Source organism: Ascaphus truei, chromosome 3 (assembly GCF_040206685.1).
Source record: "Ascaphus truei isolate aAscTru1 chromosome 3, aAscTru1.hap1, whole genome shotgun sequence".
Lineage (NCBI taxonomy): Eukaryota > Metazoa > Chordata > Amphibia > Anura > Ascaphidae > Ascaphus > Ascaphus truei.
Window position 1 is genome coordinate 253,428,246 of NC_134485.1, and position 128,941 is coordinate 253,557,186.

The window sequence follows — 128,941 nt, forward strand, 5'->3', positions numbered from 1 at the left end:
TACACACACATATGCGGGGTTGCAGACCTGCCTAAGACATGCAGATGAGCTTACAGCTGTATTTGCATATATATACACACATATATACAGTGTTCGACAAACCTATACATTTGCTCGCCCCGGGCGAGTGGATTTAACCCCCGGGCGAGTAAATATTGGCCCAAGCAGCACACGTTTGATACTAGGTGGCGAGTAGATTATTTTGTGTGGCGAGTAGATTTTTTGGTGATTTGTCAACCACTGCATATATATATACACACACACATATATATACACTGTTCGACAAATCACCCAAAAATCTACTAGCCCAACCAAAAAATCTACTCGCCCCTAACCCCGCCCCTAGTCCCACCCCTAGCCCCGCCCCCAACCCCGCCCCTAGTCCCGCCCCCAACCCCGTGTTTTAAAATAAAACACATTTAATAAATTCCTAGTCAGAACAACATTTATTTTTGACATAAATGTATTTTTTGTATTACATTATACTAAATTAGTCGTGTGTGTGTGTGTGTGTGTGTGTGTGTGTGTGTGTGTGTGTGTGTGTGTGTGTGTGTGAATGCCGGATCTTACCTGATCTGCAGTCCCTCAATGTCCAGGTATTCCTCATTCCAATATACATTGGAGGGGATGTGTTCCCTACCTGTCTTCTGGGTTAGGGGGGGTTCCGATGTCTTCCATGTGAAGCTTGAGTCAGATCTAGAAGAAAGCAGTATAGGTTATTTCGGTGTAGTATAGGGCAGTTAAGATATATAGGGTAAATAAGATATCCAGAGTGTGAGAGAGAGACAGTGGGTGAGAGAGAGAGAGAGACACACACACACACACACACACACACACAGAGCAGCACACACACACAGAGAGAGAGAGAGACAGAGAGAGAGAGAGAGACACACACAGAGAGAGAGAGAGACACACACAGAGAGAGAGAGAGAGACACAGAGAGAGAGAGAGAGAGAGAGAGACAGAGAGAGACACACACAGAGAGAAAGAGAGAGACACAGAGAGAAAGAGAGAGACACAGAGAGAAAGAGAGAGACACAGAGAGAAAGAGAGAGACACAGAGAGAAAGAGAGAGACACACCGAGAAAGAGAGAGACACACCGAGAAAGAGAGAGACACACCGAGAAAGAGAGACACACCGAGAAAGAGAGAGACACACCGAGAAAGAGAGAGACACACCGAGAAAGAGAGAGACAATGAGAGACACAGAGAGATTGAGAGACAAAGACAGAGAGAGTGCGACAGGGAGAGGGTGAGGGCGACAGGGAGAGGGTGACACAGGGAGAGAGCGACAGGGAAAGGGTGACACAGGGAGAGGGTGCCACAGGGAGAGGGTGACACACTCACACACACACACTCACAGACTCTCTCACACACACTCACAGACACACACAGACACACACTCACAGACTCACACAAACACTCAGACACAAACACTCACAGACTCAAACACACACACACACTCACAGACGACACTCACCGACGACACACACACACAGACAGACACACACACACACACACTCACACACAGACACTCACACACACAGACACTCACACACAAACACACACCCACACCCACCCACACTCACAGACACACACATCCACACACAGACACACACACCCATTCTCACAGACACACGCACACACAGACACTCACAGATACTCACACACAGACACTCACACACACCCACACCCACAGACACACTCACTCACAGACACACAAACACTCAGACACAAACACTCACAGACTCAAACACACACACTCACAGACTCAAACACACACACTCACAGACACACACTCACAGACACACACTCACAGACTCACACAAACACTCAGACACAAACACTCACAGACTCAAACACACACACACACACACACACACACACACACACACACACACACACACACACACACACACACACACACACACACACACACACACACACACACACACACACACACAGACACAGACGACACTCACAGACAACACTCACACACACAGACAGACAGACACACACAGACAGACACTGACACACACAGACACTCACAGACAAAACTCACAGACAACACTCACACACACACGCACCCACACTCACAGACACTCACATCCACACTCACAGACACACACACTCACAGACACACACTCACACACACTCACAGACACCCACACACAAACACACACACAGACATACCCACACTCACTCACAGACACACAAACACACACACAAACACTCACAGACACACACTCACTGGGTGGGTGACTGGGTTTGTATTCATTGGAAGGGAGGGGGCCTACCTGTTCCTCCAGGGCCTGCTTGTCCTCCACATGCTGCTCCACATGCCAGGGGATCAGGCAGGAGTTGCGGGAAGATCGGGGGGATGGGGGGGCCAGCTGGAGAATGGGGGGGCCAGCGGGAGGGTCGGGGGGCCAGCGGGGGGGTCAAGGTGCCAGCGGGAGGATCGGGGGGCCAGCGGGAGGATTGAGGGGCCAGCGGGAGGATCGGGGGGCCAGCAGGGGGGTCAAGGTGCCAGCGGGAGGATCGGGGGGCCAGCGGGAGGATCGGGGGGCCAGCGGGGGGGTCAAGGTGCCAGCGGGATGATCAGGGGGCCAGCGGGGGGGTCAAGGTGCCAGCGGGAGGATCGGGGGGCCAGCGGGGGGGTCAAGGTGCAGCGGGAGGATCGGGGGCCAGCAGGGGGGGTCAAGGTGCCAGCGGGAGGATCGGGGGGCCAGCGGGAGGATCGAGGGGACAGCGGGAGGATCGAGGGGACAGCGGGAGGATCGGGGGGCAGCGGGAGGATCGGGGGGGGGGGGGGGGCAGCTGGGCAGGCGCACGGCCGCCAACCTCCCCGATGGGAAAAATGGCAAGCCGCGTGTGTGCGCCCAGGCTGCAGCCAGGAGGGGGGTCAGGGGGAGGTCAGGCAGCCAGACATTCGGGCATTAGTTGCGCAGGGAACGGTGGTGAGCAGGGAACAGCCGCACTGCCACACCAACCTCCCTGATGGGCATCGTGGCCGGGAACTCCACGTGCCGCCCCCCTCCAACGCGTGCGCGCGCACCCCCCTCCAACGCGTGCACGCGCACCCCCCTCCAATGCGTGCGTGCGCACCCCCCTCCAACTCGTGCGCGCGCACCCCCCTCCAACGCGTGCGCGCGCACCCCCCTCCAACGCGTGCACGCGCACCCCCTTCCAACGCATGCGCGCACCCCCCTCCAACGCGTGCGCGCGCACCCCCCTCCAACTCGTGCGCGCGCACCCCCCTCCAATGCGTGCACGCGCACCCCCCTCCAACTCGTGCGCGCGCACCCCCCTCGCGCCCAGGCTGCTTCCCTTCTTCCCTGCTCCTATTACCCTGCCCGCGCGGGTGCCAAAGGAGCGTGGGACGGAGGGGAAGCGCCTACCTTGTCATCCAGCCCTGGGCAGCAAGCGGGGTGGGGCGGGGGGGTTGCCTCTTCCTCGCGGCAGGCCAATCAGGGGAATTACTTATTTAAAAAAAAAAAAAAAAATATTGGCGCGAGCAGGGGAAATTCATAGAGACGCAGCAGCGGCCTAAATTCACACGCCACGGGCGTGTAGTTATCATTAATTGTCGAACACTGTATGTATATATATACACACACATATTGTGACAGAGTCACTGACTCAGTAGGCTGTGACAGTGAATGGAGAGATGCTGCAGCCAGTTCACCGAGTGTTAATCTCCTCAGACAGAGAAAGCACAGCTGAGGACTGATTAAACAGGGGCTGAACTATCCGTGAAACAAGTGCTTTAAAAAGCAGGAAGTTGCTCACACAGGGAGCTTGTTTTTCCACGTGAGGGGGGAGAGACTTCTCCCGGCTAGGAAGCCGTAGCCGTAGCTGCTGCTGCTCTGGTCCCCCAGTCCTGCGAGGAGCTTTGCTGCTGGGACCAGCTGGGACCCCAACCCAGGGTAAAGATAAAGAAACAGATTGCTGTGAGGCTGGACAAAGCCTGCTCCCCGGAACCGTGTTCCTGTTTGCTGTTGGAGCTGCATTACAGATAACACTTTATTATTATGCTTATTGGTTATCCTTTGTGTAGCATATGTTTTGGGCATGACCAGATTAGCTGGCTGTCCTGTTAGTAAGGGCTCAAGAAGTGAGTTAGTTTCCCTAACGGGAACAGGCTTTAATTTCTAGAAAGTAGTTTTTAAAGGGACAGTGCACCCGTACTTTATTTTGGTTGTGGCTAATAAACCACTATAGTTGAATGTTTCCCATCGTGTCTAGCATCTTACTGACCCCACCGCGAGGCCGTCCTGCCACAATATATATACATATATATATATATACATACATACATATATACATACGCACTATATCTAAATAGCTTTTCCTCAATGTTAAATTAAATGTATAATCTTTTTAAATCACAGCCACTGGTTTTTTTTATCCACTTTAACCATTTTTGAAGCATCAAGATTTTAAGATTCAGGGTACACCAAGACCCGCACCCACATGCCTCCGAAACAGCAATCCTGCCTACATGATCTGGTGAGCCCCTGGTTTCAGAGATACTTATCTGTTTAGTTACCACTATTCTCCTCCCCTTACGGAAATTGAATCCGGCCACCACATTTTGCAGGCCTCAAAGCCCATAGGAAGCTGCAATATCCCTGTTGATGAATGGGGTGGCCACTTAAATTGCCAGAGGAAACCGGTAAGAACCCGGGAATCCGTAGAACAAAAAAAAAAAAAAAGTGTGGTTCAGGTCAAGGGGAGTCCCAGGTTCAGTTACTGGATGTGTGTGTGTGTGTTAATTTGGTGGGAGTGCTGCTTTAGGCCTGGGACATAGTAAGCACTTAGGTGCTGCTGCTCGCTCTCGCTTGCTGCCGCTCGCTCTACCTGGAGCTTTTTGCTGTCCTGGCAGAGGAGACAGCAAGCGCGCTTGGGAGGCGGGTATCACTGTGTGTGTCACTTGGTAGCTTTCAGTGAGTGTGTGTGTGTGTGTGTGTGTCACTTTGAAGTGGTCTGTGTGTTTGTGTGTCACTGGGGAACCTGTGTGTGTGTGTATATGTGTGTGTGTGTGTGTGTGTGTGTGTGTGTGTGTGTGTGTGTGTGTGTGTGTGTGTGTGTGTGTGTGTGTGTGTGTGTGTGTGTGTGTGTGTGTGTGTGTGTGTGTGTGTGTGTGTGTGTGTATATTATATAATATTTTAAAAATTAAAAAAAAAGACATGTTGTGAGAATTATTTATTAACATTGTGCAACTTTGATAAATATATTCACGCACGCGCATGCACGCGCACACACACACACACACACACACAAATACACAGACACACACACATACACATATATATATAATCACACACACACACCACCTTGCTGCCACCATTGCTCCGGGACACAACCCCTTCCTCTCCTCCCCCCCCTCCCCCCGGCGGCCGCGCAACCCCCCTCCATCTCCCGCGCGGGCAGGGATGCAGCTACGGTGATCGGGGCTGAAGGGGGACACATCACCCGCTCCCCCCCCCCTCCTACATATATATACATACACACACACACACCCCCCTCTGTGCTGCCTCTGTCTGGTCTGGTGGCTCTGTAGGACTGGCTGCAGCCCCATTGGATGGGAGTGGTCACGTGACCGCTCCTCCGCTTCCCCGAGCGGCAAATTTCAAACTTGCCTGTCTCGGGGAAGTTTCTCAGCCTCCGCACGCATCAGCAAGCATGCGGAGGGAGAACCTATAGCCGCGCTGATAACAGATGCAGGGGCTTTGTGCATCTGTTCAGCGCGGCTCAGCGACGCTGAGTGCACTATGTCCTAGGCCTTAGACTAACAGGGATTGTGTTATTCATCACTCACATCAGGTACTTCCATACACATTAACTGACTCGCCCTCCTAGAATGGTAGATCTGCATTCATGTTGTCAACCGATTTGCTGAGAGCTAGGCATCCACTTCTAAGCATTAGCAACCCTAAAGTGTGACCATATGCTGCACATTAGAATATAATTTTGTTAAACATAACCAGAAAAAATGAATGAATGCAAAGTTTGGGATTTTTTACATTTGGATAATAAAGTGTAACTTATTTTGCACCGCAGTCCTAACAGTGTTTTATAGGCATACGCTGGAGAACAATAAGAAGCAGTGTGTGCGTGCTTAACGGAATCATGACATATTATCCGCTACTTGTACAAAAGAGACACATGACAATCAATTTGCTACCACTGATTAGAACTACTTGCATTACTATTTTGTTGAAAACCCTTCTTATTAGATGTTGTTTGTACATAAATGATCCAGTCCCCAAGCATTTCTATATTGCATCCATTAAAACATTGTGGGTTCCTGCTGCAGCTCCCAACACAGTGTGGTCTGAGGCAAAATATACATAGTCTCTCTTTGATTAAGCTGGCAGAAGATTATTATTAATCAGTCATGGAAAATGAGTGATGGAGAGAGTTCCTTTAGTGCAGGGACACAGCACGCCATGCCTCAGGAGTATAGCTATGACTGTATCATGTAGTAATGCATATAGATTAACTTTTCTATTAGCAGTAAGCAGCGGCGGATTTCAAAATCCGCAGCACCTAGGCACATCGCTGTTGTGGACGCCTCCCTCCTCTTCCTGAATCGCAGCGTTACGTCACCAATGTGTGACGTCGCGTTGCCATGGCAACAAGACGCTGTGATGTCACGATGGTGACGGTCGTTCCAAAGGAGAAGCAGGGCATCAGGTAAGGAGGCAGCCGCAACAGCTAAATGACATCCCATCAGGCCAGAAAGTACGGAAAAAGTATATGGGGCCGGACATTTTTGTCACCCCCAAATTTTGCCGCCATAGGTTCGAGCCTGATGGGAAATACACCACTGGCATTGTGACTAGATTTCTTTATTTTGCTTATGTGCCTTTGAGAGGACATGCCTGTGACAATTGTAGAGGTTGGTGTATGTCCATTCCAGGTCTGGAGACTCACAATCGGGGCAATGCATAACTAAGCATATCACCACCTCATGCTAATTAAACGTAAACAAAGTCCATGTTCAATAAACCTTGAAAAGCCTCATCCTTGGAGTAATGCTCGAAAACCACCTACATACTCTATAATGGACATTGTGGATGGTACACACCCATATCCAGCAAGAGGACACCCACGCCAAGTCCACTGGGACGGTTTCAGAATTCGCCTCCCGGTAGGCAACAGGTGGGGTGCTCTGCTTGGTGTCTCCGCACCATGCATTCTTTTACCTTCACCTCCCTTATTTAGTGCACTGTATATTGTTTTACAGCCTACCGTCATTTTCAGCTGATACTTTTGATTAGATCAAAGACCTTAATTTGTTTTGAAGAATGCTTTTACTCCATAAGTTTTTTTCTAAACAAGTACGGGAGACAGCGATGAATGTATCAGATTCTAGTCAGTTGTGGAATACCCAGGAACAAGTGTTAATCATTGATATGGAGATACAGAAAGAAAGGGGGAGCACAGGTTGAGGGATATTTGGTGGTTAATAAAAATGGAGTATTTGAGTTCGAGTGTATGAAACCTCGAACTAGTGATGATGGGGGAAATAAAAATAATAAGAAGAAAGACACGTACACGGCCTTGTGTAAATGCTGTCACATCAAGGTTTCTTTGTATTCTTTGCTTCTTTATTCTGCTGGAGTGGTGTTCTTTCTCCCCTGGTCCAGATGACTTCTTCCATTCACCGGCGGCTCGTGATTAAGGTATCCCCCTCAGAACAGACGAACAAATAAATGAACAGATGTTAAGGGAAAATATATATAATGATAATGATGCCTGACTTTGGTGATATATAAAAGCAGAATGAAACTGCAAAGTCAGGCATCATTATCATTATATGTATTTTCCCTTAACATCTGTTCATTTATTTGTAATTTTGAGGTTCAGGTAGGTGATTCTGCTGATGTGGCTATACCAACTGTTTTTCCAATTCTCAAAAGTAAATCTGTATTTTGTCCTCCGCTCCAGACCTCCTCTCAAATTGAGATGTTCACCAACCTTGTCACTCAGGAGTTCTCTGCTTTACCAAGAATTCGAGGTCCCAGTAACCTGACACGAGATGAATGTCGTGCAATTGACCCATTGAAGAATATGACGGGGATTGAGATTAAGCCATCATACAAAGGTGGGAACATAGTGCTGTGGCCGAAGGCCATGTTTGAGAAAGAGGTACTATGTCAGCTCACGGACACAGGTTGTTATCAAGAACTTCCCAATGATTCTACTAGCAAATTCAAACTTAGTCTGGATGTTTTTATCAGAGAGGCAGTCTCACAGGGCACTATTACTATCAAACAGAGTGAAGGTTTAATTTCAAAACATCCTGTAGTGCCTACCTTCTATATGTTACCCAAAGTCCACAAGAACTCCTCCCGCCCACATGGGCAACCCATTGTGCCTGGCATAGAGGGTTTGTGCAAGCCTGTTTTTCGTTTCCTTGATCACTTTTTAAGACCTTTTGTGGAGACTCTGCCCTCCTCCATGACACCATGGAGGTGCTTCTCAGGTTGGACCAGGTTGCCCTGGACAGGGGTACCGTGCTTGCCACCTGTGACATGGAATCTCTTTATACAAACATACGTCACAGTGATGGTTTACGGGCAGTTTGGTATTTCCTGTCCAGTGGTAGCCTGGCCCCTGATTTGGTAGAGTTTTTGTTAGATCTGTTAAATTTTAGCCTGACACACAATTATTTTGTTTTCAAGTGTCAGTTTTATTTACAGATCAGGGGAAAAGCAATGGGCACTACTTGTGGACCCTCCTATGCCAACCTTTTTCTTGGACACTGAGAAAGGGAGGTTGTTTTTCAGGAAGACATCAATCCTGGTACGCAGCATGTTTTATTATGGTTAAGGTTCATTGATGACCGCCTCATCTTTTGGGATGGTCCCGCATGGGACTTGGGGATGTTCATCGAGGACCTTAACCATAACTCACAAAACATCAAGCTGACCAGCACTGTCAGCATGGAGTCTGTCGAATTCCTGGACCTCAGAATCTTAATTAACAAGGAGGGGAGTATCGAAACAGATATACATCGTAAAAAGACAGCTACCAATTAGATACTCCATGCATTTAGTGGACATCCGGCCCATCAGATCAAGGGAGTACCGGTGGGAGAATTTTTGAGGCTCAAAAGGAATTGTTCGACAGAGTATTTTTCATTGTAAAGCTAATGAAATGTCACGTTTTCAGGATCGGGGCTATAGTAAACTCAACTATCAGAAGAGGAAGAAATATAAGTAAGAAAAGATCACAAGCTTCCTTGTTGGTACCTAGTGTGGAGGACAAAAGTAAATCAGAGAAGACCATCAGTTTCATTGCAACCTTTGATAGAAATTGGAATGGGTACAGAGAGCCATAGAAAAACACTGCCACCTACTTCTTTCTGACCCTGATTTATATAAGATCCTCGGACCCGAGATAAATATGGCGAGTCGCAGAGCGCTGAACTTATCTGATAAGCTTGTTTGCAGCCACTATAACATTAGCAGGCCCACCAAGTTTTTATCCAGAGAGAGACGCCAGGGCTTTTCTGCCTGTCGGTCCTGCACAGCGTGTCAGTACATGTTAAATACATCAGGATTTTTTAAGTCAACTAAAACAACTAGATATGAAATGCAAAACAAAATAATAAACTGCACATAAATTGTAGTGTTATAATATTATAGTACTTAAAATAAATTGAGATATAAACCAGTGAAACACGTGAATAGTATGATCAAAGTGATAGTAGTGCACCAAGGTAAAATGCTTTCTAACCTTTGAATAGATGAATGGAGGGTATGCTGCTCGTCAATATTGGTGCCTCAACACCATAGGTCACATGTAAAGAAAAAAAGACAGTGCACAACCTCCCATAGTGTAAAATAGTAAATTATATTACATATAATTAAGTGGTAATATTATGCACGTACAGCAAGGATAAATTAGTTGGACAGGGCATGTTTAAGGTACATGTTACTGCTCTGATGGTAAAATGAAATCGTCTGGTGAGTATCAGCTGTTCCGCGGTTCTCCTGCTCCAGTCACCTCGGGCGATCTTTATGCAGGCTGCACAGGACTCCGATCAAGACACTTGAGCCAGGGACACGTCTACTTGCTTGAAGTTCCGCAAGTACAATGTCCCTATATCAACAGTCTCCTGGCGTGAGACTTCCATCTCTAGGTTGAGGGTCTGAAGCGCCTTCTGAGAGACACTGAGATCCATATTAAGACTGAGGATAGTTTTTTGAGAGATGTCCAACTCCTCAGCGAGACTGAAGTTCCTTTTTAGTGACTTCCACCTCTGTCCAGACACTGTTGACCACCTAGTGTGAGGAATTCAGTTCTATGCGGAGTGTGAACCTCATTCTGAGCGACTTCCCTCTCTCTATGGCACTTGCGATCCTCTTACTGAAAGACTGTAATCTCTTTCAGGGCCTCCTCATACTTCTGCTTCAGATTAGCAATCAATCATTCTATCAGATTTGCTCTGTTTTTCCACCATGGTGGCATTAGTAGTGTTTGCAGTAGCTAGCTCAATCTTGAGATCCTCCAATTCGGTCTTGGCTGCAGAGTAAATTGCGAGTACAGTCTTCTGTATCTCAGCATTATTTTCTCTCTCCATTTCCAATTCTTCACGGAGATCACAGTTATGCCTGGCAGCTTGCAGTGCATCTTCAGGGCTGGTCAAGGGATCGTCACTCACTGGTTCCGGCTCTGCTTCCCTGGTATGGTTGGTTGAGGGTTCTTTACTGTTAGCAACGGACAGACACTTCTCTGGGTTACACGACTTCTGCCTTGGGCCCTCTGGGGTGTTTTGTGGGCGTGACTCGGTTCGGGTTCCCCATAAAAGATGTCTTCCTCCTTATCGGACCGGAAGGGCCACTCTTCCGTGGGGTAGGGTTCATTACAGGAACACCACATCTTGTCCTTCATTTTGGGCCTATCAGGTGTATTTTTCTTCCTGACCTCAGCAGGCGCTATTGCAGCTGTTGTCACAGTATTCGCTAGAACCCCAAATTGTGGTAGTCCTACAGGTGTATACATAACTTGTGGTCTACCGCTCACCCTGATATAATGTATATGATGATATATAAAGTATAAATATACTTTTTATACCTGCCGGTGCAAAGAGGATAGGGTTAACAGACACGAACATACAGAGGAGGCATAGAGTCCTCCCCAAAAGATCCTCAATAGCTGCACACAAGGCTAGGGTAAATGCGTAGGTTTAAATACCAAATATATACAAGTGGTTCAGTCAACCATTCAGTACAGGTAAGTAATTGTTCTCATCACTGTGAGTGGACAATTACCACTAAAACGCCTAATGGCAAAATAACAAATACTTTATTAATAAATCCAAGACTAACAACATGAAGCGCTTGCTCTATACTAAATAAAACCAATTAAAATGTGAACGTAACGGGCGCAGTCACAGTGGTGGCAGTCAGGGTAGGTTACCAATAAAGCTGGATGTGAGTCTATACAGCACACAAATGGTTAATGCATAGATGGGTGCTGTGGATAAATCTCTACTCACATAGGTAACTCTAGTGTGCATATATGGGTATTGGGTATGTGCTTCTGTGTAGTGCACGTGTTCCTAATAGTGAACAGACAGTCTGATGTCCCTCTGATTCAATAAGAGTATACACAATATCTATGACATATAACTGTTAGCACAATACCACATAGAGGTTAATGCTGCACACTAGTAATGGCGAAAGTCGTGGGGTAAGCAGTACATGTGGTGGTTGGTATGTAGTATACACAATCAAATGTTGGCAATATTAACCCGCCTCCACATGAAAGCTGATGCAAATCAAAGCATATAGCCGGTAGAAATAACAATATATGCCCCACAGCTGCCAAATAACACGGACTGATCTCACCCAGATACTTCCTCCTCCACGACGTCAACGCGATGACGTCATGCCGACGTATGTTTCGCGCGTAGGGGGACCTGCGCTTTCTCAAGGTGGGAGGTCTTGGATTTATTAATAAAGTATTTGTTATTTTGCCATTAGGCGTTTTAGTGGTAATTGTCCACTCACAGTGATGAGAGCAATTACTTACCTGTACTGAATGGTTGACTGAACCACTTGTATATATTTGGTATTTAGTCCTACAGGTGGACAGACTTTGCTTGTAGAGTTCGTAGCTCTCACAGGCGTCTCTGTAGACTTTTTCTTCTTTACTTTTGTATGTTTTACAACATCAGCAGTACTGTGCATGCATTCTTTCGCATCAGTGATACTGGATGTGCACTTGCCAAGTAAAACTTCTGTACCTTCCTTGGGTCCACAGCGCATTTGCTTGCTGCTGCTGTTCCTTGGCTCGTTGAAAAAAAGTCCTCTGGCTGCTGCCTTTTTTCTGGGGCCACGTACTGGCCGTCCTCACCGTCTGAATAAGGCCTGAAGGGACACTGCTCCGTGTACACCAGGAATACATTTAAATTAATGCTGGGGGAGCTGCAGGATCTCTGTAAACTTCTACTTTGTTTCAGACGCTCCTGGTCACACGGGGTCACGTGACACCGCGTTGCCATGGCAACGTGACGTCATGACGCCAGAACACCTGAACCAAGGTAAGCGGGGGAGTGCGGAAGGGGACAGACAGCAGGGGGGCGTGGAAAAAAAAATTGCGCTCCCCTGTTATAGACAATATCCAGATCCTGGGCTGTCAGCCTCAAAGCAACCTTTCCATTCTTGAAATATCATCAGTGCATCACAGAAGTGACAAACAGGTCACGACTTACTCTGATGGCCACATTAAATATAGAATATCATGGAATGACATCTATTTTGAAAAATAACGTATATTCAAAACGGTTACAATTGGACAAATGCAATGAGGCCAAATAGTTGAGGTTTAGGAGGTGGCAAGGGACAAATATCCATTTGTCACTTACATTTAGGAGGAAGACGGACAAAATTAGTATTGTTACATTTAGCATTCTTGCCTGAACCTATTGATATGACTCACATCTGTCTAAGTATCCTGGAAATTAAGATAGGAGGTATTTGATACATCTAGTCCGACTTTTGAAATCTAAAGGGAGTTTTATTTTGTTTCTTAAGTCATAAAACTGCCAGCCAGAGCTTATGTTTCAATGGGGAAGAAATATTACCTTGGTGAAACGTATGTATTATGAAAATCAGAATTCAAGGTATGTTTTGGGATCACAACAACACGTGAACTCCAGTGACCTCTCTGGGAAAGGACCAATGACATATGGTAATGTACTGTATAGGCAGTGCTTGACAAATCCACTCGCCCCCTCACCTGGGGCAAGTAGGTGTTGTGAAGCGGCGAGGCAGCGGCAGGACTGACTCCATACCGGAGCAGAAGAAGCGGTCGGCTGGAGAAGACAATCACTTGGTCAGCAGGGGCCATTTGATGGCTAAGGTGGTAGACAGCAGAAGGAAAGTATTCATATCCATGTGAGCAGCAGGACAAAAGCCAGCTGCAGTCCGACCCAGAAGTCTTCAGTAAAGTCACGGAAGACTTCCGGGTCGGACCACAGGGGCGCACTCCTACCCAGCTTTTCTCCTTGCTGCTCACATGAATCTGAATACTTTCCTGCTGCTGACGCCTTTAACCAAACAAGTTTTGTTCCGGGTGAGCGCCTTTTTTTCTCTACATTGTCGAGCCCTGTGTATAGGGATTTCTGTTTACGTGTAATCCTTTTAAGAAACTGGCCTGCCTTTATTGTAATTGTATGTTCTTGTAATAGTCTTTGTAACCTAAGTACTGTATTTGCATATAAAAACAAAAACGTTAATAAGCGATGCTTTAGGCGCTGAATGAACTGTTTGCACACTTTGTAGAGAGAGTAAAGTACATTTTCGGACACATTTTGCTACAGCAGGTGTGTGTGTTAAATGCATAGTTTTTCATTAATAAACAGGAACCTTAGAGTCTGGCAGATACATATTTTTTTTGCATATTTCTTGGGTGCTGGCAGCGGATATTATTGCAACTGAATCAAGGGTAAATATTAACTCATTGAAAGTACCTTATGTAGGGGTAAAGGCGAGTTAGTTGGTTAGTTTAGCCGTGTGCATTAATCTTGGTTACATAGATAAGCCACGTGCTCACTTGTGTGCTGTCCGTGACAGATCGTATATTTGGAAGGAGAGAGGGGAGGTATTCATTTGAGGGACATTTGCAGAAGGTGAAAAATGGGTCAGCTAGCTGTGTTTTAATCCATGTCCCATATGCAGGTAAGGTGCTCACTGGTGTGCCGTACGTGACACACCCTTACCATTATTATTATTTTTACATTTGTATAAAATGGTTTCTAACATTTGAGAATGCTCTGTGACCCCAATACATCTGCCTAAATGACTATATTCATCATTTAGATAAACTTTATTATGTGTGCCCTATCTTAAAGCAGCAACTCACCCGCACCCAGAAGCCTATGAGTATATACACTATCTAGCGTCTGATTTTACGAGGGTAACCTAGAGAACACGCGCACGCACTTTAAGCCATGGTGATGGCAGTTTTGTTTTGCCGTTATGTAGACACTGAGCAACATTATAAGGTTTACATTTTTCTTTTTAAATCTAAAAATATGTCTTACCAAACCTTCCAAAATTGTCTGCCAAAGAATTGCCAACAAACAGAAATAAAAAGATCATTAAACTTCATTTTTAGTATTGTTTTATTTTTTTATTAAATTAGGGTTGTGCTTCTAGTAAAAGGCAGCATCGTAATATGAATGTAGCTCTGAATGCATTGGAAAAGTAAAAGTTTCATAAAGGAAGCCAATTACAGAGAGAAGTAGTTCACATTGTTTTAGCCCACTCTATGACTGCACCTTAAAAAGACACAGCTATAATTAATCACACTGTGGGCCAATGAGGCTTTTATACTACAGTACAGTGCAAGATACCACAGCACCAACACACAACCATGTGTATGAACTGTGACCTGCACACAGAATGTAGAAATCAAGGAGAAACAGAACGTTACACCTACAAAATCACCATACAGTACGTTTCTAAGAAAATATATTTGTTATGGTGAAAATGTAGTTAGCTATTTTTTCAAGAAAAGGAATCTCATTTCTACATATACGCTAGGAATATTTACATATCATACATATTGTATCCTAAACCAGTCATAATGGACTTGATAGTAATTGTATGTAATAGGACACAACCCCATGCTTACAACAAATATTTGGCAGATTTTGTTGCTTTGGAAATGTAATACAAATTGCATTTCTTAGGGGCATCACAATCAGGGAGTGTTTGCAGAGGCGAAGGGTAAAAGCCCTTCAATCACAAACTGTTTTTTGACACACAGTGACCTCACACAAGGCGTATCCAGAGGAAATCAAACCCCCTCCCAAGACTAAACTCTATTGCAGGCAGCAATCCAGAGTATCATACTTTTTTTAAAAATTTAATCTCTTAACTGAACCGGAGCTGTCCCCCAGAGATGGGGTTAAACCAGGGGGTCCCATTGAGGAAATTGGGAGGGAAGATTGGGCCACCGGGGGTCCGTGCTCTCTCTGACAGCCAATGCAAACGTTGCAACATTATAGGGCATGTCGTCGCGGCTTTCTATTGGTGATCCTGACGGACAAGTTTGTAATCCATCACCATTTTGTTTCTTTTTTTTTTTAGTCCGTTACCAAAAAATAAATAAAAAATACAAACCAGGGTGTCGCCCGATTAGCTACGGTGCAGTATTTCTGCTTTAAAAATACACATCAAGCACCCAGATGTAACCCATTAACCAGTTTGCTAGCCCCCCTGGCAGCAAAAGGGTTAAAGCAGGTCACTTGCATCAGTACCCTTTCGAGGGATGCCCCTTTAAAGGAGCAGCCTCAGCGACAATGAATTGTTTTAATGGATTTTGAAGCAGGGGGTCCCCGGAGCGGGACCACGTTGATTTCAGCTACAGGGACCACCTGCTTCCAGAGATATTTACCTCGGAAGGGGCTGCCGGTAGCGGTCTAGAATATTTGGTCTCGACCAAAAACGCCGCTGGTGTTCCAACACTGGGACACTTCCCCGCGATATCTGCTCCCACGCCCGACCAGTCAAGCCAGGTCTGCTGCGCCCCGCCTGCACTGACCACTGGATGTTTAAACGTCCCATGGGACATTTAAAGATGGCGCGTCAGAGCGGCCAGTCTAGGCAGTGTAGGCAGTGTGTTGTAGCAAGCAATCGGGACATGCAGTTGTCGGAGCGGCAGACCTAGCTTAGTCGGTCAGGTGCGCGGCGAACAGCGGACATTGCAGCGAAATATATTTCACGGCAAAGTGTCCACTGGCGGCGTTTTGGTCATGGCCAAAAGTCCCATTCCAGCCAGTAGCAGCTCAGGCTGGGCTAGTTGGGGATGTCAAAATGGCGACATAAATGTCCCAAATCACACGGCAAATAGGAAGCAGTGGAGTCATCCCTCGTTGTTTCCTATTGGCCCGCATGACCGGGGGATTTAAACTGCAGAGAGATACCGGCAGCACCTACGGAGGCAAGCGTTTCAGGTAGCAGGGGGCCCCCTGTAGCTGAAATAAACGCGGTTCAGCTCCGAAGACTCCCTGCTTCAAAACATGTTTTCTTTATTTATTTTTTTAATAGCTTACTGATGCTTTAAAGTTATCAGAGTAAACAAATGGTCTTCAACAAATTGTGTTATTCGGTAAGGCAAACAGATTAACATTATTTCCTTGTCTCTTCAATAATAATAATAATAATTAAAAAAAAAGAAGAACCTCCCATTTTCATGGTACGGAACCTGTATTGTTTACACAACATAAAAAGGACAATGTCCTGCGCACGATCATAACTGCTGTTGAACCATAAAGTGTTGGTTAAACAGCAACCCAATGCAGACCAATATGATGAACCATTAAATCCATCAAATAAAAAGAAATGTAACCTAATCTTTTTCCTTTTCTCAATTCAGTTGCAATGGGATTTCAAAAAAACATTATACAAATTCAACATATTTGGCACCTGGGCATATATGCACTTGCCCAGGTGTCATAAAGGGCAAAGATATTTATAGAAAACAATGGAACCCAGAAGATAACACTGACATTGTTAGGTCAGATAAAAGGTACAATTGAGGAAACGCGATTATTTCCTATAAAGAAAAAAATAAAAAATAATGCAATACTATAATCACACAAGCTTTTAAATCCCATTACTGCTAAATATATACATACACCTTTATATTCCTGCAGGCACCCGTGAATAAATGGATCTACAGTATACCATATAGAAATATGGCATGCATGCTGCTTTGTTTACGGTTTTTATTTAAAAAAAAAAAAGTCTATGCTGCTTTCAACATTTTTATTAGCAAATGCAAATACCCATACTTTACAATGTTTACAGTGTAATAACTTGCTCATTCTAAAGGTCATTTAACGTTTTAGAAATTGCATATTGAACGCTGTTCCAACAGTGGCAGCTACGTGCCTCTTATTAGTAATGTAGTTGATCTCTTTCTTTCACCCTTTTAAACGCCACTGAATGCTTTAAAACAACTAATGTTAGCTAGACCTGTAAGTTTTGTCTTAATTCGGCAGTGTCACTTTACTCGGCATCTTTGAATGTGGTTGCAAGTTTCAGGGCTTCTTGTAGAAGTAGCATTCTGACCCTGGTATGAATAGATTATAGAATGAATGAAAGCTCATCGGATTATTGAGGACTCGCTCAAAATACTACAAATTACATAGCAGAAGCAAGGCGTGGAGTTATTGCTCGAGTCAGCCGTTAATGATGCAATTAGTACCAGGATTAAGATAAAAGAATGTGACTTGTACCTGTAATTTAACTCAAAAGTTGAAAAGTAAATGGCACTGCTTACTCAAATGCACAGTTCCACCTAAAAACATTGGCGTGGCAATAAAAAAAAAAAAAAAAAAAGTGCACACTCGGCCACGTATGTCACGCTTTTTCATGAATTAACAGCCATTTCAAAATGGCGTTTTAATAGTTTTATAAACGTAGGCCTGAAATCCTTCAAAAATCACAAATACTATGCAGTAGATTTAATATATACGTTTTTTGTTCTGTAATTCACTATGCAGCCAGCACAAATTGCTTTTGAGCCGTGAAATGAAAAAACGTGTATATTTTGTGTGCTAATGAGTTAGGTTCTTGGAGCTGCAAGAAAATAAACAAGATTTTTTTTTTTTTTTGGAGCTGGTTTATTTTCCAATCTAATGGAAAGAGCACAATAAGAAAGTCTCCTGTTCATTAATCCTTGCAGCTGGTAATAAATATGCAGCATTAAGGGTCTGTTAGAAGATGCAGCAGTCATGTACAACCGAAGCGGGAAAGTAACAACGGGAGAGGAAATAAAATGAGAAAAATGGGCAGTGCCGAGAGAGCGCAGAGAAACGGGAGGGAAGAAAGACAGGAGTTTACAACTGCATTTACGTCAAAAGGACTAGTAACAAAATATATGTTAAGCATTCACACAAACAAAATCAAGACATAATAATAATAATAATAAAGAAAATGCGAAGTATTACTAAGGCGCATTAGGGATGGGGCATTGAAGGGCATATTCCTTTTCTTCACATCAGTGACATTACTTAAACAAACTGAGCAGATGAGCTGTTGTCTGGCCAGTGTAGATTCACTCTCTATTCAGCGATTGCACAATAGTCCTAGTTTGTTCCTTATGCCAGATAATGGTATTGTTTTGAGTTCTCTTTGTCCCTTTCCATGTAGTCTCTGTCTATGAGGGATTCAATTCTTTTTTTCAGGTCTCCAGGCTGCAAGGATAAAGTCCAGTAAAATGAGAGGCAGTTTCAAAGGTGGGAAAAAAAATTATAATATTATGAGCATGATCCTGTTGATTCCAACTTTGTTATATAGCACCAGTGTAGCCTGTACATAGAATTTACATACACTATCTACATAGCACTGACAGTCTTACAGTGTTTCTGGCTTAAGGCGCACGTAGATAAAGCAAGTTGACCAAGCACAGCTCTCTCACTTGAAAGGCAGTGTCTTTCCCATTATGTAAGGTAGCGGTGAGCAAACTGGGGGGCGCGATGCGGCAGTTACAGAGGCCCCGTGCTCTTCCCCACGGCATTTAAATTAAATGCCGGGGGAGGCCTCTGTAACTCCCTTACCTGTTCTCTGGGGGGTCTTTGGCGATGCATCGCCATGGCAACACGCATCAAATGACGGGGTCGTGTGACATGACCCGCAGCGGCATTTGACGCAGAGTCCTTGGAGATGGGGGACACAGCTCAAGAAGTTTGCGCACCCCTGGTGTAAGGCAAGAGTTAGCAAAGTTCCTCCAGTGTTACATAATATCTATAACGGATGGACCACTGTTTTAATAAATCCAAAGGGATTTATTACAGACTACTACAGATTATATTTAAATCCTCTTAAAACCAAGAAGTCATACCGGTAAAGTTCACCGATAAGTACCTTGAGATGTGGGTGGGTTCCTTTTTGGAACAAGGGGTGACTATAGCAGGATTGCCGCTTTAAGCCCAAGGTCACAAGGAGAAGGAGACCAAGTTTGACTATGTTCACCTGCTTCACAGGCAATGACATAACCACTGAGCAACTCCTTCAGCCCAGCCCCAGTATCCCCATTTATTACAATTCCATCCTTTTTTAGTATACTTCCTAACGTGACTTGGTAGTGTCTACCGAGTCACGTTAGGAAGTATACTAAAAAAGGATTTAAATGGCTGTGCAAGAGGAAGCTGCAATTGATGACCTTGCAGTTTCCCATTGGCCTGAGATTTGGCAGGAATTTTGTTTAGAAGTCACTGAAAAGACATACAGCGCAGATAGAACAAGAGCAAACGATGCTTAAATGCTCATTTTAATATGAAATCTTATTTGGCAAAACAAGAGTCATTAACATGTCAGGGCACGCCAAATTTTGTTTTACCCCTGGAGAGGCGATATAATACTGGTAACCTCATTGGTAAGTATCGTGTGTAAGTAGATTTTAAAAAGCTCTACGTACAGTTTCACGTACACGGTCAGTAGCATATAAGAAACAAATATTATGACTTAATATTGCTTCTTTTTGATACGCTTTCTGTAGCAGGCAGGCTGCCATGAAGCAACCCTCCATCACAAACCAGGGAAGCCAAATGTTCACATCTAGTGCCGGGGTGGGGCATTGATATATAAACAAGACATGCGGTTGCATAACATTTCGGGGCACGGGCTTGCACTAGTTTATGTGATACAAGGTTTGTGAGTTTTCTGGGGATAATGTCTGTAAGAAGACCACACAGCACCATCACAACCACTTGAGGACACATTGGAAACAGGAGAAGTACAGGGCAAGCAGAATTTTATTTCTGGACTTTGATGTTTTGCAAGCAACCTGCTTAGAAACAGTGCAGCGTGCACTTCTTCATGTAATATGTGCTACAAACCTGCCAGTAATGTGTTGCCAGGACAAGCATAAGAACATTCATTAACAACCAAGCCAACGGTCATAAAAACTGAGTGAGCACATTCACAAAACCTGAAACAAAAATCAGGGAAATGTGATGCGCTTGCTCAGGATTCATTTTAAAAGCAGGTGACAATCTTTGTACAATGTTGTCTCAACATATTGGAAAAACAAACTAATTTAAAGGAATACAGAAGATAAAAACATGAATAAAACACATGTAACTTGGCGCAGTCTGCAGCACCCACAGCCTACACCTCCTGTGAGACTTTTGCAATGAAGACAGTTTATTTTTTAAAGTAAAAAATAGTCATGTGAACAACACATTTCCATGGGGAAGAAGGTTCAAATCATGACCGCTCTGTACATTCCTCAAATATTCTTCCCATGCAGTATATTTTTATATTAAATATTACTGCCTTAATGTCTTTTTACACAGCATAAAAGCAGAACGACTAGTTAGAACGGATATTATTACTTATAAAGTGCTCACAGAGCTTTGTTTACCTTGACAGGAAATTTCAGCTGGTTATAAAGCTCGGAGACAAGAAGATTATGGCTGAGCGTTTTCCTCATCTTCATAATGCGGACGATAGCAGCATCAATCTGGTACTGTCGGTCCTGGAAAACCCTCTCTGTTGTACTATGTTGTTCTTCCACCTGGAGGGAGGGGAGCAGAGTTCTGGGGGTCAGTGGTTGGAAATACTGGTGAGCTCCAAAGTACGGTTTGGGTTCTACATTTGTTACTAGGAAAAGCTTTTTTGGTAGTGGAATTTGAATGGAAGCATATAAAAAGGAACACTTCTTTGCCATGCACATTACAACTTGAAACCGATTCAGAAGTTGCCGACATGCATGAAACGCGGCTTTAACCCGTTTGCTGCTAATTGCATGGCAGGCCCCTCTGGCAGTGAAAGAGTTAAGAACGTCAGTGCTGGAGAGGTCAGAAATGCAGCAACTAACCATACGGTGACAACCCCTTCCTTTCTGGATGGACCAGAAAGTTAAGGTTGACCAAAGCGCCAACACATCTTCGATGTCAAAAAGGGGCCTACAATGTGTTGTACTACAATAGGTCGCTGGCTCCTCTAACATTAAGGGGGTTAGATCATCCCATGTTGGGATGGTCTGCAATGCACCGCCTACAGATTCAAGAAATTCCCGGCATACCCTACCGGCATTGAAGCACATACAATACTGTCTCGTTCCAACCTGAGGGGGCAGGAAAGATAACATGAAGACGACCAGCTACACGACAAGAAGTACTCACTGTTTCTTTCATTTGGATTTGGTTGATCTTGATTCGATATAACTTGTGCTTGAAGTCACCATTAAAGCAAAACTTGTCTCCATCCTCAACATCTTTGCTCTTAGGGGTTTTAATCAATACCCTAGCTTTGCCACAAGCGAGAGATTGTAAAGTTCTTCTCAGCTCACCGTCCTCTGATTAAAAACAAAAACACAATACAACCATCTCTTAAAAAAATACTCCATGTACTTTTCTTAGATTAGTTGCTGAAGCTGAATAAGGATTGCCCTGAAGGTATTAGTCAGGCCAAAAGTCCATGTGACAATATTTGACCTATGACATCCCTGTTATGATCAGGATCGCCAACAGAAAGAAAGGGTATTCTGTGAGCACGGCAGATAAATAAAAGTAAAAAAAAAACCACCCAAAAACTGCAGTGCTCTTATGGTAGTGGAGACACATTAATATTTGTGTGAAAAAAAAAAACGACGAAACACTATAAAATGCACCTCAGTGCATACTAAAATCCCACTGAGGTGCATTTTTATAGTGTTTCGTCGTTTTTATAATCTACTATTAAAGTTTTTGTTATTTTTCTTTGAGAGTTACCTTTAGGCGGTGCATCCTCTGCAAGGATTTGGCTAATATTAAGCCAGTTACTAGTGGACAATATACGGTCATTGTCACCTACCTTGAGTGCAACAATAGGGGGCTATTTGTAATCCTTGTATTATCTGTGTCTTTTTGCCTTGTTATTTCTCCCTTGCACCAGGTAGACTTTTGTTTGCTATTGTATATGTATGTGTGTCTGGTGTAGCGACGTGCCCCTTGTGTAATAGTTCCATCCCAAAAATCCTCAACACTCCAATTCTACAACCAGGTAAGGTAACAATGAAGGATTACACTTGGAGAGTCCTTGGTTCCCTGATGCCTGGAGACATTTAAAAAACAATTTATATTTTAAATTTAATGAAAAAAATGAAATCAAAATCAATGCTTTTAGAAAGGTTTACAAAATAACCATGAATACGAGCAAGCAGGTAATTAAATAAAAGGGAATAAAACAAAATCTGTACATGCAACATGAAGTAACAGGTACCCCAAGTTGTCTTGTAATACTACATTTCCCCAGAGGAAAGAAACGTGAGATTCCCACAAATTCAATGGGTTCCCCAAGATGACTATAAATTGATGAGCCCCACAAATACATCTTTATACCCAACTTCTCTTTGATCTTTGAGACGTGTGAGAATTCTAGATCATGACATTGGCCTGGAAGAGTTTAACAAAGTCTTTAGCTAAACAAATTCAAATGTTGGGGTATATAGAACATTTTTTAATAAAAAGTTGAAGGGGAGGACAGCGGGAAACCTGTTGGGGGCACAGAAAGATCTATAAAACGTAGATTATTATCGGAGACGACAAATTGAACAATATAAGATGTGCTATTGAACAAACAAAGCTTTCCAACACCTCCCACAACCCAAAAAAGTGGAAAGGGTAGAGGTGGTGTTGAGATCTCAATAACATCAAATTACAAATAAAAGAAAAAAGGACCTGTGACATCTCAGCACAGAAGCAACATGTCAGTGTTACTACTGTGGTTATAATTGTAGAGGTTGATATATATCATAGAAGGTGAAAAGGGACAGAGAAGGGAGTTTAGCCAAAGTACAGGAACCAGGGGGCCCAATAATGTTTTTTTCTAATTCTACGTGTATCTTCGAGGTATGCGGTCATCTCTACATGGAGATACTCTCCCAGATTCTATTTTTTAATTGAGTCAATGCGAGAGATAAATAAAGGACTTCAAATACCCACTATCGTGCATCCGACACCAGTCAAAATGTTTGATGAGTTTCTACAAACTATTATCCAACTCAGGGATACATTTACGCAACAATATTGACCCATGGCATACGCTCCCCTGTTTGTTCACATCTATAGAAGTATATGAAAGATTTAGTTCCAGCTGGTTCAGCTTTGGGCACGACTACCAAAGTTTCAACATTGAGGCTAGTCGCCCACATTCTCCCCAGCATAAAACGCAAACAAGAAGGGTTTATTTGGTGGTGTTTGGTTGGTGTGAAATATAATCTACACATTATTTTTAGGTGTTTTCTTTGGTTGTTGTGAAAATTGCTTCCTAGATATCCGACCAGTATTCTAATGCCAAGGTCTGTTCCAGCTCCCCCTCGCACTGTAACATGGCCATCTTTCACATTATTGTCTAAGGGAACAACAATCTGTAACTGGTTGAGATTACCGATATCGAATGCCGAGCAACAGACATTCAAAAGAGATGTTTCTTTTACAAAAATCTAATGAAGTGTCAATTGAATATAGTGCACTAAAGATGTAATTATACCCGATTAATATAGCCAAAATATAAATATTTAACTTGAAATCTTTGCAAAAATAAACGGCACACATCCCCTTGGCCATTTCCACAGCTCATCTAACTTCAGATTGCAGCATATGGAAGGCACTGTGGGTCACTAGACTTAAATGAGAAAAGCTCCTTATTCATTCAAACCGCGTAGGGAATATCAAAGGTGAAGAGGGAGTACTGCTAATAGCAGTGAGGGAGAACAGTCTATATGAGCATTGTTATACAATGTCTAGGTCATTTGCTACAGTTGCTCTTTTCCCGTAATCATCCGCCCCCTTTTTGGTGGGACCACTTGGTTCACTTCTAAGCTGGGTAAAGGCAGGTTGTTGCATAGTTGTCTGCGAGTTGTTTAATAGACTTGCTAATCTAAACCCCACCGATATTGGATGCTCTTTACATGCAGGACCTGGCTGATTGGCTTGAGATTGCACCCTTTGGTTCGTGTGGAAGGAGCAAAAGCTCTGATAAATTGGAGTTCCTGACCATCATATACTATTGAAGGCAAGTCCCTCGTCTTTGCTGTGATTGCAGCATCCCATATTTAATTTAGCCCCTTTTTAAGGGGCATAGAATGTGGAGTTTAACAGGCAATGCTAAAGGACTCCTTTTCTCAGGTGTGCACCGTGTTAACTCTCCTCGCTTTGCAATGAACATCTGCTGCTTTTCAAATAGGAGTAAAACTCAACAGCTAACATACTGTAGGCATGAGAAATGTCAGATTACAAATAACAGTTGCCTTCTGTGCCTCACATGTGCTAATTGACCTGTGTCTGGGCCGAACTTAATTGTGATAAGGTGACTTCTTATGCCTATATATGTAGAAAGAAGGGAATCAGCATCTCCAGCAGCAAGCTGCATCCCATTTTTCAAGTAGCCCATTTTTAAGTGGCTTTCAATGTGGAGTTTAACAGAAGTGGAACAAGAAGTGGACAGCTGCACACCTACTGCCCGGAATTCTGGAGTAGAGCTGCGCGGGAAAGGAGGAAATTTTCTATCAAAGACTCAATAAAGACACAGCCCTCTTCACTCTAGAGCAGGGGAGCACAAACGTTTGTTGCTGCGCCCCCCTGCCTTGTCTACCGCCCCCCCTTTACCTTGGTGCAGCGTCAAATGACGCCGCTGGGGCCATGTGATGTCACGCGTCCCACAGCGTCATTTGACACCACGTCTCCATGGAGAGGAGTCCTGAAGCTGGCAGAATCAAGGTAAGTTGGGTTGCAGAGGCCTCACGCGATGACACACGGCATGTAAATTAAATGCCAGGTGAAGAGCACGGGGCTTCTGCAAACGCTGCCCCTTTCCCCCAGAAAAATCTCGAGCTCCCGCCCCCCCCAGTTTGCACACCCCTGCTCTAGAGCACCTCCATTCATATATCGAATTTCTCACATCTTTCACTGTCCTTATCCAAATGACATTTTCATTGCCCAGCCATCACTGAACTTGCACTACTACCACTGCCATGCCTCTACAATTTAGATTTGCTCTAACAAGACTTATTTCCAAACTACACTTTTCTTTCTACCAACCTCATTATTCCGCTTACGCCATTCATATATGTCCAGCTCTCATACCTTCTCCACTTCCCAGTTCAGATGAACTCTATGCCGATCTGTACCCTTTTACACCACTCCGCAATACACCCTGCACTAAAACACACCCCTACAAATCCGCCTCACACATCCTCTTTCATACCCGTGCCCAGTCAACCTCCCTCCCCTCCTTTCCCATGTGCCCTTTGGAATGCACGCTCCCTTTCCAAGTGCCTTTCTGCACATGACTTCTTTTTCTCTCACACACTGCTCCTCCTTGCTATAACCAAGGCTTGGCTCACTAGCCTGACTGCACTAGAAGCTGCCCTCTCTTATGGTGGCCTCCCTCCCACACTCCACACCCTGAGTGTCATTGATCGCCTACCTACTTCTACTCACCCCTTTCTTTCTCTGCCTTTGCATGCTGGCTCTCCTCTCGGTTATGACTCCCTTTCTCTTCTCCTTGGGGACCCCTCTCTCCCTCTAGCCTTTTCTTTTGGCCTTCACCAATGGACTGCTGCCAGCACCAGCAAGGATGGCCACTACCAAAACCTGGTTTTCACAACAAACTCCTCTCTGATTTCTCATTTACTCTCTCTGATCATCTCATCTAATTTTTCACTCACAGTTCTCACCTCCATCTACCCCTAGTTTCTGCAGAGACCGGTGTTGCATTAATCTACCAGCTTTTGACTCCACTTTGCGCTCCGCTACAGACTCGGACAAACTGAACCTGAACTACAACTCTGCCCTGACCTCTCAATCTACATGCCCCTCCTTTTCTCTGCTGTTCTCAACCTTCTAACTCCAAACCCTGACTAAACTGCCATATACTCATGTTCCGCTCCTACACTCGCTCCTCTGAATGCTTTTGGATGAAATCTCGCCCTCTCGCAGACTTCCTTCAATAGCAATTTATCCTATTTCAAATCTGCCCTCTCCCAGGCGAGACAAACATACTTTTCTTCTCTAATCAACATTCACAAGTCTAACCCATGCCAACTTTTCTGTCTTTGACTCCCTATCCTAAAAGGTAACCATTGTCTGTTACCTGTTTTTATGCCTCCATTTCACCTCATGGCTTTTCTGACTATTTCAAGACAAAAAGGTAAATTCCATTCGTCAAGAAATCCGTATTCTCATATTCTAAACCTCTTCCCAACTCTCCTCCTGCCTTCCTTGACTCTTCCCGCTATCAGACGACATTTCGCTGCTCATCTCTTTTCTCTCTACCACTTGCCCTTTTGATCCCATTACGTCAAACCTCTTGCTTATACTCTAATCCCTACACTGACACATCCTACACTCGCTCCCAACACTCTGGTACCTTTCCCACCTTCAAGCACGCAACAGTTACACCTTTACTCAAAAACAGCAAGCTTGAACCTACCGGTCTCTCTAATTATCACTCTGCCTCCCTCCTGTATCTAAACTCCTTGAACGTCTTGTATTCTCTCACTTACTCCATTTTCTTACCGCCTATTCGCTCTTAGATCCTCTACAATCTGGCTTCCGCACAGCTCAATCCAACAAAACAGCCCTCACCCAAATAACCAATGACCTCCATGCTGCCAAAGGCCATTACACTCTGCTCATATTACTCGACCTCTCTGCAGCATTTGATACTGTGGACCAACCCCTTCTTCACACACTCCATACTCTTTGCATCTCTCTTACCTTTCCCATCGTGCTTTCAGTGTCTCATTTGGCAACCCCACCTCATCTATCGATCCCTCGGTGGGCGTACCCAAGGGTCCGTCCTGGGACATCTTCTCTTTACACACTCTAGGTGACCTTATCAAATCTCACCTCTATGCTGATGCCACAAATGTACTTTTCAACCTGTGACCTTACACCTGCTGTACATACTAGCCTCTCTGTAAGTGTCTCTGGGTGGCCCACCGCTGACTCAAGTTTAACATGCCAATGAGGGAGCTCCTCATACGTCCTCCCAAGCCTAGTCCTACTGCCCCCTTCTATACACCCAGTAATACAAGCAAGCTGCACAGGTGTCACATTTAACTCCTTCCACATTCACAATGCAGCCAAAACCTGTCATTTGTTTCTGTCATAACATTGCAAAGGTACGCCCTCTCCTCAATTGCTTTACTGCTAAACAAAACACTAACACAGGGGAGCGCAAACTTTTTGTGCTGCGCCCCCCTGTCTCTCTGCCCCCGGCTCTCGCGCCCCCCTGCCTTCCTTCAGCCGCGTCAGATGACGCTGCGTGGGCGTGTGACGTCAGGTCACATGGTGCCGCGTTGCCATGGCGACGCAACACAGACGGCTGAATCCCGGTAAGTAAATAGTTGCAGGGGCCTCACGCGATCCCCTGGCATTTAATTTAAATGCCTGGGGGAAGAGCACGGGGCCTCTGCAACTGCCCGCGCCCCCCCAGTACAATCTCCCGCCCCCCTGGGGGTCGCGCCCCACACTTTGCGCACCGCTGCACTAACACATGCCCTCATCCTCTTCCCGTCTTGTGCATTGTAACCTTCTACATCTACTACAATCTATCCTTAAATACCGTGGCTAGAATCACTTTACCCGCTCCTAAATCTGTCTCAGCATCTCTCCTGCGGAAATCCCTCTCCTGGATTCCTATCAAGTTCCATATTACACGCAAAATTCATGTCTAAGGCTTTACACTCTTTCTGCCCCTACTTACACCACAGCCTTAATCTCACTATACACCTGCCCGAATCTTGTATGTAAAGCCCTGTGCAGGCTTAAACCTCACTCACTGCCCACACCTCTGAATGCCCTTCCCTTCAATATCCGACGAGCATCCCCTCTCTCCACCTTTAAGACATCTTAAAACACACCTCTTTAACAAAGCATATGGGTTGCTTCGTTGGCTGATGCATCTCATGCACGGACCTAGAAGCGCTTATTCTCATTATGTGTTATGTTAGTGCATGGGTGAAACTGCTGTAGAGCGCTATGTACATAAATGGTGCTATATAAAGATAAACTTACATAAAATGCCTCTGCCGTGTTAGAGTAATACAGTTTCATAATGGTATGTCTAACTCTGTTTGTATCTTCAGATCTTGAGGGCAATGTTCTATGAATTTTGTAAGTGTTGCGAAGCAGGTTTTTCAGCAGGTCTGTCATATATGGATCAAGTTGGTCAGATTTCACAAATGCGGGTAGATTTTACACTTCTGATCTGCCTGGAGCGTTTTTTTTAGACTTTAGTTTTTCACAACTGCAATGCTCTGTAACACTGTGGACCCTGGTACCGATGGAAAAGTAGGAAGCAGGGGAGGTCTGGCAGCTTTATATAAAAGGGCTGTGGCAAATGAGAAAAGTTCCTCAAACGTTGAAACTGCGTAGGGAATATCAGAGGTGTAGAGGGAATACTGCCAATAGCAGTGAGAGCGAGCAGTGTCTATATGAAGATCATTGTCCAATGTCTAGGCCATTTGCTACAGTTGCTCTTTTCCAATATTCATCCACTGCCTTTCTGGTGGTCCTTGCCTTCCTGGTGGGCGTGTTGGGTTTACTTCTAAGATGGGTATAGGCAGGTTGTTGCTTTGCAGGAATGAAAACCCCCTCAGAAAGGGAGAGCATAGCTGTCAGGGAGTTACTCACTAAATCAGAGTGAGAAACCCCATCGATATGTGATGCTCTTTATTTGCAGGATCTGGATGATTGCCTTGAGATTGCACCTTTTGCGTGGAAAGACCAAAATCTCTGAAAAATTAGAGTTGCTGACCTTCATATAATATTTAAGGCAAGTCCCTTGTCTTTCGGAGTAATACCTTTACCATGTTAGATTAATACAGTTTCATAATGGTTTCTCTAGATCAGTTTGTATCTGCAGATCTTGGAGCGAAAGTTGTATGAATTCCACAAGTGTTGGGAAGCAGGTTTTGCAGCTGGGTTTTCATATTTGCATCAAGTTGTCAGATGTCACATATTCTGGTATTTTTCTTAACGTCTGTTCTGCCTGGGGTGATTTTCAGGATCCTCGTGACCATTCTGAAATGCAGACATTTGGTTTCTTAGGTCTTTTGGTTCCATAATCGGTCTCATGCTGGAAATGGATATCCTCTTACAACCTGCATTCCAACCCCAAGATCTTTTCATTATTGTTTCAGTTACATGATTCAGTTGCAAAATTCATGTTGCAATGTTTGTATTATTGCTTTTCATGATTTGTTTTACGTCTCCTCTTTTCACAAGCGTTGGATCCTCATCAGAACTTAAGTCTGAGTCAAGGTGTGCATGCGGTGACCTGCCACCTGCAGGAGTGCGTTCGCGAGGCTTACAAACCTTGGAAGGAGTCTTTTTTGGGTCCCTGTCTCATTCTGGGAGCTTTTTGATGGATTTATCTCCCGACGCAGAGCTAGAGATTTAAGTGGCCATCTTGGTTTGGGCTGTTCATGCGCCTCTCAAACAACTCTTTAGTGCTATTACCCACAGCAACACATACAATTCTCCTGCTAATACAGACACTCAATAACAAACAGTGATTAAAGTCCTTAAGCAATGTGAAATGTTTGTTCTGGCCTATAATAAAGAACACACTTACAAAGATTAACACCATCAGTGCCAACCGAAGGCCGTTCATTGATGGTTAACCGATCGCTGACCATACTGCATCTCCATAGATCAATCATTTTTATGGCTAGATTGTTACAGTGAGGTGAGGTCCACGTGACATTTGACCCATGACATCACTTTTAAAAACAGATGAACCCCAAAAAGTAAGAACGTACGGGTATTCTGTAAGCATGCCAAATATCTAGAAATCTCTGTTCATTTGAAACGGCAGTTAAATTATAAGCCACAAGTACTTCTCAGTCACCAATGAGTTACATAATACTCTCCAAGTCTGCAAATTAAGTAAATTTCTTTTTATGGCAGTGGAGAATCATTACATTGAAGTTGTGTGAATGTGTAACAATTTAGTTTCCTATGTGCAACGATATAAATTACATCTGATGTATCATTTCAAAGAAATCTGATGATATTTCAGCTTTTACTGTGGTGTAAAAATTGACTACCTCATACATTTTTCGTTTTTCTTTCAAGTATATCTTCTAGGGTTTAGAGGGAGAAATAAAATAAATATAGACAGGGGGGTAAACCTTCCTTCCCCCTCCTCCCATATATCGGCCTAGGAATATTTGTTTAACTTTCTGTGCCTGTATCTTTGATGAATGCTCGGCACACCTCTTCCTGATAGAAAAGTGGCTAAGCGATAGGCAATGCTGAACAGCATTGGCAGCAATGAGGTGTAATGCCAAAACACCTAATATACCCCATGGGTAATCTATATCTTAAACTACAGGCAATCAAAAATTCATAAGGGAACCATCAGGCCATGAGCATTCTTACATGGAGTTATTGCACTCCAGCCTATTTTATGGCGCTGGAATCTCCAGCACTCGTAATGCACAGAACATACACGTATACATATTTCATCTACTTTAGACAGCACTCAAGATGTTCATAAGCTACATTGTGAAAGAAATAAAAACAGATTCACAGCATGAATAATTAAGTTCCAACGAAAGAAGTTTTTGCACCTTGCTCGGGTGCCAAACTAAACGTGCCAATGTTAAGGTGAAATGGAGTAGTGATGGGTGCAAACAAAAGCGAAATAATTGGGCTGCAGTTGCAGAAATAAAAAAAAAAACTGGAGCGCACTCGGCTATTAACAAGTCAAACGCGTCAATATCTTTATATAATGAAAAATGGCAGAGCCCAATTTTAGTCTTCTAAAGATGTAATAAAGATGATTAGTTGCTAGTAAGCAGAGTGTACGTTTTGTTTCTGGTATATGACATGATTTATCTGCTTACGTTTGCTCCTACTGGAAAACTTTATTGTGCTACACTGTTTTGTATTGTAGGACCAGAAATTCTATACATTATTTTTTCTTCTTAAGAAACAGAAAGTAGCCTCACCTATTCCAGTAGCAATTTTAATTTCTTCAAAACTGAATTCTTCTCCCTCGTTAAACATAAGAAGCACTAGTGTCTGAAACAGAGACACCTGCAGCTCTTTCTTCTCCTAAAGAAAAGAGACACAGAGAGTGTTAAACAAGAGGTGATGGAAAATAAGGTGTGTGTTGCTCTATCAAAGGGTACAAAGAAAGCCAACAACAACAAGCAAGGGTTTCTGGGAGAATACCGTCTCATGCACAATATGTCAACATAGTCATGCGTGCCCCACTGAGTCTGATCGTTAACCTCTTCAGTTGCTACAGTTCAGCAGGTACACCAGAGTAATGGTGCCATGTGTTTTCATACAGATTGATAGCAGCAAATGTGTGTCTTCAAACTTTGTTTAAATCAAGAAAATTTGTTTAATGTTTAAAATGTAAACCTCCAGAACTTAAGACGCAGGCCACTTTGTCACGGAGTGTAAGCTGTTAAGTGTTACATAGGACACACCCATTCAGTGCAGGTGGTATCCAATGCACTGCAAAAGCAAGAGGCTTACCATATTTTAAACGGTGAAGTCACAAAATCAGAATTTTTAGTTTAAAAATCGGCGAATTATTTTCTCTCAACTCTGCGATCTTCCATTTTTTTTGTTTTTAATATGGGTCAAATTGTAGCTTTAGCTCCCCCTCTCAGTTATGCATTTGGTATGCTCGCCAGGAGTCAGAGGCCCCACTGCTTCATTGCACAGTAACACGCACAGGCGGAGGGGGAATTTCCCAAGCACTATGAATGGGAGGAGAGGCAGGGACGCTTTCTATACAGTTGTTGTAGGCTGCAACACAGTTTAATGGACCAAAAACCAAATAAAAAGGTTAAGTTACAGGCGCTTTTGGCACCTCACATGAAGAGACCTGTAAGGCAGCTTTAGATTTGTGCCTATCAGATTGGCATAAATACCTTTTTCAAATCTCAACATCATGTTTTATTTGAACTTTAAAGACTTCTAAAATATAGTCTTTGGGGGGGGGGGGGGGGGAAGCTCTTTTAGGTTGTCTGTGACATGACGATAGCAAAAACTAAATTGCCACACAGAACATTTGATGACCGCTTTTGGGGACAGTAGCTGAAACTTCCTGTGTGTTCACACATTCACACTTAACAGGAACCGTCCTGCTTAGTGTTTAACCCCCTTCAGTGCTGGAGGGAATGCAACACGTTGTTGGCTTTTTCTGAACTTGCATCTGTAATGTGTGTTTAATCTGCATAAATCCTGGGTTTGAGGCAGAAGTTAAGGCGATACATTAGGTGGAAGTGAATGACATTTGGGACCAGTCCTCATTAAGAGCTGTAAAATGTTGGAGAATTTTAGTTCACAAAAACCTGAACCCAGTGAAAGAATTATTATTTTAATAAAAGGCTGGACCTGTATAATTACTCAGCAGAAGTTGTTCACCGTGTATTATATCTACACACCCCAGCCGCAATTTAAAACCTACCGTATTTAACAAAGTCGTTCTTTGGCTATATTGCGGGTATGGCTGTGTGTGTATTCAAGTGTATTAACTTCAAGACAAAACTTTTCCACAATTGATAATTATTTTATAGTGTTAATTCAATGGACAAGAAGGGCCATTAGTCTTATGGATTTTATTGTAATAAGGATTATCTACAGCGGCTTTTAAACAGCTGGCAGCAGCATTTGTCACATTCATTGTATTTTGGGTAGATGACTGCCTGGGAAACCAGCGGCAGCACTGCTATCATCAAACAGTGGTTAAGTGGTTTCAGCTCCAAAGATACTCATCAGCAGCACAGAACAAACTTGGCTTACAGTTAGAGAAGTGAGAAGCTGGCAGAAATGACACACCGTGTAAATTATTTACAGCGCTAGGAAATGCCTGCCAACCACCAACCTTTCAGCAGGAGCAAAACTCATGAAGCTGCAGCAAATGTGAGGTTCAAACATGTGACTTGCTTCAAAGATTAGGAAGTTTAGTAGTGGAGTAAGCATTATTGTTCTGGCAATAGATGAGCCACGTGAACCCAACAGTGGCAACACCCTAAATAATTCCTATGGTTAGCCAGTTTGAAGGTGTTGCTTCACTCTGGTCTTGCATACCAATCAAAGGTGTATCAGGAAAACTCCTGAGAAGAGTTAAGCAAAGCCCAGGTACAGCACCCGGAGCCTGCGGTGTGATTTATACGTCCTTCTACACACTGCTGACTCTTAAAGGGGCAATCCCCGCCCTAGCACCTAAGTGTACTAATGTCAGTGACCCGTTTAAGGTGTTAATGTGACTGTCTGTCTGGTGTCAATGCTTAGCAAGAGCTTGCAGCCCCCCTGCATCCCTCTCCCTTGCTTTTCTTACTGATTCTCTGATAAGGACAGGGTGGAATAAGGGTAGGGGAAACAAGGGATGGGGAAACAAGTGATTGACAAACTGCACCAATCAGAGGACTCCTCCTCAAAAAATAACAAAAACCTCTTTCATTTTCAAAGAAATAAAGGCAAGCGCATTATCTATAAGGATGGTTGCATTTAAGGAAAGCAATTACATTGTTAAATGATTTACAAAACAATGTGTTGGCTGCTATCGCAGATTGCCTAAACTCGTCACAGAGTTGCTGATCGAGGGGCACTGCATTGTATCTCTCAATGTATTACTTCCTGGTAAAACATTTTATAAATAAATAAGTTGCTGGGACACACAATAAAACAACTCATAATAATGAATCGTTAAAGCAACAGCTTTACTTAATTTATGTCTTGTGGAAAGTGAACGTGTTTTGCTTTTCTTTGGGTTTGCTGGATTGAAACATCAACAACTTGTGTTCATCTGTGTAATGGTGGCATCAGGAATGCTTTGCCAAAGAGCACACATGCGCGAAACACATCAGAGGTTCTCTCGGCTTGTTCTCCTCATTTTCAACATGCTGCCAATTGCCTAATAAATATTTTATTAAATAATTTTTGAGCGATCCAGCCTTTATTTTTGCTTATTCCTTCCCCCATGGGATTCCACTTCTTGTATTTAAAAATACTTTTACTTGCCTATTTAAAAAAACATTTTTATAAAGGGGTATTATCTCAATGTAACATATTAAACATGTCAGTCTTTAGTTCACTTTAATCTTAGGAGGGACTGTCCCTTTAGTTCCTCAACTCTGGTGCCGCCGGGGGCCATAAAACAAAAAATAGTGCTGTTTTTGAGAACGACTCTGATCTTCCTGGCAGGTAGAATACAGAGCAGGTATGTGATACCGAGATAGAGAATACAGTACGTGCTTTCATAGCGTGGCAGAAAGGTCTCGCGTTACGCTGACTGGATGCTGGCACTCTTCATTACCATATAGCAAGTCTAGAATGATCCTTTTAAGAAAATCACCGCCAAAACAGCCCCTCTTGCAGCAAAGAGATTTGAAACTCAGCCGCTGGCTCTCCAACCATAAGAAAAATCTCACCTCATCTAGATCGTTGAACATTGATAGCTATGCGGCAACAACAAAATACCCTCAATCTTAAACTGAATGTTTTGTATGGGTGTAAAATAATGGGATTCATGTAAATAGTCAGTGAGCAGGTTATCTCTGCAGAGGGTCACAAAATATCTAGCAGCAGCACTAGCTGTCTAGCGCTCTGCCCCTTTCCCTGCCTCGGGTGCAGGAGATAACGCTGCACTATGGATATCATGTCACTAATGCATCTGACAGGGGGTTCATTATCTTTTGAGTGCACCTACTTCCTTAAACTCTGCCTTCAAGACTGCATGTCCCAGCGTGGATTGCCATTGTAGCCTCCTACCGCTGTGCTTTCCTAGATAAAAAGTCTTAAATACTTCTTGGAGTTTCACCATCTGGAAGACAAGAGAACAAAGAAAATAAGCCAACACGCATTAAGACAACATCTAAACGAAGGGTATGCGGCCTCAGCATTATGCTGGGTGATTTCCCAAACTACCCGCCACTTCCCCCAGACAGATTTTTTTTTTGTTGCCAAGTTTAAAACAGATGTAACAAAAACGTGTGCAAACAAATATAAAATACACCAAAATGTATCAAACCATAGACCAGCAATCCCTTCTCCGTTAAGTGCATCTATAAATGATTTGCAACCACTAGCAAGATTCATCTAGAGATTACAGTGCTATAATACAATCTCGTCCGTATCATGTGATAAGCAGAGAGCAGGAGTCAAAAAGGAAAAAATATCTGGCGTTATTTTACAGCAGACATTTTGGCCTACAATGAATTGAGAGTTCAATCTGTAAAGGAACTAAAATGCGTGCTGTTCATTCAGATTGTGTAATGTGCCGATACTGTAGTGTCAGACCGTATTCAATTACTTTTTTTCTCTTTACATATGTGCATAGGAGTGACATCAAATAATCGGCATGGAGTCATCAGATAAAGGACACTTGAAAAATGTTAGTGGATGTCCAATCCTCAGAAACGTCACCACTGTGAGGGGTCAGAATGCTAATTTAAAGGTTTCACAACGCAATGAATTTCTATAGTAAGAAAGGGCTGAGCCTACAGAGCTCTGCACTGCCGTTCTATGAGCAGGGAGATGTAAAAGTCCCGCAGGCGTCAATTTAGCAAATGTTTCTTAAGAAGCATACTTGTAGTTTTGGTAACGAGCGTTTCCAAGAGTCAAGACACGGCCTATTAACCAACCATTGTAATTCTAGAATATTGATACAATGTACCCCTACCCTGTTCCCCACCCCCAATGCATTTTTTTGGACCCTCCCTCCCCATTTTGCTTTCAATACCAATTGTAATACCTTGTATAAAACAAAAATATAAAGTAAAATAAATAAATAAAATGGAGCATATAATACAACAGCAAAGTTCCAAATACAGGAGAGGGGTGGGTGGGGTTGTGCAAAATCTGGTCATTTAGCCCAGGGTTGCGCATACTTTTTAGTCTGCGCCCCCCTGCCTGCTCTCCCCCCCTTACCTTGTCATTGGCGTTTGACGTCACATGACCCTGCATTGCCATGGCAACACGACGACGTCACTCCACTGCATAATTTGCCGTTGCGTTGCCATGGCGACGTGTCGCCAGAAGCCACCGGAGACAATGTGAGGGACCATATAGAGGCCTCGTGCGATACCCCGGCATTTAATTTAAATGCTTTGGGGGAATAGCGTGGGGCCTCTAAGTGCCACGCTCCCTCCACCCTCCCCCCCGAAAATGTGTTGCACCCCCCAGATTTAGGCCAGGTAAATTCTGGATTTTTAAGCAACATTTTTCTTGCATACAGTTTACAACAGGACCTTCAAGCCGACATGTTTCCCACCACCTGAAGGCAGCTTGGCATACTTACCTCTGCTGGTAGGTGAATGTCCATTGGCGTATAGGTTGGCCAGTATCCCATTGTCAGTATATTTACGGTCAAGTCTATGTTGCCTGGGTCACTGTGATTTTGCACATGCTACAAACAAAAAGGCAGATTTTAGCAAGATTTGTGAACAAAAACACACAGGACTATATACTGTATATTCAATCATTCGCACCAGGCGCAGACACAGCCCTGCTATGGGAGGGAAGCATTCCGAGGCTTCGTTCTTCTAGTCGGCGCTTGGTCCTGCTCACAGGATTACAATTTAGTCAATTGATGAAATGGACCTGTAGCTCATTCTTCTGAAGCTGCCAAAGCAAATAAATCTGCCAAGTAACTAATCGTCAGTGAATCATACCTGCTCCAGTACTCTATCATTGATTGTTATGCAGAAACATGGGATCCGAAGGAAGGGAAAAGCAGGCAGTTTGCTTTTTCTACCGATAACTACATGTGTTTTTTTTAACATATGTTGTAGATGCCATTATCAGTCCCTAAAAACAGACCACGTGGCCCTGAACACTACACTTTGGTATCTCTATTTCATTGGTTCCTACATCAAGTATACATTACCCAACAGCTCTTGGAAAAGGAGTATAATTATTACATAAGATTAAGTCTCTTTCAAGACAAAATCTTTTATTTTTTTTAACATGGTGAAGCTGCGCGTTTGTGTCCCATAACCCAGCTCCCTCTAGTGGCGGCATTTGTTTATACTGTATACATAACTATTTCTGATATGGCGCCTAAAGTCATCATGTGGACAGAGATTTAACTCTCACCAGAAATGACACGTTTTAGTCTGCGTCCTTTTGAAAGCATAGGTAAAAAATGGTAATTACAGTTATATTTTTATTCTCTCCACAGTTAAAACGTGCAACTCTACTAAGCTGAAATTGTGAAACAGCTGACAGTGTCAAAACAAGATGTTCCCCTTACTTGGACCGTATAATGCTCCACTGAGCCATTACTGAGACACACAACTACGGGGCCTATTCATTAAACCCCGATAAGGATATTTTGGGGGGTAGGGGGGCACAGATTTGTATCTCTTAATGAATATGCAGTAAACAATAAAAAAAAGTACTAAAAGGGAAGAAATTGCAGCACACCAAGTGTATAAAATCTAAACCACTTCTAAAAGTGACAGTGATAGAGATATTTGTAAGAGAACACAAAATATAACGGTGTCTCAAGTTTTAGTGCAAATAGGATCTTCATATTACTGTATTAGAGAAACAGTGGAAAAAAACCCTCTACAAACAAACTGCACATTCGTTCAAACAGTAATCGTGACCAATCGTGAAATCACAAAATAAAGGACCGATCCTGCCCTAAAAAAGCAATCAAAGGGATGTGCAAAAACACTAGAAGTCTGCTGCTTTCTGAAAGTTAATGGCTCGGCATCGCGAATCTATGGAAAATAAGATAACCGCACAACTCAGTGTAGGATTTAAAACATGTATTCAGCATAAAACAGGCGAGTATCGCAGAGAGAAAAAAGAGAAGAAAAAAAGAGAGAAAACTCGAGCTTAGCATGATTAGACCATGTAGACGGCCTCTTCAGTGATGGTAGCAGTTGGTAATGGATCCTGCAGTATCTGGATTGATGGACGACGCCGGTAAGATGACATGAGAGCCGGTGAAGAGCACTTCCAACACGTTTCGCTGTTACGAAACACAGATTCTTCCGAGGCTGGAGGTTCCACCACCGGCTGTCATTCCGTCTTACCAGGTGTCTTCCACCAATCCAGATACTGTGGGGTCCATTACCAATAGCCACCATATACCTGATTGGATGGCGATACGCGGGGGGTTTATCTACCATCCCTGGAGAGGGCGTCTACATTGTCTAATCACGATACACTTGATTTTCTCCTTTTTTCCTGTACATGTGATACTCGCCTGTTTATGCCGAATACATTTTTTAAATACTACACTATGAGAGGTGTGTGCTTTTCATTTTTTTGTATTCATTAAGTGCTTATCACATTAACAGACCATGTGGAAATGGCAGTTTGACGCAATTTGAATTTTGAATTCAAATAAAGAAAGCTGGTATCTGAACACATTTTGCAAGCTAAGCCTGTATGTCGCACTGTACCGCACTCTATTAAAAGAAGTATAACCTTAAAGCCCTCTACTTCCTCTTTGCCATCATCATCTTTACAATTTACTTCCTCTGGCAGGCACTAGGAAATAGTGACTTCTCTCATTTTGGACAAAGGAAGTAGGGTGACCTGATCTCGAGATGTCTGGAATGATTCCGTCTCCTCGTGTTGCATGGAAAACGGAAGCAGATTTACCTGCTTAAATTGAACCATGACATCCTTGGAGAGCTCCATATCTTTAAACATCCCCTCCAACTTACTGGTGAACGCAGCACCGCACTCTAAAAGACGGAGAAGCGAACAAGGATGTCAAATGTTAGAACAGTTGCACATCTACAGATCTATAAAAACCTGGGCAATATTGCGCAAAACCACAATCCCACGACAAAACACAACTATTTTGTTACTGTACATGAACCAGGGGTCCACCGGAGCTGAACCGCAGCAGTTAAAGATCTGGTGGTCTCTGGTTGATTTATATATATTTATTTTTTCTTGCAACTCTGGCAAAAGTTAAAACAAATATATATATGGTTTTGAAGCAAAAGGTGGCACTGTGTGCTCATTTGCATGTCATTTCCCAGAATCCCTTGCTGCAGTGGAAGTGCTGTGTGCTTGGTGATAATGGTGAAAAGCGGGGTTGCAGACCTGCCTAAGTCATGCAAATGAGCACACAGTAATATATTTACATTATATAGATATATACAGTGTTCGACAAACCTATACATTTGCTCGCCCCGGGCGAGTGGATTTAACCCCCGGGCGAGTAAATATTGGCCCAAGCAGCACACGTTTGGTACTAGGTGGTGAGTAGATTTTTTTGTGTGGCGAGTAGATTTTTTGGTGATTTGTCAACCACTGGATATATATATATATTTTTAACTTTTGCCAGTAGTTGCAAGGAAAAACAAAGATAGCGGCAGGCTCCCCCAAACGGAAGCTGGAATGTCATCTCATGATTACGTCACAGCTTTCTATTAGTCCCCATAGTGAGGTTGACCCCAGTCACCACATTGTTTCTGCTGGACAAGAACGCTTGTAAGGGAACGTCAAAGTTACATAGTCCAGGAACGCACAGGGGGATGGGGGAATATCTATCTATATCTTGGATGAAAAGTAGCTATGTTTAACAGTATGTACCCAGCCCAGAGAGATCAAAGGCAAGTAGCTACTCAAATAGCAACTACATTGCCTATAATAAAGTAACTCATCTATTGGTAATTGCTGAAATTGTAACTGTGTTCAGCCTCATGCTAATAAGCAGCAAACAGCAGGTATGCGGAGCTACTCTCAAAGTGCCCTATGATAGATACAAAATAGAAGGCAGCACTAGATGCAGTGAAAGGAGGAAGTGAAGGTCCCTATTAAGAATTAATACAGCTTAAAAATGAGCAAATTCTCTACTATGATAACTTTGTAATATGAAGGGAAGACGCGGGCAGCTGAACCACACGGCCATCCCTAGTTCCCGACTGAGTCGTCGTCGCTCAACAATGACGTCAGCAGCCCCAACTTGTACATATTATTTAATATTACAAAAGTACTTATACCGTAGATGCATCATTCACCAAATGTGACCCCTTAAACAGGACACTGCCATTTCTTAACTTTGATCCTAGGAGGGAATAGACCGTTAAATAAGCCACTACATTGTTAATGCTGCGTTTTAGTGACCATTATAATTATTGTTTATTTGTAAAGCAAAAGGCAGCCCCACAGAAATAATGTGTTTTTATTTTTTAAACAACTTGGCAAAGATGTAATTTTTTCTGGTGTAATGCATAAACCTGAGTCAGGGAGGCAACACCCCATAACCTTGTGCTGCACCGGATGTTCCCTGCACATATGGGGAAAATAAAAGTACTGAACCCCATAAAAAAAAAAAAGAGCAGGGAAAAAGGCTGAAAGCAACATTTTACCTGCATATATAACCGCTTGCAAACAGTCTTCTTATAAATAGTTAAGTAAAGATCGTAAGAACCCTCCGAAGCATTTGGTTTGCATGGACACCTTAAATGTTTAACCAATTATTTAAAAACACTTTCTTTTCAGAAAAGGAAAAAATAAAAAAAAAAAGATGCCAACAATTTACATTTAACCTATGGCATATGTCACAGTCCTTATTTCACTTTGGTATTAGGAGGGCCTGCCCGTATAAATGGTGACAATGCGGGAATGTTTTAAATAAATTAGACTAATAAGCAAAAGGAGCGTACAGTTTATCCGTGAAGTGTAATTCGGTATCTATACACTCAGCTCGATACTTCTCCCCCCTTAATACTGTTAGAGCAGTTGGGTGGTTGTGTAGTTCAGACACAGGTCCCTTTATCAGCAGCATTGGTGTTAAATATCCCCTGTATAATGCCACACACTACAACAATCGGGCGCAACATCAGCGGTCCTCACCGTGTTTAAGTTTCGATAACATTGACTTCTCTGAATCGACGGAAGCACTTTTCCCCACCAGGAGTCTTTTAGCGAGATCTTTCTTGTAAAATGCCTCAAACACATCTTTGCCTGCAAGACATTAAAAAAAAAAAAACACATTGAAAATGCTACAGAACATGCACCTCCATTCCAGGCTCTCCTTGTACATATACATGTCTTGCATGCCCTCTACTTCCTTTTCCTCGTGCATGGAAAACCAACTAGAACCGGCTTCCATCTCCAAGAAAATACCTAGTGCTGCTCATGAAGTCCCCACTTTGCTGAATGTCTGTATGCATTCTCTGGGTGATCACCTCCCAGGTCACCAGCAACTTCCACCAACAATGATACCAGTAGGGAGTCGCGCAATGTTACAGTGAGGCGTACGTCCTTGGTTGAGGAAACGAGTGCGGTCCTAATTTGGGATACTCATTTTGACTGTGTGCTACTCAATATTTGTAGGTTTGTTGCTAGATTTGAAATAATCTTGTTTTACGCCTGGATTGCAAGATAGGAAAAACACAGAATAGCAGGCAATAGAGAAACAAGCATGGGTGTTAGTGAGCTGGCAGAAAATACTGAGACGCAACACAGGAACAAGTGGTGGACAGAGAATTTCTGTCTTTAAGTGACATTTTATATAACAGCCATCAGCCACACTTCTGTGTTATTATGGGGCCCTTTTTTAAATATACCTGTAATCAGAATTATACTTTTTCTTTTCTTATATAGCGCTGACATTGTACATATGGCTGTACATGTACTATGGAAATAAACCAGAGAGAGTTATAACTGAGCATAAATGTATCTATTGTTCTCCTCGTATCTCCCTCACAATACGCACATCATCTTGGTGTTGCCTTAATCAAGGAAAAATTGTTTTTGTATGTACTGCATAACACTATCTAGATAACGTTTTACACCAAGTATATGACCAATATTACAGATTAAATATTGCTTACACTGCTAGGTGAGATAACTCATTCATATGCCATAATTAGTATGCCTTTCAACAGTGTTTGTTTGTTCAATATATCACGTACCATGTATGAACCTGAAAATGATCATAATCTTATCAAGCATTCTCTCCAGTTCTTCATCAGTTGCTTCTTTGTTTCCAGATCGTAACTTAGAATCAACATGCTTAGCTGCAAAAGCACACAAAGAAACATGTTAATTGTGGTGAAAAACTTGACATAAAGCATGACAAGTAAATCGTAAGTGCATGTCAGTTTAAGTGCCGTATATCTCTGTGCTGTAGAACAGAGGCTAGGTACTGTACTAAAAGGTGACATGGTGTTATGGAAATCATTGCTGGCACAGCTAACTAGCACCCTCTGCTGGCCATTTGTATACAAATACATTTGAGAATCTAATGTAAATATGTATTAGCATAATAACAGCCAGCGGAAATTAACTGCATTGTTCATTTCTATAACATAACCTTTCACAGGTGTACAAATAACTTAACACATAAAATGTCACACATTTTGCTTTGTTGTGACTTTTTAATTTTCTGATTATGAGTTACTAATTCTTGAAGCATGTTCATTGCACTCATAGGATACACTGCCCAGAAACACATTTCCAGTAAACCGACCAAAGTATGTAAGTAACTCAATGGGGAGCCTACAGATTCCATACCTTTAGTGGGACAAACTTTACTTTCCCTGCATGGCAAATAGTTTATTGTACATTGGGGTACTTTTTGGGACAAATGAGAACGCTTTAAAATGAAATAGTATATACAGCTACAAAACGTCAACAGGTTTTTGTTCAAGTCTACGGTGACACAAAGTTACTTCTACAGCAACACTATAAAACAACCTGTGAGGTTTCAAAAGCCCTATGAACTACTATCGTTTTGGTCCAATAAACCGTCAACAAATCCACACTTCTCCAGGACCGATCAGGCTGCCAGGACTTTGAGCTGCATCCAGAGAAAGTAGTAAGGACAATAGCCCTACAGCTGGGCAAGATCAGTATGCTCCAGTTACCTCCTAGGGCACGGCCTGCTGAACAGTGCCCGATACACACATGCCTTGCACAGGATGCTTTGGGTACCTATGAGTTCTGCTGGCTTATTTGCTCTTCTGTTTATAAACGTTTCAAACGATTCTTTCATCATGTTGACAAACTTCTCGTTCTTCTGGAAGCAGACTTCGATTATATGGTCCACCTTATCCTTAAAGTCCAGTAGCTCTTGCACCATGTCTTTGTCCTTTTCAGGATTCACAACTATTGTACTCCCAAAATTCTGTGGAAAACAAAACAAACCAAGATATGGACCAAGTAGAGCTCAAGTCTGATCATCGCTATACCTGGAAACACAATCCCACATAATTTGTTTTTAGCAAACTTGGATTATTGATTGCTGGTATCTGCTGCTGTGTGCTTCATCAGAATGAGGAGGGGAAATTATTTAAAGTGTGTTATTTATATTAACACTTCAAATTTACCTAGCTACAGATGCATACATTTGCTATATGGAATAAAAACAAAGCATGCATTCAACAATTCCACGAATAATAAGATATACATACTTCTTGCAACTAATGTAATGGGCTGTTCTAGTTACCATATAGGTCCTGGAGAAATCAAGATTTGGCATATCATTGTTTAATGGGCCAATAGGACAGGGGCTTGTTTATTCTTTTTGGTCGCAACATTTTTATTGATATTTCACATTTAGAGTGCAGAACGCAAGAGGATAGGGGTTTTTTTTTTTTAATTTAAATTAAATTATAGTGTACAGAGCTTTTAAAAACCCCAGTCTCCTTCATGTGCATCAATAACCCCCATCATGTGTAAATATACACAGGCTGTGAGGTTTCTATGTACTTTCATTTTATTTATGTAAAACTCCAAAAAGGAGGGACTCTTTGCGATAAAGCAAGAAAAGGCCACATTTAATCATTGCATCCAACTTGTTGTCTTTTGTCAATAAGTGCAAGTCCTGTGCTAGGGACTAAATACATGATACAACGGAAAGCTATAACTTCTCTCCAGCTATTAAAGTACGTGGAATTGGTGGATTAAGAGGCTTAATGAAACTGGTGGTGCCGTGTCTGGCTTAAAGTCATTCTGAATGTAACATTGGGGAAAAGCTACTTTGACCATATTTTATAAAGATTGAATAAAAGGTTCTGTAAGAAGAACCAGAAGTCTGGTCATTAAAAAAAAAGTAGTGGTACTCTGGGGCTGTAAATGAAGAAGTAGTGGTACTAGGGCTTTTGGCTTAATGTACTGAGGTTGCCCAAACACTTGATTGACCAGTGTGGTCCCGTTCAGAGGCCTTCACAACAAGAAAATTCTTCTGCATTCCAATGAAGCCAAAGAGCTAGACCTGTGCTTAAAGTATAATGTCATATGTTTACGGAAGATGCAGGGTTGGCACCATTAAGAGCAAGTCAAGCCCTGGTCAGCCTTGTGAAACATGATGCACGGGTTTTCACGGAGGACAACATTCAACATACTTTGATGTACTCCCCCCAGTGCTGCAGCAGGATCTGCTGACCGCCCTTCACCCGGCTGAAGAGCTGGTACATTAGTGTCAGGTCTGCCACTCTGTTCTCATCCAGCATGCTCTTCAGACCTGTGTGTACAAAACCACCCACATCCATAACCATGAGGACAGCGTACAGTGTGAGGGTGCATGAGGATCATGGGCTCTCGTTGGGCAAGTTGTGAAACATGCCACCTCCATCGCTAAATGACTCCATTGCCAAGCAGCAACAGTATACAGTAAATAGGAGAAGATGTGGAGGCACGACTTGCTCCATTTACCGAGACAGGAATAGTGGGAGCAAAGACAAAGGTCATCATGCTACTCTCGTTCTTTGATAACATGTATGTAGAGAACACATCATGATGTTGCATGTGTTGGATAACGTTACAGAGAGAACATAGTACATGTAATGGATTATTTTTTAAAGGAGGCGCTTGTATGATTAATTACTACAAATCTGTGTTTAAAACCGGTGGCTTTTCCAGTGAATTTGCAGAGTGCAAGGTTTACCTTTTTGTAAGATTGCAGCCAGGTGCTCCCCCAGCAGCTGCTTCTCCACACAGGCTACCAGTGGTTTGCTGTACAATAAGAGACATGTGAAATGAGCGGCTTGAATTGCAACATATTCCAGCTGATACGAACACCTGCCCTGTTACTCAGTAATGGATAAGGCCATAGAGAACCTTGACACTTGGATTAGACGTGCCGTCTCACTGTTTAGACCGGTTTTCAGGATAGCGTTACCAAAATGTATGCACGTGCCAAGTATCCGGTTTGTAAACGCCAAACCAACTCCTCCCCCGCCCCAAAAAGATCAATAAAAAGGTTGCATAAAGTGAAAGGGTCTGAGGTTTAACAGAAGATCAAACACAGAGAATTATACGGCAGATAAGAACCACTTGGCCCACATCGTCTCAGGCAGCAACGGGCTAAGCAAAGTTAAAAAAAGAAATGTACCACGCAAGCACCACGTCTCAAACACTAAGGGGTATCTATTAAACTGCGACCGTGATGATCGGGGCACTATTACCCAGAAACGTTCATTAAAGTCAACACCAGTTTAAAGTTTAATAAATACTGTAACCCTCAATGTATGCATGTCTTTATTTAGAGAGCGCCATTAATGTACATAGCGCTTCACAGCAATAATACACGTGCCAAACATAGATAACAAATAATACAAATAACAGATCATGCGAATGTGTGCAATCACAGGCATGTCACATGGACGTGCAAGTACAAGATGACTCACTCTATGTACTTACTGTGTCCCGTGGTCCAAATACGTGAGAACTCTGTCTACCTCTTCTTCTAAACGTCTGTTCACGTGATGAAGATACTCTGGGATCTTAAAGTAATCATACTATTAAAAAGGTGTCATCACTCCCAAGGAGTTTCTCTCAGAAACACATTACAAAAATAATCAGCACTTTGAGATATATAGTTACATATATATATATATATTTTTTTTTTTCTCCTAATGAACAGTTTATCTGGGATTGCACCTTTATAGGGTAGCAAAAAAATTAAACAACTTAGTATAATTATCTTCCTTGAAAAAGATTTGAATCGCCCTTCAAGTAAATATTTCACTTATTTGAGTCCTGTGTTTAAAAAAACAAAACAAAAAACATTTCCTTTCGGATCATTATAAAATGTATGCTGATCAGCAACTTATCGTTGAAAATGCATCATAAGTGCTTTTAAAAAAACCAAGGGATTTCTCGGTTAATTCTGAGACCAAATAAAATATGAAAGAGATTAGGGAGAAATTAACACTAACACACAAAATAATAAGCAAACCTTTCATTTAAAGTACTTGTTTAAAAACTGGCAGTGACCAAGAATGAACCTATTAAACATGCCACTGCTATTAGTACACGTTGGTACTAGGCTGGCCTGCCACTGGAAAGCACAGGCCGGAGTTGCCAAGGTGCAGCAGAGTTGCTATCAAAAGAAAGCACTCGAACATGTAAAAATTAAAAAAATCACTGTTTTTTTTTTATACATTTATTTTCAACTTTAATTAACAGCAAAGGAATTGAGATTGCATCAAACGTCTAGTAAAGATCCAGTGGTCACAGGACTATGGAATATAAGATCTGGGTTGAAACTTCACTGAACCGGACAATCACATGCCCTGTCATCCATTAATATTCTATTCCTGCACTCATCAGTGCTGGTGTTTACCCACCTCACCCACCTCACCCACCAAAAAACACACTGTCCCTTTCTACACACACTTCTCACACAAAAAAAGGGATTATAAAAATGCACGCACGTTGCTGAACCAAAGAAAGCACAGTTTCTTACCTCTCTTTCTTGCATTAACCTTTGACCTTCAGCAGCATACAAACAATTTGTCTCCTCCAAAAACTTCACTTCAAATGATTCTTTGTACACCTGTGTAAAATATCAAGCAAAGCCGTAGGAAAAAAAATGATTATGTGTATATATTTCTACAGGACATGCCCCACACAGGTTGGTACAACGACACCGACATAGTTATGACATCACAGGCCGTTTCATCAACCGTGCTCACACTGGAAAGTTGGTTGCCCAATTCTCAGTTGTGCAGTCTTCATAGGTTATAGAGAACAGTTGGTACTGTACTTTTCAATGGCAGAATCTGAATATTGTTGCATATTATGAAAACTATTGAGAAATGTTCTACTGCTGTTGAGAAATGTCGCAGTATGCAAGACCTACTGTTATATACAATCATACATATATGCTTTTGTATTCCAAGACTGACTTAATACCAAAGGAATGGCATCATTATGCCTTCACAGAACAAAGACAGAGAAATGGAACGAGTCGTGTAAGATCCAAGAGAACAAATGAAAGAGGTAAAATGAATGGATACCTCTAGTCATAAATTACAACCCCGTTAACAATGCAAAGTTATCAACTGTGGCTGGAAAGATTCACCAGTCAAAGAGAAATAAATTCACTAGTCCACCACAGTGTAACATGAACATCTGGCCTACACATAAATAAAAGGCCCTCACACCCTCCTCCCGCACTTCATAAAACCCCCACAGCCACCCCCCACTTCATATAACCCACACAGCACCCCCCTACTTCATACAACCCCCACAGCCGCCTCCTCCCCCACTTCATATAAACGCACACAGTCCCCCACTCCACCCATGATCGCCTGCAAAGCAGCCTCCCAACCTCTCCAACATGCTCACAAGCAGACTGGCATCGAACTACAATACAGTAGAAAGAAAGGGCACAGCCAAGAAATCAAAAGAAATGCAAAACACACAAACATTAGCTCAGCCTATACTCATCAGGATACACATGCTTCCTTCCAACTGTGCTGCCAAATTATACTTTAAGAAACCTACAAGGTTTTGAAAAAAAAAAAAAAAAACCCTCTGTGCACCAACTTAATCTATGAAAAAAAGCTGTTGACCCAAAAGAGTATCCACAACCTACATCGAATAAATATTTAACACCTAGATTTATCGAAAATGTGATACGGGGAGACAGACACCAACACACCACTTTCTGAATGCTGCCGCTTTAAGAGTACATTACAGTGAGCTGTTGCACTCATCTGCTGGAACGGGACACTCACTTGTAAGTCAGACAGCATGCTGAGTAAACTTCGTAACAAGCTTCGATCCACAGCCTCCCCAGTGCGCTCTTGCTCAACGAGTCTCAGGATTCCATCAATGGTCTTGTTCTGAACCAATCTGTCACTTATGACATGGCTGCGGAAGAGTTCCAAGCCCATATCCCTGCAGGAGTACCGGAGACACACCTTATGTCTGCACATTACTCTTCCAGTAACAATCAATGGCATCCCCACAAATCACAAGCGAAATCACTTTTCTATTCCATTAAACAAGCACACAAGTAATCTTATGTTGAGTAGGTTTACATTAGGGAGGCATTTATACAGTTTCTGTTCATCAAACTACAAATTGCCAACAATATTCAACCTGCAGCACAGATCAAATTGTGACCATACAGAAATATACCTTGTTAGAGTTTTAAACACAGGTTTCCAGTGACTTGGTTTAGACTTGTATAGCTACTGATGTAATGCCTAAAGTAAAAGAGAGCAGAGAAACATTCCTGCATACAGCACACTGATTCACAATAGTGAAATGTGTGTGGCCAAATCCACCAAGTGACTGCGTTTAAACGTAACATTTTATAGGCCAACTAAAATTATATAAAAAATATATATCATCTCTATGTCCCACATAAACAGAAAACATCTACATTGCAATATACCTAAATTGTAAGGCGTCGGCAGGCAAATGATACAACTTAAAAAGCAATCAAACTAAATACACCCTGCCTGTGATAAATTAGACTGCGTTAGAAAAGCAGTCCTAAGTGCATACAGACAAAAGGTTAGAAAAGAGACGAACGTCAACACACAAAAAAGGTAAAAAAGACCTACTCCCCGAGGTAATGTGTCCCGGGCTAATATTATAGAATTGTGCAAGGGCTGAATGTTAAGACAGAACATACAGGGCAGGAAGGGAAGGAGTCTCAGTTACCGGTGCCAGGATCACCGCCCAGTGCAGACGCTTCCTCCTGCTGTACTGATGGTCTATACAATTACATTACATTAACTTACATTTTACTTCATCTACCTTTTTACAGCACAGGGAAAAATCTGCAGCTTATAGGAATGGCATGACAGATAATTTCCCCCTCTACATCAAGGCCTGGTCTGAGTCTTAAGACCTGTGCTCCAATAACACAATCACATTTTTCATTAGCAATGTGTTTTTAGTTTGGTCGATTTTTAACGTTTTACTTATTTTTCTGCAGGCACCTCACAAGTTAGGTATATTTTAATGTAGATGTTTTCAGTTAATTTGGTTCATAGTCATTTCAGTCGACCTCTTCAAAGTTTTAATGCGGTCACTTCGTGGATCGACCATGCACTTCTCATTAGTGAGGATCGGTGTGTGCAGGACTTTGATGTTCGTATCCCTGTAAGCACCATTACTTACCCCCATTTGGGCGACGATGGGACAATTTATACATACTTCTGCTACAGAATTTTTTTGATAAATCTGTTAAGGTAATTTTGATCCCACTAAACTATGAATGTGCCCTCTGTAGCGAGTTCCTTTTGGAGTTCCTCATGCGTACATTCCCAGATACTGCGGCCTTCTCACTCACCTTTAGAAATACTTTGTGACCAGTAGGTAGTTTTGCACATTTAATATCCAATTTGACATGTATACAGTACTGCAGGTATACATTTCTTACATTACTTTTCTTTAAGTCCTTCCTTGACAGTACACAAATCGGGTTTATGCCCCATCTGCCTTTGTCCAAGCAGTTTAAAAATGGCTCCTCCTACTTCAGATGCCCTATCATACATTTAGCCAAGCTGCAACTTTCCTGAAACTATTACATCAGAGCACAAACACCGTCTTTCAAAAATTACTCTTTGGGATGAGAGAGAGAGAACAACAAGAGAGAGAGAGCGAACAACAAGAGAGAGAGAGAGAGAGAGAACAACAACAAGAGAGAGAACGAGAGAGAGAGAGAGAGAGAACGAGAGAAAACGAGAGAAAACGAGAGAGAGCAAGAGAACAAGAGAGAGAGAGAACAAGAGAGAGGGAGAGAGGGAGAGAGATAACGAGAGAGAGAGCAAGAACGAGAGAGAGAGAACGAGAGAGAACGAGAGAGAGAGAGAGAGAGAGAACGAGAGAGAGAGAGAGAGAGAACAAGAGAGAGAGAGAACAAGGAGAGAGAGAGAACAAGGAGAGAGAGAGAACAAGGAGAGAGAGAGAACAAGGAGAGAGAGAGAACAAGGAGAGAACGAGAGAACGAGAGAGAGAACGAGAGAACAAGAGAGAAAGAGAGAGACAACGAGAGAACAAGAGAGAGAACGAGAGAACAAGAGAGAGAGAGAGAGAACGAGAGAACAAGAGAACGAGAGAGAACAAGAGAGAACGAGAGAGAGAGAACAAGAGAGAAGGAGAGAGAGAACGAGAGAGAGAGCAAGAACGAGAGAGAGAACAAGAGAGAAGGAGAGAGAGAACGAGAGAGAGAGCAAGAACGAGAGAGAGAGCAAGAACGAGAGAGAGAGCAAGAACGAGAGAGAGAGAACAAGAGAGAGAGAGAGAACAAGAGAACGAGAGAGAGAGAGAGCAAGAACGAGAGAACGAGAGAGAGAGAAAAAGAGAGAGAACAAGTAAGAGGGAGAGAGAGAACAAGAGGGAGAGAGAGAGAACAAGAGGGAGAGAGAGAGAACAAGAGGGAGAGAGAGAGAACAAGAGGGAGAGAGAGAGAGAACAAGAGAGAGAGAGAACAAGAGAGAGAGAGAGAGAGAACAAGAGAGAACAAGAGAGAGAGAACGAGAGAACAAGAGAGAGAGAGCGAGAGAACAAGAGAACAAGAGAGAGAGAGAACGAGAGAACAAGAGAGAGAACGAGAGAGAGAATGAGAGAGAGAATGAGAGAGAGAGAACAAGAGAGAGAGAGAGAGAACAAGAGAACGAGAGAGAGAGAGAGAGAGAGAGAGAGAACAAGAGAACAAGAGAGAGAGAGAACGAGAGAGAACGAGAGAACAAGAGAGAGAGAGAGAACAAGAGAGAGAGAGAGAACGAGAGAGAGAACAAGAGAACGAGAGAGAGAACAAGAGAACGAGAGAGAGAACAAGAGAACGAGAGAGAGAACGAGAGAGAGAGAGAGAGAGAACAAGAGAACGAGAGAGAGAGAACAAGAGAACGAGAGAGAGAACGAGAGAACGAGAGAGAGAGAGAACAAGAGAGAGAGGAAGAGAGAACGAGAGAGAGAGAGCAAGAACGAGAGAGAACGAGAGAGAGCAAGAACGAGAGAGAACGAGCAAGAACGAGAGAGAGAGAACGAGATAGAGAGAGAGAGAACAAGAGAACGAGAGAGAGAGAGAACAAGAGAGAGAGAGAGAACAAGTAAGAGGGAGAGAGAACAAGAGAGAGAGGGAGAGAGAGAGAACAAGAGAGAACAAGAGAGAGAGAGAGGGAGAGAGAGAACGAGAGGGAGAACAAGAGAGAGGGAGAGAGAGAACAAGAGAGAGGGAGAGAGAGAGAACAAGAGAGAGGGAGAGAGAGAGAACAAGAGAGAGGGAGAGAGAGAACAAGAGAGAGGGAGAGAGAGAACAAGAGAGAGGGAGAACGAGAGAGAGAACGAGAGAGAGAGACTGGAGTTGAGCCCCCTGTATTAGGCCATAGAGCCCCTTTCCAGCCTTTCTGAGATGAGTCAGACCTCTTCCAGAGGATGTTGCCTGTGTACACGCCGAAGCAGAGTGACCAGATGAAGCTGTAAAGGTGTCCGGTAAGTTCCAATACCTTTTTGTTTTCTCCCGGTCAGAAAAACATGACTGGGGATTGTAGATGGGAAGAGCCCTTTTACACTGCTTTGGCAAAGGCGGTCCTACCACGCAGGAAGAGGGGCATAAACCCCAGTGTGAACCGTCATGGAGGATGGTAGAGAATTTTGTATTTTTTATTAATTGGCTCACAAACCTTTCCAGACATGGCTTAAAAGTGACATACACTATAGGTACACAAGAAAGACCCTGTGCCCGTTTATAGTATGTAGGCACCATTTTCCATACCGGAGATACCAGTTCTGGACCAGAGCCATCTCAAACTTAGTAACCAGAGTAATTTGATAAGACTATATATTGCAGTCATTTAAAACTTCTCCAGTTGCCTGGTCATGTTGTATTAATAATCTTGATAATATCAATTTGCTGCACTTCTATGCATTTAGATGTTATTTCTACTGTTGCTTTAATCTCTCAGTTTTTGTTAAATGTGCAATGTCATGTTACACATTTTACCTCCACGTTTATCGCTTCCTTTTTACTTTATTTGTTCTTCCCCATTTGCATGTAAAAACGGGAAAGAAAACTATAGATGCAAAAATGTGTACACACAAAACTAAAAAAAAACAAACAAAAACAACTTACCATATTGAGGGAAGCATTGAGTTCTGAAGAACATATGTACGATCCAAGAATAGAAAAATGCTTCTGATCATGATCTAAAAAGAAATAAATGGCAGTTATAGAGTATTATAGGAATTCTTTATTCATGGTGCAGAAGATGGGTGAAGGTAAGCAGTAAAACTATAGCAAGACTGGCGTTTAGAAAGGTTGCACACAGAGAATGATTTGTTCTGTACTTCTGGAGATAGTATAAAACTGCTAATTAAACTATGTAATTGCATGAAACAGTAAACAGTACAGAGACATCCGTCTACCGACTTACCATTTGTCTGCAGTGATCTTTCCAACATCTGTTAACCTTTTTTAAAAATAGAAAGCTGTCCAGAGAATCTGTGCACCAATATTTGGGTTAAGGAAACGCGATCTGTATTTCATACCTTAAAATCTTGCAACACACAACTAATTATAAAAGTCCTTTAACCTCCCACCACCAGCCCTCGGGTTATACCATTCAAAGTCTCTGGCTCTTGGCACGTGGTCCAGTTGTGCAAGTTCCAAGGACTCACAACAGCATTCCTACAAAGAAAGGCTGATACTTAACATTTGTTTGTATTCTTCAAAACATTAAATGCTCTTCTATTACTAGAACTCACCCTGGACCATTATAATAGCCCAACATGGGGAATGTGTATTGGATTCCAATGGACATACGGTAAATGATCCCCATTTTGTCCTGAAATATGTATGTCAATTGGAACCAATACACACACCCATGTTGGCTATTACAGGTGTGGCCAACTCAAGGGCCACCAACAGACGAGTCACTGATGGAGCCACCTGTGCTGAAGCAGGGATATCCCCAAAACCTGGCCTGTTGGTAGCCCTTGAGGACTGGAGTTGGCCACTCCTGGGCTATTATAATGACCAGGGTGAGCTCTAGTAAAAGAAGAGAATCCAATCAATAAGCACTATGGGACCTGCTGTGCATAAGGCCGTGCGTATAGTGCCCCCGACGGGCGACGCCGTCCAAAAACAAATACATTGCCGCCGCCGCGTGCGCTTATAGTAAGCGCGACGGTGGCAATGCGACGGAGCGACGTCGCATACTTTGGAAGCTGGGGATATTTGATTTTTCAAGGGCTGTCGCCTCATGTGACAACCCCTGAACAAATCAAATGCCCAGAAGCCCGCGACGCCGCGGCAAAGCGAAATATAACTTTCGCTAGCGGCTACGGCGACGTCACCGGCACTATACGCGCGGCCTTAGGATGCGTGACTTAAAAAGGAGATGGATTTTTGTAGAGATTCTGCAATCTATTAGAAGCTCAAAGAAAATCTTCACCACCTAATGCAGGTCCCTGGTATACCTGTATCTGCACTCTGTGAGCAAAGGATATTCCCGGAACTGATAGATCTGGGCCTTCATGTGTTCCTCGCATACTTGGCGCAGCTGTTTGTATAGTGTAGAGGAGACTTTATAGGAACATAAATTTTCAACGGCCTGAAAAATAAGAGAACGGGAAAAAAGGTTTAGTTTTCAGAACCAAATTCACAATCCCTGGTTTACCTTATGGGAAAGAAAAATAGAAGCTGAAAGCAAATAAAACAGCAGTTCCAGTGCATTACATAGTTTCAGAATGGATACAAAACCTACCCACCCCAAAAAACAAAATACAATGTGCTAGTAGAGGGTGGTACAGTGTTGGCCTATACAAGAAAAGTATTTCTCATTTAAGACTAGTAATGATAAAAAGCAGATTCACATTTCTCAGACTTGTCTCCAAACCTGCCTTATCCCATAATTACACAGAATACCGGGTTTTCCCTGCAGCAAAGGATTCTGGGTAATGACATGCAAATGAGCACTTAAAGTACATCACTTTTAAAATTGATCCCATTAAGCTTATACCTGCTGTTTCACGCCGCTTTTAAAGTGCATGGCCAGTAAACCTACTCACAGACAGCTGGTTGACACTGAAAATCTGTGTACCTTCCTAGATTCGCATAGCTGCATATTACACAGAGAATAATAAAAAAACATTAGCAATTTTGCTTGTTACTTATAGACCTGCATCAATGATGGTTGAACTGAAAGGTCTCGCTTATTGGGATTGACGCTTCAAAACAGTAACAGTCTGCAGATTCTCCATGAACCTGAAGTGCTGATATCTTGCTGTATTCAAACCGTACTCCCCTATAACCCACTTAACTAGAGCTTATCCTATTCAGGTTCGTAGCGGGTTGCGGGCTATTAATGGCTTGGTAATGGGGTAAACTGCTGCAATTTTTGGAAGGAGGCAGAAATAATACCGGGCCTTCGATGTATCAAGAAAACAGATAACTGGAAATGCATCGTTACACACAATATTGCATTAGCTACTCATTTTTAGTGAAGGTGGGTAAAGAGGAGAATTAAAAGTACCAAATCGCTCCAAAATGTATTTGGGAAAAAACATTTAGCCGAAACGAGCTCATGGAACCTCAAGTTCCTGAGACATACAAATATTCATTTTCTGGAAAGGCAAAGATGGCTGCTTCTGTTCTCAAAAAGTTGCAATGCGATTTCTAGATGAAATTACCACTTTCTATTGTCTGACTGAACCAAGATAACCCTAGAGGGCCATACTGTCTAGCCTGGGTAATGTAAAACTAAATGCATCAGGACGACAGATCGTGCTGGAAAGAAGTAGCATGTTTCAGCTGTGGGGCCGGGGAAGAGGGAAAAGGAGCTCAAGTCAGATCATTCTGCTTTAGCTGCAACTTTAAATATGGTCATGTTTATCGGGAGGCAGGTGGGCCAGGGCTGGCTAATACAGCCCTAAAAGATGGACTCCCCAAACGTAACTTATTAGAACATTTTACATTATAACCCTGTAAGGGTTTAAATATGTGTTTTACAATATTCAGTTTCATTATTATATGCTAATTATACATTTCAGTGCTCCTATAGGCTGTTAGTAATCTAAGTGTAATTTACACCACCTGTAAAGTTTTTATGGGAACCTTTGACTATTTAAGAAGCCGGTATACTGATACCGTATATCAGGGGTGCACAAAGTTTTCTTCCTGCACCCCCCTGCCTGCTCCCAAACACTCTTCCCCCCCCACACTTGGCTCTGCCATCAAACAACGCAGCGGTGGTCATGTGACTTCACGTGACCCCTCTGCATCATTGGACGCCGGATTGCCATGCTGACACGTCGCTGGAAGGCAAGGTAAGTGAAATTAGAGACCTCACACAATCCCCGGCATTTAATTGAAATGCCTTTGGGGGAAGCGCGGGGCCTCCAACCGCTGCGCTCCCGCGCAGAAAGTCACACGCCCCCCGCTTTGCGCACCCCTGCTGTATATAACACCCGATTAAGTTACTAGGCAATGAAACACGTTGGGATGGACTTTCACGTATTACGTAGTTGGCTTAGTCACCCCCCCGAGACATGAGGTAAAGACACTGCTCAAGGATTCCACCGGAGATACAGCTGTGAGACACTGCCGGGGAAGAACTAAGAGACACTGCTACCATGGTTCTGTTCTAGCGACAAACAGGGAGGGAAAAATGACATTAACCTTGTTGTGGATTTGATACATTGTTTTATACTTGATTATTTTTTAATCTGTTTAGTGCTCTGTTGCACCGTGATCCCAGAGATCATTTCAATTACATATAAGTTGATCGCACTATGGAGCATGCACTTCTTTTCCTGGTTTATAGATTTCTACCCTAGATGTGGGTTCATTCAATGAACCTGCAGCTGTCCCAGGGAACAAGTTTGGTGATCAGGGCTGTCTCGACAGACATCTGATCCACTGGTATTTCAGCATCACTTTTTTGCAACTATATTGTGTTTTTTGGATACGCTCATTAACTTTGGACAGAAAGACTACACAATTTTTGATGTTATAGACTTTATCCACTTTTTACATTTTTGGTGTTGCATCAGATATGAGGAAATTACTTCTTTGTAGTTCAATTGTGTTTTATCACATCTTGCAATTAGCACCATTTTATTAGTGCCACTATTGATATAAAACTTGTAGCCCATATCTATGTGAAGTCCATTTATGTGAACTTCCTTTAGTTCAACTGGTCCACTTTCATTTGATCTATTCGAGTTATATTTGTAGCGCTTATTTCTCTCGTTCTATTTTGTACATACCGTTTACTTCTGAAGCAGTTTTTGGGTGTACATATTCAATGCAGGTTGAGATACATTTTAGAAAAGCAACATTCTTCATAGATGAAATTATAGTGTATCGTGCTTTGGAAACCTCAGATTCTCTTTCTTTAAGCGGTTTGCATGCACAGAACACTGTTATACTCTGTTTTCGGTCCTCCACTGCTACCCCATTTGCCATCTCCTTCACTGGTAGGGGACTGTAGATGTTTTGCTTATGTTTAAACACAGTCTGGCTACCTAAAAATCATCTCCTGCCAGGTAAGAGGTACACTGCAGGTAGGTGTCCCTAGGACAATGCGGCTAGCTACCTACAGACGGAGCACAGGTAGGATCACTTTTCCAAGGGAATTGGTCACTGGATTGCCAGTTCTAACCTGATGCAATGCGGGAGGAGCACTGGAGAACTTCATCTTGCTGCCTGCTTATTGTGATAGTGTAGATGCTGCTGTAAATCCATATATAGTACCAGCTGAGCAAGTTCTTATATCGTCCTGTATTCCATACAATAGAACATCATACCTGGTAGAGCTCCTCCAGGTTGTACTTGATGGAAGTACTACTTTCTATGGCGCTCACCGCTTCCTGGAGCTTCTGCCATGTGTCCTGAGTGTAGTTGTCAGGCAGTTTTGGTTTATCTGTATTACCGGATACAAAGAGAGACATGCAGACATCACACCAGATTACAATATGCCCAACACAAATCATACAGAGTTATATACATCACAGTTTTCTGGTCGTTCAAGTCACAAATGACCCATGGGCGAGTAACTGTGACCATACGTACCTTAACCTCCAGCCAAGTTTTACGGCTATTAAACCAAAAAGTAACACCCGACACTTACAGGAGGACCCCAAGGTTATCACAATTGTCAAATCTCAACTTGAAAGTGGCTGTCAGTGTGACCGTCCGTGGTAGAGGTCAAAGTTTTTCAGCCTTCTTGACTACAAAACCGCACTAGACAAGAGCACATGTATTGTTTGTTACCTGCTCTCTAAAACCTGCCGTGCATTATATACAATCAGCGACGACATTAAAAGCACCAATTTCCCACATTACCACTGTGAAAACGTCCTATTTATTTATATATAATGCTGCCTAGTGCAAAAAAAAGTATTTTTTTAGCAATGCACACCGTATTCAGGCACCAGTAATCCCTCCCGGGAGAGTATTTCTCATTTTTCCCCCAGACATGTTTTCTGGTCAGCAATTTCTCCTAAACGCGCTTTAAATCTTTGAAAACAAGCCAGGTTGCGAAACATGAATTTTCTTACCACCATTTTTAAACACACACAGCCCATGTAAGCTCAGAACCCAAAGCGACACACACAAAAGGAGAGAGAGTGCTACTGTGGGTGTGACCTCAGGTATAGAGCAAAAAGACAAAGGCCTAATGCTACACTCAACTTGACATATTATATAGTTAAATACTTACCTGTATATCTTCTCATAAGCAAGGGCCATTTAGTTAAATTCCTTGGCCAAACTAATTTAAGCCTACAAATGGCCCTTGCTTATGAGAAGATAAACAGGTAAGTATTTAACTGTATAATATGTCAAGTTAGATGTAGCACTAGGTCTTTTTTGTCTTTTGTCCCACCATTTTTAAACTACCCAATAAAACCAGGCTCTGATTAAAAATATTAAGTACCACTGGCAATAACCTCTGCATATCCAATATGAGTTTATAATAGAATTAGTCAGTGTATGAGCAATACATGTTCCAATGCACAGACAATGGAGTATTATATATGGGAGCACAATGAGAGAACATACTTCTGGGGACATCAGTAATGGAAGCAGTAGAGAATGTCTAAGCAGATTACTCTAGTAATAATAATAATAATAATACACAGCAAATACAGGAGGCTCTCTTTGTAGTGGCAAAGGATAAACAAATAGAGGCAAAAGTGTGTTGTAACCAAGGAAGCAATAAACATCACTTCCATCTGGCCAGTTCCCAGGAATGTGTTATATGCCCCTCACGTCTCCCATTCTTTAAGAAGTTGGGGTTTTTAGAGGCAGGTTTTTGATAAAGCAGTGTATTATCAGTGGTGGTTCTATTAATAAGCATAAACCTGGGAAAGCATGCAGTCCAAAAGGTACAGTCAAGGAATTATACATAGAATATGCAAAATAATATTGATGTTTATATTTTATAATCGTTATGTAGTCAAGGGAAACAAGGATCCCAAAAGTATGTAATGCATGCTCCTCAAACAGTGAGCAGCCACAGGGTATGTGAAGGGAGCACCTAATGTATACGAGTGTATGGCCTACATATCAGCAGGCCCCACCTGTGAGCTTTACTAATAAACCCTAATAGTGATATTAAAACAGACAAATAGAAAATACCGCAATCACACTGTGAAAAAAAGTGGTACCCAAAAAGCCACCAGCGATATATTCCAAATAATGGTAGTTGGCCGGTGCTCTGGGAAAGAATAATATAACAAAAGAAGAAACAAGAAGTCTCCCGAGGAGCACTCGAAATATCCACAAAAACATAACAGTTTATTAAACATATATAAAGAAGAAAATACACACTGGCTAAAACCAAAGAACACACAAGCCCAGAAAGACTCTAAAAAGGTAAAAGTTATCAAAGAGTAACTCTTTGATAAAGTGCCTTACACGACATGAAACGCGTCAGAGGACTTACCTGTATTGTCCTATTTTTGGCACCATGCCTATTAAATAATTTCAATGTGACCCGTTCCAGTTTGGCCTTTTTTGCAGTGCTCTAACCCTTCTCTGCTTTCATTCAATACGGTTACTCATCAGGATGCATGCACGTGCGCAGAACAGATGGACAAGAGGTTTGTGAGTATATTCCACTCACCTTCAACTGTTTATATTAGTTATATATATATATATATATATATATATATATATATATATATATATATATATATATATATATATATATATTATATACACAGTGGTCGACAAATCACCAAAAAATCTACTCGCCGAACAAAAAAATCTACTCGCCACCTAGTACCACTTGTGTGCTGCTTGGGCCAATAGGAGCTCGCCACGATGTTAAATCCACTAGCCCGGGCGAGCAAATGTATAGGTTTGTCGAACACTGTATGTATGTATGTATGTATGTATGTATGTATGTATGTATGTATGTATGTATGTATGTATGTATGTATGTATGTATATATATATATATATATATATATATATATATATATAGTCTGTTCTGCTTGTTATCCTTGGATTAAGGATCATTATTGGATATTCCTTGGGACTTTAGCAGCACCCTTTCAGGATCTATTCTAGGTCCTACTTTGTATTTCTACAACGAGGTGACCCTTTGATGAGGTGATGCCCCGACTCCTCCTCTCCCCCACTTTCACGCCCGCTGTGGTGTTAGAATGTAGATTTGGCTTGTATATAGTGGACTGATTTTGTTTTTGGTTCATTTTTCAACGACTCCAATAAAAGTGATATTTTAATATACTTTGTTTCAGCAGCACTGGCTAATGCTGTTGCCTCCTCCTGTGGAAGTATACTACATTTATATTATTAATATATGTATAACCTATAAGAAAACCTTTGTGTTACAGGTATTAAGGGTAGCAGTGAAGCAGTAGACTAGCCTTTTGAAATAAGTTTATTCTTCTCTGAACTTTCTATCACGTTATAATAGCGGCCTGTGCTTATTTTCCTGAGGTGGCCCCTCCAGTTCTTATCTGTTACTTATCTCTTTGTAGAGTAAGGCAAGAGATATACAGCTGTTAGCCTTGAAGGAGGAAGATGAGATTGCCAGGCATCAGACATTTTTCTGTGTTTCTAGTCAGCTACAATATATAGCAAATGTATAACCAATAATGACATATGAAATTATGCATGCCCGCCCTTTTTGGGGTATAAGTTAGACGGCTTTGGACTATCTCAGCAGTGCGTTGTGTTAGACAGCAAATAAAGACAGACATACATACAATGTTTGATTCATATTAAACGCACTCTTCCATTCAGCTGGTTGCAATAAAAGTTCTCAACCAAATCGCTTACCCTAAAAGTGTGAACTCAATTTTTCCAAGACACTCCCTAGAAACATTGATTTATAAATGTATCAGTATCAGATGGGCACATCTATAATAGGGGGTCTGGTTCTCTCTGCTTATGTTTCAGCGCCATTACCCTTACTGTGGCTCCCTCCCACAATTAGGAGTTGGTACAGAACAATACATCTTTTTCTCCTTGTTAGATGTGCTAATATACCAAATAAAGTACTCCCGCCCCAATAAGTATACTAATGTATAGATACAGTTCCTTAAACACTCTAAAAATGCAAATAAACCTCCTAAACATGGCAGAATCTCAATTTTTTTCATTGGGACCTAATGGGCCTTTGGAGTTATAGAATATAGATCCAAATTTGTTTACTTGTAATAAGAGCCAAAACCATATTACCCAATCTAATATTACTCTTAACATGTTAAATCTCTGTGAACTGTAAACACTTGGAATAACCATGATGAATAGAATGAAAACAATATATTTATATTATTCAAATGTTATCAAATCTAACTTTGACATTTCTCATAGTTTTTCCAATATGCCGCAGTGCAGACAGGATAACATGTAGACAGCATATTGTGTAAGATAATGGATTCATCCATTAGAATGTTATTCTTTAGTAACAAATAGAAGATGTGGATTTATTGCCAACATGGCAAGTTTTACATTGGCCACAATAAAAGCAGCGGCCCATAGGGATAAATGTACCATACACAGACTTCTGTAAGGGTTTGCTATATTACAATCAACTAGGAGCAAAAACATTGCGGAAATTCAGACTTTTATATAAATGAGGTTTTTTGGCAAAATATATTTGACTGTTGGATCCAACTGTAAAACATGCCAATATTTTGATTTAGTGGTACCAAATGCATGAATTTAAAAAAAAAAAAGTGGGACCATACATTTGTAGTCCTTATCCGATTTGTCTTCTTGTTTGTATATTTTAATAAAGAGTCTATCTTTATCTCTCGCCTCCATATATTGTATGCTTTATTGATAAGTTCTTTATTGCAGCCTTGCAGATAAGTACATTTGTTTACCAGCCCACCCCCACTTATTTTATCAGCAGCCTTTAGTACAGAAACGAGCACGTTAAACATACAGTATATAATATAAAGTACAGGGGCGAGATGTTTCTGTGTACATAACGTACAGGGGGATGGGGTGCATACAGCGTACAGGGGGTCGGTGTGCGCGCGCGCATACAGCGTACAGTGGGAAGGGGTGAGGGTGTCGGTGCGCGCATACAGCGTACAGTGGGAAGGGGTGAGGGTGTCGGTGCGCGCATACAGCGTACAATGGGAAGGGGTGAGGGTGTCGGTGCGCGCATACAGCGTACAGTGGGAAGGGGTGAGGGTGTCGGTGCGCGCATACAACGTACAGTGGGAAGGGGTGAGGGTGTCGGTGCGCGCATACAGCGTACAGTGGGAAGGGGTGAGGGTGTCGGTGCGCGCATACAGCGTACAGTGGGAAGGGGTGAGGGTGTCGGTGCGCGCATACAGCGTACAGTGGGAAGGGGTGAGGGTGTCGGTGCGCGCATACAACGTACAGTGGGAAGGGGTGAGGGTGTCGGTGCGCGCATACAGCGTACAGTGGGAAGGGGTGAGGGTGTCGGTGCGCGCATACAGCGTACAGTGGGAAGGGGTGAGGGTGTCGGTGCGCGCATACAACGTACAGTGGGAAGGGGTGAGGGTGTCGGTGCGCGCATACAGCGTACAGTGGGAAGGGGTGAGGGTGTCGGTGCGCGCATACAGCGTACAGTGGGAAGGGTGAGGGTGTCGGTGCGCGCATACAGCGTACAGTGGGAAGGGGTGAGGGTGTCGGTGCGCGCATACAGCGTACAGTGGGAAGGGGTGAGGGTGTCGTTGCGCACATACAGCGTACAGTGGGAAGGGGTGAGGGTGTCGGTGCGCGCATACAGCGTACAGTGGGAAGGGGTGAGGGTGTCGGTGCGCGCATACAGCGTACAGTGGGAAGGGGTGAGGGTGTCGGTGCGCACATACAGCGTACAGTGGGAAGGGGTGAGGGTGTCGGTGCGAGCATACAGCGTACAGTGGGAAGCAGTGAGGGTGTCGGTGCGCGCATACAGCGTACAGTGAGAAGGGGTGAGGGTGTCGGTGCGCGCATACAGCGTACAGTGGGAAGGGGTGAGGGTGTCGGTGCGCGCATACAGCGTACAGTGGGAAGGGGTGAGGGTGTCGGTGCGCGCATACAGCGTACAGTGGGAAGGGGTGAGGGTGTCGGTGCGCGCATACAGCGTACAGTGGGAAGGGGTGAGGGTGTCGGTGCGCGCATACAGCGTACAGTGGGAAGGGGTGAGGGTGTCGGTGCGCGCATACAGCGTACAGTGGGATGGGGTGAGGGTGTCAGTGCGCGCATACAACGTACAGTGGGAAGGGGTGAGGGTGTCGGTGCGCGCGTACAGCGTACAGTGGGAAGGGGTGAGTGTGTCGGTGCGCGCATACAGTGTACAGTGGGAAGGGGTGAGGGTGTCGGTGCGCGCATACAGCGTACAGTGGGAAGGGGTGAGGGTGTCGGTGCGCGCATACAACGTACAGTGGGAAGGGGTGAGGGTGTCGGTGCGCGCATACAGCGTACAGTGGGAAGGGGTAAGGGTGTCGGTGCGCGCATACAGCGTACAGTGGGAAGGGGTGAGGGTGTCGGTGCGCGCATACAACGTACAGTGGGAAGGGGTGAGGGTGTCGGTGCGCGCATACAGCGTACAGTGGGAAGGGGTGAGGGTGTCGGTGCGCGCATACAGCGTACAGTGGGAAGGGTGTTGGTGCGCACATACAGCGTACAGTGGGAAGGGGTGAGGGTGTCGGTGCGCGCATACAGCGTACAGTGGGAAGGGGTGAGGGTGTCGTTGCGCACATACAGCGTACAGTGGGAAGGGGTGAGGGTGTCGGTGCGCGCATACAGCGTACAGTGGGAAGGGGTGAGGGTGTCGGTGCGCGCATACAGCTTACAGTGGGAAGAGGGTCGGTGTGCGCATACAGCGTACAGTGGGAAGAGGGTCGGTGTGCGTGCACGCATACAGCGTACGCGGGGGTGAAGGTTGTCGGTGTGTGTATATAACAAACAGGGGGAGAAAGGGTCATCTGTGCGCATATAACATACGGGGGGGGGGGGGAAGGAAGGGTCGGTGTGTGCACGCACATAATGTACATGGAAGGGCGGGGTTAGCATATAATGTACTTGGGAAGGGGGTGTACATAACATATCGCCCGGGGGGTGGGAGGGGAGTCAGTGTGTGTGCATAGAACATATCAGGGGGAAGGATTTTTAAATTCCACATAATGAGAACAATTTCTCATAAGTCTTCAAAATAGCCATAGGGGATGTTAGTGGTCCACTTCTTGATGATTACTGATCTCAGCTACATAAAAATTAACATTGACCTATTTTAAGAAAGAATGCGTCTTGTTTTGAATAAAAATCCTCAGGTCCAAGAAATCTATATACTCTGATGTTGGAGAACAAAACACAAATTGATATGAATTGAAATACAAAGAATGTACAAAAGACAATACAAATGTCTCGTCACCTGCTCTAATTAAAATAATATCATTGATGGGATGCTGGTGCATGTTTGCCACAGAAATACAAATAAACCGGGATTAATAAATAAATAGGCAAAACTAGGGGCAAACCGGGTGCCCACAGCAGTACTACACAAGCAAGTAAAATTGTGAACCAAATATAAAGTACTTTTGTTTTTAAATAAAAGAAATACTATGTAAAATAAATTGTAGTCTGTGAATCAGAAATGGAACAAGGCCCGTATAAAAAGATGACCGACAGCCTCCAGGGCATCCAAATGTGTAATAGAAGTGTACAACGATTGTACAGCCATGTTACCACTCTGAAATCAGAGCTCCAGTGTACAGAACCCAGCAAATCCAACATTTGCTGCAGTGTTTTAAGGAAAGCTATTTAGTAGCCACAAGACAAGTTGGCAGAAAAGGCTTTAAATTATAGGACAACACGGGTGGCACATAAGATTGCCGTCGATCTTCGGCAGGTGATATATAAAAAGGTTCAATAAAACATGTGGAGGGGGGAGAATCTTAATTCAGACTGCCACAATTGCTATGCTTCTTTAAAAAGTTTTTTTTAGTTCCAATCGGAACGGAACAGTATGTTCTTGAAGATAAGAATCTGTGTCCAAGAGGTGGTGCCATGCGTCAGAAATGTAATAGACTATTCTGATATACTACACCTCCACCCGTGTCAGCCTCAGGGATAATTAGCTTTCCTCTCTGGAGGGGGTCATACTATAAGAATTTATTTTACATTCTGCAGCTTCTTTAAAAAAAAAAAAAAATCCTCTTTCACTAATTTTCAAAAAAAATAATCTAAATGCTGTATTATCCTTTAAAATGTCTAAAGTGAAACTGAACAAGAGCTTTTGAAAAATCATTCAAAAATTATCATTGTCATTAGCATTTAACAAACGAACAAGATCCAAGAGAGCCAATTCTTCACAATTAGTATCCAATCTAAAATGTGAAGGATTTATATTCTCACAAATCCAAAAACAGGAACAAATCCATTTCAAAACAAAGGATGTCCATTGATGAGTCCACTTTTTCAACTGAGGATTTAACAGCCTCCCCTTTCCTCCTTGTGTACCATTATTTTTATTGATTTTTATTTGGGGGGGGGGGGGGGAGAATAGTGTTAAACGTGGAGGTGACAGAGTTGAAACCATCTCGTGTCTGACGAGATCTTTCCCTCTGGAGAGAAGAGGGGGGAAAAACCAAAACCAAAATGTTCCTCATCTTGTGGCGCGGAAATGGCCTAAAAGTCATTTTTCATAGATCATTTTTGTACAGATTTTCATATGTTCTCATTACATACATTTATAAATGTATATTTTATTACCATGTGATATATAGATGCCCTTTTTACTAATTGATGTACACATTTTTTTCCCCCACAGTTGATATTATTTAAAATTATTAATCACATAACTGCACTTTCTATATTTCATAATACTTTATATGAAATCACGGTCAATATCCAAATGATTAAAATAGAAATTAATTTCATTTGACATTAATTAATATTATATTTGTATATTTCAATTATATATGGGGGTATATCGACGTAGACACAAACAAAAAGGTAAGGGCGGCCGTGAATCTGTTTGTGCTGGTTTGTTCTTACTTGGTATGTCATTCCACATGTTATGTAACTTATGTGTACAGCTAATCTCTATTTACAGGCATACCCCGCTTTAAGGACACTCACTTTAAGTACACTCGCGAGTAAGTACATATCGCCCAATAGGCAAACGGCAGCTCGCGCATGCGCTTGTCATCACGTCCTGAACAGCAATACCAGCTCCCTACCTGTACCGAAGCTGTGCGCAAGCGGGGAGACTATAGAGCCTGTTACAAATGCGTTATTTACATCAGTTATGCACGTATATGATGATTGCAGTACAGTACATGCATCGGTAAATGGGGAAAAGGTAGTGCTTCACTTTAAGTACATTTTCGCTTTACATACATGCTCCGGTCCCATTGCGTACGTTAATGCGGGGTATGTATATAGCGCCCACAGTGTAATCAGCGCTGTATACGATACAACACAGTACAGGGAATAATAATACAATAAGCGCAATAAACAAGGTCAGACAATAGGAAATCCTTGCCCCTGTACCGCGCTGCGGAATATGTTGGCACTTTACAAATAAAGGCTAATAATTACATACCCACTTTGTCCCATATATACCAATTCAGAACGCACATTTTTGGGGTCAGGTTACATTTTTGCATATGTTTGCTGATTGAGAAATGTTTATGAGGAATGAACACAATCTCTTCAATTTACCAATATTAACATTGTCATCACTGATATCTTTGTTTTTATTACATTCCCAAGTATGAGGGTTAAATATTATTTAATTAGGTTTATGTTTAATAATGTTAAATATCTATTAAATAATAGGACTGGGTATATACGGTTTCTGATAAATCTCTGCAATTACCCCATGACGATGCACTATACGTGTGAAATGCGTAGGGATTGTTGGAAACGTTCGTCTCCGGTTGAGTTACTGCTGTCGGGCTCGGGTGCAGACCGTACAGAGATGCCATTGTATGTGTGGCACTCCCAGCGTATTTTATCTAGAGCTCTAGATTTTGTATTTAAATAGTAAGTTTAGCTATTGCTCTGATTTCTTTTAAAAGATACTTACCTCGGTGCACTCTGTCATCTCATGTTTTGGTCTGCGACTGACTATAGGAGACTTGGATCGCTCCATGTAAGAGGTGCTGCAAAAGGAGGTTCATGTTGCAGTTCTGTGACTAAATAACCTTGCCGATGACTTTTGTTTGAAATTTTCTACCTTGAGGAATCCCAGCCAATTCAAGCATTGGGAGGTACACAGAAGTATCAAGAGCACATGCATGCGCTTAGATCATTTATGAATGTGTGATTGATGAATATGCGATTGATAGCTTCTCCCTAGAACATGGAACAGCTGACGCCTCAGAGGAGGTAAAGAAACCTGGACTAAAGCAAGGGTCCCCTGTTCTGTATTAGCCACCGTTGCAGAGGCATGCAAATGGGTCCCAAAGACTGGCAGAAAGACAGGCGGCACACAAGTAAAAATAAATAGGGGTTTTCAAAATGCGTTGAAGAACGATGACAGTGTTAGTTTGAAATACACAGGCTTGTGTCCCAAGTCACTTGCGCTCTTGGCTCTAGTATTTAATAAAACAGTGATGATACGATAGGAATAAAGTATAATTATTATTAATCTGCTAGAAGGGCCAGCAAAAAACTGCAAGCACCTGTGATTAGTGAACAAGATGTGGTCAGCATCAGAATGTGGTTTAACACCACACACCCCCACACTGAAAAAAAAAAAAAGAAGTGTCCCAGGTAAACCTACCTTTAAAATTTTTAATGACCAACTTCCTGGAAGCCGCAGGCTTGGAGGACAGGGACGATGGTTTGGTTAGTCCATTAGTGTGCTCAGCCAGGGCGGAGAAGTTGGCTTTCTTCTGAGCTTCTTGTGCCATGGCAGCGCCGGGCAGTACCCCTAGCAGCAGAATCGAAGGACCAAGTCCTGGCAGAAGCTCCCAGGCAGATTAGTCCGAGATAAACACGCGGGTCTATCTGCAATTACTCATTGGAAACCTGTGTGTGATAGAAACAAGACATCTGGGAACAGTGATACAAACTAGAAATATAAATTGTGTCTAGTCCATCTCTTCAGTTGGAAGGAGCATGCAACACATCTGTGCTAATGGTGCATCTTCCCATTGAAATGTGAACTGATGAGGGTAAAGTAGCCCCACGTAACAGGTCAAAAACTATTCTCTCCAACAGCTTCTAAGTCTAATGTTGAAGGAAGTTATGTATTTGCATACTGGTAAAAATTAAAATGCTTTTTTTTCTCTGGGTCCGCTGAAATCAAAACATATCAGCTATCTATGTTAATCTGTTTGACTAAATCTGGCTTCATAATCACTATCCATTAGTGATGAACCAGGTATCCGGAAATTACCCGGTAACCGGCATACCCGGTCATATTTTCAGTACCCGGATCTGGCACCAGGGGGCTGGAACCCGGTGACGGGTAATTTCCGTTCTGCTCTGCCCCCCTCGGTCCTCCTCTTTGAGGACGGCAGGAGCAGAGCAGCAGAATACTTACCTGCAGTCGCCGGTGGAGGGTGAGGAGGATCACGGCGACATCCTGGTGGCGGTTGGAACAGCAGAAGACATCCTTCAGGCGGTGGCAGCAGAGGATGTCATTCTTCAGTCGGTTGGAGCAGCAGAAGACATCCTGGTGCAGGCAGAGGAACATGTGACCAGAGAAGGAGCATTACTACAGGACAGCCGAGGAGGAGCTGACCAGAATTTGGATGTCGCGGTCTTCCCTGGCTGTCCAATAGTAACGCTCCTGCTCCGGTAACATGTTCCTCTCCTCCTACCAGCACTGGCTGTGAGGGATGACGTCCTCTGCTTCCGCCGGCTAAAGGAGTTCTTGCGCTGCTCCCACCGCCACCAGGATGTCGCCGTGGTCCTCCTTACTCTCCGCCTGCAGGTAAGCCAAAACTACTCGGCCAGGTACCTGGTTGGGTAATTTAAAAAAAAAAAAAAAAAAAAAAACACACAACAACAAATTCAGCTCTAGTTTTGTGAAACTCGCCAAAAGCATTTGGTTACCACAGAATAATAATAAAAAAAAAAAAAAGTATTTAAAAATGCTAATATTTGTCCGATTTTTCTTAAACCCATGCCATTATTATTAGTTCATTGTTCTCAGTTCACAGGTGACTGCCCTTTTATATGAAATTTGCTAATAGCTCACCATTATTCCTTTTTGTTACTTTTTTTTCTTTCTTCAAAACGTTTGTAATATTACAAAAAAAAAATTTTTTTAAATGCAGCGGGCAATGGTCAAACGGCATAAAAATGTAAGAGAGAGGAGAATAGAGGAGAATAGAGGAGAATAGAGGAGAATAGAGGAGAAGAGAGGAGAAGAGAGGAGGAGAGAAGAGAGAGGAGAATTTTCCCAGTGTAGCTGAAGGAGGAATACAAGGAGCGAACAACTAAATAATCATGTTTCAGGTTACTTTTATCAACTAGTTAACAGGTGAACATTTTGTTCTTCATCGTTGGAAGTCAAAATTAAACATTTTGTGATCTATAAAAATATTATTTTTGTACAAGCGTTGGTCCCAGTAAATATAAATTCTGTACCCATGTGGCCCCTTTATAACACCCACTGTGTGATGGTGTATTTATCAGAGCGGGTCTCACATTAATGCTACACTTTTATACACTGAGCAGTCACCTTGAAATGTTGTTGTCTGTGGTAGAATAAAATTATTTAGACGGCTTGTACAACAATATTTACCGTGCAGTGCACAATTACAGCAGCAAGAGGAGAAAAGCAATCCATGGCTTTCTTGTATTTAAACTGATTTATAAAGTTTGTGCAACTACCGGTATGTTGAATATGCAGCACACTCCTTTGGGCACAGAAGGGACAAGGATATCCAACTGTTAGTCTACTAAAGTGATTTATTCGTCCCTGGCCAATATCTATTAAGTAGAAAATAGCAATTTTATGAACCTGTACAGATTGGCTCACTGACCTTTTCCATAAGTTTGTAGATTCGAAAATATAGAGGCATTATGTATAACAGGACTCAGAAATGCTCTGTAATTCAATGATAAACCAAAGTTATTGGCAAGAAGGTCCAATGCATTATAATGTGAAGCCGTGGCTCTTTGTCAAGGAAGCTCCATAATGATGCTCACCGTATAACGGATAGGAGTCAGAGGGAGACCAGTCATACGCCCTTAACATAGATTTACTTTCAAATGGTGTGTATGTGTGTATGAATGTGTGTGTCTGTAACTTTACCTTACCTCGTCTCAGGCGACGCGTTGCCATGGCAACGTGACGTCACTTGACGCTAGAGACAAGGAAAGGAGGGGGGCGCGAGCGGGGGTGCTGAAAGGGGGACAAGTTTACGCACCCCTACGCTAATGTGAGAGCGGGAGAATGACGGCACCCGACATTTCGCTTCCTCAGTTGAAACCTCATTTGACCAATTTAAAAAGGAGGAGTGCATGCGAGTTTGTTTACATTTCTCCCACCTTACTACTCCTGGCTGCATACGACACGGATAATGGCAGTAAAGAAAAAAAACAAGCGATGCTACCAAGAAAAAGTCCACGTAATAGGCAAAAAAAAGTTCATCTCCAAAAAAAATGAAATCCCAGACGGTTTTTAAACTCGAGAAGAATTGTCCCATGAAGTCAGTGATTCTCACTGATGTCATACAATAACTGGATAGCCTTTGAAGCATTGAAACAAACACGCTGAGTGCAGGCTCACTAACCTAATAATTGAGGCACATGTTATATGTCTGCAGGATCGCAGCACTGTGGCATAAGTCCGTAGTGTGTCGAGTATAAACTGAAAAGATCACTCACTCCGTTTATCCATGAGTCCTGTCGGCGTGCTCCTGCCGAGAAAAGATCAATGTAGAGGTTCGGCTGTGAGGCGGTGCAGCTACCTTTGGGAAAAAATGCCAAACCGGACTGCCGTCTACTGTTTGTTTTTATTTTTTAGTGTGGACTATGGGACACTGCTTAAAAGTTGAAACTAGGTTATCACATCATTTTGTTAAGAATCGAGCAGTGCCACTTCAAACTTTTTTATTATATGTTTGTATACCCTCAGCTCCTCTGTCCCGAGTAGCACATCCCCCATCTGTGATTAAGAATAGGCGATGATACAGATACTTCAGGTGTGCGGCGGTTCCAATTTCTTAGCGCCATGTCGTCACGGGTCAGGGGCGCTCTGCGTATTTAAGATCAGTGTTTTTTACTGTTTACTTTTTGATACAGCGCAGGTATCTGCTTGAAACGCGCAAGAGGATTTTTTCTTTTTGAATAGATGTGACAATAAAATCCATTTTGTTCTATAGTATACTGCAGTCCGATTTGGCATTTTTTGGCTGCATACTGCCTTGTGGATAATTCCTAGGGCTGCTTGAGCGTGTATTATGAAACAGGTACCTACTGTATACAGTGCCTGAAGATACCATTGTTTACCCAATCGCTCGTGATAAGAGTCAGTGAAGTTTGTGAAAAGCTTCCTAAGCATTTGGTTCTCATGTCACTGAAACATTCAGTGGGGGGAAAAATAAAATACTTATACTTGCCCCAAAATAAAAGAATACACGTGGCCAGTTAACCCCTTGATTGCTAAAGACCACAATGTGTCCAAGTCTTCTGACACAAGAAGTAAACATTTTCAGTTAATTTTGGTCCGAGAAGAGACTTCCCCAATTGAAATAAACTGCATGTGCTGCCAAATACACAGATCCCATTTCAAGGGACAGGTTCAGGCAGTACTGCGCTCATTACCCAGGCCCACTTACCTCCAATCGTATAGGTGAGAGGTAGTAAATCAGGTGGCTTCCTTATACCTGACAGAAGGGAGAGCAGCACTTTTCTACGCACGCCCACTCTGTAGACTTTGGGGACTAAAAATAAAATAAAAAAAAGAAAGGGGGGAAACACATTATTAGATATGCTGGAAGTCTTTCTGTTCGCGTGACTACGTAGTTTCAAAGGATGCATGACCTCCCTTTTTCATTCCCTCTAGAACCTGAGCCTACAATATGTCGATGGCAAGTTTGATGGTTAACCCCTATGCCTAACAATGCATTGCAGAATCAACCGGCGGCGAAAGGATTAATAGCACCCAGTCAATTTCATACCATTCCCCTCAGCGGCAAGTTCATCAAAATCTTACACACACTGCTCTCAATCACTTGGTTTTGGTAGTTTGAGGGAGATCTCTACATTTGTAGAAGAGTTGTTAACAGGGGCAAATTTGATATGCAAAACAGGTAACAGAACTGAAACTTATCCTGAAAAACTGAAGTTTCACAGAGTGAGGGGCCTTAATGAGCAGAGGTATGAACAAAGATTATTCCTGAAGGAAAAGGAGCAATGCTAATTTAACTACCACTTTTTACAACTTCAACAGTTATCGTTACCCCTATACATTATAATAGGGTCAGCTGACACCCAGCAGTTACCCACTATACACGCTAATAGGGTAATCTCACACGCAGCAATTGCTTCCTAAATATTAGGATATTGTCACCCCACACACACACCAGTTACCCCCTAAAGATTATGATAGTGTCAACACACACGTTAACCTTTATAGATTATGTGTCACGTCATACACATCAGTTACCCTACATCTATTATAATATAACGTTACACACACAACCTACTATACATTATAAGTGTCACCTATATGCCAGTTATCCCATATAGATTAGTGTCACCGTGTACACACGTAACTCTCTATAGATTATAATAGTGTCACCACACGCACGCTACTCCCTAGGCCTAGATTGCCACCACACACACACACACACACACCAGTTCCCCATATAGATTACAATAGTATCACACCACACACAAATTACCCCTATAGATTATAAGTGTCACCACACACCAGTTACCCCTGTAGATTATGATAGTGTCACACACAAACAGTTGACCCTATAGATAATAGTATCGCCACACACAAGTTACTGATATAGATTATAATTGTCACCACACGGAGCCATTAACCCTATAGATTATAAGTGTCGCACCATATACACACATCAGTTACCCATATAGATTATAAGGGTTACCACACACAGCAGTTGCCCCTATAGATTATAATTGTCACCACACACACACACAATATAGTGTCACGTCTCCCACACACAGCCGTGCATGCAGAGTCCCGGGCGGGTGCAGGCTGGGGCCGCGCACACACACAGCGCCTCCTCTCCGCTCCCTATCGCACACTCACCGCGGCCTATGCGGCCTGCATGTTCCCCGGGGTGTGAGTAGCAGCTCCCTATCGCACACAGGGGGGGGGGGGGGGACCCGCTGGCCGCCTCACTACTGCTCCTGTGCTCGGCTGCACTGCCAGCAAGATGGCTCCTCTCCTATTTATTAATTAATTCATGCACGGACCGACCTCCACCGGGGATCTCGGGAGCGGCAGCAAGGCGGGAGCATTTGAAATGATTTCCTACCCTCCTTACTACTGCACCTGGTGTGTGTGTGTGTGTGAGTATACATACAAGTGGTGTACAATATCTACGTAGATACATATGCTGCTGACATGTTTATAATAATGGTGTTGCCAGGGAAGTGTATAATGCCAACAATATATTCCGCGTGTTTATACATGGGAATAGAAGACACACACGGGTATAATAAATGCGCCAGGCCCCGCGGTGTTTGTAACATGCTATGTGCGGTGTCACACTGCACTGAGCCGCACCGCTATAGCGGGAGGGAGGAGGGGGGGGGTGTCAGTCTGCAGACAATGCATGTGACGTCACACAGACGCACAGGAATCCCCCGGGTTGTGTTTGGAACACGGAGGTTACGCACAGAGCGCGAGATCTGCCTGCGCCCCGCCCCCCGCTCTGTCACCATAGTAACAGCGGCGCCGCGTCCCCGTGCGATTGTCGACGGAGTGGCGCCAGCAACCGTCGAAGTTTGATTACGTGTCCACAGAAGCTGTACGCTTGTAGCGTCCATCTTTGATATTGGCAAAGCTGTTCCACTGAGGACGACTGCAATAATGTGTGAGGGGGATAGTCGGGACAGGCAGAAATCCAGCCACAGCGATCTCGTGTGACATGTGACGTCTCAGCACCCGCCTCTCACATACCTCAATGTGAAGCTTGTCACACGCTGCAAACAATCCTCTTGTAACCTGTCCGCATCCTGTTTTTATGCCTCTGTCGGGTTATTTGACGCCTTTCCCCCCCAGGATTCACTCCGTGCTATCCTCTCCAAAGCAGATGAGGGGCTCCTGCCCGCACATAAGATGGCCACAAATAGCTAAGAGATGCAGTTAGTGCTTCCGGGTCACGTGCAGCATCAGACGTCGCTTCCTGTGTTGACCCCCTAAGCTCCCGCCCCCACACCCCAAATCCAGAGGTAAGTGATCGGCGGCGCCCATAACTAAATCCCAGACATGTCACTGACTCACAGTCTCAGTAAGGTTTGGCATCAGTCACAAACCCCCCTTGATATGTTGTGATTGAGATGTTATTGCCTTGGTCCGGAAGCTACACATGTCTCGGATTTCCGTCCCTGGCGTAGAGACACCGGGAGAACAGGTGGAGACGTTAATGCCAAGGCTGCTGCTGCTGCGGCATCATTAACATGTGCACGGTGTTACAATAAGACATGTTTGTACCGATGGAGGACCTGGAAGTGAACATGGTTTTCACTAGTATTGCTCTTTCACAAATCGATATCACTATGTGGTTGTTTTATTTTATTGAAGTCAGTGCTGGTACCTGAATATATATGATCCAGACATGTTGAGTTATCCTGTTTGTCTGTGGGCTTTTAATATGGGTAAGCTGATCCTTACAAGCAGACACACACGGGTAACACTTTTATCGCTGAATGGACATGCAACGCTTTTCAATGTGTTGCTGGTCTCTTCAGCACTGATTGGGTTAAGAGAACAGGGACATACAGTGATTGAAAGGAATTGCCCGACACTGACTGGAGTAGGGATCACGACATGAAGATACACAACACATCGTTCTGTCTATAGCTGTCGTTGTCGGCTTACATGCTCTGCTCTATCTGAATCCCACACCTGCTCCCATTGAGGAGTGTACAATCCACACTGGCAGGGGATAGGGTATGGCAGGGGAGGCTTATTTCCCCTCGATGCCAACTGCAACCACTTCACAGGTCAGAAAGAGGGCCCCAACTTAATTCACTCACCACCCATTGTGTGTGTGTTTTCTCTGTGCTGGGTGTCACTGCTTGCTGTCTTTAATCCTTCGCTGCTGAGCTGCTTGCAATGTGTTACAGAGCAGAACAATATTTCTATGGTCCCAGTTTCAACAAAAGCATATTATGATAGGCATAGATAGTCCGGAAATCAGAATGTTTAGTAATCCTTTTTTTTTTTTTTTTTTTTTTTTTTTTAAATCATCCACCACCCCAGTCAAATCTAAGACGGTAACGGTAGCGGAGCAGGACCTGAGCTAGCTGATTGTTTTACTCCATGTATCCTCACTGTGACAAGTATATGTTGTTCCTTTTTAGTATAAAAAGATTTGCACAGGTAACTACGGCAGTTTCTTCACCACCTGATAAACAGCAACCATTTTGCTCTGCACTTACATTATTCTGCTGGATAATGTTATTAAATACCTGTTTATTATATTTTCTGTTTTCCTTCGGAAGTTTTAGGGCATAAGCTTTCACTTCATGTACCAGTACGCCGGCAGGTTAACACGTTTTGACACAAAAAAAAAAAGAGTGAACACAGTCAACTAATATTCTAAGTGAATACACATTATTTTTTAACAGGACTTGAAATTGACTGCAGTCCAGAGCAGGAAAGATGGCGCACATTACCATCAATCAGTATTTGCAACAGGTATTGTATGTGTAAGCAATGTTTTGACTGTGAGAAAAAGACTATAATGTTAGCCCAAAATAACAAGGCTATCACTATACGACTATTGCAACTTGTCTAATTCGTTAATGTCACAAATTACATTTAAAAAAAACCCTGAATGGTTACCGCCTCATTCATGCGGATATAGCACTCGTTCTACTTTACATTTCATTTAGTATTCGTGACCCAGTTCTTAAACCCTGGTGATTCCAAGAAATACATTGCCTTACTCTAAACATGTACAGTACTTACAGTAAAGTGTTGTGCTGTTAGCACCACAGATTCCCAGCTGTGGGCAGTGTTTCACCTTAGGTTTATCTTGTAACGCTATCATTTGTTTATCATGTTTGTGTTTGAGGAGTTGCAGATGTTTTTAGACACAGAAGTGGCAGTACTCATTCATTGCTATTTTTGGGGTTAATATAGGTGCAGGAGGCCATTGACTCAAAGCATGGTGTGTTTTGCGCAGAACTGGTTTCATTCAGGCACCCTCATGTTGCAAACCCAAGATTGCAGGTAAGAGAACCTCTCATCTCACAAACTGTGCATATGTATCTTAAGAATATTTGTTTCTACATCGAGGCAGCTGAGGTTTTTTTACATTTGGCACTTGATCAAAAATCTGCTTTGCTATACAAGTGATTCAAGAATTTCTGTTTAAAAGATTCAATTAATAAGATGCTACCTACAATATTGCATCTCTGTATTTACTCTGTGAGGAATAGAAGATGTGATTAGAGTAAGGTATACGTCTCTGGTCTTAACACAACAAATCTGTCACGTTTGGGTCATTTGGAGGGCAAAAGGGTTACGTTCTGATTATTCCTCCAGGATCTCTTTTCTTTGTGATAATTACCAGTGAAAAGTCTTACCTTCACTGTAGTGTCTGCAGTCCAGCATTACTTGCATATTTAGAAACACAAAAGTGAATGCAGTTTAAGAATAAGTATCAATCTCTTTATTAATGTGATGTAATACACTTCAATATTTTAGTATAACATATTCCTACAGAGGCACATGGTCTTCTTGCCTTTCGACCCTTCCGATATGTGTTGCACCAAGCAGGACGCCACAAGTTCTACACCTTCTTCTTCTGAGTGTAACGGGCTGGAGCTGTGAACATAAATTCAATCCTGTCATTGATATTCTCCCTTTGTGGCAGGCACATTCCTAAGGGCGTAATGTTAAACCTAGTCGTCCTTTTCTTTTATCTGGTAGTTGCCGGCACCAGAGGAGAAGTGTCAGCAGGTCCTGGAGCCTCCGTATGATGAGATGTTTGCGGCTCATTTAAGGTAAGGCCTGGGACATAGTAAGCGCTTAGGTGCTGCTGCTCGCTCTCGCTTGCTGCCGCTCGCTCTACCAGGAGCTTTTTGCTGTCCTTACAGAGGAGACAGCAAGCGCTTGGGAGGCGGGTATTACTGTGTGTGTGTCACTTGGTAGCTGTCAGTGTGTGTGTGTCACTTTGAAGTGGTCTGTGTGTTTGTGTGTCACTGGGGAACGTGTGTGTGTGTGTGTGTGTGTATATTATATAATATTTTAAAAATGAAAAAAAAGACATGTTGTGAGAATAAATTATTTATTAACATTGTGCAACTTTGATAAATATATTCACGCATGCGCGCGCGCGCACATGCATACACACACACACACATGCATACAAAGGCGCACACACACACACACAATGCACACACACACACACACACACACACACATATACATACACACACACACACAGGCACACATATACATACACACACACACAGGCACACACTGCATACATATACACACATGCATACACACCACACACACATACACATGCATACACACACATACACACATAAAGGCACACACACACATAAAGGCACACACACATAAAGGCACACACACATAAAGGCACACACACACACACATGCATACACACACACAAAGGCACACACATACACACATGCATACACATACACACACACACAATGCACACACACACAATGCACACACACATGCACACACACACACACACACACACAAAGGCACACACACACATGCATACACATGCATACACATACACACAAAGGCACACACACATGCATACACACGCACATGCACACACACACATGCTTACACATACACACATACACATGCATACACACACAAAGGCACACACACACACACATGCAGGCACACACACGCACACACACGCACACACATAGGCACGCACACACGCACACGCACATGCAGGCACGCACACACACATAAAGGCACACACACATAAAGGCACACACACATAAAGGCACACACACACACACATGCATACACACACACAAAGGCACACACATACACACATGCATACACATACACACACACACAATGCACACACACACATGCACACACACACACACACACACACACACAAAGGCACACACACACATGCATACACATGCATACACATACACACAAAGGCACACACACATGCATACACACGCACATGCACACACACACATGCACACACATGCTTACACATACACACATACACATGCATACACACACAAAGGCACACACACACACACACATGCAGGCGCACACACATAGGCACGCACACACGCACACGCACATGCAGGCACGCACACACACACATACACACACACATGCACACACATATACATACACACACACACAGGCACACACACACACGCATATACACATATGCATACACATACACATGCATACACACACACACAAACACAAAGGCACGCACACACACACACACACACACATACACACACACACGCACACAATGCACACATGCACACACACACACACACACACAATGCACACATGCACACACACACATGCACACACACAGATATGTACACACACACATGCACACACTTGCATACACATACACACACACACATACACAAAGGCACACATGCATACACACATGTATACACATACACACACATACACACACACACACACACATGCATACACACACATACACATACACACACACATGCATGCACACGCACACGCACAGACACACACACACACACAGGAGACATGGATCGGGGCAGAAGGGGGACAGACCATCAGGGGCGGGCCGGCGGCGGGCGCGTCACTGGCCGGGGGCGGGCCAGTGACGTCACGGAGCTGGTTCGCCCTCATTGGGCGAACCGCTCACGTGACCGGCCTGTCTCGCCAGCAAGCGGGGGAATTTTAAATTCTCCCAAGACCTGTGCTTCCGCAAGCACGCGGAAGCGCAGGTGAGACCCTACTAAAGCCGCTCTAATTGCGGCTGTAGGGGCTCAGTGCTGAGCGGGAGCGCGCCTCAGCGCGCTTCCGCCAGCAAGCAACTAACATGTACGGGGCCTAAGAATGTGCCAAACTATATCTTCTTCATTTTGTGGGATTAACACTTTTTTTTCTGTGGGCCCCTCAACACTCCATACTGGGAATTTCAAATAGTTTTTGCTGTTCACACATAATATGCAAAGTGTGGATATCAGGGGTACCCCTAAAACGAATGGAGGAAAACCCCCAGGTAAAAACACAGCAAAAGGCATGTTCGAAATGGAAGAGGAAAAAGCTCATCACCTCATATACTTTCAGGGTGTGTTACTACAGGAGGGCCCCGGGTATACGGCGGGTTCCGTTCCAGGGGCCCACCGTATAGTGAAAATTGCCGGAAAGCGAATCCGGCGATTTTCAGTTGTTTTGCATGCGCAAATCGTCATTTTTGCCAGTCTGCGCATGCGCGACTTCAGATTCAAGATGGCGACCCCCTTCTCGGTGCCGCTGTATCGGCGGGGCGCCGAGAACCGGGGCCCCGCTGTACTTTAGATTAATTTTTGGAGTAATTTCTGCCTAAGGCTGCGCTTATAGTGCCGACGACACGACGTCGCTGGAAAATCAAATAGAGATGACTTCCAGCGATCACGACCAATCCGTCGCTCCATTGCGTCGCGCTTACTATAAGCGCACGCGACTGCGGCAATGCATTTGTTGTCGCCGGCACTATAAGCGCAGCCTAACTGTTTGTTGAGCAAGTTATCATTTTAACTGAGATTAATATACCCGTTTAATTTTTTTTTTTCCTAGGTGTACATATGCTGTTGCAAACCATGATTTTGTCGAGGCGTACAAGTGCCAAACTGTTGTAGTTCAATATCCTTTTTATGCGAAGGAACTAGATACTGAGGACAGCGCTTAAAGAGGCCACATGCTCGTCCACAAGGCATTTCAATTAAATGCTGGGGACAGCGCAAGGCCTATGTACTCTATCCTACCTTGGCTCAGAAGACGCTTTGCTGTGGCGACACGGTGTCACTTGACTTCGCATCACATAACCCCCCTGCATCATTTGACACTGTAGGAAGGCAGGGGAGGGGGGGGGGGCATGAACATGGGATGAGAGGTGGCAGGGGGGTGCAGCACCTGAACTTTGCACACCCCTGCCTTAATGCACGATGACGGGTGCAATAACGTCTTTCAGCTGTATGTACATTAATGGGGAGGAATTGAGCAGCAGCGTGCATTGCATGTGGAATGAGTGTCCCCTCAGTGTGATGAAGAGGGCGGGCACTCATGGGGACATCATCAGGCTTGTATGGTTTCCGAGTCCCGTAGATTGCACATGCAAAAAGCATTCTCTCCGAGAAACTCAAACCCGTTTGTTAATCCTGATTTTGCACGACGAGATTGTAAAGTGTACTTTTTCTTAACATGTCACATCCTTTTTGAAAACCTTCCAGGCCCATAAAGAAGAAAATTGGTAAGTATGCCGGTGATGTAAGACCAGCTGATAAGAGAATGTCATTTAAAAAAAAATACATTTAGAGGCACAAACCATTTCAAAATGAATTGGCTTGCTGTAAAGCCATCTTCTTGTTAGAGAAGAGGGAAGCGCCGTTAAGATAAATGGAGTTTGAGGCTTCCCTGACCAATAGGAATACCGCTTCATAGAATAGCACCGAATAATAATAATTGGGAGCACATTCATATCTCTGACAGGTCTGCAATCCTGCTTTTCACCATTATCTAGCATGCAATGCTGTCACTGTAGCTAGGGATTCTGGGTATTAACATGCAAACGCGCACACAGTATCACCTTTTGTTTCATGTCCATTTTACACTATACGGTGGAGGGTTTTTGTCAGTTGTTTACCTACCATAACTTATTAAATAATAATAAAACTGCAGAGCGAGGGACACTAAATAGTGATTCTCCATTAATGTGTTGTAGTTGAAAGGAAGTCCACAGTAATTTAATTACTCGTCCGAGAATATTTGGGGGCATTTTGTTATTGCCTGTGCTCTTTATTTATTTGTTCTCTGATGATTCGGTTAATATCGCAGAATAGCTTCCACGTATTGATTGAAGTACCATGTTTTTCTGTGCTCTTTACCTTTTCAGGGCCTTGCATATCATGTATGCAATCACACTTGACTTGCGGATATTTGCTAATAATGTAAGTAGCTAAAGAGAAAGGCGTTCTCATTGGGCTGGTAGACCACTACTTACTTTATTTTGCAACCCAGATACTCGCCCTCTCTTTTCTCCAAACATTGGTCAATATTTTAGCAGCAGACCTGCCAAGTCTCACTGATTGGGAATGAGTCTCGCTCATGACAGAGATAATAATTTCAACTTTTTTTAAAGCATACACGCGCCAACCTTCCTTCGAGTCACTTTTGGACCGCTCTGTAATGATGCTTAACAGATTTGAAGTTACTTGTGTACAATGCAGTTTGTGAATCCGCGCTCGTGCTGTCTTGAATACGCTCTGGCAAGCAATCCCTTTGCTGCTAGGTGTACAGGAGTCACTCCCCGTAATCTCCTAAACAGATAGAACCCCTTAGGGTATTTCTCCAAACATGCACACAGCGCACCAGGGATTAGGTAATTCAATATTTAATAAGATCACAATGGATCCTCTGGTTAAAATACCAGCTAAAAATGTTAATACAATAAATCAACAAATGTGATCACCAATGGTGAAACAAGTGAACAGTAAATGCAACTAATCAAAATAGCATACAACTACTGTGAATAAGTGAAAAACAATAATACCTTCAACGAGCATTACACTATAAATATAATGCAAATATACACAAAATAAAATACTCTAGTAAAAAAGGGGAGATGATAAACACACATAAATCAGTGAACCATATACAAAATAAATACACAGTGAAAGTGCATAAACAGTGCAAAGGTCACACACATCACTGCTGATACTTCCAGGTAGGGATCTTTCACCTGACGAAGTACCTAGTACGAAACGCGTCATGGTCACGTGAGGCTGTCTGAGCGCGCTTGTCCATTGGTGGAAGATCCCTACCAGGAAGTATCAGCAGTGATGTGTGTGCCGAGGAGTAGCTTCAGCCCGGACCTTTCACATCAGTGGCTCCCTCTATGTCCTGTCTGATTTTCCATGGTGAGTGCATCTTTCCCCATTAGTGGCCTGTTTTAGAACACTTTATGGTTTTTTATTTAGAGTCATTGGGTTGTCAGTTGTTGTATTGTGTCATTGTGTACACTTGATATAGATCACAATACATGTATGATTTATATTGACCTTTGCACTGTTTATGCACTTTCACTGTGTATTTATTTTGTATATGATTCACTGATTTGTGTGTTTATCATCTCCCCTTTTTTACTCGGGTATTTTATTTTGTGTATATTTGCATTATATTTATTGTGTAATGCTCGTTGAAGGTATTATTGTTTTTCACTTATTCACAGTAGTTGTTTGCTATTTTGATTAGTTGCATGTACTGTTCACTTGTTTCACCATTGGTGATCACATTTGTTGATTTATTGTATTAACATTTTTAGCTGGTATTTTAACCAGAGGATCCATTGTGATCGTCTTAAATATTGGATTACCTAATCCCTGATGTGCTGTGTACTTGTGTACAAAGTCCGATTTATAGTTAACATTAGGGTTGTATTAAGACAGGTTATACCCCCTTGAGTTAATTTATGTATAGTCAATGAGGTAGTGGCATTTTTAGGGGCTATCAAATAGAGGCTGCCTCCTTGTAACCCTACATCCGAGTATCTTTTGCCATTTGTGCAGGTTTTGAATATTAGACCGGTCTTGTCCTATAGACGAGTTTACATACTCCTGTTAAGGGAAGGGCTCTAATCGGCATGGAATTGGTCAGCTGCTGAACCGGCATTACCACTCCCTGCACAATGTGTAGCATGCACACGGGGGAAGGACAGAAGGAATTGAAGTACAGGATAGAAGTGGCATTCAATGTCAGACAATAAAAAGTGCATTATTTATTGTATCCTGTTAGGCTGACCAACAGCTGGTGAAGAAAGGGAAGGGCAAAATAGGGGATATGTTAGAAAAAGCTGCTGAGCTGTTGATGAGCTGCTTCAGAGTATGTGCCAGTGATACGTGAGTTTTTATTTTTCCCCATTTCTTTGTTTTGATGAAAAATATATATATACCCCACAAAACCATGCTCTCCCCAAAACCATGCCCTTCCCACATAGCCACCTGCCCTACAAAGCACCCCCCCCCCCCACAAAAAACTCCTCCCTATTATTAAAAGTTGCCAATCGGCTCCATTTCAAGCTGTGGTACCTCCTACCTGCTAATAGGAGCTGATTTGCAGTAATATGAGCTCCAGGGACCCCTGGTTCTGAGATGCTTACCTTCGAAGATGCCCCCAGTAGCATCCCCTGTTGGGGAAACAAAATGGAGTTTTAAATCTCCCGCAGTATGCAGACCAATAGAAAGCTGCGAATTACACTCAGCCCGTGTACTGCGGGAGATTTAAGAACCAGGAAGTATCGGAGGTAAGTTCTCGGGGGGGTGGGGGGGAAAGGGTGCTCCCAAGACCCCTTGCTTCCCAGCGATCCTAATAAAGGGGGTTATACTTGGTAAACACCTGTCGGCTTTTAAACCTGCCACTGTCCTGAGTTCACATTTGTTCTAGGAGAGACTGCCCTTTTATTCCACTTTAGTTATCCAGACGATAGAAGCGAATGCTATATAATCTAACCGTCCTTAAGCCAGTGCGTTACAGGCCCCTCATAGCAAAGGGGTGAAGTCTGGTTCTGACCCGCGTCAGACACACACACACACACACACACACACACACACCTTGTGTTTCACTCAAATGCTTTAGTCAAGGAGAATCAATCTGAGGTAATTGTACTGGCGACATTGTTCTTCCCCCAACGGAGTCATAGTTGGGGGGGCTGAGTCCTAGAGGTGTCTTACTGTGCGCTCGTGCCAGTTGGTTAATGATCCTCACAAAATTGTAATATTTTTCTGAAAGATGTAGCCTAAATAATAATAATAAAAAAATTTAAAAAAACTGCAACGATCAAAAGGTTTAGGTCCATATTTGCTAAGCACGTGTCTGCTATACGACACCTTCCAGCTCTGTAAGTAACCCTGTAATCAATTCACGTAAATCGACTCTAAAGTGTCTTCCAGAGCCGGATTGTATCTTATGTCAGAAGACTGCTTAGTGAATATGGGCCGTCATTTCATTTGCAAGTCATTAGACCACTGCTTACCGACATGTGCTTGGGGCCCTGCACCAGGCTATGACCATGTAGTGCATTCTCCCCGGTGCATTGTACTGTGCAACGTTTCCCTCCTTTATTGTTTTATGTATGTGTTTATCTTTTTAACACCAGACGTGCTGCTTTTGAGGACTCCAAGAAGTGGGGGATGTTGTTTCTGGTGAATCAGCTTTTCAAGATTTACTTCAAGGTATTGTGGCAGATGAGCGAACATGTGCGTATTCATTGTGAATCCCCGCCGGAGCTGTGTAAAGTGATGCTTTCTTATTACTGTACTTGCAGATCAGTAAGCTTCACTTATGCAAGCCATTAATTCGAGCCATTGATAGTTCAAATTTCAAGGACGAATACAGCATGGCACAAAGAGTCACCTTCAAGTACTATGTTGGCCGCAAAGCTATGTTTGACAGCGATTTCAAAAAAGGTATGTGGATAGGAGAGGATAATCGCATCCACGGGCTAATGCATCAATGGAATTGTCATGTATATGCCGTTTGTTGGTAGCTTTACTTTGACGTACAAATGCTGCAGAATGTATGAAATCACTTAGAAAAAAACCCAAATAGTTGAAAATGGGGTGATCTTTAGAAATGTGGCAAAATAGAAATGTTACATTATAGAATATTGTGTTCACTCATTTATTTGAACAGCATACCCAGCTTTACATCTCTCTCTCTATTTTAGCTATTGTTCCTTGTGACTATATAATATCAAAAACAGGCTTCTATATTGTCTTAGTATTGGAAGTATGTTATCAAGTTGTGTGTGGTTTTGATTTTTTTTTGTTTTTTTTTGCTGCTTTAACTTTTTCTTCTCAGCGGGTGCTCGCAAATATGGCTTTTCCATAAAAGCCTCCTCCACAAACTGAGGTCCGAGGCAATTATAGAAGGCCATTCTCAGAACTTTGCTATAAATATTACAGGAGGGATTTAGCCACCGTGTACTAGGACAAAGTTCTAGTAGCTGAATTAGTGTGAGAAATGCGGTAATCCTATTACAAATCTAACAATCGCTATTCAATACGGTTATTCATTAACCTGCAATAGTGCTGGTCGGGGCACCTATTTACAGTTAACCTCCCCCAAACAACATAACCACATTTTGTGGTACTTTAGGAAGCTATAAACACCCCAAAGCAGTTTCTCCTTCAATACACTACACTTTGCACGGTTTGCAGATTTTAGACCTGTGAGGAATTTTGTAGGGCTTTTAATATGTTTAAAATGGCAACGCCAGCCAAACAAATGACATTTTTTGAACCTGAACCAGGAGGTCCCCTGGAGCTTATGTTAGTGGTCCCCCGACGTCCGTGGACTTCCCTGGTTCTGTAGCTGCGTGTTCGGGATGAATCGGATGTCCACTGGGCAAATTGGGGAAACAATATGGCTGACAAGGTCAGGGTTCGCTCATGCGGCACATGTCGGGGATCCACCAATCAGCTCTCGGGGATTGCTGATTTAACATTGAAAAGGAGAAATGAATGGATGTTGTAGATTTGTTCAAATATATCAAAGGTATAGTGAACTGTGATGGACCTGTAATCTTTAGCTGCCCTCATCTTCTGTGTAACTATTTCCAAAACAAATTAGCATGGATGTTCATGTAATTATGGTTCCTACACAATTCATCATATCGTTGTCTCTAGCTGAGGAATACCTGTCGTTTGCTTTTGAGAACTGTCACCGCTCAAGTCAGAAGAACAAGCGTATGATTCTGATTTACTTGCTGCCAGTGAAAATGCTGTTGGTGAGTGGAAAGGAAGCCTGTTTACTGCTCGCTTTCATGGATTGTTTTCTTCAGAGATTTATCGTTACTCTCTTACTGTTTCTTTAAAACTATTTGTAGCGGTTTGGGTGTTGTGTGTTTTTTTTTTTAATAATCTGATTTAATCCTACACGTAGATATTTTTATCTTTATTACTATGACGGTTTGGAACATAGAAAATAAGTACATTTAGAGTGTTCAAAATATACAGAACAGTTTGTGTTGCAGCTAGCTTGTATTGTGTTATTTAGAATGTGATTTGGCCTGCGCAGGCCTCCGTTAGGGATCAGATATGCATCACACATACGTGACTACTAATTGAGTTTGCCCAGGGTATCCTGCATATACTGAAGTATATGACTTGGTGAAGGATGGAATACTAGACCAATCTCAAATGAAACATGTCTCTCTGCGACAAATTGTGACTACTCTAGCCAGCGTGCACAGACATCTGTTTAGTTTAATGCATGTCAAACAGACGCTCAGTGTTCCCTCTGTTGTGATATGATGGGCATGTACAATGTGCCTACAATTTCACCTGCTAAATCTGTATTTGTATGTATATATATATATATATAAAATGCTTATTTTATTGAAATGCATGCAAACTGTGTGGCCATGTTACAATACCGCGCAAAGTTGGTTACAGACCTTTTTAATGTAATGAGGTTATCTGCCATTTGTAGAAATACATGTGTGCTTCATTTTGCATGAGCGTTGTTTTGGTAACTCTAATATAGGAATTTAATAGTAACACCCGTCTCTGTTTACAGGGCCACATGCCAACTATTCAGCTGCTAAAAAAGTATGACCTGATGCAGTTTGCAGAAGTGACACAGTCTGTGAGGTATATAGTGCTTTACTAGGCTTCCCTTGACAAGGAAAGATACTGAGTGAGATGTGGGGAGTCACTGATCTGAACCATAGATCAGATAGATATTCTCTAGAACGGCAGTTCAAAGCATTGTTTTATTAGTTTCTGTAAGACATATAATGTATAGCTTAATGATCTTGGTAGTGATTTGGTGAAGTACATTTTTATTAAGCAGTCTTCTGCTATATGGAACCTTCTGAATGACACCTTATAGCAGTGGTGGACAACATGATCTACATCTAGCATAAGAGGGCTGCATCATGTAACTACTCTGTATTCTCTCTCTGTGCTGATCTCTGTCTTTATGCTGATCTCTTTCCCCCACCCCTCTCTCTCTTTCTCTGTGCTGATCTCTTCTTCCCACACGCTCTCTCTCGCTCTCTGTGCTGATCTCTCTCTTTGTGCCGATCTCTTTCCCCCACCCCTCTCTCTCTTTCTCTGTGCTGATCTCCTCTTCCCACACCCTCTCTCTCGCTCTCTGTGCTGATCTCTCTCTTTGTGCTGATTTCTTCTTTCTCGCTGTCCGTCATTCCCCGCTCTGCCTGTAGCTTCACCCCCATTTGAAGCTCTGCCCCTGTGCTCTCGCAACAGGATGAGAGGACGGGCGAAGGGACCAGGGAGAGTGGAGTTTGGGGGCCACAAGGGAAGTCCATCTGGGCCACCGGTTGCCCATCAGTGCCTTATAACCTGTTCAAAAAGGCTGTAAACTGTCTTCCAGCATCAGAAGGTGTTTTATAGCAGTACACGGCTCAGTAAATCGGAGCCTAAATATCAGACGGCTAATTACATTACCTGACCAAGGTACAGTCTATTATTCTGTTTGTCTTCACAGTGAAGGGAATCTGCTCTTACTGACTGAGGCTCTGACCAAGCATGAGACCTTCTTTATTCGATGTGGCATCTTCTTGATTCTGGAGAAGTTGAAAATCATCACGTATAGAAGCCTTTTTAAGAAAGTGTGAGTTAAGAACTCCTTCACCGACCTCAAAATATCATATGATGTATGATTCAGATGGTCATATTCAGCATCGTTTTACATTAAAACCTGGATTCTTTACTGGTTGAGATATGTTTTGTTAATTAAACAAGTATACGTTAGTGGTTTTGTACAGGAAAGTTCAACGTTTTAAAAGAGCTTCTGTGGTCTTGGAAGATAATGTACAGCAACATGTGAGTATAGTTTTAATGCTGACCTAATGAAATAAATATATATATTTATATTATAATTTTCAACGTCACTGTGCCTGAAGCAGGGGAATTTAGTTCAATCCTGGTGTCAGTCCCTTTATCTCGCTTTGCCTCAGGCATCAAAAACATAGATGGTAAGCTCTATGGGGCAGGGACCCGTGCCTGCAAAACTTCTATTTACAGTGCTGCGTATACAGTCAGCACTATAAAAGTAGGAAAAAACTATTATACTATTCTAACCATTATAGATCCTTCATTAGGTGGAAAATGTAATGTTAAATTCCCATGCTAAACCATCATGGCAAATAACCCACAGCTCTGGTTGATCCCTTAAACAAAACTTATGCTAAAACACCCCTTCACTGCTAGCAAATGAATTGCAGTTCCCACTAGCTCCAAAGAAGTACACAAAAATGAATATTTAGAGCAGAAGGCACTTTTATGTTATTATTGTGCTTTCTGTTACTATTTGGTTTGTAAGATGAGGGGCCTAGTACCCTTGTACCCAAGTCATGGAAGAGGCATTCACTTGGTGCTGTGACTTCCATAATTACACGAAAGTAAGGCACCAGCTTATACCAAATAAAATAAGTGTAGTGTGCATTTGTACTGTCCGTATACTGTATTCCATATGTCCCCCGCACTCAGGTAAAAAATGTGAAAAAACATAATGATGAATCATTTAGATGATACTGTATCTGCTCATACGTAGAAGGAAAAAAAAAGATAAACAAAAAAAAAAAAAAACTACTGACAAGACTACTACAGTGTTAGCAGGAAAGAGACATCCTTGAGACACCTGCTTTCCGTGTTATTATCTTTGTTTTGTGTAGTTTAGTCTTGTCAGTAGTTTTTTTTATCTTGTATTTTCTATGTGTGAGCAGTAAAGATCTCCCCCCCTTACCTAGTCTCTGGCGTTTCTGACGTCACGTTCCCATGGCAACGCAACGTCGTGAATGAGGCCACGCGTTGCCATGGCGACGCGTCACCAGAAGCCGCCGGAGACGAGGTAAGGGAATTTGCAGAGGCCTCGCTCCTCCTGCATTTAATTTAAATGCTTTGGGGAAGAGCGCGGGGGCTCTGACCCCTGAAATAGAGTATACGGGTAGGTGGTGCTGGCTGTCTCTTTAGATACATTTGTGTTGTCCATATTCTAGGTCTGATAACTATTTGTAATGCATCTGTTTTGGTGAAATCTAAAAGTATATAAGCAAGGCAAATCGGATATACTGACTGGCCAGTTACTTATCGTTATTACAGCTACCTGTGTCAAGTGAGGGTTCATTATGGGAAATTAAAATGTAAGGCTTTGTCTGAAAGGAAAACAAGATTAAAAATGACTAACCCCACGGTGCAACTGCTCACACAAAAAGGGGCAGCGCTCCTATCCTCAGTAGCAATGAATACATGTGGTATTGAAAGAGATGGGTAGTAAAGTGGAAACCCCTCTTAGTAACAATGTTTTGTTTACATATTGATCACAATGCACGGGTTGTCTACTTTGGTGTCGCTCTTGGATGTATTTTAGTATCGGTGTTTCCCTGCTGATTTACAGATACCTGCTGCTGAAAACTCACCAGCTCGCACTTGATGCCTTTCTGGTTGCTCTAAACTTTATGCAAGTGGAAGATGTAGATATTGATGAAGTGCAGTGTATCATAGCGAATCTTATTTACATGGTACGTGCGTTCTCTTTCATCTCCTCTTTATGCTTGGCAGTTACAGTGCAGATCAATGTAGGCACTTAATTTGCGATTAATGAACAGTATACAGAAACTTGATTTGCAAGAAGCAATATGTGACTGATCCTGCTGCTTAGACAAATATACAGTAAACAAGAGATCCTCTTTTGGCGGGGTTATACTTTGTGCATTAAAATGTACACTCCTGTTTCTAGATTGTGCGCGGTCTGAGTAATGTAGCTGGTTGAAGCAAGAGGAAATTCTTCCTGAAACATAGTATAGAATTGTACAAACGGATACGCCAATCTTCTTATTTGCATGTCTACCGTTTAAACATTGCATGGAAATCAGTTAAAAGGGGTGTTTCCTCTTGCCCGATTTTTAGTTTTAATAAATGCAGCAGTCACTTGTTTTTACAGCAATTAAATTATCTAAGCTGCGTATCGAACAGCAAAAAGACTGCCTCCCAGGGTACGCGGTACGCAATATGGCTGCCTGTTTCCAGAGGAAGTGGTGCAGCTTCCTAAATAGTTGCTATAGCAACGCAACTTCAATATATTACAAATCATTAAAAATGCCATAAAGAGTGAAAAAAAACAAATTAGGATTTTCAACAAAATTCTACTCTAAAGAATATTTAATGTTTTAGGTATTTGGATGTGCAAGTGTTAAAAAATAGAGATGTGCAACGTTTTAGTTTTTGAGTTGGCAAAAATGAAGCTTTTTTTTTGTGTGCATTTTTTTTTTTTCAATTTTTAAATCTTATTGTTTTTTAACAGTTCATCAGATTATTTGCAAAATTCGAGATAAATATTTTATTTCCCGGTAGTATTGGTGTTTAGCAAACTGACGTTTTCATGATTTTTTCCCCCAAAAGCCATGTTTCTCTCATCTCTGCTTAGGGATGTGGCGTGTTTTTTTTCTCTCTGCCATATTATGTAGCCTAAATCGTTTTTATTCTTGTATTCTATTTTAGGGTCATATTAAAGGCTACATCTCTCATCAGCATCAAAAGCTTGTGGTCAGCAAGCAAAACCCTTTCCCACCACTGTCAACAGTCTAAGTCCAGCCCTGTAAACAGAAAGATGAATGTGATGGCTTATCCAATAGTGGTTGTAAAGTCAGTCCATTAGAAACTGGCGCTACAGTACAACACTGCCTCTGTGTGTCTCTTCATTAAACAACTCTCACAGACCACGAAGGGTGCTGGTGCGCCTTACAAGCCTTGCAATTACCGAAGGTCATTTCAAGGGCAGGGGATACAGTCCTCCAGTATCCTTCACCTGTTTGAAGAAACTGCTTATTTTTACCCCCAGATTGTACATTATTTTTATTATGTATACTTTTGTCAGTTAAATAAAGGAAGTTTTGTTTTCTAAACAGCTAAATGTGTGTGGTATTTTTTTTGTTTTGTTTTTTTAATTAGGAAACATTTGTCTGTTGCTTTCTGAGGGTTAAAATGAAGTTTCATATGGAAATAAGATATCAATGTCGGTCCAGGACGTTTAATATATATTTATCATACGCGTTCTGTAATATCTGTCCTGTAATATGATGAGGGCAGATTTTCATGGAGGAAAATTCAAATATAAAACAAACTGATTTGAACAAATGTTTGTTACAGTATGTGACCTTCCAGGTACACTGCACAAATTACAGAATTAACATCTAAAATATTTTTTTTTTTAAATAAGCTGTCTTGCATTTTTTTTAATTTTTTTTACTCATCACAAATGTAAAGTTTGTACCTCCTGAATGTTTTTTTTTAAATGACATTTTGCCACTATTCACTTGTTAACACACATTCCCAGATAGCTCAAATGCCTACATCAACCACATCATGAATATATATTTATGCCAAAATGAGTGCTACTGAGCGTGGCAAATGTATACGTACAACAGAAGACAAAGTAATTACTATTATTATTCAAGTATTTAAACTTTATACTCATTACCATATATGTTGTCAATTTGATGTAGCATTGGGCACCAGTGTCTTCTGTTGTATACAATTGCCACGCTCAGTAGCACTCATTTTGGCATAAATATATAATCATGATGTGGTGGATGTAGGAGTTTGAGCTATCTGGGAATGTGTGTTAATTAATTTCTGACTGGTAACAGTCTATGGAGATTAGGTGGCACTTTCACCCAGAGCTCGCCCCTCCCCACCTTTTTTAACTTGGGAGGTTCTGGCAACTTGCTGCAATGGACAGGACTCACAGCTGTCATACAGAGGTAACAGGAAGGGTTCACAGTTTTAGTGTTAGGACCTGCATTTTTGGTTTACCTTGACGTTGGTATGCAGGCTTACGACGCTTTGGCCAAAGGGTTTAACTAAAAAAACAAGTAATTACTATTATTATTCAAGTATTTAAACTTTATACTCATTACCATATATGTTTTGTCAATTTGATGTAGCATTGGGCACTATTCACTTGTCACGGAGTAGTTATGACATTAAAACAAATGGTGGTAAGTAAATTAATGCAAGTAGAAATTGGCGAAGTCAAACCTGGGAAGTATTATCCTGTTCCAATGGTAAAGTATAAAAAATAGATCAGGCACACCAAATAAATGATTTTAAGAAAAATATTTTACTGATGCATAGTTGAAGCCAATTTTAAATTATGTCTGTTTGATTGTGTAATATGTGATGGGCTTTTAGGTGTAGATCTGTAAAGCTAATGTAGCCCTGGTAAGAAATAAGGCTATATGTCTGTCCTCCTCCTGGTATAAGCCCTGGTAAGGGCAGGCTGCCAGGAGTTATCATGGGTTTCCCCCACCTCAAGCACTGCCCTGAGTGGTGGAGGTAGGTCACCTGACCCTGTGTGGAAGGCAGAGACACAGGGGCAGTACCTGCTGATGTCATGAAGGGCAGGGCTATCCCTATTTAGTGTTAGTCACTGTCAGTCAGGAGTGAGGTCCTGTCTAGTCTAGGAGTTAGAAGTGCATGGAGTGCACAGCTGGAGGAGGAGAACTAGCAGAAATATAGTGAGCTATAGCTGGACCAATTCCTCTCACCCTGTTTAGGGGGTGAGGGAAGAGATAGCCCCACCCTGGGTGCCTTTGGCCTGGGGTGGTGCCAGGGAGAAGAGATACCATCCTGAAGGAGAGCAGTTTGGAGGAGAGAGACAAGCTGTACCTGACTGTGATCCTGCTGCTATTCCTGCACTGAATAAAGAGCTGCTGCTGATTTTAAGTAAAGACTGTGTGAGACTGGAATCTCTCGTCCCTGAGTGGGGGACTCTCTGGAAGGATTCCACCCTACGTTCCTAGGGCTTACCAGAGATGGAGGCATTCACCCCAGTAACCTGTTCCTGTCATCCCCCATACCATCGCGGGAGACAGGCCCTCCTGTTACCTACAAGTATGCACCACCCACAGACACGTATCCAGCCGCTCGTACAGCGTAGGGGGCCCGATCTGCGATTGGACCCGAGAAGAGGGGCTACACTAATATTAAACCCCTTAGTCTCCGGAGGACTGCATAGCTGATTAAACCGTATAATAGACCATGCATGGTTTTCATCAGTCACTCATATCTGGTTGGGGCAAGAATTGCAAATCCTATGTCGTAGTAATCGGGGCAGAGTTCTAGAACACACAACTGTTTTATCTATCTTAACATAACACACATTTTGATGTGAAAAATATTCAGAGAGTTACAATTGGAGTTTACTATGGAGTACAATACATGACCAGGATGATGGTGTAAGTAGGACTGGTTCTTAATAAAGCCAAGAATGGAAAGCCTCCCAAACAGGTTTTGAAACATACTGCAATTAATCCACATCTGGAGTATGTTTAAAAGCTGTGATGGAGCAATGTTTCCAGAGATCGAATGGTAAATGCAAAGCAAAAACCACATCATCGGGCCCCATAATTAATGGAGATAACCAAACAGGGAAAGGGAAAGGTAACATCAGGATGAGAAGAAACAGATGATGGTAAAGCAATGTAAAGATTGTTAAAGCAATAAAAATGTCACAATTCTATTGCAGTCATCCACATAATGTCCATACTGTCCATACATCTTGTGTGTACTATGGAAGTGTAATTCATGCTTTTCACATATATTTGATTATCTGACATATTTGTTGTGAAGTCTTCATGTAAGGATGATTTTTTTTTCTATATTACACGTACACATGGCTATATTTTCTTAAACACACGTGAGGTTTTTTTTTAGTACGAAAACTACCACTTAATATTCCTTGCAGAAGGAACGGGCAGTGCTTTGCAATTTGTTGAACTTATGTTATTTCATTTATGTAATAATTTTCTTTGTTGTTTCCACTATCCCAAACCAAAACTTGTTAGAATGACTTCGTTAGGATACACGTTTATTACACGAATATACAAAGTACAGGACAATGTTTCTGCCCTTATTTTTGTTCCTTATCACAAATTCACATTGAGTGTAATATATCAAACAGCAGGAGTTAAACAGATGGAAACAATATATAGTTTAAACAACACCTAATAATAAGATGCCAGATTTTCTACCATCATTGGTATTTTGCTCAGTCCTGCTCCTGCTTTGAGCTGTGATTTATTATTAGGCTTGAGTGCCAAGCCACAGGCTGCTGTAGGTTAAGCCCAGTGATCTCACAGATCTGGAGCAGTTTCACATGTTTGGTACCACAAACACTTAAATGGTGAGAGAAAAATACTTACGGCCAGATTCACCTAAAAGTGCTAGTACACCATAACTTGTATTCCTTTTAATGGGAGTTAAGGTATGCTAAAGCTTAGCCCCTTTAGTAAATCTGGGCCTTGAGGTACAATGTCACTTGTTACGAGGGTTCAGTTAAGTGTGTTTTCATTTTGATGTCTGTCCATCAGTAAAAGGAGATGGTCAATTACTGCCACCAACCCAAATTTGAGTTGTAGACACAATTGAAGAGTAACTTAAGAATAGGTAGTAGTTTGAAGCCTGAGCCTTTTTTTTTTAAAATGACAAAATACTGAGTGAAAAGGATTGTATGATAGGTGGAAATTGTTATGAGTGGATAGCAGCTAAATGACCATTGTATCTACAGGTTCTTGTAATAACACAAGGATGCTTGTATCCAGTCTATGAAGTTAGACACTTTAGTGTACATGGCTAATTGCCCCTGCATATTGCATCTGTCTGACCAGCTGGCTATTCCAGTGATAAAGTGAGTGCCTTTGTATGGAGTGACATGTGGACCTCCCTCCTCCCCATCACATGTGGAGTTCACACTTGCACAAAACATGTTTCCTGTCATATTAAGGTTGCATTTCATACACTGGCTTGTATCACGCTGCTGAGCGTAATGCATCTGAAGTTTGCCGTCATGCTCCTTTCCGCAGCTAAAGAAACTTACAGTCCCAAAGTCCTGTGACATCAAGATCTGCTCGGCGAAATTCCGGGTTGGAATACACACGGGAAGGACAGCTTCATTAAAGACAATGGGTTCTTTTAACTTGATAAGGGCTATGTCATAATCATAGGAATGCTCTTGGAATTTACTATGCATCAGAATTTTATCCACCCAATGAATGGATGTGCTTCTGCTTTCAAATCTTGCGTTCATCTGTCCTGTGAAAAAAAATCAAAAAGAATGCAATATCAATTCACCTAAAAAAGTGTTTAATGAAAATAAATGTATGTATATGTGTGTGCAAGGCCAGCCTTTGGCTTTGCGGGGCCCAAGGTGGCACGCTCCAGCTCTCCCCTCTGGTCGGGTGGAAGTTGGATCCAGGCGCCAAGAGGAGGAGGGAGCGTGGGGCCACTGAAGGCACGTGGCCCACGGTGGTCGCCTTGTTCTAAGGCCAGCCCGGTAAAACTGTGTGTATACACGTGCGCATGCACTATATAAATGGCTAATCCACATGCAGGCCTTTCAAAATTGATGACAAGTAAAGGTTCCCCACCGGGAGAGCGCTTCAGTGAAAACCAGGTTCAGTTAAACAGCATGTCAAACAGAGCGCTCCTACGCGTTTCTCACCCTTCAGCGCATTGACACTGGTCTCCAAGTTGTCACTGAAGTGAGATCCCGGTGGGAAACCTTTACGTGTCCGATTATCTTCAAAGCATGAGCCAGGAAACCGCTGGCTGGAGACGCTGAACTACACCAGCGAGTCCAAGAGGCTGTATACACAGAACTGACGGTCTAAGCAGGCAGTCTGGCACAGGTATATGTATGCACCAGAAGAGTTTAATGACTGACCTACAGGAGACCTATGTATTATTGTTGACTGTTGTTGATGAAGATATATATATATATATAGATATATATTATATATATATATTATATACTCAGTGCCCAGCATTAATAATAGAATCTTAAACTACAAGATGATGTTTGAAATGACTGACTGGCACTGATTTATTTATTTACAGTATATACTTTAAAAAAAAAAGGTGTCTACAGTATAATGTCCCAACCTTTTTTCTTACCATAAGAAGGGATCTATGGCAACATAATAGAAGGGGAAAAGCTGCAGAGATGTAGGGGGGCCTCTTTACTAAAGCCCCCAAGCTGACAACCTGGGGAAAACCCAGGGCAAAAGAATTGCACCAAATTTATAAAAGTTAAAAAAAACTTTAGTAAATGGGTCCCAGAGAATAACTACTCTATTCGACCATTCTGTAGAAATCTTTCCCATTTGCAATATAGTTGCAGTAGAAATTGTGTATGCACAGGAGGGTAATTTGTGAAAGAAAATATAGTGTCATTTGCATGAAGTGTGCATCAAAACATTATTTTTGGTTCCTTACAAAGAGCATCGTGTACTTTGTGCCCAGCAGAGGTACTTTATAAATCTGCACACAAAAGTGAAGCACTTACCTACCGCCACATGAAAGGAAGTCTGGTTTATGCAGTGAGCAGCAGTAAGTACAAAATGTTCGTTTAGAATGGTCCCACCGCAATATTGTTCATTATCCTCATTTACTAAGAGAGCCTGTGTTGTAAAACAGTTTATTATTACTTGTAAATGAACGCAACATATAAACAATCATACCATGCAGCAGACTTTTTGACATGGCCTCTTTCTTCCCACTTAATATTGTAACACCCCTTAGTATACAGTTATGTATACACGCTGCCACTGGCTGGATATAAGGGGTTAACCTGCTCTGTATACCAAAGTGTCAAATGTATTGATGGACATACCCTCTGGCCAATGACAAATAGCAGAAGAAAGGCATAAGGCCATTGGATCCTTCGGAGCTGAGGTGTTATGGCAACAGGAGTGTGGAGATAGGGAGGAGTGAGTGGGAGTGAGGAAGTGAGAGTCTGTTCGGAGGAGCCTGGTAGATGAGAAAGCAAGATTGCAGAGCCTAAAAGACCAGCAGAATGGCAAGAAGAGAGTGTGAGAACTTGTGCAAGCTGTGATACAAAGCTGCGAGACAAAGCCAGAAAGCGACTGAGAGATCGTTCCTAAAACACATCAGTGCCATTTCTAAGTGCCCTGGGCATGACTCTCCTTGTTCAGTACCATCAAACCATATAACACTACACGAGCTCCAGCACTGTGCTGGCACCTACAGTGGCCCTTATATTTAACACACGGGCTGCTGAGACTGAATAAGTGACTCTGTGGGACATTTGCGAAGCGAGGTTTGTTATTATACTGTATGTATATTGCCTTAAATGTTGTCTGTGGTTTCCTGACATTGAAGGTCACTGCATATGATTCCTTTGTTCCGTACCAACAATGTACTATCATTTATAAGATACATTGTCTGACTCCAGCCTGGTTCTTTGCAGCCCTAGTATATACATATCAATACATATAGGGAAATGAAGAGGGTTGCTATATATATATATATATATATATATATATATATATATATATATATATATATATATATATATATTATACTGTGAAGGCCCTGGCGTTAGAAGTGGGGATCTTGGGTTTAGGACAGTCCTTGGCGAAGTGACCCTCTTGATTGCATTTGTAACAGCGATTCTTGCAGTCTGCATTGAAACCACGGTTAGGAGCTGGTCTCCGGGACATCCTAGGTGCACAGACAGGTGCCACCGAAGGAGGGGCATCTTCAGCACTTTCTGCCTCCTTGGACTTCTGGGCCGTCGACCCTTTGGTATCTTCTTTACGGTGCACCTTAGACTTCTTGGGGGTGTGGAAGTGTAACTGAACCTCCTGTTTCCTTATGTGACTCATCAACTCCATGAAGCTGTGGGGTGTTGCGGCTCGAGGGGCACCTCGCATCATGAGGGCGACGGTGTGTAACGGCAGAGAGCCTTTAATGAGATATTTAAATCTGTACTCATTCACCACTGCGGCCAGGATGATTTTTTTTTAGAGAGTAACCCCATAAGGAGAGTTGTAGGCGTCGGGCAAAAGCGGACAGCTCTTCTCCTTCCTTCTGGCGAAGAGCCCAGAATTGAGCCAACAACTCATCTTTGTCGTCCTCGGTAATATAGGCTTGGGTTCAATCATCTCCTGAGTGGTGACTTCTCCCTCGGTTTCGCGATGCATTCACACAAGTTGGGCAGCGGGAGGCCCTAGACACTCGACTATTCTCTGCCACTTTACGGCCTCTGAACAGGACCACTCGTCAAACACGTGTAGGGAATTTTCCTTCCATGCCTCAAATCCTTCCCCGACGGGAGTGGGTGACACTCCGGAGAAGTCTTTGAGTTTGCGGTAGTTCTTGGCCTGGGAAGACATCGCTAGTGCTTCTACCAGTTGGGGCAGATTCACTCCCCACTCAGAGCCCCAGGCGACTGGGGTAATGAGGCAGACGGTCAGTAACTTGCTCTGGACTAATCCGTACCTTCTGGGGAAGTAGGAAGGGTGGGGAGTCTCAGCCCCGTGAGGCCCCTCTAGGGTGATTCCCGGACAGAAGGGTACCCTTGATGTAGGTAAACCTGAGGGGATTATTGAATTTATGGCTGGCCTTCATTCTTTCACGGGGTGTAAGATGGGCGTGAAGATTCAGCACGATACGGTACCTGAGACGCGGGTCTCGGGCTGGAAGTTACCAGTGGAGTTGATAGGTCAGACTATACCAAGGGGCAACCTGTGGGCAGGGCTTCTGGTAGGTACAAGGCGATGGGAGCACCCTCTTCACAGATGTCATTGCCCGACACTGCTAAAACGACCAACAGGGTCCCACCTTCGGCCTATGAGCCAGGCAGCAGCTAGGCCAGGGATTTGTCTTAGGCAGTTGCAGACTTCCCAAGGGGAGGTGTTGGCTGGGATGTCCCTCACCGCGACTACGTGGCTGGGAGATTCATGGAATGTTAATGCCCTTTCGCGGACCTCTTGTTTGGACGGTACAAACATATTTGGCTAATTTGCACTACTCTTTCGGGCACCCCAGGTATGAATCTCAGCAGTGCCTCCTAATGTAGCCCCCTTCCCCCGTGACTAAGGGAAACCATGCATGCTGCCGTTACCTGTGGCTCACAGGAGCCTGGGGTGATTTGTTGTTCTCCTTGATGCAGCGCCTCCACTTGGTAGAGATCCTAGCGCAGTAGGATAACCTCTCTCAGGAACCCAATACATACAGTAAATACACACACCAGTAATTAACAATTGTTTTACTGAATATGAACACAGTAATATATACTGTCCCCACAATAACACTATCCCGGTGGAACTCCCAAAGTACTGAGGTGCCTGGACATGTTGCAGCCCAGCAAACCCTCAGCCAAGGCGGCCTGGTCTGGACTAAGACCAGGAAGGTATCGCATCTACGTGCACCAACGGCCACACACACATCGTGGGTAGCGCTACTCCACACACTCTTTGGGTGGGCCTGGTCTGTGGACACTGGTTGGTTAAGTGCCCAGGCACCTCAGTACTTTGGGGATTCCACCGGGGTGGTGTTATTGTGTGGACAGTATATTTTCTTACCGTGTTCGTATTCAGTAAACCAATTGTTATACACTGGTGTGTGTATTTACTGTATGTATTGGGTTCCTAAGAGAGGTTATCCTACTGCGTTAGGATCTCTCCCAGGTGGAGGCGCTGCATCAAAGAGAAGGACAAATCACCCCAGGCTCCCAGCGGCAGAGGCCCCGGCCTTCTGTGAGCCACGGGTAACGGCAGCACGCGTGGTTTCCCTTAGTCACAGGGGAAAGTGGGGCTGCACGACATTAAATCCTGCCACACTTTTGCAAGTTACCTGAAAGTGCCTACATTCTCTCCCTCTCCCTTCTCTAGAGAGAGAATATATGTAAAAGGGTGGGAGGGTTCAATATGATACTGTTTATCTATATGTAGCACGTGTGTTTCCCCAGAAAACACAACATAACAAAACATAATTCTGAATATTAGAATATCACAGTTTTAATAGGATTCAACGTATAGACATATATAGAGAGTCAAGAGGCAGAGTTTTGTGTAGAAGTTATAATGAAAGAGAAAAATTGCCTCTTCTTAAATAATACATTTTTTCTGTTATTGAAGTTGTCTAATGGGATAATTTCATATAGTCTAACTCGACTTGAATGGGTGCATTGAATAACCCCCTGAGGCTCATTTCTTAGTTCCATTCGAAGACATTCTAGTCCTCCCTCTTATACATGTTTCATAAAAAGATCACTTACAGTTCGCATCTCCAAGATAATCTGTGAAAGGGATAAGTACCTGCCAAGGACATTCACCAGGTTCACAATATCTTCCCTGGGCAAAAGCAGCATCTGAGAAGGATATGATATTCCCCTCACTTGTATGAGAATTCTCTCTGGTGTCCATCGTTGGAGCTTCTGAGCAAACGGTCTCTCCATCTAAACACTCAGAAGCATTCTTTTTCTCGTAAGGTGGTTTGCGGGACTTATGGCTTTGCGCATGATTTCTTATTATCTTACCACAAGGATATTGTACTGGGGAACAATATGTGAAAAAATAGATCAGTATTTTTTAGTAACGTGTCAGGTCACCTGTTCCAAAAAAATGAAATGCATCACGATCTCTCTGGCTTCTGCTTGTTCAGGAAAAGCACAAACCTTTCCCTTCCTTCCCCTTCTTCGTCGTCTGTCAGTAAGTGATTTTTCCAGAAGAAACATGACAGAGGGATTAGCAGTGCATCTCAAGGATGTTTTTTCTCTGATACTTCGATTATTAAAACTGGTTCATAACAGTGTGAAAATATGTCTCCCTCCTGACTGCCAAGATCTGAATGATCTATGTTACTTCCATTAGTTTATTTTAGATTTTCCTACGAAAAGAAAAGGCAGGATCCAATTAGGAAAAAACTCCACAAGAATAAATGAACTAAAAAGCCTCAACTACACACCAATATAATTATTCTAATACCAAAACCGCAAAAGAATAAAAATTGTTATACCAAAATAATAGAATACAATTAAATAAACACCCAACCAACAAAACGCTTCAAGAAATATAACCGCTAACCAATCCTAAAATGTAATAAAAACAAGCCATCCAAATATAAAACAATTTAGTCAAAACAATGAACAGAAATAGAAAAAAAAAATGAATTGTAAACAAGCATTTGCCAAAAAATGCATTGCCTGTCACTGTATTTATCTGTACCCTAAAGGGCACAAATGAATACGTTGGCAGTCAATGAGCAATGAAAAACATAGAAAGAAAAAAATACACCCACCAAGGGCCAAATACCACCTTCACCCACCGCTGCTACCCACAATAAACATGGCACTGGTAGTTAACCCTTTCATTGCATTAGTGGTTAGCCGCTACGGTAATGAAGATGCCTGTAAATGCATTTTTCATGCATCTGATTCATGCCGGGCGCCTCCGATGCTGGTATTAATGTGTATCAGCTTTGGAGACACCCGGCATCAATCCGATTTTTCCCAGCATGAGGATTTTGGGAGGAAATTGACTTTCTAGAGCCTCAATTAGCTTCGATAACCTAATTGAGGCTACTAGAATTGCACGAATCTCAAAACCAGCCGATAAGGGGCTTATCGCGGCTCACTTAAGCACGGAATTGGACATCATGTTCCTTTGCCATGTACAGAAAAGGTACTTCACCATTTTTGTTTTGTTCCAGAAACAAGAGCGCCAGTTTAGATGGGTCAATTTGTCTCATCCACTTAGTGCTTTACTACTCATTCTCCAGCCTGTAGAAAAAACAGGACATTCAGCGCTCGTGCTGTGATGAAATATGGATAATCCTTTTGCAGCATGTACATGGAGCGTCTCCCCAAAGGCTCCTACTTCAAGGTGATCCCCCCTACAAGAGGGGGGAGGACACCCTGCAAAACAAGATGAAAAAAATGCACAAAAGCGCACCAGGGATTAGTAATTAGTAATTTATTAAAAATACACAGATACTGAGGGGATCCAACCCCACCTCATAAAATAAAGCTAAGCTGCTAAACCTCAGTAATAACGGAGAGTATCTCCAATACTAACTAAGCCCTAAGCTGCACAGCATACAGAAATACAGTAAAAAGGCATATAAAAAATACACAGTACAAAAAATTCCTATCTAACGATCTATAATGAAACCGCCATAGAATAGAACACCTGGCAAGGAGAAACGGACACTCACACTAAGACAGAAAGCGGGTGCGCGGTGACCGCAAAGGATCTGGATCTCGGCACCGTGAAGATGATAAACACCGCTAATGGCTCATGCAGGCTCCGTCTCAGCTTGCCAGGAAACACGCGCAGGATGACCTGTCGTGACCTCTACGCGTTTCGCACCACGTGCTTCGTCAGGAGGTCACGTACAGCGTCATCCGCGCGCATTTATAGGCGGCACCTAGTCAGATATGACGGCCCCCAATTGAAAACACTCTTGGTATGCCTGATTGCCACGATCTAAGCACAGCCTGTTATAATGAATACAAAAGAGATAATAAGCAACTTAGTGTTGTTGTACACATACAAGGAGTGCATAGATTACAAATAGCACATCATGGCCAGAACCCTTATAAAAATAAATATATAAATGACCTCTTATTCCATGTCTATACAAATATGCAATCTTAAACATAAACAAAACATGATAATAAAATATATAATAAAGGGATAAAGGAAGAAAACGTGAAACAAAATTTGTAAAAGTAAATGTTAAAAAATTACTAATACAAAATTCATATTCTAAAAACCCTTATCTTAAAAAAGGAGTTAATTCAATTAGTTCATTAAAACCAGTTGGATGTCTAGTCAACATTTCATAAATGCAGAATTGCTCACGTTTTAATAAATGATTCTCTCTGTTTCCTTGTCTATTATTCAGTGGTACACTCTCAAGTCCTTTAAATGTAATAACAAAAAACAAAACTGTGCGCTACTACCTAACTACCTATAAAGTTTAAATGTATAAATATAAGTTTATATTAAATAGGTATTGTTTTGCTTTTTTTGTTAATAAAGTTGTTGTTTTAAAAGTAAACTACACATCTTCCCTATCACGCAGACCATTACCTATTATAGATGATTGGTCTATCCCTAATTGGTTGACCAATAAGGTATCTATGTGAGGTATTTAAGACCTCTGGGTAATGGCCTAATTATTCCCTGAAGAAGTAGTTAATTCTACGAAACTAGTTGGATGTAACATTCTACTGCCTTATATCTGCTTACATTGGCCTTTGTCTATGTATTGGCCTGTCCTGTTTTTATTTCATCCTGTGTGCTGATTTGGACACTTGTGAGAGACTTTGTAAGACTGTTCAAACTTCCCTATTGAATCCACCACTGCTGTGTAGACAGTGACGTCATTACACAGCGTCCCGCGACGGAGCGGCATCGTGGCACGCTGAGGGCACCCCAGCAAGCTGCGTTTTAACCTCTGTGCAGAGGATACACCTGCCGAGGTACAGGAGCAGCTTCATATCGGCCAGGAAGCAGGAGCGATTTCACTGAGCCCCAGTACCAGCTGCTGAACCTGGCTGCATGAAGGGAAATCCCCGTGGGAGTGAAAGACTGACGTCCTGAGCTGCATCAGCAGAGGGAAGCAAGCACCCGATTCTACAGTTAACAGCTGCCGAGTGGTAAACAGTGTGATACACACTACATGCCTTTTACCAACTTTTTTCATGTACGCAGATATATTACCCCCTTTTTAATTCTATAATATATTGTTGAATTTGCTTCACTATTTGGCGTTGTGCGCTGTTTTCTTTTGTTCCCATTCTTTAAATGTAATGCAGCCTGGGTCGTTATTGTGCACTTCTTTAAAATGTTTTAAAAGCGGAGTAAGCGGCATACCTTTTACTATTGTTTTAGGTATATTTTTAACATTTCTCAGGTGTTCTAACATGCGCATTTTCAGGGGTCTTTTGGTCTTTCCAATGTACTGTAAATTACAGCTACACTGTAGGATTTAGACCACATGTGTCGTTTGACAATTAATTAAGCTCTTTATATTGTAAACTTTTTTGGTGACACCTGACGTAACCGTTTTCCTTGACAGACATGGTTACATGCTTTACACCTTCCGCATTTGTATGTGCCCTTAATTCCCAAGCGTGTTTTGATGTCTCCTGTTACAGTAACTTCTCGGGAGATTTGACTCGGGGCCAACATATGTTTAAGATTAGGTGCACGTTTGAACACTATCCCAGGCTTAGACTTTAATTGGGGACCTAAAATGGGATCTGCTTTTAATATACCCCAATGTTTTTGCAGAATTTTTCTAACATTGTAATGTGTATCACTGAATTGGGTAATAAAGGCTGGGATTTGATTTTTTCTTTTATCATTCTTTTTATGATGATATTTCATCAAAGATTTCCTTGGAATTTTTTCCAGTTTTTTAAGCGACAGATTTATTAAGTCGCTATCATATTCTTTTTCCAGGAACCTTTGTTTTAAAAAAGAAGATTGTTCTTCAAATTCCTCCGCCTTAGTATCATTTCTTTTCAACCTGAGAAATTGATAAAATGGAATATTTTGGACCCATCTCTTGTCATGGCAACTAAATGGGTCCAGATACGAATTCACATTCGTGGCCTTGAAATGCGTCTTAGTATGCACAACATTGGCCTCAATGTAAATCTCTAGATCAATCTCTATTCTATGGCGGTTTCATTATAGATCGTTAGATAGGATTTTTTTGTACTGTGTATTTTTTATATGCATTTTTACTGTATTTCTGTATGCTGTGCAGCTTAGGGCTTAGTTAGTATTGGAGATACTCTCCGTTATTACTGAGGTTTAGCAGCTTAGCTTTATTTTCTGAGGTGGGGTTGGATCCCCTCAGTATCTGTGTATTTTTAATAAATTACTAATTACTAATCCCTGGTGCGCTTTTGTGCATGTTTTTCACCTCATTCTCCAGCCTTATTGTTTTACGGCTGTTACAGATCCATGCTGCAATGGGTATGCCAGGGCTGGATTGACAATGAAAACACATTCAGCTAATGTCCCGCGTCACATACCTGTAGCATTACAGGATTTCTGATCTTCCCGCAGGGCATAGCCTTCTGCACAGGAGCACTGGACATACCCTCTGTCTGTGCTTCTGCAAAACTGCTCACAGTTACCATTATTAAAGGTGCAAGACTCAAACCTTTCTGGGTAAAGAAGCGGGACATCATGTTATAATACAGCAGATGCATAGAAGGGTCTTATTGGTGACATGGACAACCAATTCTTATCGAGTACTTGCATTGTTTTTACGAACCAGTCCAGCTAAAAGACGCCATTCAGCGCTGGAAGACATCTTACAGCCTATTCGAGCCAATGGCTAGAAGGTGTCTTCCAGCGCCAGAGTGTGTCTTATGGCAGAAGACTGCTTAGTAAATATGGCCCTAAATGCAGTTCAGATCACATATCCTAAAGTGCATGATTAAAAGGAGAGAAAGGTGACAACAAGAAATGTTACACTTTATCAATATAATTGTCATGTGTGCCACTTTAGTCTCAAAAGTCTAGCAATAAAGAGCGCAAAATCCCATGTCACCACATGATAGAGACATACACACAGCCTTAGCAAGCTCAAAACCCAAGAACCCTGCATTGTATGTGTATATATATATATATATATATGTGTCAATTAGAGTCCTACTGGAATTGTGATCCAATGTATACAACACATGACAAAAGAGGTCCAATGCTACTATGTATTTTATCTATTCTTTCTTCATAAGTATGGGTAATTTAGTTCAATACTGTATTTTGGCCAAGAAAGCATAGTAATGTACCACATTATAGAGCATATAGACCTTGTCAGAGGGACAAAACTGCTCCTGACAGGAGTTTACCTTTCATAGTATTAAACCAGCAGTTCAATACATATCCTACATGTGTGTGTTTTTTATTTTTAATAAATCAGTTCTGTATTATGAAAAAATATTTGTAGCATTAATTTTTTTTTTAATGTTTCTAATATAGGAAGTATTTCCAAAGTGACAGCCCCTTCCCCTTCTGATTGGCTCTGGCTCTTGAGCCCCACCGCTCTCTAGCAGTGAACTAATTGTATCTAGTAACTGCCTAGTCACATAATATTCCAGGACTACATTGCCCAAAGTGCCTTGCAAGAACTAAATTAAATAACCTGACCAAGCGATCGATTACAGGAGAACGGATCGATATGCAATTTAACTAATCACTTGTCAGTGTGCAGATTGTATTGATGCACATATTGAATGAGAAATATATATATATTTAAAAAAAACGTCAGCTTGAACTGCAGCTTTAATGATATTTCATATTCCATGCAGCTACTTTTAGTACTTACCAGATCTACAGTTTGATGTTTTATGTTCCTCTGGGCATAAACATATGTTTTTATTAATCCCAATCTTACAGTTTATGCCATATGGACAAATGTCATGAGGACACGCTTTTCCTGCTAAAAATATATTAAAAACAAGGAAGATTTTAATAAAAAAAGCCTTGCCGATTTGAATGATACTTCCTGGAAAGCAGCACACTAAGCGTTGCTACGTAATAACACATCTTGCGGCCGTTTTGCTGGAATGGCCTGTAACATGTCTTCCATTGGTGCCTTGTGGTATAGCACTGCTTCATAAATATGGGCCTACATTTTTAAGTTCCTTTTTTTCCCCTCATAATGTTGTATTCATTACATAGTCTTACATTCAATCAAAATAAGAATGCCAAATTATATTTACCCCATTGTAAGTCCGTACTCCATATACTATGAAACGGTCTGCCCTGCCTGGAGAAATATTCAGTGTCATTGAATGAAGCTGAACTTTTCTGTGGCTCAGGAGTGAAAATAACAAAGGGGCCCTGATACTAACACACAAAATTACAGACACACAAGACTTACAATATTTACATTGAGATCCCTCTTCTTCAACTCCTCCAGGGATCTGAACTAGAATATTCAATTGCCAGTATATATGCCCCGTAGTGATATCACTAATCACTATGGCTACTAAAGGATGGGTTTGGATTCTACAATGTATCTGTACTTCGTGACATCACTAGGCACCTTCTAGAAGGTAGGTGTGGCTAGGTTTCTGCCCAGCAACTCCACAGCTGGGATGGGAGGCTATTACACTGTAGCTACCTATACAGTTAACCCTCTAGGGCCCATTAACCCCTTAAGTAAGTAGAAATCCACATGGGTACTACATAAGATAGAAGTGAAAGTGGACCTCCAAATTATTGATCGATCTGTGTTCATGCAGTTGTTGTGGTTGATGGTTGGTCGTAGGGCTGGAACATTTCAACATTGAAATATCTGATACAATGCAAAAAGTGACACGCAATGTGTGCTCATTTGCATGTCATTACCCAGAATCCCTGGCTGCAGTGGAAGCATTGCATGCTAAGAGATAATGGGGAAAGGCAGGTTGCAGGCCTATCTGAGACATGTGAACGTGCTCACAAGTGGTATTTATATTTGCTATAAACTGTAAAAAAAACAAAAAAACTGTACATAAGAAGATAATATGACCGTGGCTCTGGGCATCCATTGATATCAGGGGTGGTCTTGATGATATTGTGGGTAGTCGTGGTCCCAGGGAAACTGGGGGCAGTCTCAGTAACAATTAAAATATTAAACAAGTTTGAAGAACAAGTTTGGATGTTTAAAGAAAAGTAATTGTTTAGCCCAAAACTAATTGGGAGCAGACAAAATAATGTAATATCATTACAAAAGTGGGAAAATTATAATGAGCATGGTGAGTCAGACATATTGCTAGAAGGTACCACCATAGTTGGACAAAAAAGGTAGTCGACTGATCTCCAGGAGGTATCAGGAGATGTCCTCTTGAGAAATGGTTGTGTGCCTAAAATGTATAGGATTTCTAAGGTGCGTCAGCCTTTGAATTCCTATTTTTTTCCCGTTCTTATGATTATTTTTCAGTGTACTTTTTGTACTTTGATTTGTATCTTGCTTTGAATAGAAAATGTTTTCTATTTTTGCAAAGACAGTGTGCATATCCTTTTTATAGGGGGCTTGAGTCCCCTTTCTTAGGAATTACTTAAGTAATTATAGTGATGATCTATTGGGGCATCACGTAGGGCAGCAGTGCGCAAACTGGGGGGCTGGTGCCGCAAGACTGAGTGCGGGGGGCGCGGGGTTTACAGAGGCCCCGCGCGCTTCCCGTAGGCACTTAAATTCAGTGCCGGGGGAGCTGCAGGGCCTCTGTAAACCTCACTTACCTTGGCTCCGGTGGCTTCTTACACGCTTAGCCATGGCAACGTGGCATCAAATTACGCCACGACATCATGTGGCGTCACTTTGCTATGACAACGTGATGTCATGATGCCAGAGCCGAAGTAAGCGGGGGGGTGAGGAGGTGCGCGGAGGAGGGGACCGCAGGCAGGGGAGCGCAGGGAAAAAAGATTGTGCCCCCCTGACTTAGGGCACTGGAGCTCAAGGTCAGTACTCAAGGGCTACTAACAGGCCAGGTTTTTAAGGTAACACATACCTAAACAAGTTGTCTTTGTGGTAATTAATGTTAGGTTAATTGGATTACTATATAATATGTAGGATTTTTTTATTTTTCATAAAAAGGAAACACTTTGAACAATCATATTGATTTTTATCAACATGACATTCTACATTTGCTTTTACTGTACTTGTTTATTAAAATGAAATTGTAAATAAACGAAAGCCCCTCTCTATACACACACACCCTGCAGCGATCCCTCTATACACACAAACTAACACTACACTCTAACTAAACTAACTAAACTAACACTACAGACTCCCTCTGTACACACAAACACACGGTGCTACTATAGTGTGAAGTCTGCCGGGAAACTACAATATTAAAACAAAATTGTGAGCTAAATAATTTATTCACGTGAGCGGTAAAGACAATGAGGGTGAACCACTCACGGCCACGCCTCCCTGTCTCCTCTGCTTCTCTTCTCTCCTGTCTCCTCTGTATGTTCATGATGCCAATCGGTGGCAGCGTGAGGGTGACATCACCAGATCATGCTGCCGCCCGCCGCCATCTGGTATAATCAAGGCCTTAGAGCTAAAGAGCTTAGAGCTTAGCAGAGCGCCATCTAGTGTAGACAGCACCCACAGTTTGGTAGACCACAGATATCCAGGTAGACCTCACGCTATAGTAGCACTCAAACACACACACTGCAGCTCCCCTCTATACACAGCAAAAGAGAGAGTTTAGGTAATGTCACCGAAGAAGGAACAGTACCTATGTACCCCTAATGGTGCACTCGCATGTGATCCAAAAACATAATATGTCAGATGTAACAGGACTAGTTCAGGGACAGGCCTATTGTAAACCAAACAAATAACATATAAATGCCCCTAATTTATTGACTAAGATGGTTGAATAATGAAAATATTTATTATGGTTAAATACACAGACACACAGACACACAGACACACAGACACAGAGACACACAGACACAGAGACACAGAGACACACAGACACACAGACACACAGACACACAGACGCCTCCGTACATACAAACACACTGTGCCTGGCTGGTGCCTCCTGTCCAATCACCGCCCCTGTCTGAGAGCTGCTCTTTGTGTGAGAACTCAAAGCTGATTGATTGAAAAACTTGGCAAGGTGCCAAAAATTCTGGGCTTACTGAATGGATAATGCCTGAAATTTCTAACAGTTTAGCCTATAGTAATAATCCCCTCAGAACTGAGCATTACTGGCCAATAATGCCCTGTCTGGGTTAAAGTCCCTTGTCTTGGCTTTGAGCCTTCAACTCTTCAAGCCGGGGCATTATTGGCCAGTAATGCCCTGTTCTTGAGGGATTATTACTTAATTAATTAGAGAAATCTTAAACACCTGGCCTGTTGGTAGCTCTTGAGGACTTAACTTGACCACCCTTGACCTAGAGGACATGCACCTGCATTTTTTCTGTAAATAGGAGTGTAACACATCTAAACACATCAGGAGACCAAGTCACTAACCAAAAGAATAATGGGAGGAAATTGTTTGGTAATCTGGAAAAGAGGAGCAAACAACTCCAACAGATGCAAGAAAAAGTAGAGTCCTTCACTGATAATTAGATAGACACGTGCTGAAGATAATAAAGGTGTATAAGTTTGTGTGTTTGAGGGTCGAAGGAAAGACACAATGGTGACCATTATATACAAACTTTATTTCTCCTATAACCTCAAAAAAGAAAAGAAAATATTTTCTTCTTACAAAGCTTTGACCAGACACAAAATAAGTTATGTTGAGTAAAAAAGTAACAAACCCCTCCACCGTACAGTAAATACAAATATCACTTGTGAGCACATTCACATCTCTCAGACAGAAGTATAATGTGTGGTGCTAAGGCGGGGACTGCCTGTGGGGGCGCTTGAGCGCGCTCTGGTGACCCCCCACCAGAATCTCATTGCCCAGATTGCAGGGACGATCCCAGATATGGTTCAGGATTGGTAAGCCAATTATTTCTTAGTCTTTAAATATGTTAACGATGACAGGATGTGTATGCCTTGATAAAGTGCTCTGTGTAGCACGGAACATGTTGGTAGGGTAATGCCTTGCCCTTTTTCCCTCCATGAATATTACATTTTTTTATGGATAACGCACTTTCCTCCTAATTTCTTGTTCGGATGATTCCGGTTGTGCTCTGCCATTTCTCTCTCTTAACTGCATACATCTCTCAGACAGGTCTGCAACCTGCTCTCCCCCGTTATCTCTTAGCACACACTGCTATAATGCATTTGTATAGTGTATATAGCTTTGGTAATTTCGATGTACCTTTCATGATAAACAAAACAAAGACATGAAAGATGTGAATGCTTACCTTGGTACGCTTTCCAGAAGCCGTTCTGTTAAGAGACCGACAAATTTAATTTAATCGCCCAAACAATTAAACTCTTACTGTAACATTAAAAAAAATGTATCTACACATACAGTATTCTGCTTATCATCTTCAAATTGTGTGCTGTTCTCACTTAGGGGATACATTAGAGACACCTCACTCAATAGCATTTATTTTATTGTTTAACATCTGCATCTTACAGCATGTACTACAATCTATCTTCATCTACTCTTTTAATTTGTCACATCTGAGCACTGGGGGGACATGTATGTGTGCAGGGGGGACATGTATGTGTGCGGGGGGACGATGACATGTATGTGTGTGGGGGGAGGGGGGGACATGTATGTGTCCAGTATTATGTATTATGTTTCCGGACTTAGTAACCAATCACAGGATTTCCCCTGAGAAGGGATAGAGCAGGGCTCCTGCTGCTAGGGGGCTGGGCAGCTTCCTCCATCTTGATTGGCTACTGCTGTGTAATGCAGCCAATCAGGAGGAGGTGGCAGGAGCCTGGGGTGGGGCCAAAGAGCAGAGGAAAAGCGTGTAGCAGAGAGGTGAGGCTTTGTCTTGTCTCCTGTGTGTGTGTGTGTTTTCTCTGGCTGTCCTGTGGGGGTGATAATGACAGGGAGGGGGAGGGGGGATGAGAGAGGATGAAAGTAGGGGGGATGAGAGAGGATGAGGGGAGGAGGGTGAGTGGATGAAGGGAGGGGAGGGTGAAAGAAGATGATGGGAGGGGGATAAGAGAGGATGAAGGGAGTGGGGTGAGAGGATGAAGGGAGGGTGAGAGAGGATGAAGGGAGGGGTGAGAGAGGATGAAGGGAGGGGGTGAGAGGATGAAGGGAGGGGTGTGAGTGGATTAAGGGAGGGGGTGAAAGGATGAAGGGAGGGGGGTGAGAGAGGATGAAGGGAGGGTGGTGAGAGGATGAAGGGAGGGGAGGGTGAGAGGATGAAGGGAGGGGGATGAGAGAAGATGAAGGGAGTTGGGTGAGAGGACGAGGGGAGGGTGAGAGAGGATGAATGGAGGGGTATGAGAGAGGATGAAGGGAGGGGGGATGAAAGAGGATGAAGGGGGTTGGGTGAGAGGATGAAGGGAGGGGGATGAGAGAGGATGAAGAGCGGGGGTGAGAGGATGAAGGGAGGGGGATGAGAGAGGATGAAGGGAGGGGGGATGAGAGAGGATGAAGAGAGGGGGGATGAGAGAGGATGAAGGGCTAGGGGTGAGAGAGGATGAAGGGCTAGGGGTGAGAGAGGATGAAGGGAGGGGGGATGAGAGAGGATGAAGAGAGGGGGGATGAGAGAGGATGAAGGGAGGGGGTGAGAGAGGATGAAGGTAGGGGGGATGAGAGAGGATGGAAGGTAGGGGGGATGAGAGAGGATGAAGGGAGGGGGGATGAGAGAGGATGAAGGGAGGGGGAAGAGAGAGGATGAAGAGAGGGGGGGATGAGAGAGGATGAAGAGAGGGGGATGAGAGAGGATGAAGGGAGGGGGTGAGAGAGGATGAAGGGAGGGGGATGAGAGAGGATGAAGTGCGGGGATGAGAGGATGAAGGGAGGGGGAAGAGAAAGGATGAAGAGAGGGGGATGAGAGAGGATGAAGGGAGGGGGTGAGAGAGGATGAAGGGGGCGATGAGAGTGGATGAAGGGAGGGGGGATGAGGGAGGATGAAGGGAGGGGGGATGAGAGAGGATAAGGGGAGAGAGAGGATGAGGAGGGGTGCGGTATTGCTCGCCATGGGCCTTTATGACTGCAGGTCAGTTATTTATAAATAATCTGACCATTACGTAATTTGTTCTAAATTTCACTCCAACCATGCACCAATTTGCAGTATTTCATATTCTATTTCCTAAGAAAATCCTCGGAAGGGCGCTCCCTCCCAAGTCTCCTCCCCAGATTTTTTACGAAACAGAATATAAATGGGTGAATACTTGGAGTGAAATTTAGAAAATATTACATAACAGTCAGGTCATTTATAAATAACATTCTTCCTCACCAACGATTCTCGCGCGCGTCGCACCTTCACCATTTTGTCCAGTATTTTTGGACAAGCCACCTGTCAACCCTAACAGTGAGGTGTACAACACATTGCTTTACTGCAGGACCTTCTGGAATGGAAAGCGCTACATCTGATGAATGACACCATCTGCCCCTGTGAATACCTTTTCAGCCGGTTCTAGGACTCAGATTAATTGACCAGTTTAAGCTATTCATTAAAACCATAGAAGATATGTAGATAATTATGTTTGAAATATCTTATGGACTTAACAGCTACACTGCTTTTAATAGCAAATTCATACTATTAGTAGATACTTTCATGTATTAAACTATTGAGGTGTTTTGCATCAGACATTGATTTCCCATCAATCCTTACAATAAATAAGAAGCACGATAGAAAATAATACAGCTTATAATACTGTTAATAACTCCTCTCTGGTTACATGTCTGAGGAACAAAACCACTGCATTTTCTGTCATTAAATACATATATTTTTCATATGGTTTATGTGTAAAAGGTCTCCCCTTTCCTGTTTGCTAGAGCTATTTACAGCACGATCCTTATGAAATACTATGTCCTGGAGCAGGGTTGCATTTCTCCCTGCCTTGTGACTCCTGTCACTGCTCAGTGTAACATTGCAACAATGTTACTTCCCCATTGCTCTCAGCCTGTTGCCTTATAGTTTTCCTCTGGCTGAGTGGTATGATCCAGGACCCCCGGCTGTTGGTTTCTCCCTACCCCTTTTCAGTAACTGTCATGTCTCCCATCATCTCCTGGTAAAGTTTAATATCTTTTACCTTTCCCTTAGTAATTGCACCTATTTCAATCCCTCCCCCCTCACCCCCTTTTATTGCACATTGCTGTTATTGCTCAATAAAAGCTTACAGAAGAAAGAAAAGGTTTGGTGTGAATAAAAGGGGAACGAGTTACGCTACCTGTCTCTACCACTAGGCACAGCGTGCAGGAGACAGAATAACATAGCTTTGCCTGTTTGGCTAACAAAATGAGACTCTCTTTAGTACTATTGCAAGCGTTTTTCAGTAACTGTCATGTCTCCCATCATCTCCTGGTAAAGTTTAATATCTTTTACCTTTCCCTTAGTAATTGCACCTATTTCAATCCCTCCCCCCTCACCCCCTTTTATTGCACATTGCTGTTATTGCTCAATAAAAGCTTACAGAAGAAAGAAAAGGTTTGGTGTGAATAAAAGGGGAACGAGTTACGCTACCTGTCTCTACCACTAGGCACAGCGTGCAGGAGACAGAATAACATAGCTTTGCCTGTTTGGCTAACAAAATGAGACTCTCTTTAGTACTATTGCAAGCGTTAGCCGGGGAGATTCGCTTCCTTTTCTTTGTATGCTTTTCAAAAACAGCCTGTAATTTATTTTGAGAAAAAAGAACAAAAAAAAACCTGAACTGAACCAACCTGTCCTGCTGACACTTTGCTAAATTGGCGTCCATAAAGTACCCAGAATACTGCACATGCCGCTGCAATCTAATAACATGCAAAGTCTTTCTTTTTTATAGCTTTTTTTTCCTGAAAATTATGCCATTATCCTGCATCCTTTCACGTGTCAGAAACGTATCATGCATTGTGTAATCTGACGGAGGATATTGAAATGTGTAGAATATCACCCTTACGGTCACTGATGGGTCTTTCAACAGCTCTCTTGCTTCTTCATAGACGCAGACTTCTTTAAAGCATTCAGATTTTAGGCCTGCTTGCCAGATGTCCCCCTTAAACATCTCCCACAGAATGGAGGTAGAACGTTTTGTCCTCAGAACTTTTTTTGCATTTTCCGATTTCAAAAATACTACAATAAAGTTAAACAAAATGATGTTTTGTCAGTTAGGGGAGACAAAATGGGCCATATTGTTCTTATGTATGTTCAAGTAATTTGCAGGAAATATAAGGGAATTGGAGGGGGGGGGGGGATAAACAGGTTCAGCAAGACGCTGGAGAGCAGGTAGCACTGCCCCATGAATATGATTTATTTAGATTTTGCACAGGCTTTTGATATGGTGCCACACAAAAGGTTAATGTACTAAATTAAGGAACGTGGTTTGGGTGCAAATATTTGCACCTGAAATGAGGTGGAAAGATAGTTTTGCGGAATTTCCTGAGCTTTCCATTTGAAATCCGTTTCGCGGTGTAAAAATCTGTCGACGGATTGTTCCACTTTCAAACCGTGGCAGATGAATCCAAAACTCCCGTTGGATACAATCCGCTGGTGAATTTTAGGAATCTGCGGATTCCGCAATCCGCTGGAGGATTTTACCAATTGGTTGCTCAGTCCGCAGATTGGATTCTTTAATTCTATCAATGGCTTGCTATCTCTGCGGATTTGATTGGTGAAATCCTCCTGCGGATTGCATTGGCAGTGATAACAAAAAATCCGGAAAAGACAAATCTCCCCTTTTCAGCCTGATTCGCGGAAATCTGTGGACCAAAGAAACCGACTGATCTGAGGCAGATCCAAATCCGCAAAACAAATTTGCCCATGTCTAGTAGTAAGAAGAAAGTTGTCATAAATTAAACATATTCAGATTAGGCTAGAGTTGTACGTAGCAGCAAGTGAATGGAGTACTCCTTGATAAAGTGCTAATACCAGCGTGAAACGCGTGGGAGGACTTTCTTTGTCTATTTTTGTCATTTATCTATGCCCCAATAAAGCCTTTTTGTATTTTTCCATACAAGGGTATCTCATTTTTCTTTACCAATTTGGCTAAGGATTGTCCGTTCAACATTTGAGTGCTCTGAACACACCCCATTCACTTGCTGCTACTTCCTTCACTTCGGAAGCACCTACGGGGGGGGGGGGGGAGGAGGAGGCATCGTGCACTCGATACAGCGCGGACGTGCGGTCTGCACATTACTCAAACCAGCGGGACTTGCACGGAGATAAGAAGGATGTTCATTACCTCTACGATGCTTTACCTAGCCCCTTGAGGGTGTCCCTGTTTATCTGGTACTGTGAGAGCTGATTTTGTGTCAATTAGGAGTCCGGTCGCCATACCAGATGTTGCTCCAGGATACCCAGTCACTCTCTGACATATTTCAAAGGCACCTCCCCACTCCCCCCAATTTCCAGATGGACTCGTTTACTAATTCATTTCTTTAGACACCCAACTTGAGCGCACAACAGCTGCACTGTTTACCCTAGAGTTGTAAGTACCTGGGCCCTCTGCATTTTAACTTGTTTATTAATGACCTTGAGTTAGGCATATAAAGTATCTATCTTTTCTGATGACATAACATTATGTAAGGTTGTGAAATAAGTGCAGCATATTCTCTGAAAAGGACTTCGATAAACTGGAAGCCAGGCAGGTAGATGGAAGGTGAGACATAATACAGATACATGTAAGGTTATGCATTTGGGAAGACACAAAAATCACCAGGCGCTCCTGCGAGTGTTTCAGATAGGAGGAGATACTGCAGTATAGTGAATGCAAAATATAGAATGAAATGATATACAACCAGTGCCAGTTTGCAGCTCGACCTTCAGTGGATCTTCCTTGTTGATCCTTATATAGTGGCAATGTCCAGAAGTCAGGGAGCGCAGACAGCAGGATGAACATATGAGGAGAAAAAACAATAACACAAATGATAGTGCAATCCTGTAGGGTAAAGAAATATTCCAACTGGGAATGGGGACATGCACAGTGGATAGAAACAAAATATAGACAGATAGCCACTGCTATAGTCCCATGGGGTAAGAGGCTGGAATATGATCAGGTATACACATGACACAGTGGTTGAAATCAAAAATGGCCACACAAATGTAGAAAATGATTTAAAAAAAAAAGGGTTTAGTAAAATGACATCAGGAGGCACACGGATGCAGTGGGAACTTACAATCAAGCCCCAGAAATCAGGCAATGGAAATAGAGCTTAGTCTGTGTCCGTTGTGGGAGAGATAACATGTATGCGTAGTAACTGCTGCAGGGGAGTCAGGCTGCGCCGGCACTTCCTCCACTGTCAGCCTCCGCAGGACTTCCGGGTTAGATTCTCTCCACCAGTATTCGGCACCACGTGACTGCGTCACACTGCGGGCAAAGCAAGCTGCTATAAAACAGGAACCAGAGACTCAACGCAAGTAGACTTCTGCGTTTCGCTATCAGCTTCCTCAGGAGTCTGTGGTGCCTGTTAGTGGCTGACCTGCTTGATATACAGAGGCACAGCCAATCGGGAGTCAAGTGTGACGTCATCCTTCCAATCATCTGCCTGCATCATTTCCACCAATGGTGGTATGGATTGCTCGATTCTGCACCTATCATCCTTCAGAGGGGCGGGACTAATGTCCGTGGGCAACATAAACACTAACAACAATTTTAATGGGTGAAAAAACAGATATGTGTTCCCTTAAACTCTGGGGAACAGGCAGCAATAAAAAGCATTAAAAACCTTTAAAGAACTGGCAGGATTCAAAGACATTTAAAGGGTTAATTCCCACAGCATAGGCTTAAGTGCCAACTTGAAGGGGAAGTTTAAAACCTATCATGCTCCAAAGGTCAGAGCTTCAAAATTATTAAAATTATTATTATGTATGCATAATTATGACGTATGTAAGCTCTGACCTTAATGCTTTTTATTGCTGCCTGTTCCCCAGAGTTTAAGGGAACACATATCTGTTTTTTCACCCATTAAAATTGTTGTTAGTGTTTATGTTGCCCACGGACATTAGTCCCGCCCCTCTGAAGGATGATAGGTGCAGAATCGAGCAATCCATACCACCATTGGTGGAAATGATGCAGGCAGATGATTGTAAGGATGACGTCACACTTGACTCCCGGTTGGCTGTGCCTCTGTATATCAAGCAGGCCAGCCACTAACAGGCACCACAGACTCCTGAGGAAGCTGATAGCGAAACGCAGAAGTCTATTTGCGTTGAGTCTCTGGTTCCTGTTTTATAGCAGCTTGCTTTGCCCGCAGTGTGACACAGTCACGTGGTGCCGAATACTGGTGGAGAGAATCTAACCCGGAAGTCCTGCGGAGGCTGACAGTGGAGGCCTGACTCCCCTGCAGCAGTTACTACGCATACAGGTTATCTCTCCCACAATGGACACAGACTAAGCTCTATTTCCATTGCCTGATTTCTGGGGCTTGATTGTAAGTTCCCACTGCATCCGTGTGCCTCCTGATGTCATTTTACTAAACCCTTTTTTTTTTTTTTATCATTTTCTACATTTGTGTGGCCATTCTTGATTTCAACCACTGTGTCATGTGTATACCTGATCATATTCCAGCCTCTTACCCCATAGGACTATAGCAGTGGCTATCTGTCTATATTTTGTTTCTATCCACTGTGCATGTTCCCATTCCCAGTTGGAATATTTCTTTACCCTACAGGATTGCACTATCATTTATGCATTTGGGAAGCAACAATAAGCATGCTACCTACAAACTAAATGGGATGAAATCGGGTCAATTCTTGATGGGGAAAGATTTAGCAGTGCTTGTAATAATGGCTTAGCAATAATGCTCAATGTCAAGAAGTAACTGGGAAGCATAAAAAGCATATGCATTCTCATGCATAAAACGTGACAGAAGGAAACAAACACAACATCATTTTGACCCTGTATTAGTGAGACCACACTTGCTATACGGAGTACAGTTTTGGGCACCACACCATAAAAACAAAAAATACATTTTGGAACATAAAAAGTGCAAAAAAAGAGCTACCAAATGAAAACGGGATGATACCGTAGGTCTAATTTATGAGCAAAGACTATTAGGATTGTTTACATTAGAAAAGAGGCATCTAAAAAGGCATATGATTTCTATTTGGAAATATAGCCAAAGTCAATACACAAAACTTTGAAGGACAGTACAAATGAAACTGGATCATGCCTTAAGATTAGAGGAAAAAATATTGTAACAACAGTAAAGTAAGGGCAGTAAAAATGTGCAATTTAATACCCATGGAGACTGTGCAGGTAGATACCGTAGATTGATTTAAGAAATACCTAGTCTTCATAGGTACTCTCTCATCGGTCCTATGCTAACTGATGTCAATCTACTTGCATATTTTGTTTCATATGCAGAAATGCATACTTTCCCCTCCAATCCTTCTGCAACGTCACTAATAAAGGCATTAAACAGAATTGTCACAAGCACAGAACTGTGTGGCACTTATACCCTCTCTTGCTCTGTGGACTCCATTTACTACAACTCTTTGTTGCCTATCGTTCCGTTTCTAATCCACATCCCCACGTTGGTACTCACTCCCAAACGGCTTATCTTAATCACAGGTGAACCAAAGTAGAATTTTAGATTTTTGTTTTAATGCTTTTCTCTCTATAAGCGATTGTTACGCTTGTCAATATGTGTTATTATATAATACATGGCATGCAGGGATGGGTGCTCAGTGAAGGTGCACACTTTGTTACTAAGAACTTTGGAACTGAATAGGTAAAGTCGTTCATCATACAGTATAGGGCATAATAATAGAAATGTCCTATAACTCTTTCACTGCGATGAAAACCCCGAACTAAAGACACTGGAGGGAATATTCACTCCATATACTTGTGTACCTAGAGCGGACGAAGAAGAAAATATCATGGTTTTGAACTAAATGTAATCGTTGCATTGGTGGATGTTTTGCAATATCCTTCCAAATGACCATTTTCCAAATTCATTACAGGGACTGTAATTGTACACACAAGTAACTAGTAAAGAGGGAAACGATGGAAAGTAATGAGACTAATCAAATATCCTTCTGCCACTTAAAACATGGTACACAGCACAATATCTGACACAGAAAAAAAAACATTATAAAAATTATATATATACATACACAGACTAAAAGATAAGCAAAAATAAGGTGAGATTTATTAGTCGGAGTGCCTCCGACGGTACGCACCCAGCTGTTTTCCCCTTTGTCCATTAGTGAGTGCTCCTTTTCTGTTTTATATATATATATATACACACACACACACACACACACACACACACACACACACACACACACACACACACACACACACACACACACACACACACACACACACAGTCAACTAGCCTTAACTTGGGCTACGATGAGATGCAGGGAAGAAGGTGGAACATAAGAAACCAGCACAATGCATATACAGTATATACATCACACACTTACCACTTAATTCAGCATACACAAGGGACAGGTTGATGAGAAGTAATATACCAAACTGGTAGTTTGCCATAATATCTTCCTTTATTGCAGCCCTTTTCGCACAGTGAAGTTGTAGACATGAACGGACAGTTGAATGCTTTATGGTCACGGAAGGAGGGAAAATAAATATTTGTTCTGCCAATGTGTGTTTAGGAAAGTAAGGACTCACTGTATGTGATTGGATAAAATAACAATGTCACAACAGCGTGTGACATTAATATTCAGCTCCGTAAATTCCCGTCAACAGACGTGATAAGGGTTTCATTCCCATTGTGTGGGAAGTCACTATGGGCCTATATTGACTAAAGGTTGATATTGCTGCGTTAACATTTTGCGTCATTAAGAAATGGGATTGCAGCAAATATTTTAAGAATTACTACCGTATTCATGAATAATTATCCATTCATGAATGGGTAGAGATCTAATTTTCATATGCAATAATTCAGCATTAAACGGCGCTTGCGTTACAATCTTACGATAAGGCATAGAAATCAGTGTGTTATGGCGCATGCGTTACAATCTTACGATAAGGCATAGAAATCAGTGTAAAACAGCACATATCCACAGATAAATAATACCTGCACAAAAAACGCAAAACCTTTTCAAGTAAAAATCCAAATAAATTGTATGATATTAAAGACCGTATAACATGCACCACCACACGTCACGTATATAATAATAATAGCATGTTTTTGTATTGCGCTGCTAGTTATACGTAGCGCTTTACAGAGACATTTTGCAGGCACAGTCCCTGCCCCGTGGAGCTTACAATCTATGTTTTTGGTGCTTGAGGCACAGGGAGATAAAGTGACTTGCCCAAGGTCACAAGGAGCCGTCACCGGGAATTGAACCAGGCTCCCCTGCTTCAAACTCTCAGTGCCAGTCAGTGTCTTTACTCACTGAGCCACTCCCTCTCCTTGAGCGTCCCTGCGGCCTCCTCTATGAACCAAAAGACACTTGAAGATACGTATACTAGAACGTGCGCAATATAAACATTGGATTTGAAAAGCACAGGGGCTCCAGACATTTCTAATCACGCACAGAATCCATCTTTTCTTCAATACAATGGTATCCAATTTATTCCAGTAGATAGAAGGGGGGGGGGGGGGAGTCACATCAAAATACTCTCTAAACAAGAGAGCTACTGGATCTTTCAACTTAACACTATGGCCCCTTTGGGGTTAAATGAAGATTTGGCTGTCATTTCACTTTACTATGGATATATTTATTTACAGACCTCCAACTGTGGTGTTATTATTGTGTGGTGTCCCTTCCGCTTGCATATATTGAGCTGATATGAACTTGCCTCCCTCCAGTATATTGATCTCCCCACATACCATGTAGGTGGCTCTGTTCTCCCTCCTTCTTGGTCTCTTTTGGGTTAATTATGACAATATGGTAGAAAATTATCACAAGTTGTCTGTTGCAATCTGTATTAATTTTATTTTCACCCATTCATTATGTTTTTTCTGTTTTCCACCTTCTCTTATTCTAGGTATCATAAGGATCATATCAGTTTATTAACATGTTATGTCAGTGAGGTTTTGATAAATATTATATAACTCTGTAATAATGACTCTCTTTTGAATGGGTGGGATCATGTTGATCTTACTCTGGTAAATTCACCTGAAATTTAAATTAATCATGTTGCATGCACCAATGAGTGCTTTCTACTTCTGATTGTGTACACTTGTTTTTTGCTCAATGCAACACCCTTCTTGGGTTTAAATAGCACACTTTCTCACACTCAATAATTCCCTGATGAAGTAGCAACAGCTACGAAACGCGTTGGAATAGATTGTGCTATTCTCTATTCCTCATTGGTCTTCTTGACCATTTTCTATGCTACATTTCTATTGCTTTATTATTGCTGGTTAGCTATATCAGGGATAAATTACCTTTCTGGCTGTCCAAGCAATGCTGCTGCCTTGAGCTTCTCTATCTCAGCTATGGAGGCAGTGCAGGTGATATTGTCCACACCCATCCATGCTTAGCTGACGGAGACTTGCAGAACACACTGCAGAGGAGCGGGTGCATTCCCTACTGGAGCTGACCTTCATCTGCCGCACTGTGAGTGTCTCCCCCGACAAAGTGACCGTGATTGCGGGTCATGTGAGGCTGGACTTGCACCTCTTTCTTCCATCTTTAACGGGACTGCTCGTGGTGCCCAGCCGGGAGCGGGTGCCTTCCCTACTGGCTATACCATCTATATATGTGTGGACTTACAACCGTCTGCTACAGCTTGGCATTCTTCTCCAGAAACTTCAATCCATCTGGTGATATCTATGGGAGTCTGGTAATCATGTGTCACTGCCAATTCCCTTTGTAGAACTTGCATACTGTATGTGCTGTTTTATTATGTGCTTATTTTATATGTTACTAAAGAATCTTTTTGGAAGTTTGCGCTGCTTTATTCCTTTACCACTTCTACTTTGATGTTCTTGAGCTAACATTTATTTACTAGCGGCACCTTCTAGTTTTGAGCACTTGCTCCTAGCAATTAAGTTATTTGGTTAACCCATTTCATAACATTGACACATATCACAATTTTATTTTGAGCGCACCTTTCTACACCTTATCACATAAATCAGTGTGTAACAGCGCTTGCATTACAATCTTGCTACACAAGGAAGCTTCCAAACTGCACAAGAAAGAAGAACTTGGGAACTGAAATTCATATGTCTGCTTGACTCAAAAAATGATTGACTCAATAAGGATCAGGACTTCCTGACACTGCAGAAGATAATTATTATAGTATTCATTTTACGTGTACGTATGTGTGTGTTTATGCATGTGTGTACAGTACGTATATGTATTGAAATACTTCAAAACTGTCAGATTAACGTTGACAGCAGGGATTATAGGGGGGCATTTTTCAGACTAACGCTGGCAGTGCTATTGGCAGAAGAGCAGATACACCCCGAGACTAAGGAGCTGGAGGGTTAGTTAATGTGGTTGAAAGCGCTGTTTGTCGATTGTTGGGTGGTATTTGTTCTTCCTGTTTACATTTCTGTCTCAACTTGTGTATTTGTTACTCTGTGGTAGTTCTAGAAGAGTATAATTTTTCAAACCTTGTGAGAGTTGGTAGTGTTGTAGTAAGTATATGTTCAGGTGATAGTAAGTGTGCATTTGGCTCCATCTGCAATTGGTGTTCTTGTGAATGTGAAAGGGTTTTTGGATTGATTTATGTGTCATAAAGTGTGGTAGACCTTGAGTGAGGAGTACGGGAGTGTGGAGGAGAGGAGGATAGTGAAGGTGAGGAGGGGAGGAGTGTGACAGAAAGGAGGATAATGGAGGTGAAGAGTGTTGAGGAGAGGAGGAATGTGGAGCAGTGAAGGGATATAGAGTGGTGATAGCGTGTGGAGGAGGGGTGGTTTGAGGGATGGTGGCGGAGTAAAGGAGTTTGGAGGAGAGGAAGAGTGGGTAGGAGCAGGAGAGTGTGGAATATAGGAGTGGTGGAGTAGAGCCTAGGAGGGGTAGGCATGCCCAGGTTAGAGCAATCAGACCTGGAGAATGGTGTGGTAGACGGAATGTGGGTTGAGGATATCAGGAGACGGCAGAGGGGAGCAAGAGGAGGGAAAAGGAAGGCGCTGAGCAGCACAAGGCCACAATGTAGGCACAGCCACCACCTCTTACATAACCCATTTAGCAAAGAAACGGAGGCAGCAAAAAGGTACGTTTTCAGGGGAGGACAATTAACTGCTCACTGAGATCATTGAGTTTTATGATAAGCTCATGGGAAGGTTGTCCTCAAAAACTTATACTGTGGCATGCATAAAATGATAATCGCAAAAAAACAGATGCTACTACTGTGTACTTAAATATGTGCATGTGAACGAGACACCTAGCAGCATTTTAACCATGGGATTATGCAGATTAGTTATATTTAGTAAAATATAAAATATAGATAAAATATCAAAGTGTATAGTACATTTTTCAGTACACTCATTACACCATCATTTTATGATATACCTTATGTAAAGGGTTTTGCATGTAAGATTAACTTTGCTATATATTCTTGAAGAATTTTATAACAGCATTGTAAGAAATTGTATCGCCCCCTATGAATAGAGTGTAAGTGATTGATTGATTATAAGACAACTGTTGGGAGATATCTGAAGAAGTAAGGAGGTGTGGCTAACTCCAAAGATAGTTTCAGGGATAGATGATATGACAGGCAGCGAGCTGTCTTGGGCTATCTAAAGAAAGATTTGCTCAAAAGGCTGAGTCCATGCTGCCGCAGACTGTGCGGAAGAGTCCGCGCGTGGCACGATCACATTGCGCACAACAGCAGGAGGGGGCGCTCATCGCGTGAGGAATCAGTTTAAACAGATTTCTCGGTGCGACGGGCAGGTCACGTGAGCGGTTCGCCCAATGAGGGTGAACCAGCTCTGTGATGTCACTGACACCCCCCCCCCCCCCGACGGCGCATCTAGCATGTACAAAAACCTCACTCGCTTCACGCGGGTGACGTCACGGACGCGCACGCCTCCGCACGGGGGAAGGCTGTATGGACTCAGCCTAAGATGTCAAGTATATACAAGGGTGATTACCATATTTGTAAGACGCTATCATGTCAGTTAGACAAAGTTTTGGATCCATCTTGAAAGACACATGGTGATGCCATATACAGAGAAAACTCAAATAATAAATGTTTATGTAGGTGGTTTTCTTTGGATAAATACTGGCAGATTTGGTTAGGGAGAGAGACAGATCACAGAAGGACACAGAAAGACGGATTCTACCCGGGGAGCGCGGAAGGGTCAATAGATAATATACACCATCTGTGAAAAGCATATGACATATTTGATGTGAACAACCATATATCTTCTATATGTAAGTAATAACTTCGGACAAATAAACGTGATTTTTGTGTGCTAAACCGGATGCAGAATTGTTATATTTAGGAAAGATATAATGTATAGAAGTTGATTTAAAAAAAAACCACAATCTTGTTATATTTTATATATCTAGAGAGTGCAACACGAACCATTTAAATAATATATTGTGTATGAAAAGTAATTAACTTTAATAAATAATCTAAATGTTTTTTTTCAAACGGCAATCTGGACATAAAGCACATATCGTACAGTACCAGCCAATCACCTCCTGCACTGTAAACACATACTGTTTGGAGTGTGAAACAGAGTTTAGCACATTAACTTTTGTAGAGTCAATATCATCTATTATTACAACACCACCAATAGCAGCACAATCGCCACCAGCACCACCTAGGCCAGAAAAAGACAGCTACAGAATGAATAGAGCGCAAGTGATATTTTACCTTTCCAGACACCAAAATACTTTTTCTGATACTTTTCTATTTCATCTCTAAAAGGTAAAAAATGTTTGAACTTGATTTGATCGCCCCCTGTATGGAAATTAATCTCCTTTATTCTTACAGAGGAAAGATGTTCAGTGGCGTCCTCTTGGAAGAACGTGTCTCCCCCCCACAAAACAATATGTAAAGAAAAGACTAAATGAGGTCATGTCTATGGAAAGGCTGACAGCCTCTTAAACGCTCGACAGAAGGTTTCTATAAACTTTGGGAGCCCATTAACCTCGACCAAATTTCATTTTTTTCGGTAAAATGAACAAAGAAAAGATTCTGAGTATGGATGGAGGAGTTCCGGCGGCCGGGGAAGGCCCCCCCACCCGGGAAGGCCCCCCCACCCGGGAAGGCCCCCCCACCCACCCTAGTATCTTCCTTTCCCTTCCTCTCCCCCTCTCTCCTACTCTTCTTCTACTCTCTCAAGATCTCTGGACCATGATGCGGTCCTGGGGTCGCCCCCTCTCCCTCCCCGGGGCAAAGCCCCCAACGGTCACTATCCAACCCAAAAAAAACTTTCTTGTATTAGGTCATATTTTCACCGCAATGTCTGTAAAACTTACCAATGTCTAATAAAAATGTTTGGAAAAAATAAATTAAAAATAAATGTTTGAACTGTTGTGACAGTCGTGGACTCTGTATTTTAGTAGGTTGTATTATGCAGGCTTTCCTGGGTGTGTGAGGTTATCTTCTCTGGAGAGGCAGTTTGCAGGTGCACCCATTTCAGACAGAACTCCTAATTGCAAAAGGGTTTAGTCAGTAAGCTGCCACAGGGGAGAGACTTTTCCCCAACCAGTGGAACACTGGATGGTACGGTTCCCCAGACCTGCAGGACGCAGGGCCTGCTGGGACCCACATCCAGGAACCCGAGTCACAGCCCATGGAGGAAGCAGGGCTGTCTTTCTGCAAGGTGCCGCAGTATACAGAGGGATTGCGATTTGGTGAATTACTGTGTGATACAGGTGAAATAACATCTGTAAAAGACAAAGTACATTGATACTGTATGTAGGGATATTGAATACTATTATTTTACTATTTACAAATCTAAACTTGCACACATTTTGTATAAAGGAAATTAGATTTAGATCAAAAGGGGGCTCTCCATTTTTGTTTCAATAGGTGGCACCCTTATTTACCAAGTGCTGGCATAGAAAGGTGTCTTACGATTTATTTATTTATAAAATGTTTTACCAGCAAGTAAGGCTGAGTCCCCTGTGCCGCTGATCGTGTGGTGCTTGATGAGGTAAATGCTCGCTATTTAAATTGGGATGTTCCCGCTCACGTGGAGCATGGGTGCTCGTGCGCGGGCATGGATGCTCACCCACGCTTGGCGCTTGCGCAAACAAAAAAAACCTGTCTTTGAACCATGCTCAGCTTGCCTGCAACGCCCCCGCTTTCCCCCCGCGCACACTTGCAAAATTGCGCGGACAACCGTCGCTCATGCTTGGAGAGTTGGTGATGTCACCGCTCTCCAAGCATGAGAGCGGTCAGCGGCACAGGGGACTCAGCCTAATACATTGAGAGTTACCTTTCGTTTTCAAGTATGTCCCGGGCATAAAGTTATGATGACAAATACATGGTTACAAATACATAGTTACAGTACATTAAGTGAACAGGGTTATACTGTACATTATATACAAGACATAGCATGAACAGTTAGAGATAATCTATATTAGAGGCGTATGTAACAGTTACAGACCAGATTAAAATGTGAGACAGCTTTAGTGTCAGGAATCGGCGTTCTCCTCGCTCCCCACACAGAGCACTCCCTCCCCGCAGGGAGCCCCTGGACACACAAAACAATCCTGCCTTACCGGCCTCCACGGCTCCTCGCCCCTGCCGCCGTCGCGGGATCACTCCCCTCGGCGATTCCTCTGCTCAGCGCCGGGCGTGCCCACGCCCTCCTGCACGCACACCTGCACCATCCACTGGCTCGGTTCACACGCGTACACGAGTTACGGAGCACGCTCAGTCTGCACACTCTTATTCCCGTCCCCCGGACCTCAGGCTCCACCCCCGCACACTGCACGGTCATACTCAGGTTACTAACAAGACTCACCTGGCCTGTTATGCCTGCACCAATCTGCAGTGTCTCCCTGTAGCTCTTCCTGTCCCGCCTCCGTTCCTAATTGGACCTTCCTGCTTTATCTAGCTCCTCTCTGCTCTCAGTCTTTGCTCGACATAGTCTCTGTATGGAAGTACTTCTGGATTCTCTCAGTGTTTTCACAGGTTCTGACGCAGCTCGTACGACTACCCCCTCTGGCTCTCGATCTCGGCACCCCTTGAACACGGCTTGGACTACGACCTATCTCCACTCTCCAATCCCTGACTTCGGCAAGGCATCATTCACTCTATCTCTACAACCGGTACCAGCAAGTATTGTCTATCTTACTACACCTGGCCTGGCAACGCTTCATACCACACTCCGGACACGCTCCCTTTGCTGCGGGTGCGTGTATTACCACTTCCCCCTTCAGCTCAGGGGATGGGTCTGGTCTGCGGGCAGCACCGGCATAACATTTAGTTTTGAAAGAACTTAGTCTGGTGGCGGCTGTGAAAGTCTCCGGTAGAGAGACCAGTTGTGAGGTGCACGTAAGAGAAGGAGGAGTGGCCGGATACTTTGTTGAACCTTGGGACCATGAATATTTAGCATCACTTACTAAATATTTGCATTAATATTTTATGTTTCTACTTCTGCATCAGATTATTTGTATATTTTGCATAATGTGTTATATTTATATCGCCCTGTATCACAGATCTGCGGTCTACTGTACATTATAAATCACATAATTCTGATAAATACTGGAGAAATAGTTTAATTGTTTAATATCTAGGGAGAAATGCTATCAGCCTCGTTTTTTTCACATGGACTGTTTTTTAGTAGTCTTTTTGTGAACAAATAACAGTTCTTATTTGCCAATTTTCAGGTCTCGGTTATTGTTCACATTAGTAGTATAAAAAACGAATATAAGCTCAAGGAACAAAACGTAGGGCTATATTAAGCCAATGTAATAGAGTATGGCAAGTGGGGCACTGATAGGGTTAATGACGGAAATTTTTCACTGCTGGAAATATATGAGATGGAGGGAGATCGTGGGTGTGGGAACCGCATAGAATGAACCAGCCCTGTTATTCCAGTGAAGGATAGATATGCTACCCCCGTGGGACAACTGCAGCTGGAAGTTTAAACCCGTGTCTCCGTTTATATGTCCGGTGTGGAGTTGCCCTTTTACTCACGATCAGTCACCGTTCACTTCTCC

General features: G+C 42.6%; 3 protein-coding genes across 13 annotated transcripts; 1 reads left to right on the plus strand and 2 right to left on the minus strand.

Moving 5' to 3' along the window:
- Window positions 1–17,285: 17,285 nt before the first annotated feature.
- On the minus strand, window positions 17,286–74,398 carry CUL4A (cullin 4A). 5 transcript variants are annotated; one of them, XM_075590641.1, is made up of 23 exons: window positions 74,242–74,398; window positions 71,921–72,025; window positions 70,874–70,999; window positions 67,906–68,153; window positions 57,482–57,597; window positions 54,181–54,285; window positions 53,107–53,175; window positions 52,806–52,879; window positions 48,451–48,613; window positions 47,175–47,264; window positions 46,127–46,209; window positions 45,372–45,439; window positions 44,830–44,948; window positions 43,418–43,610; window positions 42,397–42,501; window positions 41,333–41,443; window positions 39,122–39,207; window positions 36,801–36,908; window positions 35,211–35,324; window positions 31,489–31,594; window positions 21,668–21,840; window positions 20,905–21,057; window positions 17,286–18,733 (listed from the first exon to the last, which is right to left on the minus strand). In XM_075590641.1, exons 4-23 carry the CDS (start codon window positions 68,033–68,035, stop codon window positions 18,638–18,640), a joined length of 2,262 nt encoding a protein of 753 aa, XP_075446756.1. In that variant the 5' UTR covers window positions 68,036–68,153; window positions 70,874–70,999; window positions 71,921–72,025; window positions 74,242–74,398; the 3' UTR covers window positions 17,286–18,637. The 5 variants fall into 5 exon arrangements, with proteins under 5 accessions (XP_075446756.1, XP_075446757.1, XP_075446754.1 ...); XM_075590642.1 differs by lacking the exon at window positions 74,242–74,398 and adding an exon at window positions 73,366–73,879 and having other exon boundaries at window positions 70,968–70,999; XM_075590639.1 differs by lacking the exon at window positions 74,242–74,398 and adding an exon at window positions 73,366–73,879.
- Window positions 74,050–91,449, plus strand: PCID2 (PCI domain containing 2). 5 transcript variants are annotated; one of them, XM_075590645.1, is made up of 15 exons: window positions 74,051–74,513; window positions 75,915–75,984; window positions 76,432–76,521; window positions 77,224–77,297; window positions 80,101–80,166; window positions 80,732–80,773; window positions 81,416–81,470; window positions 83,314–83,417; window positions 84,674–84,749; window positions 84,842–84,983; window positions 86,205–86,305; window positions 87,097–87,170; window positions 88,030–88,155; window positions 89,941–90,064; window positions 91,044–91,449. In XM_075590645.1, exons 2-15 carry the CDS (start codon window positions 75,949–75,951, stop codon window positions 91,128–91,130), a joined length of 1,197 nt encoding a protein of 398 aa, XP_075446760.1. In that variant the 5' UTR covers window positions 74,051–74,513; window positions 75,915–75,948; the 3' UTR covers window positions 91,131–91,449. The 5 variants fall into 5 exon arrangements, with proteins under 5 accessions (XP_075446763.1, XP_075446760.1, XP_075446761.1 ...); XM_075590646.1 differs by lacking the exon at window positions 74,051–74,513 and adding an exon at window positions 74,520–74,695; XM_075590648.1 differs by lacking the exon at window positions 76,432–76,521 and having other exon boundaries at window positions 74,050–74,513.
- A 2,947-nt stretch (window positions 91,450–94,396) lies between these two features.
- LOC142489599 (coagulation factor X-like) lies at window positions 94,397–120,474 on the minus strand. Of its 3 annotated transcripts, XM_075590650.1 has the most exons (8): window positions 120,317–120,474; window positions 114,846–115,018; window positions 111,194–111,218; window positions 106,704–106,817; window positions 105,403–105,537; window positions 100,667–100,902; window positions 96,889–97,003; window positions 94,397–95,636 (listed from the first exon to the last, which is right to left on the minus strand). In XM_075590650.1, the coding sequence occupies exons 1-8, from the start codon at window positions 120,381–120,383 to the stop codon at window positions 95,107–95,109; spliced, it is 1,395 nt and encodes a 464-aa protein (XP_075446765.1). In that variant the 5' UTR covers window positions 120,384–120,474; the 3' UTR covers window positions 94,397–95,106. The 3 variants fall into 3 exon arrangements, with proteins under 3 accessions (XP_075446765.1, XP_075446766.1, XP_075446767.1); XM_075590651.1 differs by lacking the exon at window positions 105,403–105,537; XM_075590652.1 differs by lacking the exons at window positions 105,403–105,537; window positions 106,704–106,817.
- Window positions 120,475–128,941: the final 8,467 nt, after the last annotated feature.

What these genes read in the sequence shown, in the direction of transcription:
- CUL4A (XM_075590644.1), bottom strand. Translation starts at nt 68,035, where the DNA reads ATGGCACAAGAAGCTCAGAAGAAAGCCAACTTCTCCGCCCTGGCTGAG. An exon ending in TAAAATTGCTACTGGAATAG is followed by an intron (nt 21,841 to 31,488) that starts GTGAGGCTACTT and finishes GTTTTTAATCAG; the next exon opens with AGGACGGTGAGCTGAGAAGA. An exon ending in AAATCCAAATGAAAGAAACA is followed by an intron (nt 21,058 to 21,667) that starts GTGAGTACTTCT and finishes CCCTCCCTCCAG; the next exon opens with GTGGAAGAACAACATAGTAC.
- PCID2 (XM_075590645.1), top strand. Translation starts at nt 75,949, where the DNA reads ATGGCGCACATTACCATCAATCAGTATTTGCAACAG. An exon ending in TGCCAGTGAAAATGCTGTTG is followed by an intron (nt 86,306 to 87,096) that starts GTGAGTGGAAAG and finishes CTCTGTTTACAG; the next exon opens with GGCCACATGCCAACTATTCA. An exon ending in AGAAGCCTTTTTAAGAAAGT is followed by an intron (nt 88,156 to 89,940) that starts GTGAGTTAAGAA and finishes GCTGATTTACAG; the next exon opens with ATACCTGCTGCTGAAAACTC.
- LOC142489599 (XM_075590650.1), bottom strand. Translation starts at nt 120,383, where the DNA reads ATGGCAAACTACCAGTTTGGTATATTACTTCTCATCAACCTGTCCCTT. An exon ending in CTGGTGAATGTCCTTGGCAG is followed by an intron (nt 97,004 to 100,666) that starts GTACTTATCCCT and finishes TTTACAACACAG; the next exon opens with GCTCTCTTAGTAAATGAGGA. An exon ending in TTCCTTTCATGTGGCGGTAG is followed by an intron (nt 95,637 to 96,888) that starts GTAAGTGCTTCA and finishes TTTTTTTCACAG; the next exon opens with GACAGATGAACGCAAGATTT.